The sequence below is a fragment of the Scardinius erythrophthalmus genome (genome assembly GCF_964197995.2).
Source record: "Scardinius erythrophthalmus genome assembly, chromosome: 21".
Lineage (NCBI taxonomy): Eukaryota > Metazoa > Chordata > Actinopteri > Cypriniformes > Leuciscidae > Scardinius > Scardinius erythrophthalmus.
The window spans coordinates 7,108,232-7,252,410 of NC_138241.1; the positions used below are offsets into that span (position 1 = coordinate 7,108,232).

At 39.4% G+C, this 144,179-nt stretch overlaps 1 protein-coding gene across 9 annotated transcripts; it reads left to right on the forward strand.

Annotated features, from left to right (window-relative positions):
• Positions 1-43,189: 43,189 nt before the first annotated feature.
• meis1b (Meis homeobox 1 b) lies at positions 43,190-107,768 on the forward strand. 9 transcript variants are annotated; one of them, XR_014029123.1, is made up of 13 exons: positions 43,190-43,836; positions 45,155-45,375; positions 46,623-46,764; positions 47,008-47,058; positions 47,485-47,535; positions 48,450-48,596; positions 57,729-57,840; positions 74,244-74,389; positions 90,319-90,395; positions 101,302-101,360; positions 102,258-102,454; positions 102,861-102,954; positions 106,345-107,736. XR_014029123.1 is itself a non-coding variant. In XM_081351814.1 (13 exons), the coding sequence occupies exons 1-12, from the start codon at positions 43,825-43,827 to the stop codon at positions 102,917-102,919; spliced, it is 1,167 nt and encodes a 388-aa protein (XP_081207940.1). In that variant the 5' UTR covers positions 43,190-43,824; the 3' UTR covers positions 102,920-102,954; positions 106,345-107,768. The 9 variants fall into 9 exon arrangements, 6 of the variants coding, with proteins under 6 accessions (XP_081207940.1, XP_081207939.1, XP_081207941.1 ...); XR_014029124.1 differs by having other exon boundaries at positions 101,302-101,441; positions 106,345-106,391; XR_014029125.1 differs by having other exon boundaries at positions 101,302-101,364; positions 102,262-102,454; positions 106,345-106,391.
• The last annotated feature ends 36,411 nt before the right edge of the window (positions 107,769-144,179 follow it).

Here is a 144,179-nt window from a genome sequence, read left to right on the forward strand (position 1 = left end):
TGGAAATGTGCAAGGTGTGTGTGTGTGCTCTCTTTGTCATCTCAGAGAACATCTTTACTGACAGAACACTCACTTCATTGCACTATTAGGACTTATTTATATTTATCGACAATTTGTCTCATGCATTCTCAACATCAGATTGCACACTCACTGATTTTCTCCACAAAACTAGCAAGTTCTGGCTGAAAATCATCCATTCCAATCTATTTGGATGGCTTTGCAAAACTTCCAGGAGTCAGCAAGAGTTTTGCTGGCATCAAGGTTGTTTAAAGGGTCCCAGGCTGCTACAGTACAGTGAGTGCTTTTGAGGAAGAAAGTTTAACGGTTTAACAGGCATTGTACTGTGTGTTTTACTTCAGTGGTGCAAAGACAGTAAGCATCTTTAAAAGGATGGGTCTTTAAAGACTTCTTAAAACAGTCCAGTGTTGGGGAATTTTGAATAGCCATAGGAAGTTTATTCCACAACTGTGGAGCTAAAACAGAAAAAGCCTGTCAACCCATAGACTTCATTTTGAAAGTAATACGGCTGCTGAAGAGTAAAGGAGTCAGAAGAGCAGAGAGAGCGAGTTGGCGTGTAAGGAGCGACTAAATTACAATGGTATGCTGGAACTGTTGCATAAAGAGCCTTATATGTTAAAATAAAGATTTTAAAATCAATACGTGCCTGTACTGGAAGCCAATGGAGTTCATTAAGAACAGGGGAAATATGCTGGCAAGCTGTTGTAGGTCTGTACACGTGCTGCAGAGTTTTGAATGTACTGAAATTTCTTGATATACTTTTCAGGGACACCAGAATAAAGCTCATCACAATAATCTAGCCTCGACGTAAAGGCATGGATAAGCCTTTCCGCATCCGGCAGAGATAGAGAAGGTCGTAGTCTGGCAATATTTCTGAGATTGAAAAACGCCGATTTCGAAAACAAAATAGCACCAAGGTTGCACACTTGTGATGATGGAGACGAAAAGTCAGAATCAGTAAACAAATCGAGATGAATGCATTTATGCAAAGCTGTCGGCATACCAACAAGAACTAGAAGTTCGGTTTTAGATTTGTTAAGTTTAAGGTAATTGTCATGCATCCACACCGTTATTTCTCACAGACAGGTAGTGAGAGATGCAAGTGCAAGATTAGGATCAGGGTATGTGCTGACATAGATCTGAGTATCATCAGCATAACAGTGGAACCCCAGACCATACTAATAATGTCACTGAGAGGCAACATCTATATGTGAAACAAAATGGGTCCAAGTACTGACCCCTGCGGGACACCCTGTTGAACTAATGTTGGCTCGGATTTGTTTTGTTTTTTCCAGACAGACAAATTGAAAACGATTAGTGAGTTAGGACTTAAACCATTCAAACACAACATCAGAGATGCCTAACCAAACACACAACCTATCCAGAAGGATGGTATGACATATAGGGTCGAAAGCAGCACCAAGGTCTAGCAGGACTAAAATGCTGCCAGCACCCCTGTTGGCAGAAGTAAGCAGGTCATAGTCTCTGTGCTGTGTCCAGATCTAAATACAGACTGGAACGATTCTAATAGATTGTTTTTGGACAGATATTGCTGTAGCTAGCCAACAACGACTCGTTCAAGGACCTTAGCCAAACATGGTAGATTCGCAATAGGCCTATAGTTGGATAAATCTTCAGCATCACATCCAGATTTTTTAAGAACTGGTGTGATAGTAGCCGTCTGAAGGGCCACAGGAACCTGGCCAGTAACTAAGGAATTGTTAATAATTGCAGTGATTGAAGGGCATAAGCATGGTTGGCACTTTTTTTAGAACCTCAGTAGGCAAGGGGTCGAGATAACATGTGGATGTGCTCATAGACATGAACAATTTCAAAACATCTATACTGACAGTGACAAAATTAGAAAAGGAAGTGGAAAGTGAGTTTTTAGAATGAGACTCAGTAGACAGCAAAGAAGAGCCATAAGCTCATATATATATGTGTGTGTACTGTATATATATCCCTATGAGTTCTCCCTTCCTAATCTTCTGACACAGTGTGTCAGACAATCCGCTTCAGAGTCTTGACTGCTGATGACCACTTTTTCGTTGCATCTCCATCTTTAGAAAGTTCAATTTCTTAAGGTTGTAGAATTCTGTTCAAAGGAACAACATCAAACTTTGTCTTTTATTCCTTCTTATTGACTTGTCTTACATAGATATTAGGCCTTCAGACGTTCTTGGTTTAAAACAAAGAAAGCTCACTATTGTTCCTCACAGGAAAATCAGTCAGAGACCGAGAAAACAAAACAAAAAGCTCTTCTAAATGAGACAAACCTCACGAAGATAAAACGACAATCAGAGGCCAGTCTATTCATGCCAGCTAAAACAAAGAAGGTCTTTATTGGCCTGTGAATACGGGTGCTTTGAATGTGCAGAAACACAGCTGTGCATCTTTATAGAGACAAACTGATTGTCTGTCTATACCTTGACTGTGCTGTGCGGAATAAAGCCCCATTATCTACAGTCACCTTCATCTGTGTCAACCTCATATAATGAAGATTTTATAAAGCTGGCACTGTAGACAAATGTTTTGGGATGGATGTCACACAGTCAATACAATGCTGTCATGAGGCAGCAGTGTGAATAATGCTTAGCAAATGGCAGATGTACAGTGTAATTGTAATTGTAGAGTTTTCATTCATTTTTCATTAATGCAGCCCTCATCTGTCTTCTGCCGTTGCGTTTTCAAGGGCTACTGATTCTCAGTCATTCAGTGCATGTTTTAAGGCTGTTTTCACACTCAGATCTAAGTTTGACTCCACCCTCCTCCATCTCTTCCAAGGTTTTTTTTATTCGGAGACCAGCAGCCATGAGAAATGCATTATACTATAATGCAGGGGGTCATAAAAAACTGTAAACAGTAATGTGTCTCAGTCAATCTACTTATGATCTGATCGACCAAAACAGCAATGCCAAGTCGACCGAACTCTGTAAACAGGGCGTTAGACATTTAGAACATTAGATCATGGCCTCATTTTTGTAATTCTGGGATTTTTTTTCCTTTGTTTTTTTTTACCTACAATCAGCAGTCCACTAGTTTTGTCTTCTGCATCAGTCCTTCCTGCTGTTGCGTGCCTATGCGTGTGTGCAGCGTTCGCCCAGTTCCCCTCACTAACACAGATGCACCAACATCTGTGCACCGCGGCTCTCACGTTCGGCCCGCTCTCCCCTATCTCAGCACGGCCCTCTGACTGGCAGAGAGTGGATGAAGAGAACAATCTGGAACTTCTGTTGCATCACGCGCCCTCTGGGATTCTGGACTTATCAATTATGAATGTGCTGAGATGACACTCTCCTTCTCTTTTTCCTTTTACCTGTTTTCTCTCATTTCTCACGGCTTCCCAACGATGTCTCACCGTTACATATAGCCTAAATCTCAGTAGGAAAGATGCTGCATATTCCCTTACATGTTGGGAAAACTACTCTGAAAATGTACAACTCACAATCTAAAATGTACACTCAAGCTACTCTTTGTAAAAAGTAGTTAGCTTCATTACAAGCTAAAAACAAGTCGCTAACCACATTGAAACTAAGTGTGGAAATAAACTTTTATATACAGTACCCTATTGTTCAAAAGTTTGGGGTCATTTTTTAAACAAATTATTTTTTTTATTTTATAAAATTCTATTTCAAACTTGAACTTTTGATTCATATTTTACTTTACCCTTTAAGCAGCACAACTGTCACACTACTGAAAAATGCAAGTTAGCATCATTGTTAATTTTATTTAGCTACTCCCTATAGTCTCAGCCTCAGACGTCCCGGCCACAGACCGCTGGCTGAATGCATATGGGACACAAATTGGAAACATTTCAGGAGTCTGATTGGTTAAATTTTACAGGATTTCCGTGAGACGAGTGTGTCGCGTTCATTAACGTTCTGCCTGGAAACAAAGATGCCGTAATGCCAAACCCCCTCATGGAAAAAGAAAGCAGTCGTGTTTACAACTGTAATAATGAGCGCTTATCAGCATCAACTAAACGTTGGATTTTCAAAAGTATGTAAAATATGTAAAGTTCGGGACACAGTCTCTTTAAAACACGTCCAAGAGTTTTACACACCGTTCTGTTATTGTAGAGGCATCAAAGTTAAATGTTCACGCCCCTAAACATGATAGGAACATAAACAGGAACACAACGGCCTCTGGGCGGTCCTTGGCCAATGAAAGCTGCGATGGAGTCCAAACCTTCTGCAGTCAATCTGAAGGTCTGGCTACGCGAGACTAGCTACTGTATATTACTAGCGCTACAGCTTGAATAGATCCTGAATGGTGGGTTCAAGGTCGTGAAGTTTACTTTAGTGTGGTAGGTAGCAGCAAGTGAGCCTGTAGTTAGTGAACAGCTCAGGGCTAATGACTAGTCTGACAGGGGTGATTATTATCAGCTATCTAACTTTAGCCCACAGTGCGGGCCAAATGAGCGACTGCGTGTTAGCCAAGGCATGTTAATAAGGTGCCAAACCGATAATGACTTTATGATTGGATAATTAGACAAATGTGTGTAATTGGTTTCTCTCATGGCTTTCTAACTGCAGGAAGACTCCCCACTGACTCGGCAAGGTTGTTTATATGCTGCCGCGCGCAAACGTCACCTCCACAGACCGGCTGTGTAAATCTTCAAACTTTAAAGTCTAACAATGAGACTTTTTCTTACAGACCCCTGTACAATTCTGTGGCTAGTGGTGCAGAAATTATACACTTCAACTTTAAAAGTTTTTCCCTCAGCCTTGAGTTCTGTTTTAAGATTATATATATATATATATATATATATATATATATATATATATATATATATATATATATATATATATATATATATATATATATATATATATATATATATTAAAGATGCACATTTTATTAAGCAAAGTGATTGTGACATCTTTCCATTTGATTTTACACTAATTGTTCAGCAAGGTTGATTTTGACCAGTTGACTGAAAGACATTTATAATGTTACAAACTATTTCTATTATATTTCAAATCAGCATATTAGATGTTTTTTTACATCTTTTTTTTTTTTTTTTTCGTTTTACGTTAAATTTATAACGAATTGATCAAGTTATTAGAATGATTTCTGAAGGATCAAAATTCAGCTTTGCATCAAATATATAACAATAATATTGAATAATATTAATGTTTTCACTGTATTGTTCACTGATCAAACAGATTCAGCCTTGGGGAGCAGAAGGGACTTCTTTCAAAAACATTTAAAAAATCTTTTGATCGGTAGTGTACAAAGACTTTAGGTAAAGAGGTGTTAGTTATCGTTATTATTTTATATTTTAGCACAGTTGGAATGTTATATTTGGTCAGAATCCAAATCCAGGACCTCAAAATAGTATAGCATAGTATTATATAATATCTTTTACCTGAAACAGAATGTGCTTTTATTCAAACAGTATTGGTGTTCATTCAAGACGTCCAAATACAAGATGTATATTAGTTATATATATATTATTTACATGTACTTTCCCTGAAATCTCCAGCAAACACAGCCCACAAGACAGTTGGCTAAAAATACGCAGTAATTGAATAAATGCCTGCTAATTTAGTCTCTTACGCTTCATCAACAGTGACGAGTCAATAAGCTTCAATCATTATGTACCAATTACAGAAACTGACAAAACAGCCAGAAACTGACATTTACTGAGACTGTTGAATAACAATTTAACAGACCAATTAAGGCGTCAATTCCAAAGACAATTATGTTAAACTAATAATTAACAAAATGATTAATTCACTGTAAGATCAAAAAAGAAATTACTGTAACAATTTCTTCCCCTCTGAAATGTGAAATGCTTTGCTTTTGAAGCGGGTGTTTCCCTGACATTCCGGCAGCCCGGCCTGCTGCTTTAAAAGATGCGTTTTAATCCTTTGGAAAATTACTCTCCAGCTAACGAGTTCTCCTCAACCAACTCCAGACATCATTAAGGACTGGCTTTAGCCCAAGGCTGCGCATGAACCCCTTTTTCAGACTGTACACTTTATCCATAATTCAGCTCTCTTTCTTCAATTATTCAAGCAAATAGTGCAGGAAAATAATGGAGTTCACTGGATCTTACACATAAAACAATTTTAATGTTAGTTTGAATTTTTGAGGCTTTGAATCTGTGCGCCGTGTGCACGTGTGCGTACGAGCGAGCGAGAGAGAGAGAGAGCACACTACTTCCCTGCCCTGAACCGAACGGCCTGCCAGTGCCCATAAACACATTATCAAAGAGCCAGAGCAGTAAATATATGAGCAGTGAAGCTGTGGGTCTGCGCAAGTACAACCTGGTGACTTTCAGTAATCTCCACAAAATGTGAATTCCATGCATTAAAATGCATTAAAACCTTTATTAACGTTCAATGTTAAATGTGTATCTACTCATGATGTCAAAAATCATGATGATAATGTCAAGAAATCTCTCTAAATTTGTAGTCTAAATTGTTTTTTAAATGAAATTACATCATTATCCTCATTACTGACAGTTGTACAAACCATGGATTGCTTTGATGCTTCGCGACCCTGTGTGGATTAAGGGGTTAGCCTCACTAAACTGCTGGCATCATTAAAGATGACCTCTGGGGTTTAAGCTTATGTGCGCACACACTGCTGGTTTTGATTTGGCACTATGATTTTGGCCCCTAATGTGTTCGAATAAAAAGAAAGGCAGTGAGACGGATAAAAAATATGTTGGTTTAAACCCAAGAATTTCATAAATAGCTTGATTTCAAAGAATTTCTGTCGGAAAAACGGCTTAATCCAAGGATTTATATGGCATCACCATGCAACAGTTTGAAGCATCATACAGAGCTGCACAGACATTGTTCTTTGCAACCATTTTCAATAGCCAATTATCGAAGTAAAAAAAAAACAAAAAAAAAAAAAACAACCTTTCCAGTTACAAATAACTTTTATTCAAACAAGTAGCTGCCACATTGTATTACGCACTCAACGTTATTGCTGAGTGAGCTGTAGTTTTATCAAATGTGCTTTCCTAACAGGAACATTCCAAAAATAATTCACCAATTTGAGTCTCTGTGGACCATATTTATAGCTGCATATTAAGTAAAAGCTGCTGTTCATTACTGCTTTCTATAGTGATTTAAATTGTATCCTAGTTGTATAATTTGTGCAATTTTTCACTACCGTTCAAAAGTGGTTTTTGTGTTTGTTTTTGAAAAAAGTATTTTATGCTCACCAAGGCTGCATTTATTGGATAAAAAATACAGTAATATTGTGAAATACTGTTACAATTTAAAAGTTTCACCCAATCCTTCAGATATTATTCTAATATGATAATTTGGTGCTCAATTATCATCACTTGTCATTGGTGCTCAAGTATTAATGATTTTCCTTATTATCAGTGCTTAATTGCTGAATAAAAGTATTAATTTTCCTCAAACTTTTCAATAGTAGTGTGTCCAATCATGGTTTTCACAATATTACTAAGCAGAAAAATCGTTTTCAACATTTGATAATAATGAGAAATGTTTCTTAGGCTGCAAATCCGCATATTAGAGTGATTTCTGAAGGATCATGTGACACTGACTGGAGTAATGATGCTAAAATACAGCTTTGCTATCACAGAAATAAATTACATTTTCAAATGTTAAAATGGAAAACAGTTATGTTAAACTGTAAAACTGATTCATCAAATAAATGCAGCCTTGATGGGCATAACAGACTTTCAAATATCTTAATAATTCCACATTTCTGTTCAAGTTTGATTCATTTGGCATATTTTTTAAAGATTTTGCCTTCTTAGCTTTAGTGTCGTTAGTGTCGTTTAGCAGCTGAACTACTTTAAATTCTGACTAGCTTGTAGCTTGACAGGCTACAGTAGTTTCCTCCAACACTGATTTACTTGTTTTGGACACTTGATTTAACTCCTGCTGCTTCCAAGAAAAAAAAAAAAAAGTGAGTGAGTTCTTTAAGGAGAAAAGTTTGTTAATTGGGAAGCAATCCATATTTTTTTCTAGCCGCGCCTCATGTTTTGAGACTGTCGTTGCGGCAGGCTGAATGTTTGAGAGCCCCTGTAGACGGCATGTGCAGTATTTCTCAGTAGGACAAAGACAGCCCATGTCTGGCTGAGGTAGCATCTAACTAATGGCCATCTGTGTGCGACAATAATGAAAAATCTCAATCACGTATGGCCACGACGGCTCGTTAGGGAGCAAAATAAAACAGACACGGGCTCCGACGTGCGAGAGCCATCGCGCTAATTTCTCCCTAAAGGACACCTTTCAGATCTTCCAGACAGTGAAGCTTATTTCTTGGTAATATTCCCTTTAATTTATACAAGCCTCTTTCTGGTGTAGTTAGTGGGTAATCTGGCATGACTCCTGAAGGTCTTGTTCTTGTTGCCTAGAGTTAAACAAAACAGAAACAGACGAAAGCTACTGTTTTGCCAACAATCTTTGGTTTAGGCTGAGGGAGCTTCGACATTCCCCGCAAACCTGCTTCCATACTGGAGGTGTGAACGACTGGGAGGAAAATAAAAACATACCACAGGCGTTGTGTACATTTCAAAATACTTTTCATGCTCTGCTCAATATCGTAATGTCTCGCACATGATTCCAGCTGCAGAAGCTGTATGTGTGTGTGTGTGTGTGTGTGTGTGTGTGTGTGTGTGTATGTAAGGCATTCACAGCACTCTCACCCCGCGAGTCCCAGGGCATTGGGTGGGGGGGGTGGGAGTGAGACTGTCCTGAGATAAAGCCAAGCAAGCCCCTGAACGGCATGACTAATTTGACACATATCTCCGCGTCTCTTCTCTCACTGTCTGCCACCATCAACACTTCCCTCCTTGCCAGCCTGCCATGGAAATGATCCCAGCGCGGTCCGACGCGCCGCTTAAAGCCATCCGTGCCGCATTCTCTTAATGGACGTGGAAATCTCCTGCAGCCTTGACTTGCTTTTATTGTGGCAAAGGATCAGTCCTGGATTCGTTTAACCCCGTGTGAGAGATTATTGTGTTCGTAGAAAATTGGATGCATATAAGTGTCTCTCGCTTTACGAGCGTCACGGTTTGGTTCCCTCCGCTTTCTCTTTCACTCATACATGTCTTTCAAAACAAGCTGTTGTGCCTAAAGTTCCCGTCATGGTCCCAACCGCTTGTTGGTTAAGCAAACCAGCATGGTTGCGATGAGGGCTGGGCGGCACAAGCAAAATGTTATATCATGATATGAGTCATTTAATCCCATGCAACATAGAAATGAATAAGCTGGCCTCAGTGCAAAAAAGCTCCACATCATGTTACCCTTAAGTTGAAGACAAAAGACTCTGTTTACACTTGGTATTAAGATGTGTTTTGGTTGATCGGGTCACAAGTGGACGACATTAAATAAAGTTGGAAACAGGGTCTAAAACTTTTTAAGCTTGTCCACTTTCGACCTCTTCCAGAGGTAGTTGAAAAGCATTTGACCGGATTGCTTTCATAGTGTAAACGCTCATGTGGACGAATGTGTTCAAACAGCCACAAAATACTGTGTTCTCTCCGCCGACTGACTTAATGCGTAACTGTGCGTTCACACCGCCGGCGGCGAGAGCGTCAAAGTGGCAGGAAGCCGGCGAGACGAGTTGAAATCAAGTCAACTTTATGGTAATATGCTATGACGCGGTTCGGCGGCAACCAGCAGCAACCAATCGGAATGTAGAAGTCCTCCGCCTGAGAGGAAAAAAATCACGCATTCTAATCTACGTCAGACCGTCAGAGCGTCCCCGAATCTTTCTACGGCGTCGATGGCAGGGCGGCGAGAACGTACAGTAAACATTATGGGAAGCGCGATAGCCAGATGGGATTTAAACTTTGTCGGCTGGAGACCCAAGTTTGGTTTGAAGGTGAAAAACGTACCAAGCACAATGTTCTCTCACCATTCCTGATTTCCAACACACACTCACAGCGTTTGGCTGGTCTTGCGACTATCAGAGCAGAAATGAAAGCTGCTGCTCTCTGTGTGTTTTTCCGTCGTCTTCGGTCACGTTCATATGTAAATTGAACCCTCCCCTCAAAGAAATCAGGACAGCAGAATGTGTCTCCCTCGTCTATTTGTGATCGACCAAAACACTTAATACCAGGTGTAACCAGGGCCTAATATTATAAATAGCAATAGTTATGATAGTTCTCTAAAATCTGATGGGATGAGCCACATTCAAAACCAGGGTAAATGGTGTAAAAGAATTCAATGATTTTGGTTCACATTCTTTTTAATGATTAACGTTAAAAACAGTTCATAACTCTTCCATTAGCAAATCTTTTTATACTTAATCTCTTAGTACTTGTAGATTTAGCTCCAGCGTTGCAGCGCCAGAGACATTTATTACAGTTTTCCATTCAGACAGATGCACTTGCCAGAACTGAGTGACGTTGGCTCTGGTACTTTTTGGAACAGGTTGAGAATTAGGGTCACAATATCAGATTATCACTATCACAAATTAAAAAAAAAAAAAAGTATTTTTAATGTAGGCAAATTATTTTTTTTAATAACCAGTGAATTATGCTCCAAATATGATTTTATGGAGGCAGAATTAGAGTTTGTAACTAAAGTCCAAAATTCTTGTCTGAAATTTTTGCACGTTAAAAAATAAATACAACCTCACGTTGTGTCAATCACATTTACACATTGCCTCTGAAACTTTCGTCCGTCATAAACAAAATTAGAATCGGGTTTGATTTTCTGCGTTTTTCGCATACGTAGCAAGCATTTTGAGAGGTGTTTTGACAATTCAGAGCCACCGAATGACGAATACAAAAAAACCCACATATCAACATTTTGGATCTTAACTGTACAAAAACATACAAAAAGCTTTTTGTTGATTGGCACTTTCTGCAGACTGTCTAAAGTAGAGGATACATTATCGAAATTTCTGTAAAAATGTTCAGTTGTCTATTGTCAGTAGTGTAGGGATGTATGAAGCACAGCTCATTCAAAAGTAATTTTCAAACCAAGCAGCTTTCTGTTGGTCAGCGTGGCAAATTCTCATCTGAACCCAATACAATCTGCATGTTGAAATGTTTCATTCTCACTTGAAATTCCTGATCGTGTGGATTTCTATTGAAATAACCAGATTTTGCCTTTGAATGTTTGTTGAACAACACTAAATGTGTGCCTAACTTACATCTTTTTTACAGAATCCAGAATAGGACATTTTTTTTCATGTGTGGGTAGAGTGTCTCGCTTTAGTATATAATCTCCTCTGACATGATTTGTGCTGCAATAGAATCATATTGTACAGGCGTCAACCAGCATTAAGCTCCAAGACACTCCTACTATGTTGGAGTCTACCATTATTTACGATATTATCATAAGTGAAGTATTAACATGATATTATTTCTTTCTTTCTTTTTATATCACGGTTTTCGTCAATACCATTATATTGCCACAACCTTATTCTGAATAAGTATAACCGTATAATTCTCAGTCCCCAATGTTAGGCGCACATTATTTGATTTCCATATTGATGTGGCAGAAGTTGCATCATGGCTTGACAACCATAAACGCCTAAATTCCACATTGTATTATGCCTAACAACACAATATTTCGAAATAAATATAAATATATCTGTCGTCATACCACACAGTCCAGTTGCGGCCTTCACTCAGCTGTGAGTGAAAAAGCAAGAGACAGAGAGAGAATCAGACAGTTCAAGTGAATACTAAACAAAGACTTTAACTCCTCTATTATGTCTCTATAGACATCCAATTAAATCACTTGAAGGTTTACATTATTCTTTAATGATAGCAAGTCAGATTATAGCCTGGTGAAATCTTAATGCATCGCACTCTTTTCGGTAAAAGTGGCCTTGTCTTCTGTAATGAGATATGCGCTGTGAAATGTTAATTACACGCAGGGCGAGAAGCAAGAACTGCTTCCAGTTCTGACCCCATTTCTATTCTTTTAATAACAATTACTCGAAGAGAAAGTGGGTTAGAAGAAAATGCAGATGTCTCTCGGCCACACATCTGAGACAAAGAAAGCCCTATGTGAACACATTACACACACTGAACCGCTGATATCAGATATTCTGTCTTAGGGGCTGTTCACACGACACCGTTTTCAACTAAAAACGTAAAACTTTGTATGTTTTGGCCGTTCGCTTACACAGCAATGGCGTTTTGCATGCCTGAATACGCAAACTTTTGAAAACGGGTTTCAAAGTGCAAGTTTTTGAAAACGGTTTCCGTGTAAACAACAAAACCGTGAATCTCTGATGACGTCATGCGTATTAAGTGTTCAATCGATAGTGTCTGATCGCCATCTAACGGCCTGGCAGCATTTTTAGTGTGAATGGAGATCGTCTTGTCAATGGTGTCGTCTGTACGCGGAAAACTCAAGGGCAATTCCGCGCAAAACTGTCACATCCATAACGCCAACTAAATACCATGGCATTGTGTTGGCGTTATGGATGTGACAGTTTTGCGTGGAATTGCCCTCAAAGGAAAAACGTGTCCTTTTTAAGCATATCGTTGTCGTGTATACTCTTTCCCAACTTTTCTTGAATTCTAACCAGGCCCAGATGGAATCTTCTGCGGAACGGATCTAGAAACGGTAGAATGTGTTAAACCGACCAGAGAGTTGCTGAAGGGATGGTTGAATTAGCCAAAATATGTCATAAAATAACTTTGTGAATGACAAGAGCTCTAATTCTGTGGAAATCATCAGTCACAGATTCCATGTGGGCCCGATTATAATCTTTTTCAAATTATGAATATTAATGAGCTGCACTTCCAGTGTGTATTCACACCAGGCACGGACTGACAGACGATTAAGAGGATTTCTACACTTTGGGTACGTCTAACACAAAGTTAGAACGAGTCTGGTCCTGTTATGAATAACAGTAATTGTTCGGTCGCTCGCCACCTTTACGCCTTTTCCAACTGGCACCTGCTCCCCCACACGTCACATGACACTACAGCTGTGTCCACATGTTGCCCGGGTCACCACATCAGTGCGGATAATGCCTGCTTTTGATCAGTCCCCCTGACTTTTTCCAAACGATCTCATCATATTACCGCAGATCGCTACCTATTACGGAGCGATACTCATTCGGCAATTTAGCTGGGAAAATTGCTCAGCTCTGAGGCTAATTTCAGCGGTGACATTTTACTGCGCCGCTGCTGGATAGCAGCAAATGACAAAGAGTAATTAACGCTAAATGAGTCCCTCGTTTTTGTGTGTGTGTTTAAAGGTCTAGCCCATTCATTGAGTTCTCTTGTCTGACCCAGAAGGAATTAAACTTTGTGTTTGTCTATTAAAACAAAGGCGAACACAGCAGTGAGCTAAACAGCATAACTCAGGAGTCTAGGGTAATGCTACACCGCTTCAGGGACACTGTGAGATAATTGCTATGTGTTGTGTGTGTCTTACACCCCATTTCCCTCGCACACAAAAGAGCTTCACACACTCACAAAAAGAAACACATGGATTTATTGTGTCGCCTCACTTGCTGGTAATTTGTTTGCTGCCTTACAGAGGACATTATTGTGGTAAAAAAGAAGACTGTGAGTGGTTAGCTGTTTAGCATGATTGTGTTGCAGGGCCAGTCAGATGAATGAGCCGTTGGCTTTTTCCCAGGCATTGCATGACACCACTTCAGGAAGAAAAGCAATTCCAGTGTAGATTTATGCTGGCTCATTGATAGATGTTATATACGCTAGTTTGAACCATTTCGGCATGTTTTTAACTCCACTCTAAAGTAGCTTGATGAGTTGATTCTGTGGGTAACAGAGAGGGAGATCTACACCAAAATAATTCTTCAATCTCATGTTACCATTTTATCTAAGATGCATCATTCAAAAGAAGCTCAAAACCCAGTGCAAACAGATCGACACGCGCAGAGAGTTATGAACTCATCTCCATTATGGACTGACCATAATTTATGGAAGAGGAAGTTCGGACGAGGTAGTAAAAATGAAATCATGATGACATTTAAATACGCTGCCTATTAAACGTACGAAAACAGAAGCTCCTCCTGCCAAAAATAACTCGGTGCGGCCCGCCGTCCAAGGCTAAAGGATGGTGCATCGATCAGCCCAATAGATATTTCCCCATATGTCTCTTACGCTCTGGAAAAATCTCCACAGGCTTATATATCGGGAATATTATCTATTAGGAGAGATGAAAACCTTCTTTCGTTGAAGGCTAGAGATGAATAAGGCGGCCGTGGTTACACGCTGCTTTAGGGTTTGGGAAAAAAGCCACCAGAAATGCCATTATTAGATATAACTCCATATTAGCGAATGAACGGCATTTGAATGATATACTAATGATGAGGGTCCTACAGGACTCAGCTGTGTTTAGGGCCAGAAGTATTGGCCTTTGATGAGGAAAAGCCAGACCACTTAATGGAGAGAGCTCTGCAGAGTGGCTCTGCCACCAAAACATATATGCATAATGGAAAAATAATGGAATTTTATAATAATTTGTTTAGCTGGAGAGAGAAACAGAGGGAATTAGAGCTGCTTGGTGCCGCAGCCTGCAGACTACATGCACCTCTGCCATAACAAGATTAGAATTTAAACTATGGAGCGAAAGACTCTCTCTGGCTAGATGAAATATTAAAATAGGCCATGCCTTGGCGCTAGGCTGGAAAAGCCTAGCTCTGTCTCTTTCTCCATGTGACATTTTCCAATTCTGACATATGCCTGCCAATCAAAGTGATTGACACCGAACACATCAGGCCACCTGAGCCATTTCACACGATGAATTGCAATGCGCCGCATGAGCATCTCTGCATACGTTACGCCTGCAGTATATACATCGTTTTTTTATTGTTTTTTTTTGCGAGCCCTCGAATGTCCCGTTCATAACTATTTGAATGCGAATCGTCATGAATTATCCACAGCGTTCCTGTGGATGAGACTGGATGAGCATCCTGGTGTGTCTGTTTATTTCACAGGGAGATGGGTTAAAAGGTTGTCAGAGTCTTCCCGGGGGCTTTAGGCTGACGCGAACACGTGTTTCCCTCCTGTGATCTTTTGCTGGAGCTGTGTGTGTTGTGCAGGGTGCATCAGAAGGCATCTAGAAAATCTCTGAATGATGCAGGAGGTGTGGAGCACCGGCGTGACCTGGCCTCTTCCAGACACACCTTTACCTGCTATGTGAGTTTAAGCTCAATCTAAACATTAAACTGACTTTTCCAGATGCCATGTTGAATAACTTTTGTATATGTGAATGTATATATCCAATGCCAGTACAAAGTGTGTTCTTATCATAACTTTACTGTGTTTGTGTACGTGTCTGATTTGACTAAGAATGTGATGTATTATTGAAGTTATGAACTCAGAATGAACACAAAAGGCACTGAGCTATAATGGGGGACAGGAAGGTAAAGATTTTCACTCACTAATTTGTAATTGCCACCAGAGGGAGCTAGGATAGAAGCTTTGGGTTAGGATGAAACAGAGCTGCCTCTGAAACTTTCCTTTCCTGGCCAACCAGATGGAATATTGCGACACCAAAATGCCATTTATGAAACATTATGGAAACCCTGGGAATCACAAAAGGATTAAAACCAGGTTTTTGTTGTTGTTGTCTTTTTATTTACCCGTTCTTACTTATTATTTATAAAAAAAAATGCTGAGAAATTCAAGCAAAAATAAATATAGTAATCAGAAGAAACTACCCAATTATACTCTAAAACATGTTGGATGTTTTTAACCCAACTTTGGGTCAAATATGGACAAGCCCAGCCATTGGGTTACATTTTTTAAATTACATCTTTAATCCAATGTTTGAGTTTGTCCATATTTGACCTAAAGTTGGGTTAAAACAACCCAGCATTTTTAGAATGTAGCTTTTAAAATAATTTATATGCATCATAATAATAATAATAATTAGCATTCTAGTTTTCTAGCACAAAATAAACTGACTAATTAACCATCATGCTTATTATTGGATTCATTAAAAATATTACTATATATTATTATTATATTATTATTTGTTATACTACTACCACTACTTCTATAACTAATAACAATAATATCTAGCATTCTAATTATTTTATTCTTTATGATTGACATAAAAAAAACCTACTTATTAACTATTAGACTTGTTATTAGTAGTAAAAATATGAATATTAATTATTGTTGTTGCTTTTGTCAATCATCATCATCATGTTTAGCTGTTCTAATAATAAGTTTATTCGTTTATTTGTGTTGATCATGACAAAAGGATACTGCTGATTTTCTAATATATACTTTTTTTTTTTTTTTAAGATTTCTCTATTACATTCAAGCCAAATCAAAGTGCGGTCAAATCCTCTGCTGTCTCTCAGATAGGCAATAACAATCAAGGGTGTTTGACCGCTGTCTCAGCCAACACAGCGCGTCATAAATGGAGATGTCTCCCTCACGTCTGCTGCAAGTCATGTTGTATTTCTCTCATGCAGCCACAATTCAGCGAACGCATGGTAAAAAGCAAATTCCTTTCTTTATCATCTGATTCTAATTTTGATTTTAATTGTTGCCTAATGTCTTCCTGTCCATGATTCATCACTGAGGAATCTGGAGTGGCTTTGCCAGAAAGCTGTTTAGCAAGTGCATAACAGAGCAGCCCAATAGAGATGTCCCTTTACTGACACTGTTAGAGCAGACTCGCCCTCACCCCGTGTGTTTACACACACACACAGATGTCCTGAAATGTAAGTCTTACAGCTGCCTACTCTCTCCCTCCTCATACCTGGTGCATTCTGGGATGCTAGTTACCCAGAACTGTTGTTGTATCTGCTAATGATATATTTATTTTCACTCTGGAGGTGTGCATACTGTAAAAGCATAATGACCAGAAGCCCCTTCTAAGGGTGTTGATTCTGTTCCGGGGTTTTAAATGCTTCACAGGAATTTTGTCTCATGTGAATGTTATGAATGATCTCAAAAGTTTAATTTAATTACTTTTTAATCAATAAATGTCATTTTTATCGGTATAAAATGGACCAAAATTAGAATCTTTGACAATGTCAACTGGACTATCCAGATCACTTTTTGTCCACTTAAGGCGATACTCATGTGAAAATACTGTAGTCTTTAAAGTACAAGTTTGGTATTTTACACTTAAAGCCCTGTTTACAGATCGTTTCTGATGAAATAGAACGGTTATGATAAAAATTTGGACACATGCTGCTGTCCCGAGAATTTAAGGTTTATTTCGCTTTCCCCCCCCACCTACAGAATGGCAGCCTATGTGCACTGGAACAATCCTTCCTAAAACACATTAAACTTTTGATTACAAATACGTAAAAACTCACCGAGTGGTCAGGGGTGTTCACTGATATGCTCACACAAAAATCGCTGCAAAAGATGCTTTCCAACAGGTTTTATCGTAGTTTTTGTCCAACTCCATTGACTTGTATTGGACGAGCTGTGTGAGGTACGGTATTACTCCGCCGCTTCTTCTTCTGCTTCTTCTGTGTATTCATGGTTTGCTTGCAATTGGCAAAGGTGCATTATTGCCACCAACTGGGCTGGAGTGTCTATTATTCAAGCTCTCAACGGAAGAATCTACGGGTGTGAGACGTTTGGAAAAATAGATCCACAGTTTTACAACGAATGGTAAAACACCTGTTGGAAAGCATCTTTTGCAGCGATTTTTGTGTGAGCATATCAGTGAACACCCCTGACCACTCGGTGAGTTTCACGTCTTTGTAAACGAAAGTTTAATGCGTTTTATGAAGGATTGTTCCAGTGCACATAGGCTGCCATTGTGTAGGTGGGGGGGGGGGAAGCGAAAGAAACCTTAAATTCTTGGGACAGCAGCATGTGTCCAAATTTTAATCTTAACCATTCTATTTCATCAGAAACGATCTGTAAACAGGGCTTTAAGTGTAAAATACCGAACTTACCCTTTAAGCATGAACAATTGTTGGGGACCCACAACTATCGTCAAATAGGTATGATGCCACACTTTAGAGTTCTGTCTGTTTCTTTTTCAAAGTACTGTTGTTTGTTGCTAGTCAAACATGACTCAACTAATATGGAACACACATCAACCCAACAAACAGTGTTTAGTTGGAGCTTAGGTGAATATGTACATTTTCTGTGGAAGTCAATGGGAACTTTTCTTTTTTTTTTACCATTTACTGGAAACGTTCAGTAAGAAAAGTCTAGGTCTGGTTTGTAAGTCTGAAGCACAGAAGCTCTGGTAGGTGTTAAGAGTTTGTACAGTGACCATATGTTGGGTTTGTCGAGTAATTAAATATAAATGAACAAAATCAATAAGATAAAAGTGCTAAATAAATAAATAAAACTCATTATTATAACAATTATTTGTGAAAGAAATTAGCAACTTTTCAGAAAGTAAATGTATTAAATTGATCAAAAGTTACAAAAAAATATTTCAAACAAATATCATTTTGGACTTTCTATTCATCAAATAATCCTGAAAAATAAAATGTATCATGGTTTCCATAAAAATATGAAGCAGCACAACAGTTTTCAACACTGATAATAATAAGAAATGTTTCTTGAGCAGCAAATCAGCAGATTAGAATGATTTCTGAAGGATCATGTGACACTGAAGACTGGAGTAATGATGCTGAAAATTCAGCTTTGATCAGAGGAATAAATTAAATTTTAAAATGTTTTAAATAGAAAACAGTTCTTTTACTTTGTACATTATTACTTTTCACTATTAAAATAGTGAGCAACCTTGAAATGAAATATGAAATAGTGAACAGCCTTGGTGAGCATGAAAGATTTTCAAAAACATAAAAAAAAAACTTGCCAACCCTAAAGTTTTGAACAGTAGTCTCATATATATATATATACTGTATATGAAATTGTTAGCAATTATTTTGTTAACAGCTTAGCTCTCTGTATATGCAAGACAGACTGCTGACACAGTATGTTCTCACAGTCCTGTGTAATTCCATAGAGTGAGTGTGTGTGTGTTTGCATGTGAGAAACGCTGAATGGGAGTGCAAGATACGGAGAGGCACGCTGAGATAATGAAAAAGAGACAATTCTTCCAGACACTGTCTCTTCTCATACTCTGCTGCTCCTTCTGTTGCACAGTTCTGTTTGGAGCCAAACAGTCAAGAATGTGGGGTATCATTTCCTGCAGAGAGATGACGTTCATGGAAAGGAGGAAAAAAAAAAAGAGAGAGAGCGGCGAAGGAAAAAAAGCCCTCGCCAAAGGGAGGCTTAGTGGTGTCAGACTCAGGAAACAGAGTTTTCAGATTTGAGGGGTTAGAGACTGAATGTGTGGGGAGAAAGCACTGGAGCTTCCACGGAGTGTGTTTGTGTGTGTGTGAGGCCGAGAGCTGGCAGCTGTTGTGGTAGGGCAAGACTGGGCAGGCTCCGGTGCTCGGCCCCAGGGAAGCACCAAGCTGCCAAAGTGCCCTGGCAGGGGCCCGGGATGGGTCCGCAGGAACAGAAGAGCCTCTTTGTGCTCACCTTGCCAGCAGAAACCCGGCCTGCCTCCTCTGCTCCGCGCTCGGGTCGGGTCTGCTCCGCTGTGCTTGACGCACAATACGACGACTCGCTAGCAGTGAAGCCACAAATCAGAGTCAGAGTCATGAAAAGAGATTCTTCTCTCGAGACGTTCTAGATTTAAATAAATGCACGATGAATTCAGATCTTTTACAGCCCAGGGGTGCGTTTCCCGAAAAGCATCGTTAGCCAACTATGGTCGCAAGTTCCGTCGTTATCGGCATAGTTCAACGAGTCAGTGTTTCCCGAAACCATCGTTCTAACGAACATTCACAAACAGCATCGCAAAGTTGTGTGTTTGGAACGACAGCTCTCGACCTGTGGTTAGAAGCATAGTTTCTTGTTTGCATGACATTCGACCTTAATAAATCCTTATCTTGATCAAAATAAGCAAGCTGCCATTCAGCACAATCTGTATCTTTTATTTAGAATACATACAAATGTCACTTTCGTCTTTTAGTTTGTCAAGAGATTTAAAGTGTCGTTTTTGAGGAGTGCGCATGTGGGAACGTGCTCTAGTACGAAAGAACGAGTCTATGATTGAATCTGGATATAAAGCAAAATAACAGAGAAAATTTTGAAATAGTCCTCAGGTGCCATGTCCATAATTGATAGCAAAACATCTAGCGTTAGTTCGATCTCAAACAGTTTCATTAAAAGAAGTCATTACTCCACCACGTGCGTGACATCATTAACCAACGTGGTTGAACAACCACTTTGTGACAATATGGTTTCGGGATACAGTCGTGACTAGCTATTTGATTTCTTCAACGATGCCTCGTACTATTGTAGTTCAGCAGCGAGTTATGTCATTGTACGGGAAATGCACCCCTGGTTGTCGGACCCGTACGTTCGGTCGGGTCGGCTTCAGAGGTGAGAGACGTCTGCCCATGTCTCCTTCAGCGGGGCAACTCCGCAGTCAGCTGTCTAACAGCGCTTCTCAGCTCATTAAATGAAATCCCACAGCCTGCACAGAAGAATTTAAATGAGAACACGCGTTTGATGTGTGGGACTCCCCCCTCCGTATGTGGTATGGCCAGGAAGAGACTGGGTGGTAAACGCCTTGTTTAAGGCACTGACGGGTGAAGGTCTCGCAGGCCGACCTTGGGGAACTTAGCTGAAACTGTATATGTGTAAATCCATTGCAAATCCCCAGACCTTTTTTTTCCCCCTTACAGCCTGACTCCCTCAAGAAACTGGATCACTGCACTGTTTACAAGACCTCATGATTCATTTGGGATAAGGGGGCTTGACAAGGCAGGACCTAGGTCACTATTTGCAAAGATTGTAACTTAAAACCGAGGTGAAAAAAAATCTCTTTAATGAGGACATGAGGTAACTAGTATGGAATAATTGGACTTTAACCCTGTTTTCTACCTTCCTCCTGAATACGGGATAGAATAATTTAGACAGTTGGATTGGGTTGGAGTGATACACAATTGAAAACTTCAAAAGAGCAACTAAGATCAAATGGGTCAATGATGACATATAAGAGTGTCCAAAATAAAAACAGGAAAAACTCTAGTTTAAAACATATGTGACAAGTACTCACAAGTATTTGAAATCACGTTGGTCCCATAGTTTCGAAAAACCTTTATAGCTTTTTCAAGAAATAATGGAATGACTCATGCAATGTGGTGTAACCAAGTAAAACAACCTGAACCTTACCTTGTCATAAAAAAGACAAATTATCAGATATTTTAAGAGACTCGTTGACTGTGAAGTCAAGTCAAGCCACCTTTATTTATATAACGCTTCTACAATACAGATTTCAAAGCAGCTTTACAGTGATAACAGGAAAATAATGCAACAAGTTTGTTTCTAGAAGAAAATAGCGTCATAGTCAAGCTTAAGTAAGTTCAGCAATGTTCAGTTCTCATAATGGTGTCAATGCTGGCAGATCAATAATATTATTGAATATCAAATGTTAATTCAGAAATTAAATACGTGCTTATGTATTCATGTTGTTGTATGTATGAACTGCCCTTTATGTATTTCTTAGTAAATTAATAGATGGGATGAAAATGAGCATGATCGTTGACCCCTAAAGTTAATAATGTGTAAATCAATTGAAGTAAACAATTACATTCTGTTCTTGATGCTTGATCAGATTATTTATGCCAAGTGACAACAAATGACAAGGGTTTTGTTTGCATGGCGCCGTCCTTTGTATACACTGTCATTATGTCTCACAGACCCTGTTTATGAGCAACACCTTCTTGATATCAGGCTGCTCTCGCTACGCTGCATTCCCTGTTGTCGTGTTAGTGGATTATTTGGTACTTGCACGAAACCACAAGGTCGAAGCAATCACCAGCTCATAAACTCCCTGATCGGGTTTGTACATGGAATCATATCCACATGGCCTCTCGATAATGATCAAATCTGTGATAACCAATACAAGATTTTATGGGAGATTGCAGAACTTACTCACTTGGCACTCTGGCTTAAGCAGTCAGAATGGGAGAAATAGAGATCTGAAGCCTCTATTTGAGTGTTTACGGAGAGCTCAAGGAGCTAGTGCATTTCAGAGGAGCATCTTAACCCATCTCAAACCCCTTCATCCTCCTCCTCCTCCTCCTCCTCCTCCTCCCGCACCCCCTCCTCCTCCTCCTCCAGCGCTCTCAGTCTCTGTATCGGGTTTTGTAAGGGATTTGCCTCCCGAATCCCTCAAATCAACAGAGGATAGATGCCCATTGTGTTTAATCAAAGCACTTCCTTCCCATAATCCTTCAATTCTAACAGGAAGAATGGCAATGTGAAGGGGAATGCCATGGATGTAGCCCATGAAGGCCCACATTATCCAGTCTCATTTGGATTTCTCCAGCAGGCAGTGCCAGGGCCTGGTCCTTGTTTGTTGATATTTCATTTATCTGTTCTTTCTTACTTTGGTTTGTGTGTCTTGGGCTGTTTTTTGTTGCCATTGCTGACATGTTCAGTTGTGGCTAGATGTCAGCTCCCCAATCATGTTTAAATTGGAGAATAATTGACTTGTCACCTGTAGAAACCTGCTTATGGGTTTAAATCTGTAGCCATGCTTGGCAACGTATGTGCGTACTGTTTATGCCCCCGTCAGGTGAAAGCAGCAAAACGTGTTGGAGTTGGCTTGCCGTAATCCTGTTCGGTCTAGTAATCAAGTTAATCCTCAGGGACTCACCTTGTTTGCACTTTCTCCCATAAGTCCCTGGGGCAGTGCACCCACCTGACACCAAGGTATTCTAGACTGTTTTTACCGCACGTAACACTGCGCTATACGCATGGTACAAGTTCAGTACAAGTTGTACTCGGTTGACATAATGCTGACTACCTCAAAAATTAAATTCCACTTTTTTCTTTAAAAAAAATCAGTGTTACATTGAGATACTTTTAATGGAAGTGAATGGGGCCAATACAGTATTTTTCATCAACCGGAAGGAAACCAATCCGAATCTGTTTATATGAACCCTAAACATTGCAATCTGATTCACATATTCGTTTACATGTGTATTACATACAGGGCTTAACATGAACTTTTTTTCTCACCAGCCACTGTGGCTAATTGTTTTCCAAAGTTACAAGCCACTCAGCCTTTTCACCGGCCACAGTTTTGACATCGATACCATGGGGAAAAACTGCCATGTAGATATTTTTTTATATTATTTCATAATTTGGCTGCATGTATATTAGGCTTCTGTCACTTTAAGACCTGACACACAGACCCATTATACTGTTACACGCGCATTTTCTTTCTCAACTGTTTACGTTCACTTGAAACATAACTGTTTATGTGAATACTCGCCAAGACTGTCTATATGATAATACAATGCCATTAACCATAATACCCTAAAATAAACCCTGAAAAAGCTTTACAGATCAAGTAATACACAGTTTTAAAAGAAAAAAAAATAATGTATATAAGTGTAATATTCACATTTCTGCTTTTTAATCTAAAAATTGGCTCCAGTTACTTCCATTGTATAATTACCGCATCGTAACATTTTATTTTTTAATGTTACGATGGTGCACTTACACAATTATTTTTTTTTTTAAATAAGAAAATTGAGGGACTAGTCAAAATAATTTCTGGTTTCAATCAACATGCTGTCGATTAAGCTTTACCTGTACTGAACCTAGATGGTTCCTTGAGCATGTTCTGCTGACTAAATGCATGTGCAGAATCCAATTCTGAAAACAGTATGTCATCAGCAGACGGCAGGCAAGAGAAAGCGGAGAAAGCAAAATGGTTTTAAGTTCACACGACATGGACTCTTGGTGGATCATTCATCCTTTACTCTGGACCACAAGCCTGGGCTCAGATCCAACCAGATCTCAGCCAAGGCCTTTCCATGGGCCTGTATTACTCCTGAGGGAAAGGTATCTAAGCCTTCTCCACTACACAGTTTCCCATTGCCTTTCTACTTGAGTGGGTGGCCCCCGTGTGCACTGGCTCCTGGTCTTTCGGTGACGGAGACCGCTCTCTGCTCTGGAGGAGGTGAAATCAAACCCCACAGTCGGAGACAGCAGCAAACGGCAGGAGACCATAGAGGGAAGATTAAAGATCCATCTCATATTTTTTCCCTCCATGTGCACTGAATAAGCATTGTAATCCGTGGAATCAAATGCTTCTAATGTACCCCTCAAGGGTCATGATATCTCGCATGTGACATTTAGCTATTTTAAAACACTTTCCCATCTCATATCAAATACTGACAGTGAAGCCTGGACTGAATACTGTGTGTCGTCTACACCGAATGTCTGACAATGACATTACCTTAGATCTCATGCATTTCAGCTTGAATTGTAAACGGATACTTCTGTATGTGATGTGTAAATTGATATTGATGATCAAAGTAAACAATGTGACCCTTTCTATAAGGCTTTGATTTGAACCTTTTGAAGAGAGTCCGAACCAATTAATGAAGTTTGGAGTTGAGTCCCAGGAGCTTCATTAGAAGCCCGAATGGTGATTTCAAAGACAGCTGCCATTTCTCTCCTCTGGTTTCCTCTCAACTCCATTCGGCAATTCAGCACTAGACAACAACTAACGGTTCATTTCAGCTCATAATTTGTTGAAGCAACCCAGCAATCGCTCAATTGGAGTATGTTTCTTCATGAAACATTATGTTGTCAGACAAGGACAAATGCCCTTTTTCCTGAGAAAGATTAATGATAGCTGGTAATCTGACTAGGGTTGTTTAAGAGAGGAACAGGTTTGCTGGATATTGATAACTATTCCCATTTTGGGCCTTCCAAGGAAACAGGAAGTGGCCATTGAGACTGCTGAGCTTAGGAGGAAATGTGTTATAGCTGTTTGTGTCAACTGAGACTGTATTTAGATTTCAAAAAGCTGAATTGAGAAAAAAAAAAAAAAATCTAGACAAATAGATATATCATTAAGTTATTTTCGTGAGTTTGCTAAACTCGAATATGATCAAACTTGATATTTCAGGATTGTTTATATGATAGATCTAAAATCTACTTGCAATTTTTTCTGATAAAAATTGTGATTGCGATAAATTATTATTATTTTTTTATAAATCTGCAAGGGCTGCACAATTTTTATAAATAATGTGTGATTATACATCAAAATGACCATAATACTTAGTAGCCTACTACTAATAGACCATTTGGCATCATACGTCACTGATGCATGGTGGCAGAAAAACAGTGGTAACAAGTGGAGGAAAATGGGCAAAATCCATTGAATAAAAGAGAAATTATTGTGCCTTTGGATGTCAGGATCTGAATGCAAAAAATATAGTCTTCACTTTTATATACAGTCGTCAAAGACACCCTTTGAAATAGGCATTTATGGTTGTAAGCCACAGACTGCACTGATGAAACCTGTGATGATTAGTCTGCTATTAAAGCATTCATTTCATGTAAACAATAGGTCTACATAATATACACATACGTGGTTCATAGTGGACATAATGTATTAGCCCTACAGTAATACAATTTTTAAGCCCATAACATTTTACATAGATAACATTTAAACATATAACATTTTTATCTCACAATTCTGACTTTTTTCTCGCAGTTGTGAGTTTGTCTCCCGATTCAGACTTTATAACTCGCAATTGCGAGTTTTTATCTCAATTCAGAGGCACAATAGGAACTCTCATTTCTGCTTATAACTGCTTCTCATTACACGAATGGGAAGATGGTTGCCGCATGTAGGATTCCCAAAATGCATGTTATAACTCAAATCAGAGTCGACTCAAATCGACTCAAAATCAGAGCACATGCAGAGATGAGTTCATGTGCAGAAGCATTTACTGCAAACTGAGTGCTGTGAGATACAGAAAACACCAGATCACGAACTGCTTGCGTGTAAGAACACAGTGCTGTGCTTCACTCTGAAACACGCAGCGCATATATTTATTTATTTATCGCAGCATTTGCGATTCAATAATTGCACTAAGCCTCATTGCGATTTCAGTTTTATTTCGATCAAACGTGCAGCCCTGCGTCAAACTTGGTGCGATGGTGTGGCCTGTTTGAAATACAGTGCACAGACTTTTATGGTGTGTTTGGTCATTTTCCTACAGCTTCTGTTGTATGGGATAGAGCAGGACAGGGAGTCATACAATTTAGGATTGACATGAGGTGGACAGAATTTTCATTTTAGGTAAATTCCATCTGAAACTGTGATGTGTAGATGAGGTGTACTTTAAACCTTAGGATTTATTTATATAGCCAGATATCGTCAAAATTGATAACTGAACGAATTGCTAAATTAAATAATATTTGCATAAAGGCTCATTTGTTTTTCATCTCCTCTTCAACAGTGGCAAGGAAACCCCTCGGTTACACACACTTATGAAAAGCAGAGCAGCTTAACCGAGGCCGACCTCCTGCAGGAGATTTTGTCAGTTTGCTTTTTTCCACCAGCAACAGGATCAGCTGTAAATACTCTCTTCCCAGGAGTGCGCATGGCTTCTCTTTTACACAGATTCACACACTCTCTATAGCTCTTTTCTCTCTCCCTCTTTTTGTGGGTCCTACATCAGTCCAACTCCTTTCTCAGCCATTGGTTCCTAACCCAGATCAAATGTTAGGGTTTAAAAAGCTAAAGTCTGATGTGGATGAGCAACTGCCCATAAAACACTTTAATCCCTAATGCTGTAATGTATTTAATTTCACACTCTCTGCTGCTGTGTCCCCTTTTTAGGATTACTGAGGGTGGGGGCTGGGTCAGGGTCTGGGACAGCGGGGGCCACTCAAGCCCTTCCAATGCAAAATATGAAGATTGAGGACGCCGCTCTAAAACATTTGAGCTCTTCATAGAGCTGGATCCACAGAATGCCACTGCACTGTTTGGATGCTTGTATTTAAATTGGAGCGGAGGGCTTTAAAGAGCAGAGGAATGCAATGATATCTGCATTGTCCTAAACCCTGCTTGAGAGACCCGGGCAAATCCCATTGTATGCGTGTTACTATGGAGCTTCATAAAGTTGAAGACCAATATAGTTGTGCCTTTATTAGATGAGGATCTGCACAGGCGGATGGGATATTGGATGCAATAATTCCCTGCTAGGAGCGCACACATAGCCTCTTTTATATCGCCCTCTAATATCCAATTTACGGGCGAGAGGACCTCAGCCAACTGAGCCCACTAAGTTAAAATGCAAAGTCTTCAGCGTGAGATGGAATTAAGGCCAACTTTTTCTCTCTTGTGTTTGCCAACACTTTTGAGGTTTAAAGAAATATGAAACTTTTCTCTTTTTTTCCCCTCAGTCTCGTTTTTTTTTCCCCTCAGTCTCGTTTATTGGAGATAGATGCAACTGAACACGACTAACTCAGTTGTGAGACGAAAACTCGCAGCTTTTGTGGTTTTGTGTGTTTTTCGATAAAAGGGTTTATATCATGTTTGGATAACTGTGTGTTTAATTAAAAAGTAAATTAAGAAGATGCTGGCAAATTTAGCACTGTTGGACATACTTGCCGCTGACAGTTTTCTTTGGACCTACTAGAATCCTGTTATTTGGTTTAGGAGAAAAAAAAAAAGCTTAAACTTAACTTTGTGCTCTTAACAAAAAAAAACGAACAGGCTTCTGTTTAGACAAATCCTTTGGAGGCATTGTATTCAAGTGCTTTAGTTCTCCAGATCTCTGCTTGGTTCTTCTAAGAGGTTTGTTTTACACGCACGCGCACGCGCACACACACACACACAGTCACTTTTCACTTTCTTTTGCTGTCTAATTCTCCCATGGACCCTGATACAATCACTGCCAGCGGATGTATTTACTCATAACAAGGCTTAGCTGCAGCCCTGTAAATTAGAATATATGGTGATTTATACGCTAAGCACCAAGGATTGTGTTGCCCTGCTGGTTTAAGCATTTTACACTTTGATAAACTCACCCGAGGCTCTCAGCCACTTTGGGTACTAAACCCTCAGTGTTGACCCAGCCCTGCTGCCTTTTGCCCTATTAAGCAGGCAAAACCAATCTGATAAGCGCACATGCCGTTTTCTGGCTCAAAGTGTTATACATGCTTGCCATGTAGTTTAGTTGGGAGTTGTTGTGATGATTTTGTGCAAAAAAAGGAAAAGAAAAAAATACCACTGAAAATGAAGAATGCGGATGTCACCAACACAACTGAACACAACACAAAATCACAAACAACAAAAAGGCAACAGCTTGAAATGGGAGACGTTTACTGCATTTATTATTTACTTCCGTGAATGCAAAATCTAATGACAGTGTGCAGAAGTCATAAAACAATCATCCATCTTATTATTTGATCATTTCTACTTGATGGCTTCATGGCTATGAAAATGGAATGAAATACTGGGCTTGTCAATAGTGGATCCATAATGACTGTGCTATTTGGCTTTTGCTTTAGAATAATTTAAAAGCTCAGTAATCAATAACTAATCTTGGCTATAGTCAGATGAAATGAAATAAAGTGTTAAATGAAGAGGCACACTATCATAAGATACACTCGCACCTTCCTTAGGATAAATCACAATCACAATGACTAATTCGCTACGTTTTTCCCCCCGCCTGGATTGACTGCCGTTTGGGGTGGAAAATCTGCTCAGTTCTGCGGAATAGATTTAAACAGACACAATTTGTTAAATGAGCTGAGAGTACAACACACACTGCATAAAATATTTTTCTAAATGACTATGTCTTGTTTTCCAACTACAACAATCTAAATATCCTTAAAACAAGATAAATTTACCTGAAGTAAATCTGCACAGCAAATTATGACTGATTTCTTATGCTTAAACTAAATGAAGGAAAAACAAAATGCTCATGAAGACAAAATACACATTAAAATCTATGAGAATAAGTCACATTTTATGTTAATCTTAATCTTAACTATTTTTTTCTTGGTTTTAAGGATACTTAAATTTCCCTTTTTTTAACTATCAGTGTAAAGTTAGATATTTTTAGAAACAAGGCTTGACATTTACGAGTAAAGAAAGCATTATTAAATTAGGCAAATATATAGTTTAATTATAAAATATTTTGTAGAACTTTATGAAAGATGGGCATCTTGATTCTCTGGAAATATGCAAATCTTTCTGTGTATACAGATTCCCTTGTGGGTCTGCTCAACTTAACAATTTGGAGCAATACAGAGAGTATCTGCAACTGTTGGGATCATGCTGAACTTCTACATGTGTGCGTTTACAGTGGCCCCAAAAGAATTTGAACACGGTCTGAATACCATTGCATTAAAATATCAACCAAGCAGATGCCACAAACGTGTTTTTTGAGCCGTTTTTCCAGTGCCTTTTAATCAACTGGTGTTTTGATTATTTTCAGTGCATATATGGAGTCACTTTGTGTAGAGAATCACATTAACTATCGACATGATTGACTATAATGTCTGACAACCAGTATTATCTATGTTCTGTATCGTTCAAAACCATCAAAGATCCTTTTGTGGAGTCCAAATACTTGGGCCGCTGTATGTAAAGGACATGACTTTCACAGTGCAACATTTGAGGCATGCATGGAGTTGGGCTGCTAGCATTTATTAGCGCAGGCCCATCTGTAAATGTTTCTGGAGCTTTAGTGTGTAGTATTTAGTGGACATGCTCACAGCTGCTTTGAAACAGACCACTGCTTTGTGCAGTCACCCTGTGCCCTCTATGACCTCTACCTGCACTGCAGAGCAAACAGAGAGTCAGGAGAAGAGAAAGGATGAGAGAGAGAGAGAGAGAGAAGAGAGAGAGAGGAGGGCGCTGGCGGAGCTCTGTTAATTCTTCCATATCTAAGCCTCTTTGCTGAGGCTCTCTTTGTCTTCAAAGTCCGAGTCATTAAGGACTAATCCTATCACTCCACCTAATCTGAAGTCGTGGAGTCAGAGTCCAGCTTTCCCTAAAATGGCCTTTGTAGAGCCTAAATAGACATGGTTAAGTTTTAGTCAAGAGCATCCAAAAGTGCCCCTCTCCCATTTTGTGACCCCGGTCCTTCAGGCTCAGTCCTCCCCAAAAATTTAATGGAGTGCTGTTAATGAATATTCCCCTCTGCTCCTTTATTCTCTCCCGCTCATGGGTCTATAGGCCCCACAGGGAGGGGAAATAAGAGCACCACTCACTTTCACACACAAAAAAAAAAAAAACAAGGTTTAAGGCCTGATATACTGGCGAAATTGAAGAATGAAATAATTTTGGACAAAACAAAGTTTGCTTCTGGAGTTCAAAACAGCTAGTAAACGCCAAACTACCATTGGTTCGTGGCAATAACATAATAAGTTGGTGTGCTCTGGAGCTCCACCTTCTTTGACGTGGAAGTCTCTGGTTTATTTCTTCTGTTCAGTCTGTTCTATGTATCTGTGCTATATCAATAGATGTGATTTACTTGAGCTCATGCAAACATATCCACATCGCTATCATCAGATGCTTTCTTAACTGCTGCTTTCTCAACGTTGTCATTTTTGTTGTTGTTATTGAGAGGAAATCACATGTATTTCCATATATATACAGCGTCAGGATGTTCGCTAACAGTACACAGCTGCAAATGTCTTTTGAAATTCTTTTCACCCCTACGTGAAGAACGAAAATAACTTTGGCTTTAGTATATAAGAGCCTTCATTTTACATTGAGTGACATGATATTCAGATTGTCGCTTGATCAATATGTGCTTTTCAATGACAAATTCTTAGATTTGAACTTCCCATGCCATCTAAACTTTAATATGTAGTTGCATCCTTATTTTATAGCGTGCTTTATAGCAACATGACATCTGCCAGCGCGGATTTTCCCTCAGTTCTGTTTGAGGACAGCTGTTCCTAAACACAGTGTTCAGGCTTAGTTGTCTGGCGTATAAAACCATTAAGAGAGCATTGCTCAAATAGTTCAAACCATTTGATTCTTGAGAGCACTGGAGGAAAGTGTTTACATTGTGTCTTTCTGGGGTTTGTTAGCCAGGCCGTTGTGGAGAGAGTTGGGTCTGGACTCTGGAGTGCTTTTGGCAGTTACCCACCCTACTCGACTAAATGTGGCTTGATGAGGCTCAGACAAAACTTTATAAACATGTTAAGGTAGCCTGCTAGTGTATGTGACCCTTATCAGGAGCTGAAGCTAGAAATGAATGATAAAGAAGTAACCCAAGCAGATACTCCATTGACGGGTAAGTGAAGAACTTCTTGATCTCTACATATTTACACTAGTTTTGTCTTTCGTCATGCTTGTGAGAGCCAAGTTTTTAAAAATGTCCTGGCAAGAAACTCGTCATGAATATGTCTGGGGTCATATTTCATGCCAATATCAAACGAAGTAAATATTTTTAGGACCGTTCATATTTTTTTGCTTTTATTGCCATGACAGTTGAGCGCTTTTTCAGCACATAACTCCTCATCTGTGTCTTCTTTTTCAGTCTAAAGGCAGACATAGATGCCTAAAAAGACGCCAGAAAAAAAAGACCTATTAAAATTTAATATGGAAATAAATGTAAGGAGAAGACTCTGTATAATTATTTTGTATATATAAATACACACACACGCATGTATATATTTAAGAAATATTTGCATACATATACTGTATATTTATATATAATTTATATTATATATAAATATATTTTTTTTATATATAAATTACACATTTTTCTTAAATATATACAAGCATGTGTGTGTATTTATATATACAAATTTAATTATACACAGTACACACACATATATTATTTAAACACAAACTTTTATTTTGGATGCGATTAATCGCGATTAATCTTTTGACAGCCCTAATACATTCAAGAGAGAGATTTAGAATAAAAAAAAATAATAATCAAATTCATCTGCAACGCAGCACTGCACTAACCTCTATGTAAACAATAAGCACGAATTCTCACTTATTATCATATTAATTTCGCAGTCTGGTTATTTAGTTTTTCTTTTAATGATATAGTGTATTGTATATTTAATGCACATAACTATGTACATAGCCATCTTCTGCCTAAAGCCTAGTGTCTGTCGTTCTGCTTTTATTGTCATTGGAGAAACAAATGAAAACCATGTGTTGTTCAAGGGTAATTATGGTGCTGTAAAGTGACAGAACAACAAGAGAGTAGTTTTACTGTGCCGTAAATGCAGGTACGAGTCTTTATCATGGGATCTCGTGTTGCAGGGGATGCTGGTCTGGGAGACAGGAACGGCCCTCACTGCGGCTCCAGGGCCCCCACCCACACCAGGAATTACGCCAACACCGAAGGGTCAGGGGTCAGTCTCTAAAATGTTTATGCTTCGTCCTGTGATTTTGAACTCCCCCCGCTATTTTGGTAGGAACCCCAAATTTCGAAATGACTTCAAATGTGTATTTTTGTTGTCACAGGCTCAAACTCTGAGAGACTGCTGGGGTGTGTTTATGAACACTGTCTCCGATGGTAAAGATCAACGGCTGCTGTCGGCCGGTTATGGGGTTATGGCTACACCATACTGACTGGCATCACTATAATGGAGAACATAATGCAGACTATATTTTATTTGATCAAGTCAACATTTATTTTCATTCAATTTAACTCGTAGTACTAAAATAATCACAGCTAAATAAACTAAAAATAATCGATTAAAAATAACAACAAATACTACAGTATATAGACATACAAAAAATACAACAAAATTCCTAACACTTTAATAAAATATAACGAGGCACATCAGTTCATGAAAAAATAACAACCTACCTTTTGTAATTTATTTTTTACCTTTTGTAATTTTATTAACCTCAAAAACTGCGTAGTATCTGCGCATACCTTTTTTAATAAAGAAAATATCATCTACATGTCAACAGATGAGGGACACAGCCTTCTTGTAAAAGCAACACAATCACTATAAGGGTGTAAAACTCTGACAGCTTGTTATCTTTCAGTGACAGAAGCCAAATCAGCACGGCTTACCGACCCAATGTAAATCAGCGGCGTAAAATAAGCAGTGGCTAAATCAGCCAGAGACAGAGAGGCTCTTTGTTGCAGCGTGCAGATTAATATCTTAAGCGTGTACCATTGTTCAGAGTTATGTCACCAGCGGCCGTAATGATATCTTAAATTAATGAAGTGATGAAAGCGGCGAAGGAGAGGCCTGTGATTTAAAGGATTGCTTTTAGCTGATGCACACCGCCATCAGTGGAGATAAATCAGCCGCTGGGAGCCATGGGGGAAAATGAATGGATCTGCACACGGGTTTACAGTTCAATTAGTAAGGCACAAGGACGCCAGCGCAAAGTAATTCGCCCGGCCAGGTGTTTAGATGAAAGAAGCGGCAAGAGAAACAACGGAAGATGCATTTTCTGTCGGAGGAACAACTTAGGTCTAAGTTATGCTTCTAAAATAGATATACAGCAAACACATCATTTCATATATATATTGTTTTTGATGTAATAGCAGGTGACAAATTCATCATTTCAAGGTGAAGTGTGTTATTTCTGCACAAAAAAATGGTCGGTTTCCAAACAGTCCCTCCATCTTTGATTGTTCTTCTAACTATAAGTAACTTTTCAACTACATGTGATCTAACTCATTAAAGTAGTATTAGACTGTCTGTTTAATATCTGCTAACACTTTATTTTGAAGCTCCTCAAAAGACATTTTACTGACCATGAGTAACTTTGCCACTATGTGTTAACTTATTCTGCTAACCCGAACCCTAATCCTAACCTGTAACAGTCTACTAATACTCTAATGAGAGTTAGTTGACATGTAGTTGCAAATACAAATGCAAAAAAAAGTAGATCATAGAAATAAAGTGAAACCGACAGTCCTGCCTCAAACTCACGCTATTGGTCCAACTGATCAAGTGCAGTGTTTTGATAGAACCGAAACTGACAAATTACTCTTTTTGTTGTTTTTGCATGTTCCGCAGAAAATTTGTTTTTAAATAGAAAATAAGGTAAAACCTTAAAGTCATCATAAACCAGAGTTGCGTTAGTCTTTAATTCCCTATTGTGACGTATATGCGAGTGAAACGGCTTCTCGAACAAGAACAAATGTAGGGCGGGACTTGATTTTGTTCATCTGTAATTGAATGGATGGTTTTGGTTTGCTATTGATGTGATGTCATGTGAGTGACAGGTTGCACACCAGTAAACACGTCATCAGAGGAGAAAAGTTTGTCAGAAAAAAAAAAGTTATTTTGATTAAAGATTACGAGGGCACAAATAAATAATGAGGTGCATGGATAAATCATTTATAATAAATACAGCAAAATTCCATTAAAAAAAGAACTGTCGATTTCATGGTGACTTTGAAAGACTTAAACGTGTGGTAATGGCAAAGTTATCCCTAATTACAACCAACCTGAGACGGTTCCCCAGTAAAGCAGAATGACCTCCACATGCCCTGACCTTCCTTTTATTCTGCTTAACAGCAGGCTTAGGTAACTACTAAGGTAACTGATGCCACTTTCTCAGAAAATCAATAATTAAATTTGTTCGTACATGGACCAGTGGCCTGCACCTGAACTGGAGTTTTGTTTTCCATTTCCCCATAAAGTGGTCCAGCATTCTCTCCAGATTACTTTACACCATGTCAGGTCACATACACTACCTGGCAAAAGTTTGGACACAAGTACTCACTGTTTAGTATAACTATTTCCAACATTTTAGAGTAATAGTAAAGTCTTTATTCAAAACTATGAAATAACACAATTGGAAGTATCAGAATTATAATATACTAAACAAAACAAAAATAAAAAACTGGTATACTTTAGCTTATTTTTGCTAGTGCCTCTGCTGGACATTCTCTCAACCAACATAATGGGATGGAGACAACATGCTGGACACTTGTTGACTGCTTTTCTTTCATTATCTGATCCATCTCATTCTTTTAATTTGTTTTTATTTATTATTTAAGTTTCACTATTATTTTGTAAAATTGAAGTTTTGTAATATATATATATATATTTATATATACAATTTATATATACAAAATATATATATTTATATATACAAAATAATTATACACAGTACACACACATGTATTATGTAAACACAATCTTTTACTTTGGATGTGATTAATTGTTGCACAGCCCTATATATATATATATACGTGTGTGTACTGTGTATAATTATTGTATATATAAATACACACACATGCATGTACATTTAAGTAAAGTGTGTTGTTTATTTATAAAATATTTATATTTATATATAATATAAATGATGTATATATATATATATATATATATATATATATATATATATATATATACAGTATAGACATGCAAATATTTCTTAAATATATATACTGTATATATGCATATGTGTGTATTTATATATACAAAATAATTATACACCGTACACACACATATATTATGCAACACAAACTTCATTTTGGATACGATTAATTGCGATTAATCATTGCACAGCACAAATGTGTGTGTGTATATATATATATATATATATATATATATACACACATAGGCACAATTGATATTTGTCTATATATATTAAAAGGTTTTAAGATCATGAGAAACATAAATTCAGTCAAGTTTGTTTAGACTTCTGACTGGTAGTGTACATAATTTGTGGTGTTTTATTAATTTCTAGGTCATGACAGTAAAGACATTTATAATGTTACAAAAGATTAATAAGTAAAAAAATAAAAGCTGTTCTTTTGAATTTTCTATTCATCAAAGAATCCTGAGAAAAATGTAAAAATGTTTCCTCCAAATATGAAGTAGCAAAAACTGTTTTCAACATTGATAATAAGAAATATTTCTTGAGCATCAAATCAGCATATTAGAATGATTTCTGAAGGATCATGTGACACTGAAGACTGGAGTAATGATGCTGAAAATTCAGCTTTGATCGGTGGAATAAATTAAATTTGTAAAAATATTAAAACAAAGTTATTTTAAATTGTAATAATATTTTACAATATTACTGTTTTTACTTTTGATCAATTATAGCATTATCATTATAGCCCGTGTTAGCATAAGAGACTTTCAAAAGCATTACAAATCTTACCGACTCCAAACTTTTGAACGGTAGTATAAATCTTAAAGGTCTTGCTATAACATCAATTCTCAGCTGTCAGTTTGCTGTATATGTTTAAAGGGTGTTGTGGCATTACCATGTTGTAGTTATCACCTTAACTGATGTTGTTTTTTGTTGAATTGAGCTGTAAACTCATTTAACAGGGTGCTGCATGTGACAGTGGTGTAAACTTCACTCTCGGTGTAAAGCACATTCCCTGTGGCCCGGCTTAGCGCTCCTGTTCCCACACCATTTGTTCACAAACGCAGTCCTGCTTTCCCGTGGCACAAGAGGCTCACCTTGATACTGAAAATTCCTTCTCTGGTGAACCCGTGTTGTTTTGTAAAGTCAATTCATTACACAATTTTTGATGTTTATGTTGGTATTTTTTATCAACTGTAAATCTCCAGATCAGCACACGACCAGCGATGTTCAAGCTAATGTTTGCAGCTTGTATCGCCTTGGAGTACCTCTCTCTCTCTCTCTCTCTCTCTCTCTCTCTGGTTTAAGTTTCCATTAGGGAGTCGGCGAGACCCACGGCGTCAGAGCCCATTCAGTCTATTGTTAATCGAGAGCGTCTACAATCAAAGTGTGGAGTGTTTGGGTCAGAAGCCTCAGCGATTGTGGCCTACCCCAGGGCAAGAGTTTGGCCCCCAGGGACCCGAGCGCACCAACCTCCTTTACACCGCACAGCTATGAAGTTTAGCCGGGGGACTCCAGTGCTTCAAAGAGCTAATGACCAACTCCAGAAATATTTGCTTGATTGAGTGCGTGGTTGAATTGAAGGCTACCTTTTTTTCTCATATTGATCCACAGGTGAGGTCTTTTGTTTCACTTATAAAAAAACAACAAAAACTCTTCAATCAAACATGTTTAACTATTAAAATGAAATAGTAAATTGTCATTGAGTCATTTGTTTGCTAGTGTACTTAAATGAACTTAAATTAACTAAAAAAATAAACACAAACCAAAAATATTGATGACTCATCTTGCACTAAAGGCGTGTCCAAAGCTCTCCAGATGAGGATGTCCCTCCCCTTAATACTCAATCAACTTTGTTGTAGTATTCAATTCAATTCAATTCAGTTTATTTATAAAGCACCTTTAAAACAACCTTGGTTGACCAAAGTGCTGTACATAAAAAGAAAGAAAAAAAGAGCAAAAATCACTCACTTTTTAACCAACATTAGAGTAGTCTGGCTTTTATTCCATGTCAGCAGTGAGATAATATAGTGTACTTAACTTAATTTAGCAAAAAGACATAATTAATATAAATAAAAAAAATTTGATGACTCATCTTGCACTAATGGGCGTGTCCAAATTTTGATCTCTCCAGATGAGGAATGTCCCTCATCAATTAATACTCAATCAACCTTGTTGTAGTACTGTATGAAATTGTATGACATTGTAGTAGTACATCATCTTATTCTATTTTATTTTATTACCAATTTTGATTGCAGTTTTCTGGCTTTTATTCCATGTCTGTTAGCATTGAGATCATCAGTACGCCAGTGTACTTAACTTAATTTAGCAGATAAACGTGATTAAAATAAATAAAAACAGACCAAAAATATTGATGACTCATCTTGCACCCATGGGCGTGTCCAAATTTTGGTCCAATAAAATGCTTTCTATATAAGGATGAGTACCTCTTAACACTACCTGCTTTGCAATATCAAGAAGCATATTATGATGCAAAAGAAAGGCTATACTGGCTATATAGGGAAGGACGCATTCGACATTGTTTCAGTATCTATGTAAAATACATCAATATGCTCAGCAAACAAGGTTTTAAAGAGCTAATTCAATCTCAGACCACCCTTGTGTTGGTGTAAGTCAGGCTGATAATATTTTTAGCAAATAGAACTTATTTTTTTAGGTTACAGGATTTATAGCCCATCTTAATTGGCATTAGTTGTACAGTACATGCAAAGAAGTGCCCTCTAACTTCTGAATGTGAGGATGCACATGAAGCGCACTGTCCCGGCCCTCAAGGATGGTCTTAATATGAAGACTTTGGCGTGTAGAGACTCATTAGTGTGCTGGTACTCGGAGCCCAGGCCTGGCTCTCTCCCTGTGTCCTTGCACGGATATATGGGTCTTCACACGTCCTCCGCAAAAGCACTCTTTTGCCGCCACCCCTCCTTTTTTTCCCTCTTCTCTCTTTCTCTCAAAGGTGCTGATCAATTCACAGCCTCCTCCGGAGGTGTGAGACTCATCCCTGCACTTTGTGATTGGCTTAGGCGTCACAAACCCTCTGTCGTTCTCTTTCTCCCCTTCTCGCTATCTCTCATTGAGGGCAGCGGCCTACTCTTTTCACCTCTGGGCTCTGCCAGCCTGTGGCTATAGGCTCCGGTCAAATGAAATCACACTAATCAAACCCCCTCTCCTTCTGCCTCTTTCTCTCTCTCTCTCTCTCTCTCTCTCTCTCTCCCACCTTCTCCTCCTCCTCCTCTCTCGTGGCTCTGAGGCCATTAGCACACCTGAAATAATAACTCAAGTGACAAATGTTTTGGCACTTATAGCTGATAGACCAAGAGAAAGGGAGGGATTGAGCACACCACACTCTCGGAGACTCAGACATGGTATTTTCCGATCCCAACTGTGTCAACAGGCAAAGCTGACAAATTTAGAAATCATGTGAAAACTTGATGTTCACAATAAAAACACAAATTCAAGTGCAGTATTTGTGTGTTTTTTTTGTTTTTTTTAATAGAAATCTCATTTTCAGACATTTACAGTGTTAGTTTCATTGATAACATGTCGTTTAATTATGTTCAACAAAACAATTCAATTCAACCATACAACCTTCATAAATGTAACAACATACGGTTATCTCACAAGTGCTTTTCGTTATGCTTCTTCACTAGTAATCTATTAATGTTACTGCAAACTGCGCCATCCACCTTTCTTAGTGTTAAATCCAATAACAATCCCTATTAAACCTGATTATAAAATTTCAAACTTAAAGTAAGAAAGTAAACGCTGTCGTATAATTTGTGAAGTTCTGTTGTTTAGTTTTTCATTTTCCATGTCGACACAAGCGTGCGTAGATGAAAGGTTTTATAAATACCTGCATATTCATTTTTATTAATTAAAGATTTATCATTTAAATATTACTGTTTATGTTTTACTCATTCCTAACTGATGTTTGTCAGTTACGGGAAAACAGAAAAATCATTTACAGCCGAAAACCTCAAGAAGTCAACGCGCAATTTATTTTAATGATTTTTTTTATTTTTTTTTTGCAAATTAATAGATGAACACAGGCGAAGTGGGACATTTTCTGATGATTTGTTTTTAACACAAATATTCAAATGGCTACATCAGTATCACACCATGCGATATACAATGCAGATTTTAGTAAGGGAGGTTCAAACATAAAATAATAAAGATTAAGCTGAATTAAGAGTAAGTTACTAGATTTCAACCTTTGACGGATCTGTCACAATGCTCCGTCATCAAACTTTGTCAAGTAGGCTACTTTTAAATATTCATGCAGTCTCCTAAATTGTCCTAATTGATTGTCATCATTAATAAACTAAGAATTGGTATTTTAACTATTATTTAAGATTAGAGCGCTATTATTGACGGCGATTCGCATGTTTTTGTGCATGTCAGAAAAGTCATTGCGTCTCTCATTAAGAAACAAAGAAAGAAAATTCAGTGTGTTTCCAGTAGAAGGCGCACATGATCAAGCATACAGGTCACTGCGAGCCTTTGCATATGAAAAATATGTTTTTCTTTTGGATCTTCTGTAGTAGTATACATTATTGCAAATCCAACTGGCCTGCAGTACGTTTCTCAATTATGAAGGTTTTGACAATAAAATAAGATCAAGCAAAATAAAACAACAAAGTAGACTCAGATAAAATCACAAAGCGAAGTTAAAATTAAAAACACACTGATTTCTAATTTTTAAATAGGCCTATACGTAAACATGAAATAAACAAATGCTTAGCGCTTCTTTATTTTTAATGTTTCCATTGTGTTTCCATAATGTTTTTTTTTTTTTTTTCACTACACCTGTAGTCCTATAAAAATTATTTTAGCCATTGTTTTCCCCCTCCGACTAATTGTTCCTAAAATTCCTGAACGCAGTGGACGTGTTTGATTCATTCAGGTAGCCTGGAAAACATATGAACCATCAAAAGTGCACAAAGTTTTTTTAGTTTTACAGTTTCGTCGTAATAATCTTGCCATGCAGGACCATGGATTTAATTTCCCCCACGATTAGTAAATAAATATTCTCTTTTTTTATTTGCTAGTAATTGTCTTAAACGTGTCCGTTGTGCGCTCGGACAAGGAAACGCGTAGAGTAGCTAATGATTATTTGAATATTCAAACATTTCACATTTGACAAGCACTTGAAACACGCTGTAAGAGCATTATAGCCAAGCAGTGGCAAGATAAAAAAAAAGAAAGAAAGAAAGTTAGTAGCCTGCTGTTTTCTCCCATGCGTCTTACCCATTCCCGCTAGTCTTGTAAGTTGCATGCAGTTGTCAGTGGTGGAGAAGGCAGGGTTCACTGCTGACTGGCCCCTGGTCGCTGATCGCTGCGGGGGGAAATAAAGGATGACCTCCGTTTGACTTCTGAACCACAGCGGCATGTTGCTTTCAATAGCGACTTAGGGAGAAAAAGATTCAAATGAATAACAAATATTGAGGCAGAATGGGAACATTTTTGTAATAAACATCCACATGTCTTCGTGCGTTCCAACACGTTCTTGTTTTCAAGAGTGACTCAAATCTGCTAAAAGGAACAGCCGAATAGTTCAAAACCCCTTGTTCTAAAATTAGATTTATTTATTGTATAGCTATACTTAATGCTCTACCTTAATATATTCATATATATGTGTGCACGTGTTCCTAATTATAGCCTATAAATAATTATGGTTACTTTTTTTGGTTACACTTTATTTTAAGGTGTCCGTGTTACATTGTAACTATGTACTGTGTAATAATAATTAACTACATGTACTGAACTTACTATAGGGTTAAGGTTTGGTTAGGGGTTAGTTGCATGTAGTTTTGCATAATTTATAGTTATTACTACAGTAACTGCATTCAACATGTGTAACAAGGACACTTTAAAATAAAGTGTAACTCTTTATTTTAAGGTGTCCTTGTTAAATTTATACATTGAAGTTCTGAGTGATATTAATTATCTACATGTAGCTACTTAATATATAAGGTTAGGGTTGGATGTAATTGTGTATCATTTATAGTTACTACATGTCGCATGTAACAAATACACTGTAAAATAAAGTGTTGCCATAATTTTAATAATTAAATTAAGCCTAAATGGATACTTTGAAACACACCCAACCCTATTGCGTAGTTGTACAAATGTCGCCAGTGCTTTCCATGTGATATAATGCCCGTTTAGTTACTTATTTTGAATCATTTTACGTCGAACGATTCACATCTCTTTCTAAACCCAAATTATCCGAAATGATGGCATTAACTCAGTGATGCGTGCTGCAATCTGCTGACCCTCACTAAAAGGCAACCTAAACAGTGAAAGTCCATGCCCTCATTGTGCTCTATAGCGTCCTTTTATAGATGCTAATTGAAGGAACTTAATTACTTTATAATGCTATTCTGGTACTGTGACAGCAGTTAAGCGTTTGGGTAAGTACAGCTTTCAAGTCATGCCGTTTGGTTCTCACATAATTGAGACAGACACAAAACTAATGTTAAGATTGCAAACATCAATAAAACAAACGAGTTGACTTCCATGCATATTGTATACTTCACAATATGCATTGCAACTATAGTACATACTTAACTGAACAACAAGAATATTTTAGATAAACTAAAACTTTATTGTAGACTTAGAAAAGACGATAGCCACTTACCAATAAAGGTGTGCGTGATTGTCTGTTGTACGGCGTTGGGTTAGCCATATATCTGTTACATTTGCTTCACGAATCCTCCTTTCATTCGTGTTTAAGTCCACATCAGATCCCGCACCGCGCGGCGCGCACCCTTCGTTTGCCGAGCGCTTTGGGGATTTGATAGTAATTTCATGCCTGTGAATGCGCGCGGCTCTTCCGCGGGAAGCGAGGATTGTGTGATGCTCGTGGCAGCTGATAAGACACTGTTCCTCGCATTAATCGCTTCTGATCGATGACAGATGCTCCTCAGACAAACTTCATACACCTTGTCACCGGGTCAGTTGTATTGCCCACAATGGTGCACTCCAGCCTACATCAGTCAGTGTGTGTGTTTAAAGCCGCTTATTCAGCCTTCATTTGAGCATTTTATGGAAGATGTATTATTTATAATAACAAAGAGATTCCCTTATTTGGGGAGATGCATTTTAAATTGTCCAGAACACAAACCACCTCTCCAAACTGTTTAAACTCAAGGGAATATGTTGCACATCACTGTAGACTGACAAAAAGTTATATCCACAACTTTTAATGAGGAATAGAAATGTGATGGTGAGAAAGAGAGAATGAACAAATGACAAAACTAAAGAAATATATTAAAAATAATGAATTCTTGTCTCTGTGAGTAGTACGTGTGTTTGAGTGGGAGAGAGAAGGAGAGAGCAGAGAACAAAACAGAATACGAAGAGCACATTTTCCCTCCAGATTACAGTATTTTCATTCCACCCTTTCTTCATTTATGGAAGCATATCGAGCGATAAATTAATGATTGATCATTCTTTGAACCAATAGACGGCTTGATTCACTGTAGCACGCTTTCATTGGACACTGCACCAAAACTCCTAAGATCCTACAGTAAGTGGATGAGCCCATTCACAAATGGCGGGGGTGTTTTGGCTCAGAGCGCACGCAGCACTGCTGAAGTGCGGCATATGCTGTTTCTGAATAATGATGTTTGTGTGAAATGTAAAGTAAATAGGCATTTGGCGTAAGAACCCCTGATATTTCGTATTATTCACGCAGTGCATTTCTACAGGCTCCCGCGTAATAGCACACGACGCGTGGGTAAACTTCATTACGCGGCTTAAACAGGGTGTCCAAGTTTCTCGACTGTTGTAAATAGATCCCAAAATCATACCTAATAATAAACATAAGCAGCGTTGAGAGTGACCTGATGTGAAAGAGTCCCCTAATAGTCACTGCCTTTATGTAAACACGTACATGACTTTATATATTGTACGTTTTGGCATGAATTTTTGAACGCAGTGCCGTCGACCAGAAAGCACAACGCGGTCTGTACATGTTATTGTATCTCGGCTCATGCTGAATCGTGGTAGTGGTCTGCGCTTTCCTGCGTCCCACACATTTCACCCCCCCTGCTTTGGCTGGAACTTGATGTGGCCCATCGCATTGTGCAAGACGCGACCTGTTATGGCCACCACTACTTCCGGGTTTCTGCAGTCTGGTCCAGATTCAGCTGCTGAGCCGCGTTCAACACACACTCATTGTACACAAACGGGGAAAGGCAGCTCGCAGCATCGATCGTGGCTCCTTTAAGAAAAACTAAGCCAGAATTATCAGCCCACCTCCTCTTGTTCTCATTTAGAAGCTATTGCATAAAAAATCAACTCAGGAGCCGAGAGTGATCAAAGAAACGAGAGCGAGCTTCATTTTTGTGCATTTGAGTAGTATTCTCGTTAGGGGTGCTAACCAGTGGAAGCGCGCAGAGGATCATCATTCATTCAGCACTTTGACAAGCTCGCGTTTGATTGATTGACAGCCGGAGTGGCAGAAAGCCATGAGATGCGCTAGTTTTGTTTGAGGGGCTGTTTTCATACTGCTTTGGAAAAGAAGATTTCGCTCGATCCTTGTCGCTGTCCAGGGGAAAGAAAGCGAAGGGGACTTATCGCCGAACGCGCCTGGCTGAACTTGTGGTGAAGGACTGGCTTCATCGCTCGCTTGAAAGAGGCGTTTGGATTTTTTTAGGGGGAAAACATATCCCGCATTTGGAATTTGCGTGCTTATTTCCCATTCACCCTGGCCTGATAGGGGATATATTTTTGATTAAAGGAAGACGAGGGAGTGTGGAGGGCGATGGCGCAGAGGGTACGTATCCCGAAAAGTTTCTTCGACTCCGTATTGCTGAAAGCAGTTGGAAATACTGAGACGTGGCCGATGACAGTCTCGCAGTCAAACTTTCTCTTCTTTAGCCTGCCAGCTTTTCTTTTTTTCTCTCTCTTTTTTTTTTTTACATCGCTCACTTGCGTCCATGTCTCTTTTGGGACACTGAAACAATTTAGGAAAAAAATATGATACTCTCTAATTACGTTTGACAGGGAGCAATTCCTAATTTTTGAACTATACTTTTACTAAACGCACTCTCCAAAAGGCCAAATTATTTAAAGCTTTTAAACTATTTGAATAGTTCAACTTTCATAACTAAAACTTATCATAATACATGCTATGATGACACACTGTGCAGGAATATTAATAGGGAGCAAATTCAATTTTTTAAAACTATATTCTATATAATAACATTCACTTTCAAATAGCACTACAATGAAACAGCTGTGCGCTTGAACTTGTAAAGTTGGCCACTTTTTCCTTTGCATTTGTAATCAAATGTAAACAATCACAAAGTAGATTTCATCGCAACCATCCGACCTTTTGCTTTGGATGGAGGAACTACAACAGCACCCTGCTGTCCTGCTTACACCTCTGTAGATTTGGGATTCAAATGTGTCATGTTCTCATCATCACACTTTCCTATATTACAATATCACAACACTTAAAATTATTACGATAAATTATCAATGTCACTGATAGGTTATTTTAATAAACTAATCAAATATTCAATTAAACTGGAAGGTTCGAATGACCAACGTAAATTTGTGTTTAATCAGACTAATCTTAATAGTGCTGCTTATGTTAATATAATGCATTTAGTTTGACAACAATATAATACATAGTTATTACATGCAAATGGCATTACCTGTTACTCGAGCTACACTTGTGAAAATATAAAATGCACATAAAAAGTGATATTTTTGTGATGATCTCATTAAAGCTGTATCTCAGTACTTCATGTGAATGTGTCCGACGCAACATTCTAAGTCTGTCTGTTTATTAAAAATCACATGATAGCTTTTGCAATCAATAAATGGCGTTTTTTTTTTTTGCGCATAGTGTTAGAAGCACGAGATAGTCTGAATGTACAGTTGATATATTTCATTATTTTGTAATACCAGAACAACGTGTTTTCATTTCGCATACGCCTTATTTTTTTTTTTTTTTTTTTTTTTAGTCCGAGAACATCCGATGTAGACGTTTATATTTTCTTTTAGTGTAGTTTTTTTCTATTTATGCATTCTGTAAGAGATAAAAGTGACAACATGGGAATGTTGCCCTTCGTGTGTGTGTGCAGTACGAAGATATACCCCACTATGGGATGGACGGAGTAGGAATCCCGAGCACGATGTACGGGGACCCGCACGCTGCCAGATCCATGCAGGCTGTTCACCTGAACCACGGGCCCCAGCTCCACTCCCACCAGTACCCGCACACAGCCCACACCAACGCCATGCCGCCCAGCATGGGCTCATCCGTCAATGACGCTCTAAAAAGAGATAAAGACTCCATTTACGGGTACGTGGAGATAGCCAATACATATATTTTATGATGAAGTGCGTAATAGTTTCTGTAAAACATATTGAGAACTTGAGGCGCCATGATTGTTTAGTTTTTGTTTTTCTAAAAGTTTTCCTCCTTACTTTTGGATTAGTTCAACCTTTTAAAAACCTGTTTTACTGTTTATTTTGCATTTCTTTTTGTGACATGTTTTTGTTGTTGTTTTAAATTTCTTACTAATGTTTAGGTTTAATCTTCAATATTTAAGTCGATAAATATTGCATTTAAAAAACCGGGTAGCACTTTATTTTACAGTCCTGTTCCCCATGTACATGTACTTATTATAGTATTTACAATAAATTAGTAATAACTCAGTACTAACCCTTAACCTACCCCTAAACTTAACCTTAACCCAGGTAGTTATCTTATATTACCCAGAACTTTTTTTTTAGCTAAGTACCCTGTAATGTAAAATAAAGTGCAACCAAAATTGTTGCGGATAAAGCATCGATGTGTGTGTTATAGGCTATTTCAGCTAGAACTTCTTAATTGTTAACATCAGGCCTGCTTATTTGTTAAATGGATAAAATACATATTTTGGACAGATGCGCACAGAAGTGATTCCTATACTATAAACACTCCTAAAAAAAACAATAAAGGATTTTTTCTCATGCAGTAATACCCTGCAATGGTAATAATATGTGCAAATATGTGCGGAGTGTATCCAAAAGCGCCTAGCATACAAAAGCTGCTTGAGCATAATAGTTCTCGTCACAGTGCTGTATATTAATATGGTTGCCGTTCGAAACAGCAATTTATACGCATTCAGTAACAAGCTATATAACGTCCTCTCATTCATTATGGATTAGATACGACCCTAAACATTTACTCAAGATGTAGGCCCACTATTTGAACCACGTTAAACTGCATGCTTGGCCTAGACTCAACGCGAGCATTTGAGGTGCTCTAACCTTGTAGTCCACTGTTTATATTGATAATACGTTCAGCAGTCCAGTTTACATTTGACCCAGTATTATGCACAACTAATAAGCTCGTTATAACGCAAGTCACATGAAAATGAATCGACATAAACACTTTCACCATGCTATCGTGGCGCAGTGGTACTCAAGCAGTTTTGTTTGCTGACATAAATTAAATGAGTTCAAATGCGTTCTTATACAATGAGAAGGAGTTGTGAAGTGTTATAAAGTGTCGTGTGTTAATCCAGAGCTTCCCCCGCAGTGACCTGTGTGTTTTTATTCCAGGCACCCTCTGTTCCCACTTCTAGCACTGATTTTTGAGAAATGTGAATTAGCCACTTGCACACCTAGAGAGCCCGGTGTGGCTGGAGGCGATGTGTGTTCATCAGAGTCTTTCAATGAAGATATAGCAGTGTTCGCAAAACAGGTCAGAAACTGTTTTATTGCGCAAAAAAAAAAAAAAAAAGTTTTTGCATGTTTTAATGTGTAGGTGATGTACTGTCTGTAACTTTAAACCATACCATCATAATACTTTATATTCATTTTACATTAATAAACACACGAGCTAATCAATGCTTTTAAATTTAATTTGCGTTTTTTTTTTCTTTTTCTTAAATGAACGTATTTTTTTCCTCACAAATTTAAATGATTTACATGCATATCGTCTCAGATCCGAGCAGAAAAGCCGCTATTTTCATCAAACCCTGAGCTGGATAATTTGGTGAGTAAATTATTATTATTATTTTGTATTTGCCTGCAAAACTTTTATTAAATATTCAGAAAGTTTTGTTGATTTCTTAATAGCATTGCTAATTGTTATGGATAACTGCCGTTTTTTTTTTTTTTTTTTTTTTTTTGGTAAGGGTTGAATTTAAATACAATTTATTTCTTAGCATTGTATGTTGATGGAAGACACACATCCCCCTCGTTACAGCACGGATTAAAGTGATAATGTATTCATAAATGTAGTATAATCTGACTTTAATTGCAATGCATTGCTTAGATAGTAATCTCATGTCGTAAATGATCCTAAATGTCATAAATCACTTAATTGTGTAACTATCGTTTGTAATTGTCCTGGGCCTGTTGATTCCGTCACCTTTAAAGTGAACCCCCCTTTTTTTTTTCATTTGTTCATTTCCCCCAGATGATACAAGCCATTCAAGTTTTACGGTTTCATCTTTTGGAGCTCGAAAAGGTAATCAAAGTTTCCCCCAACTGGCCAGTCCTCTCTTCAAACCTATGGGCCTCATCTGCATAAATGTATTTTTCCTGGTCTGTTGTAATTAGTGTCAAAATCAATCACGCTGCCTATTTCTCCTCCGAGTTTAATTACAATGCAACCTGCTTCCACGGCCACAGATATTCCAGAGCAGTAATTTCAGTGTTTCTCTGCTTGTTGTGCCACCTAACGGCGTTCAGTTCATTTATTAGGCCTATATGATTATGTGATACGATAAAGTCGACCATGTTGATTATCAGCGGTTGTTATCAGCGATCCAATTTGGAGGAATTTTATCAACACCTGTTTCCACGACGAGAGTGAGCCTATCAAGTGATTTATCGCCAAACCATATAGTTTTACACTATTGAATACACATAAGAACCATTGGCTCCAAGTCTCCAGATATTTGCATGAGGCTCTGGGGTTATGTGTGCTGAGATAACGCGGCAAAGCGATATTTTGAGCATTCAGCCATAAATGAAGAATTCTCCTCTCGCCACTGAATGTCACCCACCATATTATTGCCTTGTAAAGAGGTGGTAATGAAATAACTGGACGAAATTAAACAGTTTACCTTAAATGTCAGTCAAGCAGGCCATCTCTCTAATGGCCACAACCCCGGGAGCAGATGAATTTAACACGGGTGTTGAATACGGTGTTGCCCGTGAGTCGTCTTGTCAGTGTCAATTTTCTGCGATATCTCTATTTTGCGAGAGAGTAAAGTTATTTCCCATTCTGCATGCGTCTGATAGCTATCAGAGAAGGCCATTGGGAGAGGTTTTCCATGTCAATAGGAGTTCTGGATGCACTTGTCAACTCGCTGTGATGACCCTTTGTGATTTTTTTTTACCCCCCCCCCCCCCCCCCGCTTCCTTTTGTATCTATAGGTACATGAACTTTGTGACAATTTCTGTCATCGGTACATCAGCTGTTTGAAAGGAAAGATGCCCATCGACTTGGTTATAGACGACAGAGAAGGAGGATCAAAATCAGACAGTGAAGAAATTACAAGATCATCGGGGCCACTTGATCAGGTACGTGGAGGAGTCCATTTCTTTCCCGGCCATTCAGATCGTCTTTTGGGTCACTTTCTCTGCTCGGCGTTATTTGCATACGATTAGGGCTTTTAAATTCCATCGGATTGAAAAATTTGGAATAATGTGGCCCATTATTGCTTCATTACGGTTTGATCCCGGAACTGACCCGAGGAGATTAGCTCGTGAAAGCATTGCCATAAACTTGACCTGTTTCTTGTCGATTTTAATTTAGTCCTTTCCCTCTTCTTTTCTCTCGTCTGCCTTTTTTTTTTTAATCAAACCAAATGCTTAGGCTATCTATTGTATATTACGGAAATATTACGAAGCTAATGGAGACATAGCTATAGTAGACATTTCGAGATTTGGTGCTTTGGTTTTCTGCTGTTGTTCACGCTTCATTAGTTGCCTTGTCAGTGTTTTTCCTCAGACAAGAGCGCGCATTTGCTCAGAGTTCTACTCTCAACGCTTTGAATTGCATAAGCAGCGCGCGTTCATGTTTGAGCAGTAGCTACTGTGCCATACAGTACTCTGTGTGTTTTATAGGAAAATCTATAGATATGGAATTCTGTGTCTCTGTGCTCTTTTAATATGCGCCAGTTTGTGCTGGTGGATTCTTTGATGTTTCTTGAACTTTAAGCACTTTAAATTAAACTTTTACGTGTCCGTTGCTTTTAGCGCAACACGTCGATAATATTTATTTAAAATATAGGCTACCTATTTTGTTAATTAATAAAATGAGTCCTGGGAGGGGCAATTGTTTAAAAAAAGTGGCTATATTAAGGGGATTAGTGGATTCGCCAGCATAAAAAGTAATGAAGCGATTAGGCTAAATAATTTAAATCCGTCATCTTCCATATGGCTGAGTGGTCGAATAAAGCATCGAGCAGTTTTATCTTTCCAATGAGTGCCACCAGCTTTTATATGAGGAAGAGAAAACCCTGTTCCATTCATTACTAAACAAGGCTTTAATAAAACGACCTCTGGTTCTATCTCGGCTGTGTAAAGATTATGTTAATGAGCAGATCTGTGCGGATAATGCATCTAATTCAACGGCAGCATGATGTCAATTGTGTTTATAACTCTTTTGACAAACTCTATGCATGTGTCAATTTTTTTACTTTTGAGCAGAGATGAATCTAAGCGATAGAAATAAATTAGGCTGAAGACCCCTGGGTATGCAGGTATATAACTTGATAAGAGCAATTTATGCTTTGCTCGAGGGCACGAATTCAGATCTTTAATTGACTTTAAGATGAAGACGTGTCCTATATATTTTTTTTCTTGATGACGTCTAACGTCTAAATATTAGGGCTTGTATTAGATGTTTACATCTTTCCTGAAAGTCTGATTCCCCAATGTAAACTGTCCAACTTTTCAAAAGTTTGCTAATGCGAGGTAGAATCTGTTTTGTTTTATTATAAATCGTACATAAAGCCGCTGGTTAGGATTGTAGTCCACTGCTTAAAATTAGATAGAGAGCTTTAAAACTTAAATGTAAATTTAAAAATAAGTTGGTAACACTTTACAATAAGGTTCATTAGTTAACATTAGTTAATGTGTTAACTTACATGAACTAACCATGAGCAACTGTTATTGTATTTTTTAATCTTTGTTAACGTCAGTTTGTAAAAATACAGCTGTTCATTGTTTGTTTATGTTAGTTTACTGTTCATGTTAACAAGATTTGAATAAAGTATTAGTAAATGTTGAAATTAACATTAACAAAGATTAATAAATGCTGAATAAGTGCAGTTCATTAGTCCATGCTAACTGATACGTAGTTAACTAATTAACCTTACTGTAAAGTGTTACCAATAAGTTTAAGATAACTAGATGCGGAGTGGGCGATCTCTGTGCAGTTTTTGGTTAACAGTGTTAAAGTTAACTTCATCGAGTATTTGACTCTAGGTCCTAGGCTATATGTATTTTACATTTTTTCTTCTTTTTTTGGGTACAGTCTGAGCTTGCTAGGCGGTGACATCCCTAACGAATTTGCGTCGCTCATGCATTATCTCGTTCCATATGTATTTTTAATATATGCCCTCGGGCATAAAGTTGAATTGGACTGGAAAAAAAAAACTCCTTTGTGCAAATTCTCAACAATGTTAACAAGAGGGAGAGAGGCGGTTCATTTATTCAAAGGCCAATTTATTCCAGCAGGAATACTGCAGCATAAGAAAATCTGAAATATACATAGAATTGATTAAACTCTGTGGTCCAGCGCTGTTCTGTGTTTTCGTCCTCCGTGCACTGAAGCATCGTATCAATAATGTCTCAACTCCAGCTTAGAATTGTTTTGCAAGTATCGTGTGAAGAGAAGGAGGGCAGAGCTCAGGGGTGAAAAAGTCAGAGTCTCTCTCTCTCTCTCTCTCTCTCTCTCTCTCTCTCTCTCTCTCTCTCTCTCTCTCTCTCTCTCTCTCTCTCTCTAGAACTGGTGAATGCGGCTCAGCCAGTTTGGATCACGTTGTTTTCCTAGGCTATATTGTACTGATAAACGCGCGGCCATATGAGCCTCAGGTGCCGTATGAGCGGAGCCGGGACTAGTTAACTACTAGTTAACCCCTTCACTGCGGTCTTCAATCTGGAGGACCCTGTTCAGTAGATCCTGCTACCACTTTATATTATATATGTGTATAATTGCCACATTAATGAAAAAAAAAAGTTTTTTTTTTTTTTTTTTTTTTTTACATAGGTCTAGAGTAAATAAATGTAGTATTAAGTCGTATATTATTTAAACAATTTCACACACACACACACACACACACACACACACACACACACACACACACACACACACACACACACACACACACACACACACACACACACACTTTTTTTTCAAATGTTTCTCTACTAAGTGTATTTTAGTATAATGAGTTCTAGACTGATTTATGACAATTGTTGCACTGAAAAGAATTATATGATCAATAAGTTATGACAGCATATGTTTTTACATTGCTTGAACTCATCAAAATAAGTTAAGCAATTTTCAACTTTTTTTTATGAGTTATGCAAGATTCAACAAATTTTTGTTTACGTCAGTTTAATGTAATTTAAGTTGAAATGACTTAAACATCCAAGTTGATTGTACGTAAAAAAATTAAGCCAGCAACTTTTTGTTTACAGTGTGGAGAAAGTTTCGTTTTTTTTTCTAAACCAGGTTCAACAGGTTCATCAATTATCTTGAAACTCATAAAATGAAATAGTTTGTTTCTGAATTCAAATAATGAAATACTGATTTGATTGGTAAAAAAAAAAAAAAAAAATTAACTTAAATGGAAAAATTCTTAATTCTCTAAAATGCCTTGTGTGATGGCAATGGCAACAACATCTAAATTATTAGATTAATTTAGGAAATAGTGCAAAGTTTTTTTTTTTTTACATTAACACTTTTTATGCATTAATTATCAAGTTAAAATGTCTGTGTAGACAAGAACTTACAAAAGCAACAATAAAAGTATAAAGCTATAATAATGCAAACCTTAAAACTGACTTGGGTAAAATTATGATAGACTTGTTGCAAAACAAGAATGATTTTGGTTTCTTTTTCTTTTTTCTTTACTACCTTGGGGACAGAAAAGTTATTCCAGTTGAAGAATTACTTTTTCTCTCTCTCATTTGTTACAATTATTACTTAAGTGTGCTATGTTATAGAAATAGTTAAGTGAAATTAGTCATGACTGATTGATTTTGATACAACCATTTATCAACTAATAGATTTAGTGGCGTCAGAGTAATGACTTTATCTTTAGTTTCGGCATGTTTATTGCCTTCTTGTGCCTCAGCTCGAAGCAGGATCGTTTGTTTTCCGATTGGCTGGCTCGTGGTAACTTGTGTGTGACGTATTTGCTCCGTGCTGACGCTCTTTTCCACGGGCTGCAGCGTTTGCACAGTTGTCTTTAATTGCAGAGAGGCACTGCCATTTGCTAATGAACTCAATGCCGTGAAAACCTCCGCAGTGCTTAGACTTCAGTACTCGAGGGCTCTTTAGATTATTCCATGCGGCCTGAAGAGGGGTTGAAATAATTGAAATGCTGAATAGTTTCTCTGTTTGCAGTTTCCTTGCTGTTTTGTCCAGGGCCAATTTAAAAACTAGGGGTGTTATTACAGAGCATTAGCTATGTTATTGATGAATTGCATAGAGGCCACCCAGAAGTTGTGCCATTTTTGTGCTTAATAATTTGTGAATTTGTGATCAATTTCATATAAGCTCAGCTTTTAGTGAATGAGAACACATAGGACTTGTTTAAATAATGTTTCCCTGTCATGAGAGATTCCTTTGGTTGCTGTTTTATCCTCACTGTCGAATGTATCACTTGTGCTCAAGCAAACATCTTTTCACACTTTTGGATAAGAGCTGAGTGCGCAAAATCTGTTTTTGATAGCACACTAGTTGGGCAATGTTAAAATGATTATGTGATCGCATCATTCTGTTTGTTGAAGTAATGAGAAGGTGAGATCCCTCGTTCCTTATCTGGACAAATGTTGGCTGCTTTCAACGATTCAACAAGTGATATAAAGAGCAAACGTGACTGTTTTACCCTTTGAAAAAGTGGCATGGGAAAATGATAAAAATGTGTTTGATTAGTTCAATTGAAAACAGGCGTTACGCATCGTTAACTGTTCTTTTTAAAGACGTGCTGATGAGATATATACATTAGCCCTGTTCATATTTATATATGCTATTCATAAACATATAATGTTGCTTCACGCTAAGTGTAACTTTCTGTCTAAATTAAATACTTTAGAGTTGTTTCCATAGTTAAACGTCTTTGCAGTTATTCCATCGTTTTTTGAGAAATGAAGCTTGAGGATTCCACTCCAAAGTCTTTCAGCCAGTTTTGTAATTAAAGGAGATGTGTGATTATCCAGTAGTGCCATTAAGGGCGACTTTACTGGTTTTGAAACGAGATCTCACCCACGGGCCATTTGAAGAGATTTCGCTTTCTCTGTAGACCAAAAGTCCCTCCTCCCCGATTTCGCTCCATTTTGCTTTGTAAGATTTGTTAAAGGGAGGTGTTTGGGGGTATTGGACTGTTCTAGCGTTCACCCTCCCTTTTTTTGTTTCTGTGCATGTCATTACCACATCCATTCATTTAAGAAGCCCTGATGCTTTTCTGCAGAGTTGAACCGACAGCCACGTGGTCTGTTATCAACATCGAGGATCTCAGCCTTATCAACAAGCCAGGGTAAACAAATAAACAAGTGTCCTGAACAGATTTAGTTTCTGGTTGCAATCCACTGGGCAAAGCTCATGTGTGAACCTTGTGCTTCCCAAGTATTTCCCAGCAGAGCTTGAGTATTTTAGTGAGCTTGTTCAAGTGTCTTTGCTAATCTGGTTTGATGAGGCATATAAAACTCTCTCTCTCTCTCTCTCTCTCTCTCTCTCTCTCTCTCTCTCTCTCTCTCTCTCTCTCTCTCTCTCTCTCTCTCTCTCTCTCTCTCTCTCTCTCTCTCTCTCTCTCTCTCTCTCTCTCTCTCTCTCTCTCTCTCTCTCTCTCTCTCTCTCTCTCTCTCTCTCTCTCTCTCTCTCTCTCTCTCTCTCTCTCTCTCTCTCTCTCTCTCTCTCTCTCTCTCTCTCTCTCTCTCTCTCTCTCTCTCTCTCTCTCTCTCTCTCTCTCTCTCTGTCCGTTTTGTTGTGCTATCTAGATAAAGCCAGGAACCAAAAATAGCCTAGTACAATGTGACACTGGTGAGTCTGTGTTAAAAAAAAAAAAAAAAAACAAGAAAAAAGAAAAGGAGAGAGTGAGAGAGCAGTCACTGTGGCATGAAATTGTAAACATATACTGTTTATGAGTTTTCTTTCCCCTGTGAAGTCTACAGTAACCTGAAACATTTTTCTTTATTATTATAAATGAATTGGAAGCCCAATATTCTTTGCATGAGTGCGTGTATAATGTGCAGAGAAAGAGAGCTTCCATCTAAGACCCAACACAATGAAAATGCAATGAATTGGAATGCCTCACCGATCATAGCAGAATCAGAATTTCCAGCAAGGAAAATCTTTTCATGGCGAATTAAGTGGTGGAGGAAGAAAATGGTAATGAAAAAAAAAGAAAAAAGGGAAGGCACAGATGACAAACGCTTCTCCCTGGGCTACGCACTGCAGCTTTAAGAACTTTAGCTAAAGCTATGCAGAATAGAATGTGGAAAATTGAATTTACTAAACAATTAAGCATTGAATTAATCTACATCCTGCACCGGAGAGAGAGAATGACACGAGGAGGGAGAGAGAAAAGGAGCGAGGGAAGAGAAAACGTGGAGGGGGAAGGGATGAAGCCCCCCCCCCCCCACCACCACCACCAAAAAAAAAGAAAAGAAAAGAAAAGAAAAAAAAAGCACTGAATAAATTGTAGCTAGCTCATTAGAGGGACAGTGAATATATCAAGTGTGTTGTTGTGTGCAGCAGGACAGGCACTCATCTCTCCTGTAACCATCTGCATCCACACCGCCTCCACCCGCTGTTCATTCTGGCCCACATATTTACTCCTTCTCTCATGCGCCTGTGCGGTTTCCTCCGGGTGTCTGCTCGACGGTGGACTGCTCTGCGTTTTTTTATATTATTAATTAGCTGTTAGATCTGTGGTGGACAAGATTGTCGGGGCAGTTATAAATAGACTGGAGTGCACCCTGGAGATGTCACTCACCCTCGGCCGAGACCCTCCCCCATTCCCATGGGGCCGAGCGACAGCCTCCCACAAGCCCCGCTGCTCTTTTGTTCAATTACAGTTAATGCAATAGTTTGCTATTTTCTCCATTCTAATTATATTTTCAAGTGGGATTTGTTGTGCGTAAAAAACATCCTTTTACGTGTGGGGACTCTAGGGTTCTCGGTCTCCAGGGTGCTGTACCATTCTTTTCCACAAAGCTCTGAATAAACAAGTTCCCTCCATTTTTTTCTCTCTCTCTCGTTTTCTCTTTTACAAAGAGTTGTAGAAACTGGCAATTTCAGTTTTAACTGTTTGCTCCCTGGGCATGTGTTCTAGATTACCTCTTACGGCATACTTTTGGTATGCTGCAGAATACATCTTTTTTTTTTTTTTTTTGACTGTTTCTGGACATTTTTTAAAAATATATCTAGAACGGCAGGCACTATTTTGCCTCACAAGTTTTTAGGAGACTTGTGGCAAATATATCAAATGCAGTTTGGTTGTTCCATTTTTTTTTTTTTTTCAATATTTACCAAGAAATCTTTTGTTTGGTTTTCATTATAAGAGTACAGTATAAATAAAAGAGATCAATATTTACATGTTAAGTTACTTCAGGAGTGTAGTTATAAAATCAACAGAGCTAAAACGCTCCATTTTCCAAACTGCTTTATACATTTATGTTTGTTATGTTTACATTTAGACATAATTATGAATGATGAAACATTTGGGTAACATTTTATTTTAAGGTGATATACATGTACTTATTATAGGAAAAGCAGTAAATTATGCGGTAACACTTTACTTAAAGCCTTTGTCTATAATGCATTATAAAAGTATTCATAATGTACATCATAAGTCATTATATCTTTTCATAAATAATTGTAACCAAAGTTAAAAGGCATTATACTATACATAGATTCCTTGTTACATCTGATACTGGTTGTTTGTCGAGTTTTAATGCATTATACTTTCTAATAATGCATTATAACTGTGGTTACAATTATTCATGAGACCATACAATGCATCATAAGATTCATTACAAGGCATAATTAATGCATTAAAATACTTTTATAATGGATTATAGGATTTAAGTAATGTGTTACCAATTATGCATAATTATATAATAACTAACCCTAAACCAAACTCTAACCCTAACTGTAACTCTATAGTAAGTACATGTAGTTAATTAATATTACTTAGTACTTATTTGTGCAAGTACAAATCACACATGAATACAATGTTGTTGTTTTTTTTTTTTCATTTGGCACGGCTATGATTGTGCATACGTGTAGTAATATGTGAGTGCACAACTCTTCTCAGATTTCCACAGAAATTAAAAGTTCTAAAGTCATTCCTAATATTTTGTCTATTTTGATTATACTTTCAGCTTTCAGTAAGAATACACCCTTCTTAACTATGTTTAGCACATTATTCCATGTTTAAATCTCAAGAACTGAATATTCACCTCAAAATCGGCATTAAAAAAAAGGTCTAAAGATTCTCTGTGCCTGCTATTGAGCATTATCATCTCTGATGCTCATATTTTCCTCCCACACTAATGTTACTTTTGTGGAGGTACCCTGTGATAAGAGGCAACATCTGTTTTGTTCTATAGTACAAGTAGGCCCTGCATGGGGCTGAGTGTGTGCAGGCCTCGGCTCGCCATTGTTCCGTCCACTTCTCTTTATCCCCATGTCTGCTCCATTTGCCACATACCATCCGCCCAACAGCTGACACTTTCTCTCTATTATACACCTAAGCTTAATTGTCAATAGGATTTCTATATTTTTTTTCCTCCTCCTCTTCCCAACTTCAAGGAGAATGGCCCTTATTTGATTTCATTTTGATTCGCTAGGCCAGCGACAAGCGAACAGCCTCACACTCACACACACACATATACCCTCCCTCGCTCTGGGATATAAGAGATGAGTGACTGGCTCTTCTTGTATTCAGAGTTAGCCAGTTCATGTGCATGGACAGGCATACACATCATAGCTGCTATTGCTAATTCTTCTTTCATTGTTTTTATTTTTTGTTTCTGGATTATGGATATTCTTTCTTGGGTAATACAACTTTTTTTTTACTTACAGTTTAAATCTGTTAATTAAAACAGTGCTGTATTTTTATTTCATTTTTACAGTACCTCCCTTCTGTTTTGCAACATTCTGCTACATTGTTTGTGTGAGTCTAAGGAAGCCAGTGGCTGTGTGGCGTCAGTGCTCAGTGACTGGGTTTGGTCCATAAGTCTTGTAACCTTTTGCTGATTGAAGTTTTGTGTGAGGTTGTGAGGACTGATATAAAAGGATGAAAAACAACAAAATGAGGAACATCTGATAAAGCCAGCTGTCTTTGTAACATGGGACTGTAGCGTGTGCATGTTTTCCTGTGATCTGATGCCTGATTGTGCGTCTTACTCTATGTCTCTCTCTCTCTCTCTCTCTCTCTCTCTCTCTCTCTCTCTCTCTCCCTTTCCTCACAGACCTCATGGAACAGAGACCATGATGATACAGCTTCTACACGCTCCGGGGGCACACCGGGACCATCCAGCGGAGGACACACATCGCACAGTGGGGACAACAGCAGCGAACAAGGTAAAGTTCTGAGTCATCCTTTGATGCATATGTAAGGGATAATGTACAGTCACCCCACCATTATCATAAAATAAACCTTGACAGTGTCATCAGGACTGTAAAGTAGTACAGAGTAAGTAGCAGAGTTGGGTAGAAAATACGGGATAGCGATCAGTTGTATAGTTTGCACAATACTTGATCGCAGCATGCCCGTGATTGACCAATCAGAGTCAAGTATTCCAGAGAGCAGTGTAAAAAGTATGTTTCTATGAAAGTTTCAGTATCTGACTATGCAGATGTGTCTAGCTTACCATCTTAAGCCAAGCTTGTGTATGTAGAGAGCAGGAGAGAGTTAAAGCAGATGTTTAGGCCGTTGCTGGCCGGTGATGTGGCGTAGGTCCATCAGCTGGTTGTGATAAGACTGCATTAATGAACCTTCCTCTGGGCCCATCTGGGCAGGGGGTCTGAAGAAAGACGCTGGTGATGACAGTCTAACAAAAGAGATTTTACACTGATGAAGCTTTATATTTTCTGTTATACCCCAGTCCAAGATTTTAGAATTTTTCAAAGAGAAATGATAAATTCTCAAAAAACAATCTTGGATATCTCTTGGTAGAATTTCCCTCTTAAAGGAATGAAAGCCAACTTCACTCACTTCAAGTCATGTCTGTAAAATTCAAACTGTAAACAAAGTCATCAGATGTTCGGCATGGTGATTGGTTAGTTGTGTGGTTTTCGCCAATGAGAACTGGCGTAGGAGGTGCCGAGTGGAGGAGGGTTTCAAACAAACTGTAGGCAAAAAGCAACTTCATTTATTATTGAAAGGGATGTCAAGGCAGCAGTTTGAGGGCTGCACAGCCAGCAGGCAAAGCAGGATGAGAGCAGAAAGGACCACATTATGTTCCAGATGACTGAGCAACGATTTATTTACCAGCGCCGGTTTTCCCCCTCCACAGAGAGGGAGAGCAATAAGAGAGAGGCCGGCCCGGCCGAGTTGGTCAGATGGCCGATGACTAATGGCCGGTTGCTCGCCACACTCTGATTGGATGCCTTAATGAGCACATTTTGTGCCGAGTTTGGGCTCCTGCCTACGGTGACCTTTGCTCTTTATTGACCAAAGTGACACGTCATTTTTCACATACTTCCAATTATCGTCAGGCTTTTAATGTCCACCCCCCTCCTTCGTCCCCTCATGTTCCCTCACCCCAGTGTTTTGGATGAGTGTTTGTTGTGTCGTGCGCTAGCAGGAAGGGCCACTGTGAGGCTGAGCTATGAACCTGGATGTATGCTGAGTTTGTTCAGCGTGAACAAATGACCCGAACACTTCAGCCCCTTCGGCCTTATTCACGCCAGTGGAGGTTTAGTGGAAGTATTATGTTAATGTGGGTTAATTGCTGATTGTGTCAAGCAGTGGTGCTATCCGCATTAGCATGTTCTGTAAGGAGTGACTTCATAATCCCAATAAGACCATTGCTGTTAGCCAAGAAACTCATGCCAATATGTCCCCAACTGGCCCCTTCTCTCAGTCTCAGACTTTCTCCTGAGATTGTTTCTTTCCATGTGCTTACACTTATAATTAGCTTTAACAAGTTATCTACCTTATAAATATCTACAAGAAAGAGTCTTGTTGCTACTGCATATTACCTGCATCTTTGAGAAAAAAAAAAAAAAAAAACAGATTGAAAGAAATGAGAAAGACTTTTATGCAATAACAGCATCATAACAAACGGTCATAAACTTTCCAACAGCAAAGGAACATGCATAACATAGTACATCTGTAACCCATCAACATAGAGATTGGCACCATAGCTGATGGTTCTAGTGGTTGCCATCCACACCATGTTTTCCATACCGCACCTAAATAGCATCTCAGTACGACTGAGGACAGCATTTTCCTTGTTCATGATTCTGTGCCCTTCAAAGTGCGAGTGTTCCCCTTAAAGGGGGGAGAATAAAGCCCGCTCCTCCCTCACTGCACTCACAGAAACTTTCTTAGCGGAGTCCAGCAGAGACTCAGTCCAGCCCCTCTCTAATTAGACCCCATATATTAGCGTAGCATGCTCGTATGCACCCGCCTTTGTTTAACAGCCGTCCTCTCGGGGGACATTTTCTGGAATTGTATCTTGAAGCCATCTTTTCTGAGCATCCACCCTCAGTGGGTAAAAAGATAACAAATCATTATTATGGACTGTCGAGTATTGCTCACTCTGGACTCTTGGCAAGACCAGCGCCCACCCAGATTAAAAGAGACACCCTTGGGCTGCATTGAGAACGAATGCGATATGAACCCCTACCAAAAAAGGGAAGGGCGCGTGGAAAATGACATGCTCTCACATACGCAGAGATCATGCTGAGTGTTTTGAAAGGCTTTGGGTTTCTCTGCCTCATCAAAGGGTCTGGGAACAAGGTGATGACTACAGGAGTCAGATATGTATCAGCAATTACCAGGACCCATTTGCGAAAGGCCCCATGTGTGCCAAGTCAAATAGTTCCTGTGAGGCTCTTGTTATTGTCTGCATAAATTTACATGCAGAGCCATGGACTCCAAAACTGTACTGCGGTAAGACTGTGGGAGCCAGTCAGAGCTCAAGTGGGTTACTCAAAGTGAGTTATGAAGTTCATTTACTTGACCAAACTCGACTGGAATGTCTATTGACGAATGCGACCATTCAGGTGTGGTGTAAACAGGTCAATGTACAGTAAAAACCCACTGAAACGGCCTAAGATGTGTGAAAATTTTGGAATGTACTTGTAAAAAATATACAGGTCAATGAACAGTACTGTAAATGTTACGTGGACTCATTTGATGCTATTACTTGTGTCGATAAAAGGTGCAGCTAAACTTCATGCATCAAACTAATCATTACTTTGCTAGATTGATTGTGGTGAGTGCTGTTGTCATCATTGACTTAATGGTCAGTTTGCTACCGGCCTGTGTGAAGGTCAGTCTGAGCGAGAGCTCTCATTGGCTCCTGGCCACCATCTCTGCTCTGTGATTGGCTGACATCTGAGACTGACCAGCAGACATGGCCTCTGACAGGATGCCAGCGAACCTCTGAGGCTGGATCCGCCTACCGAGCCCCCGCCTCACGTGTTTGTCAAAGTCACCCGTTAATTGCAACGATTGTCCAGCAGACTGGAAGAACCCTGCCCCTTTCTCTCTCGCTCTTTCTTTCTTTCGGTCTCTGAGTGCCGCCTGCATGCCTTTGCATTTCTCATGTGCTATTTTCAGTGCTCTCCTCAACTGCTGAGTGCACTACAATGCTGATCACTTTCCTTTTTGATTTTACAGCAGGGTCCTGGCTTTGTTTATCTCAGTCACTTTGAGCTGTTAGGAGGACGCTTCTCCATTCGCTCGCTGTCTGGATGCCCTTGCTCTTTGACTTTGTTTTTTTGCTTTAATCGTGCCTGGTGTGTGCGAATGTTGTGCTTCAAAGAGCGATAGGAGCTCTATGTTGTCATTCAGGTGTAGTCAGTCAGCAGTTGTTCCTGCCTCACTAGATTCCTCTCTGTGCATGCAAAAGTGCTACACACAGGAGGGGGAGGCTGATCGCTCTATGCTCTCTCCGTGTATCAGTGGCAGCACGTTGGTGGGGTAATCTGGTTAAATCAGAGGCATAATGGCTGATAAAAGGTGTGCGGTTTTTATAGTGCAGGGATCTAAGACCGGCACCGGGCGGCCCGAGCAGCCCCTGCTGTTTTTCTCTCTCATTCACATCACACATCACATCATACATCACATCATACACACCCACAGAAGGAGCAGAGAAGAAAGAAAGAGGGGGAAAGGCATAGAGAAAGCAAGGGATCACAGGAAAAAGAGTAAGGTACCAATTCCAGTAAGTGCAGGTAAACGTTTGGGAATGCACATGCTTGACAAGAAGTATGAAATCAAAGAACCATTTTTATTCCACACAATGCACCATGTTCTCTCTTCCAAGCCGCTTTGCATGATGCGCTTTTGAATTTCACATTGGCTGAATTTTGCCATTACAAAAAAGTCATGGAGATGCTAGCCGGTGTCAGCGCGGGGCACGAATGGAGGTGTCCTCTGGGAAGGATAGCGTGTGGAACTTAGGGGAATTTATGACCCCACTGAATCTCAGTGGTGATGGCACAACCAACAATCTACCACTTGTTTCTCCGAAAACGATCAGCACCAATGGCTTTATGGCCCTACTCCTGATAAGACTGTATGTACGCACAGCAGTCCCATGGTGAAAAAAGGGGAAACGCCACTGGTTCCCACACCAAGGGACAGTTTGCCTTTGGGATTAGGGTGATGTCCTCTGTCATGTGGGAAAAAGGAGAGTGAAAAGTGAGAAAGTGCAAGCAAACAACCTCCCCCCCCCCCCTCCTTTTCCCCATATATCAGCTGTTTCTTCTGCTTTCCTAATCATTGCCTTTAACTAGCTTTCATAGTCTGATTGAGCACCTTGTCTCTGGGCAGATAATACTCATAAAGCTGGTATATAAAGTGTCACTGTTGTGTTTGCTCTTCTGTTTGCTCTGGGATTTAACTACTGCTGAAGTACTTCTTTTATCCCCCCACCCATGACCATGTGAACTCTGGGAGATGGATGACTAAAGTGCTACTGATATCTTTTTCTTCCTCTATCTACTCCTCTTCCTGTGAGCTTTCTCTGATATAAGAGTTTGGTTCAGTGTGGTAATGTTGCATCTCTTTTTGTTGTAAAGACTCACATCATCTTAAAGTTTTTGTTTTTGTTTTTTTGTGCCTCTAGTGGTACCAAACAGAATTGAAATTGTTTAAGCAACCCAACATCGTCTCAACCAATGGTGTTGGGCGGAACTACTTGTTTATTCGAGAAATGGAAGAAAGGGGAGCGTTTGAAACATGTTTGAAAGCCATCATTATTTTTGCAATTCGCTTTGGTACCACTAGTAGTGCAGAAATTCCACACTTCGCCTTTAAGGGTGTTTTGCCCTAGGGAGAAGGAGTTTCGGGTTGGAGTCATTTGCTATGTGATGTTCAGTTTTAGTGGGAAGCAGACGTAAATTTAGATCAAATGCTATAATTGTGGTGTGTTAATGATGTAGACACTTTTCATCTGTCTCCATGTGTACAGGAAGTCCTTCTAAACCATCCCTCTTTTTCTTGCCAAAACCAGATTTTTGGTGTTTGCTGAATATTCCCTTCACAGCCACTCACTGTCATTATCGCTCATCTGCTTGTACATTCTCAAAACTTGAAATTAAAATTCTCTTTTATGATGTTCTGGTCAGCAACATTACTGCAAGATCATATCAACTGTAGAATTATTGGTCATCAGTAGAATCTGATAATTGATTACTGAAATAGCTAGTGGAAAAGTGCTCTTTTTCGGATATCCGCTTCATTCATAGTTGATTCGTCAGTTGCAGGGTCACTGTTGAGAGGGGTCATGTTTTTTTTTTTTTTATTGTTGCACAATTTCTGTTCCTTTTCCTGATCTGCTGCTAATGGCTGGGAAACCCCATTGCTCCATTCAAAAAATCCCCACGCCGTGCCCCGTCATCTGATCTGTGCTGTAGAGGTTCATGTGAATTTGGCAAATCAGCGCAGCTCATCACTGACGTGTCACAATGCATTAGGTCTGCTTTAGAAGACCTGAGTGAACATTACTCAGCACGGCCCGGGAGGAGCAGTGCAAACCCACTGAGTGTCTATCAGATACGCTGTATCCAAGTTTTTAGGAAAGAGCTGATATCGTCCAGTGAGATATGCTATCACCGTTTGGTTCGCCTGATAAAGAGGGCAGGAAGGCCAGAGCAGGGAGGCAAAAAGGAAGGGAAAGGAAGGGAGGGATGGAGGGGGATGTTGGGAAGAGAGTTTGAAGAACAGTGAGTGACAGTAAACAAACAGGCTTTAACTCTTTGTTCATTAATCAGATGCTCTTGTGTGGCTGTGTCACATGCACTCGCCTTAGTTTATTTAGGCCTTTGATAAAGAGATTAGCAATCTCTTTTCGGGTTATCCTCAGCCAAAAAGACGTCTCTTGTTGACGATACTCTTTACAATATCCCCATTGACCTGTAGGAGCTATTCTAGTCAACCACGATGAGCGCCTGATATATTGTTTCCGAATAAAATTTGATTAAAAATATAAATCTTTTTGCAGCGATTGCAGGAAAAAACATTATCCCAGCAGGATAATCCTCCCGTGATCTGTAGGGATGTACATTCTTTCTCTAAGCAGGAGGCCAGTCTTTTTATTAGCGGTATCACAGTGGGTTTGAGTCCAGCTTAAAGCCACAAACAGTATTGCGCTAATTTTAGCCTCCAAAGAGGATGAGGATGAGTAGCCTGCTGCTAGTTTGCCATATGCTGCCCTACCGATAATACTGCATGAGGAATATTTTCCTGCCGATAGTAACTGGGACTGTTCATGTGAGGTCCTGGGACTGTTACAAAGACTTGTGAGCTGTCCAGAAGAGATATGACGAGGTGATGCTTGGTAGCAGGTCCAAATGTTCTCCCTGATAGACCAAACTGTACTCTCTGATTGTCAGTTTTTTCTTCCATATGTCTTTCTCCTCATATTTATTGACATTTTCCAGAGTCTTTTTTTGTATGTCCATTGCTGTTTTCCTTGACATGTTAATTTACCTATATGAATAACAATGTATTGTCCACCACTTGACACCAAAGTATTTCATTTTGATACGTCAGGACTTAAATCGCAAAGACCTTTAATGCATGAAGCCCAACAAAGAACAAAGGAATTTACCATCCCTTTTTGGAGACACCCCAGAAAGTCAATTTCATGCGAGCAAACACCACCAAAGCTCCATATTTGGGGAATTTGGCTTCCCCTGCACTGTGTGCTAAAGCTATTTGACCTTTGTATTTGTCACCAGAGACTTCTCACAGAGAGGGATTATTTGCTGGGGTGCTGGAGTTTTGGAGTGGCGGTGGACGAAGGTGTGTGCAGATGGAGGCCGGTGCAAAAAGCACCAGGGGGAGGGCTGTGTTAACAACGGGCCGAAAGCTTGACCCAGGACTGACCCTTACTAAACAATCCTCTCCCAGAGCCTAGCCCTAGTCTTTTGACATGGATACCTGCTGAAGGGATTTAGGGGTAAAGATAAAGACCTCCTCAAGCGTTTCTTTTTTTAAGATTTAAGAAGTGAAAGAGAGATAACAAACAAACAAAAGTTGTATGCTTTTAGAGGGTGTGTATGTTTATGGAGAGAGGGTGTGTTTGCTTAATGTGTGCTTGAGAGAGAGTGAATGCATGTGTGTGTGAGCATGCGTGCACTTTTTTTCCCCTTTTTTTTTGTGTGCAAGCCGTAACCCGATCACCAGCAATGCCCTGGGAGCCCGATTGAGTCAAAGAATGGCAGGAACCAGAAAGATTCCCAGCTTGATAACCTAAAAAATGTCCAAAAAATTCCTCAGAGCTGTCCCTGCTCTTTGTGAATATATGTGTAAGTGCGTGTGTGTTTGTGGTCTCAATAGAGGACTGCACAGCCGAGCTGTAATGGTATCGCCCACGTCCAGCCGCCCCTGATCTGTTGCTGTCAGGAAGCAGACGTTCAGCCCAGCTCTGTTTCCGTCACTTCCAGCCCTGAGCCTTATCTCCCTAGTTCACCATAAGCTGATAGAACTACAATTCCCCCACATTCCCTCTGCTCCACTTCCTGTGGCCTCAGCATGTCTGACAGGGGTGAATTCGAGGCCTTCGTTAGACTGCAGTAAATATAGGCATAACGGATCTGTCACTTTGAGTGAAGAACAGCTTATTAAAGAAATGCCTCCTGATGTTACAGTTCATCCTAGAATGACTTGATTTTTCCTATGTCTTTATTCTTAATCATTTTTCACAACCAAGGGTCAAGGTTTGGCTGTCAGCATGGCTGTCTCAATTGAGCTGCTTAACATTTTTGTGGAATCAATGATACCATTCAAACATTTTGTGGCAATATTAAAATAAAAGAGAGAAATTTATACATAGTTATTCATCAAGGATGCATTAAATTGATCAAAATTGACAAAATATTTATATTTAATAAATGCTTTTAAAAACATATAATAAATGCTTCATTCAAATAATCCTTAAGAAAGTCAAGTCAAGTCACCTTTATTTATATAGCGCTTTTTACAATACAGATTGTGTCAAAGCAGCTTTACAGTGATAACATGAAAATAATACAACAAAGTTTGTTTCTAGAAGAAAATTGCGTCATTGTCCACCTGAAGTAAGGCAGAATAATAATATTGTTGAATATTGAATGTCCCCAACTAAGCAAGCCAAAAGCCAAGGCGACAGAGGCAAGGAACCAAAACTCCATCAGGAGACAGAATGGAGAAAAAACCTTGGGAGAAACCAGGCTAACATTAGCGTAGATGCCATTCTTCTTATGATGTAACGAGTAAATCAGGTGTTATAGGAACTGTCCCCAGTTCCGGCTGACCTAATCTATGCAGCCTAATAATCATTTAACTGATTTGAATAGAAATAGAAATGTAATGTTCTATGTGAATGCCAGGTAAAAGAGATTTTAGTCTAGATTTTTAGTCTAGAGAGTTTTTAGTCTAGATTTAAACTGACAGAGTGTGTCTGCTTCCCGGACAATGTTAGGAAGACTGTTCCAAAGTTTAGGTGCTAAATAGGAAAATGATCTACCGCCAGCAGTCGATTTTGATATTCTAGATATTATCAACAGGTCGGAATTTTGTGAACTAACTGTTCCGCATTTTTCATTGAAAGCATATGTCGTAATTTAGAAATATTTTTAATATGGAAGAATGCGGTTTTACAGATGCTAGAAACGTGACTTTGAAATGAAAGATTGGTATCAAAGAGCACACCCAGGTTCCTAACCGATGATGAAGACTTGACAGAGCAGCCATCAATGATCAAAACAAGAAAGTATCATCATTTCCCAAAAAAAGTTAAACAGCACAACTTTTTTTTAACATTGATAAAAATAATAATAATTAATAATAATAATTTGAATACATTTTAAAATGTATTAAGATAGAACACAGTTCTTTTAATTTATAATAAATATTTTATATTTTGAATATTTCGCAAAATTACTGTTTTTACTGTGTTTTTGATCAATGCAGCCTTGGCGAGTTAAAGAGACGTCTTACAAAAACATAAACAAATGTAATGTTTCCAATATATATATATATATATATATATATATATATATATATATATATATATATATATATATATATATATACATATATCAACACATAAATCTGTAAGTCACCAGCAAAAGTCTTGGAAGTGTGTTCTTGTAGTTAGACAATCTGTTTTCAGCATTAATTATTAATCCCAAGGCATATGTATATATGTTGTCTATCTATCCAATCAAGCTATCTAGGCAGATGGATGAAAAGGCTAGCTTTTAACGTTCTCCATATAGACTCTTTAGCTAAAACGGGGGTCTTCTGCTGTATGTGCAGACATAATGGATCTGAATGAAGAGCAGCTTATCATTGAAAGAAAAGCTATTTGATGTTACATTTCATTCTATGGATGACTTTTTCCCACCACCATCTTTTCAGTAATAACAGTGCCCGGGTTTTCTTTATAAGCAGGGATCATTGTGTAATTCTGCCATACAATTCACTCTCCATGTTAACTACATTTAACAAACGCAGGGGAGACCAAGCAGGCTATTATTAGAAGTGAAATACCCTCACATTATCTACTGTACTACAGCCCAATGGATGGCGATATGCTGTAGTTGGGGAAAATCCCTGTGCATTAGAGCACTTATCTCAGCCTGTGTCATTTAGATAGCTGCCATGTGGAAAATGATCTGCCAGAAGCCAATAATGAAGACCGACGCAGTTAACCACACGTCTCTGGTTGCGTTTCGCTCATTACTAAAATATACCAAAAAACACAAAGGAACAATACAAAACAGTTTGTCTCCAGGCCTCTGTCTGTTACAGATATTGAAAAGTTGCTGTTCTCAATTGAGTCAGAGGATGGATGTCATGTCTTTATTTGGCTGTGTGTGTGTGTGTGTGTGTGTGTGTGTGTGTGTGTGTGTTGTTTTAGGTTCACCTAGAGTAGATGATGAGAGGTTTAAAAGCGCTCAGATGAGTTGAATTCCAGGCAGATTGCTGCAGTAGTGCTGTTGTTGCGACCAGCGAAGGCTCTTAGCTTTTGTTGCAAGCCATGTTCCTTTTTTTAAAAAACCCTTTCCTCACAGCCATCCGGTCTGCCTGGATATCGAACAAAGCTGGCCCTGGAGAAGGTGTCAAAAGCTGTCTGAGAGAGAGCGAGAGAGAGAGAGAGAGAGGGAGAATAGAGCATGTATACTCTTTGTGAGTGTGTGTGTGTGTGTGTGTGTGTGTGTGTGTTGCCTCGGTGGAATCAGAGGACTCTTAAAGTGTTCCCGTTTGAACCTCACCAGCCTGCCTTTTCTGCCTGCCTTATATCTTCAGATTAAAAAAAAATTACAAAGGAGAAAAATCAATAGTTACACAGTAAAAGTGCTCGACATGAAAGGGTAAACTCAGGGCCCTACACTTTCATTTGACCGTTTTCCCCCCTCGACACACGGACTGGAGGAAGAATGAAAAGAGGAGGAGGGGAGGGAAAGGGAGAGAGTGAGAGAGACCTCAGTTTAATGCTGTGTTTTTGCCCCTGGGCCTCAGTACGCTTTCCAATGTGTCGGGGGCTTCAGTGGAAGTGACCCCTACACAGACATGGACGAAAAAGAGCCGTAACATTTGCAATGACATTTTTGCCATCACCTGTGGGTATGTCAGCGGCCTGATCCCGGAGACCTGGGAATATGCATGAGGAGCTCTCAGCTAGGACTCACGCGGGCGACTCCGTTTAATTAGAGGCATTATAACACTGAATATGAGGCACATTATGCATTACCCTCTCTCTGTTAGCCCCGCTGCGAGGCGATGACAGAGACACACGAGGTACGGCATGAAAGACTTGTAATTACACTCTTTTTCCCCCTCAAATTATGAATTACAGATCTGTCACTGTCATCATATGTGTAATAAAAGGGGGAAAACAGTGCCATTATTTAAGATGCCTGCAGTTATTTAAATCGGTCATTATTTACTGTCATTATTTCAAATGAATCCCGGGTAATTACAGATTGTAATTATGACTCTCCGCAGATTAGTATTTACAGTGCTATTTTTTTCTTCATAATTATAAATTGAAAAAGTAGTTGAGCATTAATACACACATATGCACAGCTATGTATATCACAAGACACAAGTGATCAGTTCTCAAAGAGCCAAATATAGTCAACATAACTAAAGATCTGCCACATTGCCGCCATGTCGCATCTCATTAAACCCTCTATTTTCCTTTTTATGTATCCTTCCAAGTCAGAAACTAGAGGAGCTAAGGCCATTTTGCTGGAAGAGCAAGTGATTGCAGTCAGCAGACCGCTACTAATGTTTGTATGTATTTTAGGAACAGAAAATGTATGGTGGGGCAAGCGTGCACGGCAAGCTCCCTGCTAATCTGAGTGTCTCTTGTTGGGAATCATACCGCAGGAATTCCTGCATGTTCAGAATATTTTTGAGGTGGGAGGCGCTTGTGACCCATGCAAAGGGAACCCCCGCTGCCTGGTCCATTCTAACCATGTGAATGGCCTGAATACAATGAACCCGGCTTTATCTTTTCTTCCCCGACCCTCCCCTCTTCCCATTTGCCCACTCTCTTTATATGCGACTCTGTGTGTGTGTTAGAAGGAAGAGTGTGTGAACGTGTGTGAATGTGTGCATAGTGAAAAGAAGGCGGATGGCAGGCCCTTAAGGCTGAGGTTTTGCAGGACCAGGAAAGCCGTGGTACAGTCATATGAGAGTGTGTTTGAATGTTAAGAAAGAGTGAGAGAGCAGCACAGGTCACCTGACTCCCTCCACAGGGAGAGGCCAGAGGTGCTCTAGAAATCATCCATGGACCAAATGTGGTGTAAAGCAAAAGCCAATCTGTTTCCACAGCTTGGCCCCATCCATCAGACCATGGCCAATAAAATGTAGTCAAAACACTTCTTAAAATTGGGCAAGAAGCTATACAGCATGAGCAATGACAGCCTGACTTATCCAAATGTTGAAAATATTCAAATGAAACCCTGATGAGAAACAGCATACATTGTGTTTTAGATTCCGATAGAACTACAATCCCCAATGGCCTTGTTATGGGAGACATGTCTAAATTTCAATCATAAATGCAAAAATAACATATTGCTAATAACTAAGCTTTATTGCTTAGATAAACAGATAGCCCCACCCCAAACTCACATCCATCACTGGTTGATCCAATGCTATCATCATGTCAGAAAATCACAGATATTACACACTAAACCTTTAAACTGCCTTTACCCGCAAGTTCTGTTCTCTGGACAGAGAACTCATCATGAAGACCTAACCAAACCAACAACTAACCAGCCTGACTGGTCTTTTCAGCAGAGGTGGTAGATCTCCATCTTAAAAAAGTAGCATCAAGTCATCTTTTTTGTAGCATGTAAATGAACGCTTGACATTGTGCTTGATGGATTGGAAGTGCCACTCTGCTAATTTGTAAAGCAGCAGAAAAATGGCTGACACTTTGGAGTTGTGTACGCACACGGCAAGGGGAACAGGTAGTGCCCTTTTTGAGTAATCGGATCATAACAGATTAGCCTACATCTCTCTGATAATGTCAGAAAGCGCCTTTAGTAAGTTAGAGAGAGTGGTGGAGATAGAGAGAGAGAGAGAGATGGCTGAAGAGATCGAGAGAGCAGGAGACAGGTATCGAGATGGAGCAGATGAGCCAATCAGAAGAGCTGGCTGACAAAGGCATGTTGGGAAGCTAACCTGATTTTAGCAGCAGCCAGGCATCTAGAGCGTCACATGCTGATCTCATGCACGGATGTGTGTGTGCGCATACGAAGGGGTCATAAAAAATTCTCTCCCTGGTTAGCCGCGGGGCATCCTCCTCAGCCTCTGGCCTGCTCCAGTCACTGGCCTGCTCTCTAATTGCTGCATAGACTCCACCACACATGGCCAGATGAGATGACATTTTCTTCTCTGTCAGTGGCGGACCGGACCGCACGTCCCCCCTCCCTGCAGTAGTTGTTAAGACGCTGTCATAACCCATTAGCAGTTGGCCAAAGTTCGCCCGTGGCATTTCCTCATGGCATCAGCGAAAAGGCGCATAAATCTGCCAGTGGAGCCTGCTGCTGGACTAATGAGGCTGTGAGCTTGTTTATGGACTAGCATCATTTTTATGATTATTTCCACCTTTTCAGTCTCGCCGCCATCATTCGTCTTTATTTGGCGCGGGTAGAGTGCGGAAGCTCGGCAACAGCCTGACATTTTGAAACGAAAGTGCCGTATAGACACTGCCACATGCCTAAGCAGACACACCAGTGCTAAAATAGATGCAAAATTAGCCCTAGTCGAATAAGGTGAGCCAGTATTGAATTGCACCGAAGATGAAAATAACAATAAAAATGACAGCTATCAGCATGTTGGAATAGGTATCCTGAACGTACATCTCTGTTACAGCCCTAGAAAAGAGTCAGGGAAGTGACGCCTTTTTAAGTGACGCCAGAAATGCTTTCTTCTTGTGAGCCTTTTTGCATGTTTGATTTTTCTGACATGATTTTGGAGGACAAAATGGATACAATCTCTTACAACACAACAAAAATCACACTATGCCATATTTTTCGTTGCATGTAATGGCGCTTTTCCACTGCATGGTACGGTACGGCTCGGTTCGGTACGGCACGCTTTGGCGCATTTCCACTGCATGGTACGGTACGGCTCGGTTCAGTACGGCTCACTTATGGCGCATTTCCACTGCATGGTACGGTACGGTACGGCTCGCTTCGGCTCGCTTTAAATGGTACCACCTCTGTTGAGGTTCCAAGCGTACCGTACCGATGCTAAGATGTGACGTGAAAACACTGCAGATCACTGATTGGTCAGACAGAATCATCTCTACCAGCGTCATTGTATTTACAACACGAGACACTAAACCCGCTAGATTTAAATAGCCAGTAGACAACAGCCAACCTGTTTTAAAAGTATTTGCTTCAAAAAAGAGTATAAACTTCAAAAAAAGAGTATAAACTTCAAAAAAAGAAATGGCTGAATCGTGGTCAGTGGACGAGGTGCAGACGTTCCTCTCGTCAGTTGCCGAGGAGTGGATGGGGAAACACGGAATGAAAAATTCACATTTAATTTGATGTCATGGTAGTAGAGACGGCAACTATTTATAACGATCAGTCCCACCCACTTTGAAGCGGTACTAACTGCAGTGGAAAAGCAAACGAGCTAAAGCGAGCCGAACCGTGCCGTAACGAGTCGAGTCGTACCACGCAGTGGAAAAGCGAAGCGAGCCGAACCGTTCCGCGCCGAGTCGAACCGTACCGAGCCGTACCATGCAGTGGAAAAGCGCCATAACTGAAGTTACTGTGTTGACTAGCAATGGGATGACAGTTTGACAGAAACTTGCTGTATAGACACAGCCATGTGCTTACATTCACACTGCAATGCTAAAAAGAGGTCAAATTAGTATCAGACTCGACTAAGTTAAATCGGTATCAAATTGCGTAAAAAAATGGAAATCCCAATCAAATTGACAGCTTTCGTTTCCCTCCCCCTCGTTTGCCTTAAGAGGTTAGTTTTTAAGGAAAATATTGGGGAAGAGAGGTTAAATAGTTCAAAATGGCTCGAAGAGGCGGAAGACCAAAGCTCAAGAGAGCACACACACAACAGAGTTACCTCAGACATCACTCAAACGGCCCCTGCCCTTTTTCACTCTTTCGTCATACCCCCCTTCCCTCTTCCTCCGTCTGACCTGATATCCAGTGTTTGCTTCTGTTTTGCTAACTCGCATGGGACAAGCCCTGGGTTTATTATTTTAGGCTTTGCTGAACACGAACTAGTCTTTACACCGGATTTGAAGCATTTGCTTCTAATGAAAGTGGTGTCTTAGATTACAAACCAGCGGTGCCACTGCCTCTCCAGATGGGAGCTGGGAAGTTCTATTTGCCTAAACACAGTCAGAAGACAAACTGCTCTCTGAGCCGGGGCTGTTTTTGGCATCAGTTAATGATGTAATCGAAACTCTCCTTTGACAGCTTTTAGTTTTGATTTTTTTTTTTTTTTTTTTTTTTTTTTGTGTTGTGTCTGTGTGTGTTGGGGGAGGGTGATTCAGCTCTGGTCAGTTTCTTTGTAAGTGACAGACTGAGGGAAAGTGCCCTTGTGTAAAAGGCAAAGCCATTGTATCTACATAAGTCTTCACTTAAAAAAAGTCTCAGCCTTTTCTGGGGCTTCTCTCCTAGGTAGAGAGGGCTGGCGGAGTGTTTTATATGGAATGTAGAAAGCCTTCGCTCTCCTAATGGCGTATATAATTCAGGTGCCCGCAAGGCATGCTTTCAGGAATTCTTTTGCCTGAGGTAATGGGGAGCAAAGACTCTTTTAGACCCTTGATTATTCTATTGATGCATGGAGCTGGGAAAAAAAATTATCTCCAACCGGATTACTGCAGACATTTCCATTAATTATCAATGATACAGGTGCCTTATGTCGCTGACTGAAAGCTACAGCGAGAGAAAGAGTTAACCCACCATAATCTCTCTGTACGAATAGCGCTGGGGCTTTTGGAAGTGCTTTATATGTAATCAATAAGTTACTCTCTTCGTTCCTGTGCCTCTGCTATTGAAACGCTTGCAACGTGCTGTTGTTTGCCTTGCTCGTGTTTCTTTTATGGTTTATTATTTGAATTGTGGGTTCATGATAACAATTATCAGAAGTCTTCTCAGTGGCGGGTTCGGGCTCTCATTGAGGGAGAAAGCGTACGATAATTGGGGGATCTGAATAAAATCAGCGTATGCAAGCAAACTGGCAATGTGAGGCTGAAAAGGCGACGTAAGCCATCTCCTCTGCTCTGGTATGTCAAACTGCCCATTATAAAGCCTTATCGAGCACCCACAGGTTGCTGCAAACACCAATGCAGCATTGTTATTAAAATGCAGCTCTTTGAAAGGGATGCCGTTTTGTGCAGCAGCCATATTCACCCCCCTCCTTCCCCTTTTTTATAGTGTGTAACTCCCACCTGAGGTAAAAAGACACCGGGGCGAGCTTCAATCAATATTTCCCTGGGATAATGAAGACTAAATCTCTCTGTCATTCTCAATTCATTGGTGACTCACTGTGTTGGAAGGCAGGGGGGAAATGCGACCTTACAAGTCCATTGTACTCGCTCTCTTTTTCTGAGCGTTGTGTGGGGGATGAGAAAGGGGGGTTATTTATAAAAGTATTAAAAATGAATGCATTCAGACGTGACGCTTCAAAGAAGCACTATTGTTGCCAGCTTACCCTGTTGCCTAGTTTTTTTTTTTGTGGGGGGGGTGGGGGATGCACTGCCTGCTTCTGTGTTTCTGTTACTGATCAGGACCTGTGTGTGTGGTGTGTGTTTTGACAGGTGACGGTCTGGACAACAGTGTGGCATCACCCAGCACAGGAGATGACGACGACCCCGACAAGGAGAAGAAGAGGAATAAAAAACGGGGTATCTTCCCTAAAGTGGCGACCAACATTATGAGGGCATGGCTTTTCCAGCACTTGACGGTGAGTTCAGTAAAGTGATCTTTCCTCTTGCTGCTTCTCTTTGAGTCTTTTACAGCCAATACTGAATGCTGCACTTCAAAGCCCTTGAAATAGTCAACGCACATGCTTTCATTCACTTTATCTTTCCTAGCCTTAACAACACATGCTCTAAGTTTTAGGCCAAAAAAAAAAAAAAAAAAAAAACAGCATCAAGCTAAAGATAGCAAAGACAGAAGTTAGACGACAGAAGTTAGACGACAGAAGTCGTCGATTTCAATACTTTTTTACTGTTATTCATGGAGATTTTTAGGAGTTCTCCATACAGTGTGTGTCAGCGTATTATCCATATTAACATAGACTTGAGATGGGGATTATGGTATATTTTGGTCACTAAAGCAACACTTAAAGATGTCTATATGCCATTACATTAAGAAAGTGTCCAACCAAGTGACATATAATTAAAAAAAGAAGACAGCAAGCACACTTTACAAATGTGTGAGGCTTAACATTTAAATTATATGTATAAAAAAGATATATGTATTGTTCAAAATGACGACAAAGTATTTGTAGTATCAAATCACGTAGTGTAGCATTTAAATACTTTTTGGAGCCAGTGTACGTCTAAGTTACATGATCAAAACTGGGTTAGCTAGTTAGTTGAATGTGTTTTTGGGCTGGTGGTTGGTTCTCTTACTGTGGCTGTCCACACCTGCCATAGAGAAGTGATAGAGCAGCACAGGCCATTGATGTGGTTGGCTCTTCCTCTTGCTTTGATGGATTTCACTTCCACTATTTCATTTACCGCAAAGTAATCGGAGTGCTGTCAAGACACCACTTATCTCCATATATCTACCCTTCTCACAGGCTAAACACACACCTCTGCCAGCCTCACTCTCTCACACATACTGTACACACACATGCACACTCTGCACAACTCATAATAATAATGTCTCTTAATTAAAGACAGTGAAATGTTCACGTAGGTGTATTTTCAATGAACATATTACTTAAGCCTTCACTTGTTTGTGTTACGCTTTATGACTGAAGTAGCTATTATGGCCAGCAGCGTGCATATTTAGGTGTTGAAAGGAAGTGTGTTTCTAACCAAGCTGGAGTCAAAAGGGAACTCATTTGATCAGTGCCAAAAGCCCCCACATGCTCGCCCCCTGCCCCCCATTTCTTACATCTGTGGCACAGAAACTATGCCTGAGTACCCCAGAACTTCACCTGCCCCAAGCACACCCCCAACACACACATACGCACACACACACTCAAACCCCCATCAACTACCACCTTTAGCGGCCCCAGGAGAAAGGTGTGTGAAAAGAAAGCCATTTGCCAGTTCACACAGGCACACACATACGTACACACAAACAACAGTGTGCAATATCCACAAGAGCATAGACTGATGGAAGTTTAGTTTCCTGTTTGTCTTGGCTGACTATTTTGGTGGACAGTATTGTGTCATTGAGAGCTTGTTCTGTCTGAAGTGTTTGTATTTAACTATACTTCAGGGACAAAACTATCCTAGAAGTTTGCTAAATCTGACAAACCCCCTATTTTAGGACATCTTCAAGGTGAAAATGATTCATAAATAGTTTATTATTGTTATAAAAATGCATTATTTTTTAAAAGGTACAGTTAGAGTTTAGATTAGGCTTAGAATACCACTCTTACTATTGCTCTACAAACCCCTACTCTAAGTATTAAACTTTGCTGCGTAACTTGCCCTCGGTTGTTCGTGCTCTGTGTATCTTAAATGATGGGATTTGTTAAGGAACGATGTGCTATTACACTGAAGAAATCATACCTTACAATTTTGCACCCTAGCAAGCACTTAGCAGTGCTCTAGCAACTACTTAGAACACTTAGCTAACAACCACATAACATCAAACAAGCAAACACCCCTAACAGCCTTGCATTGTGATTGTGGGACACTTTTGAATGAAATGACAGCGATTGCTAGTAGACGTTCATACTTGACTTTAGTATCCAATCAATCTCCAATTAATTGAAAATTACTCTAAACACTCCTTAGAGAGAGAGAGAGAGAGAGAGAGAGAGAGAGAGAGAGAGAGAGAGAGAGAGAGAGAGAGAGAGAGAGAGAGAGAGAGAGAGAGAGAGAGAGAGCGCGCACAGTGCTTGAGATGAAAAAAGGTAAAGAAACCAATGTCACCCCGCACCCCACACAGAGTGAGCGAAAAAGGAATAGATTAGAAAGTGGTAGAAAGGAAGCTGACTTTAATACAGAGACAATGAGTGTTGCTTTGATCAGATCGAAAACATAAATGGAAACACTTTCAGGCTCTGCCGTAAATAGGTTTGTACAGTGCTCCTTACGGCAAACTTGAGAAATTAGACTCGTTTCACTCCCTGCTTTGAGTGCTTCACTCTGACAGCTCAGCATTTGAATGGGGAACAAAACAACACGCAGCACGTGAGGAACGGATGACTGACCTTATGGACAATGCAATCGTCTCGCCTTCCGTTCCCAACTGTCTTTTACTCAAAGGACGTCGGAAAGTCTCAACTGGGGCCACAAAGATGAAGGAGAAAGTGTGAGAGCTCAGGATTGATGTAAAAGGTAGTTGCTGAACGTCTCTTTTCCTCTGAATCAATGTGTGAAGGAGCAGTTCTCATGTCTGGCCCCTGGTGATAAAGATAGCGGCAATTAGCGAGCGGCACAAACAACACAGGCAGATGATAGCCTTCTGTCTTAGAGAAATATATGTGTTGCACAGTTCAAGAACCAACCGCAGAAGGAATGCACTCTTTGCATGTCACATGAATCAAACGGTAAAGCCATTGTGCCGAGAAGGAAGTGTGAAGTGGGTGGCAGTACAAGATAATTCTGATGAGCCATTCGGTGGAAGAGGAGGAGAGGAAAACAATAAGCGGAACGGAGACTGATACAGAGGAGACGGTGAAGGCTTATGGGGTAGCTACACCCTAAAGCTGCTCTTTAATCAGTTGTTTTCAGTTCCCAGTTATTAGCTGGCTTGCAGGGCGAGTGGAAGAGGGAGTTTTGCAGGTCTGAGAATAGCATGGAGAAAGAGGGAGAGATGCTAGCTAATTACTCTTCACTCACAAGTGTTTTAGCATGCTGTAAAGCTGGCGTGAACACATTCCAATAAACTTTGTGGTGAAATAAAAAACAAAAAACAAAAGGCCCTAAACTTCTGTTAGTTTTCCTGCTTTAACTGTTGTTTGTTTTTTTATTTTATCTGAACAAAGATAGCGAGACTGTGCCAGGCATCCTGGAGAGGAATGCTGGGTGCACTGAGCAGCTTTCCTGTTCCCGTGGCCGTGAAATTGGACTCTTTGCCCCCCTCCTTCCCATTCCTTGTTCCCTCCTGATTTTCACCCTCTATCTCACAAACAGTATTTTCTTGTTTAATTTAACAAGAAAAGAGTAATAAATGGAAGCCATTGCTCCAAATCCCGCTGTGCTTATGTTTTTGCACTCAGCTCCCCAGTGAAAGGGCAATTTGCTAAATTATGTGATAGAGTAATTAGATGAAAGCCAGGCTTCAGATTGTTGCTATGCTGCCACAATAAGGACTGATCCTGGACCATCTGAATATTAGGCTGGCTCTGGGCTTCGTCCTGTTTGTACACAGAACCGGAGAGCGAGAGGGAGCCTCCATAACAGCTCGTAAAAAGCAAACCACAGCAAACCATCGCTCCCCCCCCCCCCCATTTTACGTGGTGTTTGTGTTCAAAATGAGACTGGAAGGCATAATCGCTTTTAATGCAATTAGGCTCCAATTTAGCACCCTCTTCACACACATGTAACAATTCTGGTGGAGGCAACATTCTTGTTTTTTCTCTTACTCGCTGGGAGCACATTTTGCCAAACCTCAACTGTGCTGCATCTTGAGCAGAACCAGGTGTGAAAAACGCTATAACTCATTTCTGCACTCAATGGACTGAATCGTGCAGAGGGCCCTGAGCTGGTTGGACCAGCAGAAGGGGGAACGGGCTGTGTCCTCTTGGGGAGTTGGGTTGAATTTGTTGCCCCATAGTTGGAGGCTGGAGTCAGGGGGAGAGAGTTGGTTTGAATTGGCCTGCTGATGATTTCCTGGGCAAAATTACAGATGTTCAGCATATGACCTCCTCAAAACGTAGTGCATGGAAAGCACAGAGGGGTTTTCAAAAGGCTGGGGTTCTCGGTTTTACTTAAAAAAAAAAAAAAAACCCTAAAAGGGAGTCATACATTTGGCTCAAAGCAGGGAATTTTCCTACATGCTCAATTTAATTCACAATTCAAGTCAAGATAAGATTTGCACTAACATGTCACACATATTAATCAAAATCTATGAACTTGTGCAGTGTATTCATGAATTGTTCATAGTTCTTAGCATTAGATACAATCCTGAAAGTTGTCTGTGAAATGGTTGAGATGGTGCTGTGTGTTGACATTGTTCAAACAGCAAGACCCGCCACTCATATCATGGCAACATGACATGGCAACTGGGTGCCCTGACAGATCTTATCACAAGGGTTTGGACCTGATGATATGTTGCCTTGACCACCTTTAGTTGTCAAGCTAGCCTGTTGACATTTTTGCAATGTGTCTTTATAAAATATTTTACCATGGGAATGAATTCTTTGATATAGGCTATGGTTTTTCTTTGAAATCCAGGGAATACCATGAAATTGCCATCATGGTAGTGTTCAAGAACATGAAAGTACAGCAGTATTTTTTTAAAGGTAACAAACATGTGTATTGTCATCAAGAAACATAAACACCCCCAGAATTGTCTGTCTACATAACATCACAGGATCCATTTTGTATCGCATAAAAAACATGGGCACCATTATTGCAAATGAGGCTCCTGGCTGGCTCCTCTTTGTCAAGAAAAGTAACATCCTTGTAAACAAACTTTAGGCATGGTAACATTTAGCCAAGAGCCCACTCTGAATAGCCTTGTCAAAAAAGCCACCACATCTATTAGAGGTCAGAGGTCAACCAGGCCTTAGATGCCATTAGTCTGTGGTTGTTTATTGCTGTGAGATGTCAGCACACTGGTCACCCATGGCAACCCCAGTGTGGTACTCCGCATTTGGCCTGGTGGGGAGCCCTACTCTCAAGTGTACTCTCACCTTTACCACACAAGGCCAAACCTCAAAAGAGCCTTGCGCATACACAAATCAAATGACCTGGAGCTCTGAGTGTGCATTGTTTTTACTTTCATTCACTCATTCATTCATTTTTGACTAGAGCAGAAAGTCCATGCAGATTAATATTTGCAAATTGAATTTAGCAGCCTAAGGTCGCTGGTTATTTCTTAATTTCATCTAAGTGGCAGTGAGTACTAGAGGCGCCATAAAATTGAAATAGCTTCAAGGAATTCTTCAGACAGTGAGGATCAAGCACTGTGGATCTTTGAAAAAAAAATGGCTTCTTTCTTGACTCCATCTGTACTTTATGTTCTTCTGAACTGTGCTTCTTTGCTTTTTTACCATGTTTCTTTCAGCCAACTGGGTCTTTACCTCAGCTGTTGTAGCTTTTTTTTTTTTTTTTGGTCTCTGTGGTGTTTTTGTTTGAGAGAGAGGATACATGTTTATTTGTGTGTGTGAGACATTTGGAAGCAGTGACTTGATGCTTTTTCATAAAAGTTGGTGTCAAAGAAGAGGCAGCTGAGTCAATCTTAGGGCTGTGGCTGCCCATTGAGGCAGGATGCGCCCCCCTGCTCCCACATCTTGTAATGAAAACATCATCAATTACCCCACTGACAGGCCCCTGGGATGTGGGGCAGGCAACTCTTTGGGGCTGGTCTTTGTGGATAGACAGCCCCCTTCACCCCCACCCCTCACCCCTAGAGAGGGAAAGAGAGAGAGGGTGGAAAAAGACTGTATATCCATCATTGGCAAGGCTTCGAGGGTGACAGCGTAAAAGGCACTGGTGTGTCATGGGCAGAATGGATTGAATTGGCAGACTCCACATGGTGCAAGAAGAGGTGGATGGACGCTGCTCTGTCACTGCTGACACAGCCTTTCACAGGCCATCTGTGCCCTGATTGATGAGCACCACATCAGTAGACGTTTTTCTACCCTAGCCCACCACAGCGTCCCCAACATCAGCTGCACCTTTGGACTGAGGCTTTGGAACAAAGACAGAACAGACCTTAATTGACACCACTCTCTCTTTCTGCGTCCCGACGCAGTTGGTTGGCTCCTTTCCTCTGTAATGTCCCTGAAAGGCAGTTAAGTTTTACTTCATGTAACCTCTGAACTGTTGAAACATAGCTGGTCCAGATGAGAGTTGTCCCTCAGACTTCCTCGCTGCTCTCTAGAACCTGACAAATTTATAATGCCCACAGGGCCAGCCACTGATGCAGCCTTGTCATTGGAGAAGACAGTGTTCATGTACACTGTTTTCCACTAGTAGGCCTACACAGGTGGGCCTCACTGAATTCCATCCGTCCAGCTTGTTAACATGAACTCTTAGGAACTTTCATTACGTTGTCAGTTAGAGAAAGTTATACTCCGGCCTGCTATATCATAACAGTATTGTATTTCATTATCAGCTACTTGTGAAGGATTAGCCACTAACGACTGTTGAGTGTGAGATCATGCTAGGCCAGCATGGTCTCCTGTCTGCATACCAGCCATGGCATTAATGTGACAAACCGTGCTGTCTGTCTCTCAATTCTAGTTTATGTGTAATCCCACTAAAATGCTTTGTCAGCATGAACTCTGGAAAAAATTTGGAGCTCAGGTGTGGTGCAAGGTTCTCCTGAGCAGTCTGTCTGTCAAAGAAATTCAGTAGCCTATTGTGGAAATACAAGATAAATATCCTGAAGTCTGGTACATTCCATTTAGATATCCACTTATCACTCAGTGTTGGTGACCATGATAATGTTAGTTCGGTTGTCATTGGGATGGACTTATGGGGCATTTAGGGAGGATGTTAATCTTCTTCTAATCAGGGATTATGGCAGATGCTTGATCCACAACTGCCAGAGCTGGGAAGGGCAGAGTATACAACCTGAGGTGACATAAGGACAGTCATATTCGGATGTCTATGCAAGTCTGCGTTCTACAGCATTGTCAATTTGAATCTTTGGGTGTCAGTCCAGCGTGTTCTGTTCTGTAATGCATCTTAATCCGAGTACTGTTGGCTAGAGTTTAGCTATGGTCTTGCCAAGAGTTAAAGGTCCATTGATGTTTTTAGATGGCACTATGTGTGGAGATTCAGACCAGGCTTTGCTGATTTACCCTAGCTATGCTGTAATCGTCAGTGCTCAGGGATCTTTCCGCCTGCAGTCACCAGCTCAATACCTTTTACTTACAGCCACTGCAGAGCATTCCCCCACAGAGCAGAGCTCCAGCAGTCTGTCCCAGATACTCTTGGCTCACTCTGTTTGTGTGTGCATGTGCGCCAGTGTATGCCTGATGGATTATATGGCAGCAGAGACGCGGTAATCAGTTTGCACGTTTGCTGAACTAATTTATCAATTCGGTTCCTCCTACTTGTAATCTCAGCCATGCGTGCTGCTCTGAGCTCATTGTGCTTTTCATCTGGGGACAAACAGTTCTTCAGGAGAAAACGGCACTACCCTCAGGCCTCTTGATGGGTTTTTTCCCCTTCATGGAGTCACAGAGCATCAACACCGTAATTGTCTGGCAATGTGTCTGAAAAAAAAAAGTATACAAACATTGAAACACATGCACTCATTTCTGCATCAGTATCACCTAGAACTGACACTGCTTCATTTTGCATCCAGTTTGCAAGCGAAGTGGGCCAAAACGGGTGGCAAGCATTTTATAGTTTTTCATTAACTGTGCTGTCTTGGAGAGGAGATAAATGAAATTATTTTGTACCATCATGCGTAAGTGCATGCATAGTTTAATGGAGCTAGCATGTCCTGTGTACTGAATCCAAAACCCTTTTAAAGTGCCGTTGTCTTTGTTGTCATTGATTTCCCAAGGTGATGAACAAAGGGTAAATGGTCTCAGACACTTAAAACCTCTTAGATTTGTCTTTATTTGCCTTAACTTTATCCAGGACCTGGCATATACTCAACTATTGAATAGGATTCTCTCCATTTAGCTCTGATAGTGGATCTTGACCTTTTCCTGCCGCGCTGAGTGCATGGTGTTTCCTGTCGCAATAAGGGATGCATGGCTGCATGGGAGCTGCATTGAGAGCACCTGCTGATCCATGTCGTCCCCATAGAGATTTCAGCGTGCAGCCAGGGGATCACTCCCTAGTGTGAGACATCTGCAATATGTGTCTTGAACCAGACATGGCCGTATTTCATCAGATTAGATTCAGACGTTAATAGAAAGTGTGAGTTCACTAGGAGAGGAAGAGAGTGCTGATCTGTGGGCCTTTTTATTTTTCTTTCTCTCTGTTATCAGCGGAGTGTTTTAGCTGTGGTGGAAAAGGAAGCAGACAGAGGCAAGGCGCTGCTCACTTGTTTGTTACGACAGATTAAGTCATCGATTTGTATAAGCTGTGCACCGATGGAGAAGGATCTGTCTTCCGCTCAGAGAGAGAGAGAGAGAGAGAGAGAGAGAGAGAGAGAGAGAGAGAGAGAGAGAGAGAGAGAGAGAGAGAATGAAAGAAAGAAGAGGTGGGAGAAGGAGATAAAATGAGATCACAAAAGAAGTATGAAATATGTCTCTGTGTTCTTCTTTCCTTCACTCTGCCAACTATTATCCAGGCAGTGAAATAGCATAAGGGAGCAATTGTAAAATACCTTTACCTTTTTTAACTCTTTTCCAACCGTGACCAGGTTTCTCCTCCCCCTCAGGCCCTCCATTGAACATTAATTAAAATGGCCAGGGCAAAAGGGTAATTATGATAATAACATAATAATATCGTGCAGGTTATTAGAATTTTTTTGTGGTTCCGAAATTGCTTCCTTTGAGTATCACATTTCAGTGGAATTAGCTAAAGGATAATTTCCTTGAAAGTAAAGGCATTGGAAAGGATTCTTTGGTCAAGGTGCAATATAGTAACCCGATTCTCTTAACATTTAATGCACCATGAGTTCCTACTCCTGCCACTCGGCCCCCACCTTCAACAAACCCAGTTTTGGCTGTTGGGAGGCAGGAGGGTGGAGTAGCTTGTGTACCGAAGCATGCATTAATAGCCCTGCTTTGCATTTCACTCGCAGTCCTCTGGACAATAGCTAAAACAATAATTTGGGTGTTTATCAGCTTTAAATGATCTCAAGCCGCTCTGATTTTGTGTGTCAAGCACAACCGCTGGCTGGCACTCTCCAGAGTTGGTTGGCCGAGGTGGCATGTACCTCTTTGTCCATGATGCTACCTGACTGACTGTGCTAAAATCCCCTTCCCCACAGATATTAGACTCCCCCGCCTAGTGCCAGCAGCCCACCTCCAGCTGCGGTCGGCGTGGCAAGGCACGGCGCAGCTGAATTGCTTTTGAATGTTCCCCCTCAAATAGGCTGTAATTACAAGCTTAAAGAGGTTTAGTGGTCCAGTAAACTACATAATCACCCCTGAATTAGCCCGGGCTCATCAGCCGCAGTCCACCAAGCTCCAGTCAGTGTTTGCAGGCTGGCCCCCTTATTACCGTGTGACTGTGAACAGCAGGTGTGGAACAACATGCATCCCCCTTAAACACAGACTCCCCACCCTTCCACTGGTATCTGTAATGAGACTGAATAAGAGGCTGCCTACCCTACTGCGACTGGCTTTTATATCAGTGCCTGGACCTGGCTTACCTCTTTGCAGGCGCTTGAAGCTAAAGGCCACCTCATGAAAAATATAGCTCTGCTCTCCTCTATGTAAAGCTATTCAAATACCAGCCACTTTCTTCAAATGAAGTGGCTTACAAATCCGGGTGTCCAGATATGTGTTATTTTGTCTTTTGCCTGTTGCACTTTGCATTTTTGGATGCAAAGCCTTAAGCTCAAATTTGATAATGCTGATTTAGATCATTGTGGGCTTGGAAGTTTACACAGATATGGATAGATCTGATTTGTATTCCAGCCCACACCCATCTTTTAATTTTAGACTTACATTCTGTCCTCAGTTGCCTTTAAAACAAGAGTGCATATTCCCGACCTATAAGAACTTGTGTTACACCCTATTCCCTAAACCAACAAAAAAGTTTTTAAGAGGATGACTAATTAAAATGCTGGAAACCAAATTAAACAGATCCTCTTTTATCAAAAGTAGAGATTAAATGGTGAAAAAATTCTGAGGGTGAAATTTCCCCAGCTTTAGCTTGTTGTAGTACAAGGATTTCTAAAAACACTGTGTGTGAATAATTCATGTGCCGGCTTTGTGTTGACTTTGCTCGCTACAAACTTAGTGGCGCTCCCAATGAAGCATTCACACTTTCTTTGAGCCAGCCAGTCACCAACTCCGCCAGGGCATCTTAAACCCTGGCCTCCAGTTGTTTTCCAAATCTACGATTTTTCTCTCTCCTTTGTTGTTGTCTCATTGGTGAATCAATCTTAGGAAGAAATTGGGTTACAGAAGCTTTGCTGTTTTTTTTTTTTTTTTCTATAAGATTCTCTCTCTCTCTCTCTCTCCTCTCTCTCTCTCTCTCTCTCTCTCTCTCTCTCTCTCTCTCTCTCTCTCTCTCTCTCTCTCTCTCTCTCTCTCTTCAGTTTCCCATATGATGTTTTGTTTTTCCTTAATGAAGGACAAAACGTCATGTTTGTGCCACGTACACAAAAAGGAATTTGAAATGTCTCAACTTTTCCTCAACCAAGAAAAATCTCTGAGGTCAAGACTTATTGTGCTTTCTTGAGAAACAACACCTTTCAATAATAGTAAATAACTTTTCTACAAAGCTGGAATGCCTCACATGCCTATCTTACTGACGAAGACAACAAGTGCATAATTGTCTAGAGAGATGATAATGCTCTTAGCCAAATATCAAGGGTAATCCTTCCTCCCCCGGCCTAAGGTTTGGGTTGGATGTTGTAGGTGGCCCTATCTGCAGAAGGCCTGAAGCTGTGGCTCTGGTACAGTTAATGCTAGCAGAGCTGGAGTAGGTGGAGCACTAAACTTCAGACATAATCCTGTTTTCTCAAGGACCAAACCACGGAAGAGTGGTGGACGCAGCCCACACGTACAGTGGCTGGTTCTGAGATGGGATATGGAAATGATACTCAGTAGACACCTAGGCCAGAATGGCCCCTGGATCAAGCCTTAGGCATTCCTCAGGGGCAGCTTGGCTTCCATGGGGATTAGCCACAAGGAATATGGAAGTGAGGCTGCAGTAGGAGACCTAGCTGAAATGAACCCTCACATACCTTGAAAGGACCCACTGACCTTAGTCGCCCCTGCAACGTATTTAGTATTAGACATCACATTTCTCTGGGAGATGGGCACTTAGTGGAGGCATTGTCAGATGGAGCCACAAGGATTAATTCTGTGACTGTGTCCTGCGACTCAGTGGGCATGTTACATTTTTGTGCCATGCCTCCCCACTAATTTTCTGTGTGAGGAATAAGCACCATGTTCAGCACACTTATTTTATTAAGTTAATCTTGTATGGAAAGCTTCTTTAATCCAAATCACACAGGATAGAGAGAAATGTTCCCTTAAATAGAACATAACGATAATAACGGTAATGTGGGTAATGAAAGCAGCAGAGTGGGGGAGAGGGGGATTGTGGCTGATTGTAATTAACTGGTTAAATGGAACACAAAAAGATGTGTCCACAGCGACTGGGGGGAGGATGTGTTCAGTATGTGGCCTTAGCCAACCCTGGGAGTTGATGGGTAAAGAAATACTGCTGGGATTCTGGCTTTTTTTTGCGGGGGAAGCAAAATGATGAAGAAAACGCAGAGATGAAAAGAACTTCCAAAATAGTTCTCCCCTCACAGTGAACCAGAGAATCCTGTCTAAGGACCTGATAAGGAGCGCAGCTGGAGCTCATCCAGACCTCCTCCTCCCTGTTCTACATAGACACAACTCTCCCCACAAAGACATAAAGGCAAGAGTACACACCTCTCATGTTTCTGCTCTCATAGTCTGAGTTGTACCTCTCAGCTTTCAGGGTACAGTGCAGTAAATACTGGAATTCTACCCTCTCCCACGGAAAGGTCTCCTGACACAACTTGACTCCTCATATCTTGGCTGTATTCAAAACAGCATTCTCGGCCATCGCTCTGAATTGTGGGTAAGGAGAGCAGAGTCAACCAAGGGTTAGCGGGGAAGTCTGAGTTCTGTTTCGAGAAGCAATCTTTAGCTCTACCAGTGAGAGCACGAGAGAATGGGAGAGACCTGTTCACCTCTCTTATCTTGCTGATAGGACACGGACTCTACGCTCTTCCCTGTCTGAGGGGGGGTCACGGAGGAAGACCAGGAGGGACAATTGTTGATGCACTGGTACACACACACACACACACACACACACACAAAGATAAGATACATGATGGAGAACTGAGCACGGGGAGGATCGTTGAGCATCGTTGGCTTGGTATCCACCAGTGCAGAAGAGGCTGGAAATTCTGATGAAAGGAGTAGTATATTTGGACAAGACGTATCATTAAGATAGGCGAAGGGAAACAGGGAGGATTCGTTGAGACTTTCCATCTGTTCTTTAGGCAGTGTTATTGCTTTCTCACTAAAGCATCACGAGACCCTGAGAAAACAATTCTCACCCAGTACTGCTGCCAAGAGGATTAAAATACTCAGTCGCTCTCTGACTATAATAAAATCTGTTGGTTTCTCTCCGTTAAACCAGAATCTAAATCACACTGTTTTGACGCATAGAGATAATTTGGTGTTTGGAGTCCCACACAAAGGGAAAAAAAGGATTTCTAAACATATCCACTTCATGTGTTCATGAAAGCTTTAATGTTATGAAATACATCAGCAAGTATGGAAAATATGTATGAGAAGATTGTTGCAAGAGTTGGAATGGATGAACATTTAGGAATGTCATGAGGGAAGGGGTTGCACAAATCTGAAATCTGCAGAAAGAAGTGTGCACAGTTATCTGTTTGAGAATAGGCATCAGAGTCACGTACAGATAAGAGAAAAATATTGTCACAACAATACAATTTGTAAAAAAAAAAAAAAAAAAAAAAGGCCAAATCAACAATAAAAATAATAATAACTCAAAGTCTGCAGCAGTAAAGGAAATTTCTTTATCACTGTTGTGATTGCAAATAGACTCTGGACAATTTACTTAAAAACCGAAAAAAAGGCAGGACCTAAGTTAGAGGTGTATCTGGATGTTTTCCAGATATGACAAGTACAGTAATAAGTGTAAATAGGGCCTCAGTCACTGCTGCCCCATTCTACTCAAATACTGGTGTGGCTACATCGGGGTCATTATGACAACAAAGGTGAGGCACATATGATGCTGTAGGCGAAAGAGCTTGACCCAGTTGGCGTTTGTACAGGAATCCTGTTTGGGTACTGCTGAATGCTCACAGTCGAAGCCACCTGTCAATCAGGCAACAGGTCTTTGTATGGGGTTTCTAGGATTTAATGAGAAGTTAGGATAGGATTAGGTTACATTTAAGTTGAGCTGAAACTTGACTGCTCGTTTTCTCCACCCCATTGTGCATTGTTGTAACATTTCATTTTGTAAAGTTGTCTAACAAGTTGCCTTAGTTGACAGTCCTCCCACTACTTTTCTTAAAAGTGAAGCCAGCATATTGCATTCTTCATTTTATACTTCATCAATATTTTTATGATATTTAACATTTGAGTTTTAGTGTGAATCATTCCCTAGTTACCCCTACCTTTACAAGTTTGGACCACATAATGTTTGACTCATAAAACGTAGCTGTGGAAGAGATTTCAAAATAGCGGTTGCAAAAGAATTTTGTATGTAAATGGTCTGGCAATATGATCATTTCTTCTTTCCAAATTGTGTTGTCTGAGTAAAACAGAATTCAAAAGGTTTTAGTGTAGGAGAGGTAGTGTGAAGAACACAATGATGTGTGAATCTCATCCGGTCCCAGCGCTCTCATTCCTGGAATTGCAGTGGCGCAGAACTGGAGTCATTCTTTGTGGGGCCAGCAGCAGAACAGGCAGCGTTAGTGCTGTCATATAGCCTTCGGCACTGCCTTCCCCCCAAAAGTCATGAGGCCTCTGATTCTTTTGTCCAGACATGTACTTCAATATAGGGCTGACTAGCCATTGTGCCACACTTAATGCCATTATTTTCTACACAGTCCGTGTTTAAAATTGGGCATGACTTCTTCCCTCTCAGATGATTTGGTGAACTACAGAATACGACAGGGATGAAAGTAATCCAATGTTGGAGTTGATTTTATGATTATAGTTACCATTACATTTTTGATGCTCACAGGCCTGCTATCAATGATGATCACTGATCAGATGACAGTGAGAAAGGCTGGAATGCTGTTTTCTCACATTTCCAGTCCTGGGCCTGGTTTCACACAAACGTTATCATTGTAGTTTATAATGACAGACAATAGATATGCTAAGGAGAAAAAATTAAGAATTTTTTTAATCTACTCAGAAATGGCTGGAGGCGTCACTACAATTATAACTTTCTGCATGAAATAATCCACAGTTTGTTCCAATTACCTACAATTGGATCACATGAAAATGACAGAGCGACAGGAAAACAGCTTGCTTTCTCTGGCAGTACCAGTAAATAAACATGCATTCAGCAACATGAAAGACATTCCAATTTATTATTGCTCAAAAAAAGAGCAGACAACCCGTGGCGCCAACCATTTTTACATTTCTGTTTGTTCATTTGGAAGCCTTGTTCTTATTATACTTCTCAAAGGGTGAATCAGAATCACAATTGATTATGTCTTCCTTTGCAACGCAATATGTTAGATCACGTAAGTAAAAGCAAATTATATTCACAAGCGCCCTTTCCTTGCCTCATACATGGCTCAACCAGTTACTGTGCTGCAGTGTCAATGATGTTGACTCATTATGGATTGAAGTCGCTGTTTAACAGCGATCCATTGTCACATTGCTTGATTTGCAACCCAAAGCCAAGTTAAAGCCCCTGTCTCTGTTAATCTCTAACAGGTTGTGCCAGATTTGGTACTGGGCTTAGGAGGTTTGAATCTGTTAGCATAGTGAGACAAAGGGCACACTGAGCCATCCACAAAGACTGGATGTGTCCAGGTTTGTGTGTTGTGTTGACAAAGCATAATATGAAAATAGTGTTCCACAGAAATGGGAAAGCCGTTATTGCTGTGCTTTGAGGCCATGCACAGGGTTCTCTCTCACTCTTTTTCTCTCTGTCTAGGTATAAATATGGTGTAAATATCTTTGTGCACTGTACCTCCCATTTTACATGCTCAGCAGGGGCCTCAACGCAGGCTCTGTCTTGTCTTTTTCGTGAACAGCACATTGTTTAGACTCAAAGCTAGCTAGCTCCATACTTCACACTAACGCTAATATAAATCAAGCAAATCTCAGCTCACCATTATTTAAACAGCTGGATCAGCTCAAATCAAGTTCATAACTTTAAGAACTCAGCTGTATCGAAGAAGCTTATTTTCAGTACTTTGGGATTGTCCATGTTGACATTTAGATGTTAACTGTCTAATCATCAAAAATGAGGGTTATCTTACAGCTTTTAAAAAGGGAAGAGGTCTGTAAGTATATGTGGTCTGTATTCCACACAAGGCTTCAGATATCCATTCTCCATCATGCATTCATGGCAGAAAGATGACTAGAATAAATTTCAGTAGGGTTGCACGGCATAGCACTCTAATTACTGTTTCTGTTCCCACACTTCACTTAACTTTATAATTGGCTTGCCTTTTTCGCTGCCATTAATTACACGATTTCATATTCCATTAATGACTCTAAGAAAGAGACACACCTCACTTTTTCACACTAATTAACAGCTGCTTTGCCACTTTTCCACACAAATGTGTGAGCAACGCTTCCCTTCTGTACCTCAGACCTTTCTCTAACTAACAAATGTGCTCATTAATTGATTTATTTACAATGTTTCTCATATCATTTCCTGTGATTGTTTTTTTTTTTTTTAGCACCCCTACCCTTCAGAAGAACAGAAAAAGCAACTGGCACAAGACACCGGACTCACTATACTACAAGTGAACAACTGGTAAGTCAATTGTACTTTTGTGTTTACATGCAATCAATAGCTTCGCCCCTGGCAAGCAGCTCCTAATGATTTGAATTAATACACTCCCCTCCCCCCGCTTTTACTCGCCCCTCCCATCAGTCTTCCACTTATCGCCTCATCTCCCTGTAAATCAATTCACCCAAAGGGATATTGCCGCCAGGATTTTTCCAACATTTTTTCTTTTTTTCTTGTTTGTTCTCTCATTCAAATATGAACCCCTTTGAGAGCAGCTACTCTTGCGCCTCTCTGAACTCCCTCTCGAAACCCGTCTGCCCCGCAATCACTGTGACATGGGACTCGTTGTCTCTGCCTAACCAGCTAGTATTTTCGCCGTTCCCACGTCAAAAGTTCTGTAAAGGTTGACAGAACCTTTTGCACAGGTGCGTTTGTTATCAGAGATGGCTATCAGTACATACTTATTGCTATTAGCCATGTCTAATGAAGGGCCTGAGATAGGGAGTGGAGAGGTGAAACTGAGCACAGGATGGAACGTTTGATGCAAGAACACAAAGAACAACCTTAGCCACATATTTCTTCTCAACAACCTCGCCAGGCCCTCACATGAAATTCTGTTTGCAAATTCTCCGCTCTTGTTCTCTGAGTGTCAGATATTGATATTGCTAAGGATCTGATCACATGCCCTAATCCATTTAACTGAATAAACTGGCCTTGATGTAGGAGCTCAGAACATGGGATGGGTTACTTTACTTTACTTTAAAAATGCATTCTAAAACAAATTACTAATCACAAAATAATTACCCCACAAAGGTAATCAGTAGCCGAATCATCCAAGATCATTCCATCAAACTACTTTTGGTTAAAAAGTCATTGCAGTGAGCTGGCAACTGTAAAAATGGTTTGAACATGTTTCACTTGAGTGTCATGTCATTTGCATGCGATAGTTGCATTTATCGTGGAGACTGGCTTCTTATGAACTTGTGCTAAGTGCTATGGAATGCAAATCTGAAAGTTTGTATTCTAGTAATTGTTGGAAGGACTATACATTTTTATTTAAAGATGTAAATTCTGCTAGCACTTGTTTTTTTTTTTTTTTATAAAATGTATTGCTAAACATATTAAATTGAACTGTAATATATTACACTTTTGTATCCTGATTACGTAATGTTATTCCATCAGGCTTCTCAAGCTTATTAACAAACAATATCTTGCTATGTACACCAGATGTTAGGAGAGCTAGAGAGATGGGAGATGTATTAAAGCCCATTACACAAAATGTAATTTCTGACATAATCATAATCCTTACCATTGTTCAGTTTGGTACCTTGGAGACAAGACTAAGAATGAGGATTAATTTACAAAAGTGGCCTATCAGTGGGACGCAGGCTGGCGGACACAGGGAATCTTGTTGGGGTTATCAATTTCTGTGACCTCACAACAACCCATGGGAGATCAATTCTTTCAGCCATATTAGTTAGCAGAGAGAACACAGGCAATTACTTCACACACTGTCCTGTCCTGCACCAGCACTCTGGCTGCTGGGCTGACTCATTTTGTAGCAGGATTTGGTGTATGTTGGAAGAATTGTCATACTGCCCGTGTTGGTGTGGATGCGGGAGAAAGAGCACTTGTCTAAGCGATGAACCAGAGGTGGTCGATTTAAGCGGCATTAGCCGCTAAACCCTGCATGCTGAGATCTTGCTGCCCTCTCCCAGATTGTGTGCATCAATGTTGATGTGTGTTTGGGTGTGTGTAGAAGGGTGCAGATGACATGGAAAGTCTGTATGGAAACAGAGAGAGAGAGAGGCTCAGCACATTTGGGGTTAGAGAGTAGGATCTGTCATTTCATAGGCCTGTGGTTATGCTTAGTAGGAAGCTCACCATTGGGTGTCTCCATGGCAACCCCTGGTGATGTTACCTCCTGACCTGCTGATTTTTAGAGGCAATTTCCCTAGCTGTGATTCTATTTATCAGACTAGTCAAAGCACAGGGCCAACATAGCTTACTCCCAACATTCAGTATTTGTGCAAGATTTACATAATTAGATTGTAGCATGCCTCTCTATTCAATTACTATGTAAGTCCATATCATTCAGCTATATCTCAGAGCAAAAAATTTTTTTTTGATTATTGGACTCAAGGGTGAACATGAGGAAACGTGACACCAAACAAACAGCTAACAGATTGAGCTAAACAAGAGATCAACCGAAAATGGCAGCTTCCTTAAGCCCTGCTCTCTTAGACTTGTTAACACACATGTATGTGTCCATTATTGATGAATCCGCAGGCTGAAGATTAAATAAAAAATGCTAAAGGCCATGCGGGGTGCTGATCACTCATGAATTATTGGCAATAACATAACGTGAGGGACCGCTGCAAATCTGGGTCCACATATTAACAATCGACCCACGTGTGTGTGCGTTTATTCGACATGAATTGAGAGTGTTTGAAAACTATTTCTCAAATCTGGACAATACGCAGTCGATGTACACTTAGTCACACCCTTATGGACACTCTAACGCACACATGAGCAGAGACGCATGCGTGCCAGTGGACACGCATGAGCACACAGAGACAGCCAAAGACACAGAGAGCAAACGCGGCATCAAAGAGGGGATGTGGATAGACGGTGTGGGATCTATTTTTGGAGAGTTGATGTCAGAGCTTTGATAGGGATTATGTACAACCGCATAATGATGTGGAGGTACAGTCAGTCGTTCAACATCCAAATGTAAATCTTCGATGGAAGATTAAGAATAAGGAAAGATGAAGAGAGAAAGAAAACTTTTAGCCTTTGACGATAAAAGGAAGCATTCTCAGAACACTCCATAAAGATCCGTGATGTAAAATCAATGGGCGGGTCATCGGGTTTCACATGTTGCCCGTTCTTCCCTTCCTGACGGAATTTAATAATCCCTTTAAAGATGCTGTTTAAACCTTAGGGATGGATTGTTTTGTCAATAAGGCGGCTTTTATGAAAGTCTTAAAAGCATGGAGTGAAGTGTGGCGGGGCTACTTTAGAGAAACAGCGTCCACACACCCTGGATCAGGTTTCTGCGCCTGAGAGAAAAAAGGAGTGAGAGAGAGAACTGGATGACTGGCATGCTTCACTTCTTTGACAGCCAAGCCCGCCCATGTCAAGAGAAGTTGAAACTTGTTCAAGAAAAGCTCTGGATGATTGCTCTATGTGCATTTCGTGTGCAGTATTTGGCAGTGTTCTTATAGCTTAGGGGAAAATGTGACCCCTGACCCAGTAAGTTTCTTCGAGAGGTGATACACAATGTTTTTACCAATACAGAAGCAAAATCTATGTGGTATCTCCTAGACTACAATGAGATTTAAAAGAGGGATTTCACAAATGAGTTCCCTCCTTTCAGTTGTTTCTCATTTGTTTGTATTTGTATGTCTTCCAAAGAAATTCTGAAGACAAATTGATACTTATAAAACATAACTAGTTACATACGTTATATAACTATCTACATAATAAATTCTACTGAGCTTTCAAAGAGCAACATCTGAGCAATAAAATGTTTCTCTGAGCTCTGGTAGACTTTATGTGTGTAAGCGTTTGCTAGATCTATAATTCTGAATGTAGTGTACATGCACAATTATTTGCTTAAGCTGAAAAATTATGTATTTCTGTGGTGTCACTGTGCATATATGCATATGTATATATGTATGTGTGTATGTGTGTGTGCATGCAACAGCGGCCCAAAGGACGTGAGTAGGTCTGGGTGAGATGAGCCATAGCCCATGTCCCGGAGCGGCCTTCACACAGTCTTCCTGTCAAGGTGCTTTAGCGTGAATATCCGTGGCCTTTCAACAAAATACCAACACACCCTGGGGTCAAACCGCCAAACAAAAGACATATTTACACCAGCGAGACACAGGCATGTGGCCCAACCTACACCCTCAAAATCCCCCTGCTACATCAGGCAAAGATGGAAACATAGTGAAGAGCTCAGCTTCATGAAGCTGGATGGATATAGGGATTGTTTGCCTTGCTGCACAGTTGGGCTCAGTCTGTTCTCAAGTGTTTGCTAACAATTCTGCCATACTGGAATTTCAGCACTTGCTCAGACCTGATCTCTGTGTTGTGTCAACAGCAGACAAGTTGGAGTGGTTCTTTCTCTTTCTCTCTCTCTCTCTCTCTCTCTCTCTCTCTCTCTCTCTCTCTCTCTCTCTCTCTCTCTCTCTCTCTCTCTCTCTCTCTCTCTCTCTCTCTCTCTCTCTCTCTCTCTCTCTCTCTCTCTCTCTCTCTCTCTCTCTCTCTCTCTCTCTCTCTCTCTCTCTCTCTGTGTGTGTGTGTGTGTGTGTGTGCGTGCATGTGTGTGCGTTTAGTCATGTGTAGTAATGTGTGTTGGACTGGGTGTGCATATATGTGTGTGTGTGTGTGTAAACGAGACCAGCGGAGTTAAAATAGTTTCTTTGTCTCGGAGAGAATGTGTCTCTATATGTGGAGATATATGTGCATGGATGCCTCTTTGGCGGTAAGTTGTCGTAGGATATGTCCGTGTGTGTATGCATGCATTCGTACAGAGTCTGTGAACCATACAAGGGTGCACCCCCCTCTTTCTCTCCCTCTGTCTTACATCACAACAGGCCCCAGGCAATGCCTACATTTTTCTTCTTTTCTCTACTTTTTTATCCTCTCTTTTGTGGGAGAATGTGAACATGACAGACGGAGGGTGGATTGGCACTACAGCATATTGGTTATGTTTATAAATCTAGGAACAGATTGGACCGCTGATTAGCGAGCCGACCACTGATTAGCTAATGAGCTTTTAGCATTACAGTGATTGCAAGGTCATGCTGAACTTCACCCTTCCAACAACAACCACAAAAATAACCACGTTAGAGCAAGTAACACCTCATATATTTATTCTATAGGCAATGTATAATGTATAAAAAAGTAAAAATATTGTCCAAGCCATGATGTTTTCTTTAAAATGTGAAGTGTGCAATTTCTGCACAATTAGCTTCACCAAATGAAATTGCAAAAATAATGATTTTTAAACGAGTTTCATGAAAACTCCTGTCATTGGTCAACAAACATATGCATTTTGTCACTTGCTTTCTATTTTCACCATCTTACATTGTTTACCTATTCTTTGCAACACCTTACATTTTATATTAAATATAATGATGCATAAATCAAACAGCACCATGGTTCTGTATATATCAGAATACTTGATCTGATACTAACGTGGTGCTGCCACAGTATGTTTTTGTAAGGCAAGTTGAAGCAAAAAAAAGTGACTAAACTTGTCAGATCACAAATCTTAATTCTTTCATGTTTTGCCTCTACTGGTTATTCAAATGAACATACTGTCAGTTATTAAAGTAAAAATAGTGTTTTACTCAGTTGGTTAGTGCGTGGTTAGTAAGGCCAGTCAGATCTTATGTGTAAGGTCTTGTATGTGTGTCAATAGAACTGGCGGTGCCAGCATGAGCTCTACAACACCCGGCAGAGACCACCACAGTGACAGCTAGGCGGAGGACCTATTAAACCTGCCGCCGTGATGTCATTTCCTCTCTTATGTGCCATGTGCTGCCACACACAGGCCTGCAGTTGACGTCCCAACACTGTGCGGTTGTTTGTTTGCATGTTTGCCCAGGCAGAGAGGGAGTACTCTCTGGCCCAAGCACTTGCCTGGGGCATCAGGCTGCATGAAGAGCCTTCAGAGATAGGCAACAACATGGAATGGAGAGCGTTCCAATGTTGTGTTTGTGAAGTGGGCATGTGATGGTGCCCTCCCTCACTGATGTATTATTGCTCTCTTTCTCTTGCTCTCTCTGGACTGGGTGGAGAATCAGAGGAGAGCAGGCAGGCCGCGTTCATGCCAAGAATGACCTCATAGTCCCCGACTCCAGAGGAGTGGGGAACCGTCTCTGAAGCATATCCAGCACCTCGCAGCAGTTGCGCTCCGCTTTGTTTTTCAGCGGTCGTTTGAATGCCGCAACAGAGGTTGATCACAGCAATGGTCTCCTCTTGCCTCAAGCTGGAGGTTTTCTGGACTGAAGTCTTCATGCATGTTCCTGGCTGAATTGTTCTCTCGAGCAAGTCGTAGTGATCACTGCTGCGGCCCTCTCTCTTTCTCACAGACCGACTATGTGTTTATAAAGTGTGTTCCTCAGCCCCCAGGCGGCGGCCCCACTCTTTAAAAGCGGCTTTAGAGGGGACTTCACAGCTCTGTTAATGGAAAGGTTTCGACTTTGTTTGGTGAGAGGAGCTTGTGGGGGTGAGTTTGCTGAAGTAATAGCCAGCCTCTGTTGAAGAGGGGCTGATGCAGCAGGGATTAGACCAGCCCCTACTTGAGAGCCTCCTTTACATCTCCTCTGTTTTCTTTGAGCAGGCTGTTTTTCTCTGCTAGAGTGGACCAGGTAATCCCGGTAATGTCTGTGGAAATTAGAAGCAAGGAATTGCTAGCCACGTACCCACTACAAAGTTTTGGGAGTGATGACTACATTAAAATGTGAGAGTGAATCCCCCAAAATATTGTTCTGTATGTGTACGGAATAGCGGAGTCACTCTAGAAATTCCAGAGGTCGACTTGATGATAACTATGGCAAATCTCACAGTTGTATGCAATAAACCTGGAAGCCAACATGTTTGGTATTAGCTGGTGTTAGCAGCTAAAGCAAAATTTACAAATAAGTCCAGACACATGCCTATGTTTCTGTGATTTTCTAGCACCACACCTCAAATGATCTGTCAGTGTCTAAAAGAGAATGATGTCACTGCATTAACAAGTCGTTTGCATAAGCACTCTGAAGAAAGAGTGGCATCCATCTTTAGCAATAGTGTGTACATGGCCCCTGCTTCTCAAGACCCAGCAGAGTGGGTTCTTCTTATGGGATTCCACCAACCAGGGCAGTCTAAGAAGCAGCGGAGGGGTCGAGGGGGAGACCTGTGTTATTAAGAACATGAAGAGAAGTGAGAAAGGCAGAAACATGCAGTGCGAGGGGAGGAAGAGGGGTGTGATGTGGCTGAATGGAATTGTCTGAGGTGAGAGATGCAAACGGGTGTTGGAAGTTGGTCCTTTATGTATGCCCCATTGCCTCTAGCCTGTCTCCAGCAATGGAACAGGTTAACACCACTCCTCCAGGCCTGGCTTGCAGTGCACTGATTAAAAGGAGTGTGTAAAATGTATGTATGTGTGTGTGTGTGAGCGAGAGCGGGTGGATTGGGGTGGGGGGAGGAAGAGTGTAAATGGAATTTGTGCAGCAAACAGCTGGACTAGTTTATTTAAACACTGGCAGGCCATAGCGACTGACCCCAGATTGACTCGGAGAGAGGAGGAGCCGAGGTGGACTTTTATGACTTTTAGGTCGAGATGAGATGCTCGTATTTATAAAAATTGCCTTGAGGCATGCCAACATGTGAATTACTAATTACTTAAGTAAATGGATCTCTGGAGCAGACACTGATAATAAAGTTGGTTTCACCAGAGGGGTCTTATTGCTTGATTAGCTAGTTGAATTAAAGCAGCTACTTCAAAAATGTAGTTTGCCAATGTACAAGTTACACATTATTTGAAATCGTTATGCAGTTGAGCTATCATTTTGAAAAAGTAGCTCAGTACAGTAGAAGCTAACAACTATTTAATTTATAATTATAATTTAATTAGTATAATTTTTGAATGAAGAATGAAGAAACATCACAGTTAGGGTGACAACATTAAACTTGAACAGATAAAATGTATAGCTACAAAGCTAGAAAGCACATTCATTTGAATTTTTTTTCCCATTTATGATTTTTCTTTACATTTAAATTAAAAAAAATGAAAAAAAAAGAACTAAAATTTCAAGCAGAGTCTCAATTCCTTTTTTTTTTTTTTAGTTTGAACAAATCAATGAATATAACACTATGTATAAATATTAGTTGATGTGTGTGTGCAATACAGTGCGAAAAAAGCAGCAATGTAGTGTTATGTCACAAAGTAACTTGGAACTGTATAAGCTACAATGTTTTAAAAACAGCTGAGCTACTGAACTACTGAAAATGTAGTTTGTAGCTATATTTATAGCTTGTTTCTCCCAAAAACAGTTAGCACAATAGCTAAATTGATAATGCACTCTTACTTTTTACATTTTTTTTTTTACATTTTACTTTTAATTATCCTAAAGCCATAACATATTTTATGTATTTTCTTTTAATGCATATTTTTCCTGGAGATTCCTGTAGAGCCTCAGATGCAGATCCGAATCATCAGATCATTCTATTCCATCGGTATTACTGATATGCCTGTTTGTGGGTTTTTAATATACATGTAAATGCAGCTGAGTGTGTTGAAATGTGATTTCATGAGTGAATTCGGTCCTCCGTAGTCATGCATGCGCCCCCTCATACAGTTTACATCTGAGAGAAAAGGAACGAGCAGACGAAGGGGGCATTTCTGAGAAAAATGACACACTTCATATGCATTTAGATAGACATACTGAAATATAACCTTTTGTATCTTCAATCCAGATCTTTCCAGCAACACTTATTAAATTATTCCCTAATTGGTCACGCAACAAAGGCAGCTGATGAAAAAGACAATTTCTTGCTTTTAATTGGCCATTTCACGTGCCGTTCGTGCTACACCTGTGCGTTTGTAATGAGAGTGGGATATTAGCGGAGGCCCTGGCAGACCCGACAGTGAAGTCTGGAATGAGCAATAGTGCTCCAACACATTACGAAACACACACACACACACACACACACACACACACACACACACACACACACACACACACACACACACACACACTAACAGAATGAGAAGAACCAAACTGCCCTCTATCAAGGTTCATTTGGCTTATAAACACTCTCATTTCAATCTTTTTTTCTTGTCCTTTTAGTGAAGCTCTGTATTTTTAACCCTCCTCTTTTTATCCTTCTTTGGAGGTGCCACTAGTGGCGTTTTGCTTTAAAATAGCCCCCCATTGTCCCGAGCTAGACTGAATAGTTGGCTTCATTGTGTGCCTATGGGAAGTAGAAACTGAACAGGCCATAAACGCAGTCCTATAGCGCGGAGAGGTCGCGCAAAGGTGAACTTTTACTCCTAATGGAGGCTCCAGCTTTAGCCTGGCCCGTATGGCTCTCTGCTCCTTTTGATTGCCTTCTTAACCGTCAGCGCCAGGGCGTCCGCCTGGCTCACAGAACAGAGCATGACCATTCTTTCTCTTTTTCCTCACACTCCTACACCCCCACCCTCACCCCCACCACCTCTCCATCCCCCTGCCTGGTATTGTGTAGCACTTGTCCTTTGTTCCAGCTTTTGGCGCATCTGGCCTTAGATATAAGGAGGAACGAGAGAGGAAGCTTAAGATACCTTAAAAAAAAAAAAAAGAAAGAACAGCCATTTCCACAATTTGAAAGAAAGCGAGTGGAAAAAAGGCAGAGGGAGAGCGAGTGAGGAAAATCCAAACGGCAGAGGTCAGCAGATAGACAACAGTACCCCCCCCCCCTGACCCCAGCCTGAGATGAAGGCAGTAAAAGGAATGCCTAGTCTGAGACTCCCCCTGCTCTCCAGCCCACTGCTGGTGATAAAACTCCAGACATTCTCTCATTTGATGGTGCACTGCCATGTCAGTACATTCCTCCCCAATCTTTTTTTTTTTCAGCCTTTAAGGTGATGCCGTAGAGTGATATTGGTGATAAATATATGAGAAAGTTGTGTTCTCTGGTAAAATACATTTTACCATTAAATACATTAAAATACAAACCTTTACAACACAAGAGGCCATTCCCTACATACAGTACTATTACCATGGGTAAGCATGAAGGGTACCTAAAAGTCACCTTAACCAAAATTGAATTATAATTAAATAGAAAAACAAAAATCAGAATAATATAGTTCATTATTCAAACTGTAGTCGATTTCTGGGTTAAAATAAGTTCAAATGATCCATTTTATAATTAAGAAGCAAGAAGCCTAGCAGATGCCTATGTGAAAATTGCTTTGTCCGTTAGTTCTGCTCTGTCTCTTTATTTCTCCCTTTCTCTCTTTCTCTCGCTCTATCCCTCCACCCCAAGCTCTCCTCCCTTGCTTTTCTCAGCCTGAAAAGAGGAGTGGAGCTATTGTTTCCTTAAAAGTCTACTAATTCCCCCCTCAAAGGATGAAATGGAAGTGTCCAACTGTGGTAACAGCAGGAGGACATAAATCAAGTTGGAACCCCTGAGCTTAGTCTCCTGGAGGTGACCAGGGTCACGGGGTCACTAGAGGGGATTTAGGCACAACAAGACCCGAGCACTCTGATGTATGGTGCAAGGAGGTTGTGGGTCAGAAGCTACAGGGGCCAGATATGTTTTTATCATAAATGTTATGCACAATATGCAGAAATGCAGAGCAGCCTGCTTTTTTCAGCGAAGTAAAAAAAACAACAACTCCTCATTGAACCCACAGTTTCATTATTCTCCCTCTAGGGAGACACAAGGAAAAAGAAAACATGGCTTGTATAGTGTTCTTTGACAATGCAACACTTTTTCTGTTAGTAAACATTTCCTAAACATGTTAATTCCTGTGGTGCATATCAACTGCGTTACATCTGGCATCAGGGGTGGGATTGCTCAGTGGTTTAAAATAAAGTTAATAGAAAAAAGGAAAAGGAGTCTCTTGAACTGCATAGATAGATAAAAACACCACTGTCTTCAAAGTGCTTTTGTTTCACTTCGCTCAGTAGGCAATATATATTAAGCCAGCGCACGTTTGTACAAGTCATAAGCTTTGTGAACATTTCTGTGTTATGGAACAACTCTCTGACACTCCCACTGGAGTACTAGAGGATTAGAGAAAAAAAATCCCCCAATTACCCCTCTGATTAGTTATCTGGGCTGATCTGGACAGCAGCAAGCATGGACATGACTGTGTTTACAGAAAAAGACAGCAAAAACTCCAGTCACTTTTCCATCATATGTTGCATTATCTTGTTTTTTACAGGTTCATTAACGCAAGAAGAAGAATAGTGCAGCCCATGATCGACCAGTCCAACCGAGCAGGCAAGTCCCCCATAGTTTCTGTATTCAAGTCCCGCAGGCGAAAGCCCCCTGCAAGCCATGCACCCGGAGGCCCACCTGCCGGTAAATACTTAGCCCAGCCTGGATGTCAACAATGATTGACCACTAAAATCCATCCAATTAACCCAAAGCACTAATCATGCTGACTTGGGCGCTATATAACCCAGTGACAAAGATAAGCGAGCAAACACATACGATGGATTAAAGTATTGAAACAGTAACTACAACTGTTTCCTCCTTATCCAACTCATTATCCTCCAAAAGTTAAATGGAGAGCAGTTCGGCCAAGTAAAGAGGATATTCATCAGTATTTTTATTCTGTATTGGCTGTGTTTGCCTCCTAGTTCAGTTCTTCCTGGTAGTGAACAGTGCCCCTGGTGCATGGCTTGTTGTGGACTGCTGTAAAGTTTATTACCTGTAATAGGGTTCAGGGGGCAGGGTTGCATTAGGGACTCCGTAAAGTTCAAAGGCATTCATTGGGGTTGAGCTGTTGTTTTTGACCAAATAACCCCCCAGCACACACACTTTCAATAGCGTGAACTCATGGTAAGTACATCTCAATTAGGTTGTGTGGGGAAAAAATATATCACTTTGGTTTTCCTTATATTTATTATTGAACAGTTTCACTAAAGTGCTGTCTAAAAATGTTTTCTGCATCTATAGGATATATGCTTAGTTCTTTGATCCTAGTACTTAAGCTTCATTGAGCATGTTCTGTCAAGTGTTTTATCTCTCACAAAACCCAAAGAAACTGTGCGAAATGCCTCAGTCTGCATGTGGGCTAACAGATGATGTTTCTCCTGTGACTGAAACTTAATTAAAAGCACTAATTGACCACTGTTCATTTCCCCCACATTCCCTCACCATACCCTCCTGCAGTAAGTCAAGGAGCTCCCTACAACCCAGATGGTCAACCCATGGGAGGCTTCGTGATGGACGGCCAGCAGCACATGGGAATCAGACCACCTGGTAAGACCTTGGCGTGTCGTCTTCTCCTCTGACATCTCCCACCTTCCCACAAGCCCCCCATCACTACCTCCTTCTCAGACTGACTCTGAGACCCTTGGCTAGCACAGGTGTGGTCCAATGCATTATACCCCTTTGTCCCTTCATGTTTCCTTTCTTAGACTTTTGCTTTCTAATAACCATCTTCACATAATTTGCTCTCCTCTCTGAATCTAAGTCTGTTCCACCCTGTGCAACTGGTCACTGTTGCTAATCACTCATTCCCTCCCACCTCACCAGTTAAACTGCTGGATTTGTCCAAAGCCAGGCTTCCTTCCAACCTTTGAATGCATTATTTACTTGTATTTTTTTTTTTTTTACTTATATTGTCTTATTTGTACTAGATGGTGTTCTTCACTTTTCTTTTAATAAACGGGGATTGTGCTTTTGTTTCTTGACCTCCTGTCTCTGAGCTGTTGTCTGTTTATTTTCTCATCTTTCGGCATCTTCTTCTTCGATTGTTTTCTCTCCTTCTAGGGCCTATGAGTGGGATGGGCATGAATATGGGCATGGAGGGACAATGGCACTACATGTAACCTTCTAGTTAACCAATCGCAAAGCAATGGGGGAAGTAAGTACAAAAGCAGGGTCACCAAGCATCCACAATGTTTTCAGCAATTCATTTGATTTGCTTTTATGAAATGGGAGAGAAATGTCTCTTTTCCTTGAGACAACACACTGCTTTTTCCTGCTTACCAATACTAATATTTCTTGTTCTTGTGGGTGACTAGCTTCAATCAGGAGTTTGTGTGCTTGTGTGTGATCTTTGTCATATTTTCTTATGAAAATTTTTGGCCATGTTACTAAACTGTGCATAGAGTCATATAGAAAGGGGAAATGAGTGTGGGCGAGAGAGAGAGCAGAGAGGAGGAATAGCTGTGTGGGGAAAGAGGCGAATGGAGGGTGGGGGGATTGAGATTGGGGTTTTGGTCGGAGAAAGGGAGGGGTGTGTTACCATAGCAACAGACTGATTGGCAAAATGTAAGCAGTCTGCAGCAGTGCAAGGAGAGAAAAGTGCATGTCCCCAAAGTGTCATAAATCTGTCTCCCTACAGTTGATGCATGAGTTACATTTATACACCAACCTGCGAGGCAACGCACAAAGAATCGCTCTCTCACCCCACAGACAAATACATAGCCACACATTTGGAAATTATGTCAGTCTTGCCTGGAATGTTTTAGGTGGAGCTGCTTCTATCGACCCTGACTTGGTCCACTATTTTCTTGTCTGTCTTTCCTAATAGGATTACTAATGGCAAAGGCAGGGGAGATGAAGGAGTGCAAAATGGAGGTGTGCACAGCAGGGTACACCGCTTAGTCCAGCCTAATTGACTATATCCAAATTAAATATGCCATCACAAGCGGTGTGACAAATGGATTTGACTTATTCAGTATACAAAAATAGCGATCATTAATGCAGCCAAGCACAGAATGCCTCTGTTGTCAAAGATACTCTCTACTTGGCTGTCTTTAACCGAGAGACATAGGCTGATAACACAAGCTCTGTGCTTTAAACGTCACGTCCACGCTTTGTGTGCATATCTAAACACAGAGAGTGTTTCCCGGTGTCCAAATGGCTGCTTACAGCAGCTGCCGTAGTTCCCAGAAGACATGTGAGAAACCTGCTTTAAACAGCCTCAATTTGCTTGCCGAATTCTGTAATTGGGCCGCGTGTGGAATCTTAGATGAGATGGGTTGAGGGGAAAAAGAGAGCGAGCGAGAGGGGGAAATGAGGAAAGAAAGGAGGCAGAGTGTGACAGAAATATGTCGCCATGGTGAAAAATGCCTGGTCTTTATTGCTTCATCACTGAAAATTCCTAGCTTGTCTAATTTAAATATTGTTACTATAGTTTCTAGGTCAATTAAATGTAAGTGATGTGTTTTATACTTCGCGACCAATTAAATTAATAGGTTATTACAAAAAACGTTATCTTATTTGATTAAGAGACCAAGGCTTCATTATATTTTATAAGCAATTTTCATTAGTTGAGGAATTCTCCTCAAGGCGAGATTAAGCAGTTATTTGCTGGGAAGTCCAAAGACCTGAAATTAAGGTGTTCCAAGCAGTCACACTGCAACATTACTTAAAACCAAAGCCAATTAAACCTACTTAGCAAAGCGTTATGCTTTCTGCCCATGACGATTATAGAGCTTATAGCTCTCCGAAACAATACACCTGTCAGCGTGGATAAAGCCTGGCTACTCAAGCAGAAGAGGGCGAGCCTTTGATAAACGAGGGAACGACTGTTTTATGACCATTTCCCCCTGTACCATTCTTTGTGTTTCTTCAACAAAATTAGCCAAGGGTGGCCAAAAAAAATTTCATTTTAATTTCAAGACAATAGTGAACGCAGAGCATTAATTATGGGCATATGGACAAAAATGTTGCCCTCCCCGTCCAAAGCTGGTATGCTTTGGTGAGCTGGAAGCTCTGCTGGAGACTCCTTTGTCTGAAATTTCATTCCTCCCATTCATTAAGCAGAAGTTTGTTAACCTTTTGCAGGGTCAAGGTACCCATTTTTCTGCTCTGAACTTTTACTTTTAGGGGGGAATGGGTCTTTAGGGGTTTGGCTCCTGTATTGTCTATGTCAAACATCCCCTGTTGATTTGGTCCCATGGCACCTCTGAAAATAGACAGGCAAGGAACTCAATGTATTGATTGACTTATTAAGTGAAAAACCACATTTGCAACGTGTGCCCTTTTCACGTCCGAGTATTGCTTTTCTGATAGAGTGGATGTTTTCCTTCCTCACTAAACGACGTGTACAAGGATTGAAATCAAATACAGCTGATGACCCCTCAAAAGCTTGGGTCAGGCCTTTAGTAGTAAATAACTGCAGGGGCATACAGATTACCACTCCACATGCTAGTGCAAAACACCAACCATTATATATGTCATTCTAAAGCTGAAACCTAAAGACCTATAATCAGAATAATAACAAAAGGGCTGTTTTAACTTGAGGTTGATTTGTTGCTTTGTATTGCCGCTGTCACAGGGTTAGTGGCCTTTCTGCTCGTGGCACGTGCACGCACCCAGGTGAGGCCTCTCAAGTGACGGCCTTTGTAAATTTTCACCTTTCGTCTCTAATTTAAGCACAATGGTGCCGTTTCTCTGAGGGGCTCTCAGAGCGAGCCACAGACCTTTGCTCATTGTGTTTAAAGTGAGATAAGTGAGGGGAGAACGTAGAATAAAGGCATGGCTTATTTTACCTCATTTGTCATTGTTGTGGCTTCCTCTGGCATAAAGACTTGGCCCGTGCTTAGGGCAAATGGCAGTTCATTTCCACCTATGTGCCATTTAGTGTTAGACTTTACATTTGTATTATTTCAATAATACAACCAACATGTAATGACAATTTTAAGATACAGTAAAATTATTGGTGATTGTCCTCTAGTTAAATAAAGGGTCAATGCCTATAATATAGGCACATCATAGTCACTATTATCCAGTGGGCAGCCACTCATATAGATTTCATCATAGCGTTGTTCTCTGAGATGAATATAAAATGAGCAAATTAAGCCTAACAACAGCTACATATCAGCTTTCTGGTTGACCTTAGTGAAGGACAACCTGCCAGTTGACTAGTCGGGTATGACCGTGGCAGATTCCAGACCTGATGGATACGGCACTGAGTACAGATCCCTGGTGCATGCAGCAGCAAAGTGCTGTGTTCAGGCCAGTGAGTTAGTCCCTAGAGAGCCACCCTCTCCCAATACACAGATTCCTCTTCTAGTCTCTTCCCATTCATTACAGAGGACAGTCCTCCCTCGAAGGCTTCTCTTACAACCACATGACTCGTATGTTTTCTGGTGCTGTGATTGTCGAGTCAGATCTTTCTTGTGAAAGAAAACTGTCGGCTTGATGACCTCGCAAACATAATATAGATAACGTTATGTCTGACTATTACAAATGCGTCATCAATAATCACTATGATCTTCTGCTTCCCCCCCCCCCCCCTTAGGACTACAAGGCATGCCAGGGGATTACCTGTCACACAGTGGCCCAGTGGGTATGGCTATGGGGCAACCAGGCTACAGCGCCTCCCAGATGCCCCACCACCCTGCTCAGTTGCGGCACGGCCCTCCCATGCGTTCCTACATCCCTGGACACCCCCACCACCCAGCGATGTTAATGCACGGAGGACCACCACACCCTGCCATGCCCATGTCAGCCTCTAGCCCCCCTATGTTCAATCCAGGAGACCCTAACATGGGAGGACAATTCATGGACATCCATGCCCAGTAATTTACTAAAACGGATTCTTTAAATGACTGCGATGGACAGATGAGGAGCTGCGATTGGTTTTTCTGGGGCTTGCGAAGCACCGATTACATACTGACTTGCTACAGAGACTGAGGAGCTTGCATCTTGGCTATAGATTCGGACCAAGAAAGAAGCAGATTTCTGTATACTATGGGACACTTTAAAAGGAGGTGCCCTTTGCTTAGACACAAAAAAGAAAGAGAGAGAGAGAGAGCAAGAGAGAGAGATTGAATTTATTACTATATCAGCCTCTAAAGGGGAGGGATGAGGACATACTGTATACTGTTGTAAAATTGCATTGGACTTTCATAAGAACTGGGGAAAAAGTATTGTAAATGCTATCGTATTGTTCTGCATATTATGCTGTTTCTAATAGATTTTTTTTTTTAAAAAGGATGTGAACTTTTTTTCTTTCCACACTATGTGTGTGCCATCTCCATAGACTTTTGGCCTACTCCATAAATCACTTTGCGTTTAAACGAGAAAAAAAAAATATATGTGAATAAATCAATTCTTCATTGAATACATGTTTGCCAGGCCAATTTTTTTTTTTTTTTTTTTTTTATTGTCCTGTGGGAGGGCGGATTTTCCAAGACTCATCATGGCCTTAGGAAGAAACTGAGTGAAATCCACCTGTCTGAGCCACATCCTCCTGCCTTTCAGGAGGTCTCCATTTTGCATTCCCAATTTATACATCATAATGGAACTGGCCCCATCACCATTGGAACCAATGAAAATTATTTTCACTTACCTTTACTGGATGTGTGAGAAGCTGAATGTGAAGAACAAGCATGTGTGAATGACTTTGTGTGTGTGTGTGTGTGTGTGTGTGTGTGTGTGTGTGTGTGTGTGTGTGTGTGTGTGTGTGTGTGTGTGTGTGTGTGTGTGTGTGTGTGTGTGTGTGTGTGTGTGTGTGTGTGTGAAGCCAACCCATCACACTTTCAGAGTTTAAGTTATAAATGGGATTTGGGATTCATGCTTTTGATTAAGCAAGCCTGTTTTTTGGGGGGATATTGGTTTAACTTGTTGCTATCACTTGTTTGAATTTTGAAGAGTTTATGTATACATTGTAAATGAATAAATTTTGTGTAAAAAGAGGGGAACATGAGCTATTTTCATATATTTGAGGATTCCTGGCCTGGTTTGTTTTTAGGAGTGTTTCATTTTTGACGCTTTAGGTTTACTGAATATAACCTTCAGGTTTTGTCTGGCTGTCACACATATACTACAAATCCTTTAAAAATTTTGGGAAATTTAATTTCCTTTTTTGTTTTCAGCTACAAAATAAGAGTAGTTTCCCTCAACATTAGATAACCCCCATTAATACTGAAGATTTTCAAAATGGTTCTATTATTCATTAGCCAATGTTCATTTTAATTTGATTGGCAGTTTTTTTTTTTTTGTTGTTGTTAATTTTGATAACCACATTACATGATTTTCCCACCCTTAGTAATGAATCCAAAATTAAACAACTTGATCTAATTTCCCAAACTATTACACTGAGGTGTTCACATTTGTGATGTTAGCGAGACATAAACCTAGAGCCTATGTTGGTGCTTGAATCAAACTTTATGTGTCTATAAGCCACCTATATTTTTTAGCCAGGGATCATAATTTGAGACTTTTATAGACCTACAGGCAAATGAACAAGAAGTTATTATTTTATGCGTTGCATGTAATTTCATTTTTTTTTTTTATTATAATAACACATGAGTTACAAGAATGCTGTAATGTAAAACAAAAAAGAACATGGTCTGAACTTGAGGCTTGGCCTACAGGTTTATTCCATCTAAAATCTTTGGGTCACACCTTTCATTGCAGTGTCCACAGAGTAATTATGTTCTGAGTAACCCAAATTAACAGGAAGTTATTATTTTAAGAGTTGCATGTAATTACACATTTTGTTGTTATAATTATAATAACACATAAGTTACAAGAACACTTTAATGTAAAGTGTGAACATGGTCCGAGGCGCTAATGCACAAGGTGAGTCCAACTTTTTTTAAAGAAAGGGCAACATATATCACACGTCGTAAAGCACAATGAAATTGACGACGTTTGTTACTGGAAAATCAACTTTCGTACGTTTGCTAATGTGCAACAAATGTGCGGCCCGTTCGAAGAACCGAGGCTTAAACGGGGGGCTAGAAGAGGTGGAGGGACGGATAAAGGAAGAATTATCCCCCGTTTAACATTAAAATTCATTTAGATAAAATTGCCACAAACACTTAAATAGGAAGATTAGTTCCCCCTCACGCCTTATTTCACTCACTCAATGGCTCCGTCAAGAGCGCTTGAAACGGCATTATCCAGGCTATGGCTGTTTCCAAGCTACCCGCTATAACCGAGCGCTTAAATAATTCTAAATCAGACACAACTAATCGAAATGTATGTTTACGATGGATTCGACAAGACGACGTCAGGGAAATGTGCTATGTTCTTGTGGGAATTCTGAAAAACTTACCCAGCTTGTACGGGTGGTGCCAGGTTAAACTACACTCCCATAATAAATCAATAAGTTCCCTTTTTCAAACCCGTCTTTCAGTTTTCTATCGCCATTGTATTTTTATTACCTTCTCTTTGCCGAATGTTTTGCTCTCAAGCAACGCGGAACACAGGCGACGGTTTAATGACACCGTTTCAGCTCCTCAGATTTGAATTCCTCAACCATTCGCCATTCAGTGCTCTGGAGACGCGGGCGGAGATAAATCCCATGTTTGACTGCCATCTTTAGGGGATCTGGAAAACTGTCCTTCAGGGGCATATTTAATATCTTGAAGTTTATCCAGGGATTTAATTATGGACTGAAATGGTGAATTAGGCTACTAAATAAAAAATAAAAAATAAACATTTTTGATAATTTTATGTACAACTAAAGAAGCTAACTTTTAGTGTTTGTGTCACACTTTAGCCTATATGTTTGCTACTAATAAGTAGGCTGATATCAATGTACAATATGTAACATTAATATTAATATGCATTATGTTGCCCATGTCATATTTAATCATTTTTTGGAGCACCCATTGTCTATTGTTGTTGTTGGAATTAATTATTTTAATGTGTTGGCTAAAATATGAAGGCTAACAGTAATAGGCTACGTGTAGGCTAATAAGCGTAGCGTAGCTATCCTTTATAATAGCCTATAGTTACCAACGCACGGCTAGGCTAAACCGTAGCTATATCAAATATATAAATTTTAGTAGACCTATCAGACATGGCCTACATACAGAACATTAGTTTAGAAAGATCACTTTTCTGTTAATTCTGTTCTGTTCTCACTTACTCACTGGGTATAAGCAAGTTTCCTAATGAGCGTTTCGTGACCTTTGCAAATGAACATGATTATTGATTTTCTTCATTTAACCGCAGTCAAAAGACATATAAAGACGACGCCTTTTCCATCTGTTGTTTAAGAAGAAAGAAGAAAGCTTTTATCTGGCTTTGACCACATACTGAACTCTGTGAGTAATGACTGAAAGAAATTTGTTCCATAAGCACAGAGGTGCCCAAACAGGACTTTCTGCCTCCCATAAAGAGCAGCATGGGCTGGGCTGTTGCATGTTTCTGTCATCTGTACTCTGTACTCGAGTAGTTTTGCTTCAGTTTGAAAACTTTCACAAAGGGTCATGTGTCTTCGCAGCACGCAGGCAGTGGCAGTGGCAGATGCAAATGTGGTCCACTCTCCATTCATTGGTCATGTTTGTCCACTGCTCCATGAAGTGTGTGTGTGTGTGTGTGTGTGTGTGTGTGTGTGTGTGTGTGTGTGTGTGTGTGTGTGGTGGGGGTGGACTGGTAAACCTTACTTTATGGGGACAAATTGTCCCCACGAAATCCTTGTCATTGTGGGGATTTGTTTGTTTGTTTGTTTGTTTGTTTGTTTGTTTTGGTCCACATGAGGAATAAAAGCTTATAAATCATATATACTAAGTGATGTTTTTGAAAATGTAATAATGCAGAGAGTTTGGGGTAGGGTTAGTGTAAGGGGATAGAATCTACAGTTAAAATCCCCATGAAAACACGACGTGTGTGTGTGCGTGTGTGTGTGTGTGTGTGTGTGTGTGTGTGTGTGTGAGAGAGAGAGAGAGAGAGAGAGAGAGAGAGAGAGAGAGAGAGAGAGAGAGAGAGAGAGACTTTTTGTATGTTAGTGAGAAATACCGCAGAAACAAAACATAAGCACAATAACATTGTTCCACACGGCATTAATTATTTTATTTAAAACATAAAATAAGTCTTAAATAGTAATAACAACTATAATACAAATCGATGTAGCCTACTTATAAATATAGGCTATATTTATTTAAACCACTGAGGTTATAGCCAAACACAAATCATAATTTTACAATGCAATTGTAATCAATACAATGCAAGAGTGAAAGTGTTGTAAAGACCAAGCAACATTTCACGTTGTTCCAGTGAAGTAGCTATTTAACATTATTTTTACGATATAGTAAATAGGCTATGTCACTTTCTTTTTAACTAACCGAATCAAGTCATGCTTTTTAGTTTCTTGTTTATTTTGAAGGTCTCACAGACGACCAATTTAAAATATACATTTCGGCAATCACACCATAAAACCCAAAAGAAATGAACAATAGCCTAAATAGATGAACAGTCAAGTCGATTTATATAAAATTGTAAGACCAATAAATTGAATTGTGAGAAAGCGATGCCTGACGTGGCTGTATGCTATTGCAACTTTGTTTCACTAACGTCTCGAGCGTGTTACCACATAGAATAATGTTATGTGGCAGCTGGTGGACTATAACAGAGAGAAGTCTGGAGAAAAGAGATGGACTGTCCAAAACTGCAGGGCCATTTTGGATGTCATCTGTTTCCTTGGTGACTTCGCCCACCCCTGAAAGCCCCTGGGCTCCAGGATTGTTGGAGAGAAACGCGCTATTTTCTGCACCATCATCTATCACTGTCAGCACGTAATGATTCCCCTCGCAGCTCCTTATTGATGTTTGTAATTGCATTATCTCATAAGGGGGTGATCAATGAAAGCGGGCTGCTTTCGGGGGTCAGAGGATGCAGGATTGCTTTCTTGTCCGTTCAATTCAATAAGCGCTTATTATACAGCTTCGTACTCCACAATTAAAGAAAAATAAAAATTTGATCCACAGAATAGAGAATAGCTGTTTGTGTGTGTAACCTCGTAAAAACAAACAGTATAAAAATGATGAACAGCATTTGGACATAACTACTAATTTTTTTATTTTTTTTTTACGTGCGTAAAGAGCACACAATTTAATTTTTAAATAAGGTTTGGAATAGACTGTTTATGAGGACTGAACGCACGAAAAGCCAATTTATTGTTTGTGCCAGAGCGGACTTGAAGAATATATTTAAAAACACCAAGTGACTTCTGTTTCCCCCATCAAAGTGCACTTGCTGGCTTAAGGAAATTGAGTCCAAAATAAAGCACGCAAATTAAGCAATAATGTAGTGTTTGAGCTTCCAGAGGGAGAGCTGGTAAGCCACGAAGCAAACACATGCGTCCTTTGCCATGCATGACGAACAATAGTAGCTATCCCACTGATAGCAAGACATGAGAATGATTTATCAATAAGCCTGCATGTACTAGAAATAATAATAATAATAATAATAATAATAATAATAATAATAATAAAAACATATAATTATTTTGATCTGTTTTTATTTTATTGTGTGTGTGTGTGTGTGTAGTTGTTTTGAATGGCGACAACGCTATAGGAAAAATATCCATATATTTATTTATTTACTGATGTATAACCTAAGCTCTTATGGCACAGAAGAGCTGCTGACATCGGATAATAATACAGATATTATTGAGACGGCGTGTGGTCCCTGCAAATACAATGACGCGTGCGTTGGAAAAGTGTCTGCATCTCTAAATGTGAAAGTTGTTACATAAAAAACATATTTTAATTATTTATCACAACTTTTTTTTTTTCTTTTGTCAAATCAACTTAGATAATTAATATGGTTCACAGATAACATAATATTTAGAGCTTTAAACCATTATCCATTGTATTAACTCACATTTTTAATTTCAAAGAACACACAATTTTAAGGCTGCTTTTTTAAGTTAAACCAACAATCTTTTCTTTTTCTTTTTTTTATTTACAGTGTATTATTATTAATATTATTAATATTATTATTAATTCGTGGGAAATGTGGTAAGCTACTCATTCGTCTGTCTAAATGGCAAAAGTAGGCTAAGGAGCGCTGCTATGTTACAATCGGGGCATCGTGCAACAGAACCGCGTAGTAGGCTATCTCTGAACCGCTCTCTCACTTTCTCTCTCGATCACTATCAAGGTCACCGCGGCTGCAGCTTACGAAGGACAAGAGCCGGCAAAGCAGCCTCGGATGTCAGGGAAAGGTGCGCCAGCCCGGCTCCCATCTTCACCTGCTGAGATCCGATCCAATAATAGCCGTTGTGTGTTAGGCTTTAATGAGAGCTCACCGACCCCCACCTGCCCAAAAGTCTCGATGAATGCCAAAACGCACTCAGCAGCATCATCTCTCCGCTCTCTTTTATGTTATGAGGTATTATGTTTCGCTTACAATAACCACTTATGTTCTTTCTTCGCTTTGATCCCGGTGAGACAGTGAAGTATATGCATCTGCTGTTAGGGGCGAAAGATAAACGCAACACACATTCAAAGAGCAAACTAAAAGAGCCTATCAAGTTATGAGAACGTTTGCACGATTGCGGAAGTGAAGTCATATTATTTTAGAAATAGAAAAATCTTTTTCTCGAACATTTCAACCAAATATATAGCCTAATTAAAGGCTACTACTGATTCAGCGAGCAAATACAGAAACTCACACTGAGTTGAAAGTAGCACACGCACCTACGGGAATATATTAGCGAATGCATTCTACTTACTTTGTAATAATAAATGATTATAATGTTGCTTTATCTCTTACACCGCTTTAGTATAAGGTTGTGTTTGTCGCAATACCCTTGAAGCAATTAATCACAATGTTCCATTGGAAATAATTATTTAGAGTGTCTTAATATGCAATTGCTATATGCAAATCAACAAATCTGTGAAGATAAATCATCTAATAAAGACAAAAATCCTATTATTAATTTCATTTTAAGTCGGTATGAATGCAGAGACCTCTTGAGAGAAGCTTTGATACAGTATTAAATCCCTGTGTGTCACATGACTGAAACCGAAGGTGAAAAGGTCACGACTACTTTAGGTAAATATGTGAGCTGCAAGTTGAGACAAGGCAGAGAGTCACAAATTCCACTCGCATAGCAGAAGAGTGATAAACCTCTGACCCGAGGCCAGTGGCCTCCTCATTTATTTATTTTCGGAGGCTGTAATTCGGTCTATGGGAACGTGTCTTTTTGATGTGCCAGTTTTGCTGCAAGAATCTGATGGACAACGAGCCAAGAATGACCAAAACCGATACATCCAAAAGAACCATTCAATATTACATTACTGAATTACAGTAGTCTATTATAATAGTCTTCTTTTCAGTTTGAATACATCATGGTAATACTCGAAAATTAATCAGTGGATTGGCATATCGGTGAATGAAATATTAATAATAACAATATTACTACATTGCTACACTTTCATTAATTATAACAATTTAAAAAAATAAAACTATTGAAGACACTTCATTTTCATAAACACAATGTTCAAGGAAAAAAACTAATAAATGCAGTGTAGTGATTTTTTGAGAAATTAGAGGTTTATACTTGGGATTAGTCTCGTTGACCTTTATATAACCGACTTTTTATTCAAAAGTCAAAATATCTGATATCATTTTTTTGTATAAAAAATCTTAAAATAAACATTCTGATCATACACTGTTATGAGGGTCTATCCTTGCAGATATCATTACTTGTTTTATCATTTTCTTTGTCACGTGGCAATATAATGACTTCTTGCACGTTGGTCAAGAAATAATAATAATAATAATCAAGCAGTGAAGCATAAAATTATATATAAATATTTATAATATATTTATATAGGCTATATAAACTCTAAAATTGTCCCAGCAGGCATTGAGTTTTTGTCTTGACGCGTTGGTCTGCTTTTCTTTGTGCGCTGGGCTGATTCTCTAGTAATGCTGTAAATGAAACAGTTGTTTATTCACACATCGAGCTCCGTTTTAAGACAACCATTTCCTAATGATGAATTAAATCCGGTAGCGATCTCAAAGTAACACCCAGAGTGTATATGTGCCTTACAGCGCGCATAATTATCAGCCACACATCCGTGGCGGGTTAAAAATGTCAGCAAGAAGCTCTCTCACCTTGTCAGTTTTTCCGAAGTTGCGTGTTTTCACTTTCCCACCCTGAAGTCGTCGTGCGTGAATCAGACGCCGTCGATACACTTTGTTATTGTTGTTGCAGTGAAGAAGCGCGCGCAAATCCACAGGATGGTCTCAGAAAATGTATTCGCACTGTTCATTAAGTAAATCTAATTATAAGTTTTGGTATGCAGCTGTTTTTACTTTTAATCAACGGGAGTCATTTTCACACGTTATCACACTTGTAAACACCGTGCAAGCGCGGATAAACTATTATTTAGATAGAATGCAAATTCCTCAAGGGTGAAATAGACAGTGATATATAGGCTAGTATAAAACAATCATAGACGTTGTGCAGCTTCATATCATTAACATGCAATAGGCTGTATAATCGTGTTATAAGTTATTATCGTTAGTAGAGCAGACTTTTTAGCGTGATTGACAGCTGTTTTTGCAGAGGCATCAAATAAAATAGATTATCCTGCTGGCTCATTCATGCATCCTATTGAAAATCTTTATATTTATCCATTTATTCATCTGTTTTGTTTTCTTTTCAGTCATCTCTCACTGTAAGCTTACTGCTTCAGTACGAATATTTAGCTTTTTTAACGCTTTGCAATGTCTGGTTGTGAATGGGGCGTTAGAGCATGTGACAGGCCGCAAGTTTATACCAGTAGGACTGTTTATTTTACACAAGCATTTTAAGGCACACCCATTCAGGCAACGCAGGGATGGGCACTTGGCTGGATTACCATCTTAGCTGCCATGGTGTCATGATGCCAAAATATTACAACGACTGGGAAAGAATTTACCCAAATCAAAAATATGCAAACTTTTGGAGCACTTGAAGTAACATGCTTGCATGTCTTTGTGAAAGGAAGAAAGGGACTCGGTTACAGTAATAGAAGCTTGCAGTGGTCTTAATCCTGAACCCAAAGCCACGCTTTCTGCTGTGTAGTTTATGGACCATAGACAGTTTATAAAGAGCAATGTAGTCTATCAGACTGGCTGACTGCCTCTGCACAAGAGATTCAGTTAGAAAGAGTGCTGTGGAGGTTTTCAGGTAACAGTGGGGAGCCCATCGGCTACTTACCCTAAACCAAACATTAAAGCAAGTGGAAGAGCCTCTTCTACCTCTTTAAACTGAAAAGCAGAGGAGAACATGACAAATGGACGACGTGACTTGCTATGTATTGTTGTTTTGCTCCTGTGCTGTTGTATTTGTATTGGACAGAATTAAATTGTACCATTGTTGGAATGAATGGTTCTCATTTAAAATGAATGAATTCATTCATATAATGTACTGTATTGATAGTGATCTTTTTTTTCTTCTTCCGGTAGCACTTTATTTTGCAGTCATGTTCTGCATGTAATTACACTGCAAAACATGATATGATCAATTATGACAACACATGTTTCTACATTGCTTTAACTCATCAAGATATGTTAAGCAGCTGTCTTTATAAGTTGTACAAGATTCAACTATTTTTTTAAGTCAGTTTAATGTAATTTAAGTTGAAATGACTTAAACATCCAAGTTTATTGTACTAATAAAAGTACTAAACCTGAGCGTACCATATGTAACATATGTAACAAGGACACTGTAAAATAAAGTGTTACCGAAAGTTATATATATTATTTTCTAGTTGTTACAAAGCTATAGTTTTCCCAGATCTCAAATCCCCTGTAATTCTCTGTTTTGTGTTAATATTATTTCCCACTCCACGGTAATTAAACGTCTATACCTGTGGCAGTATGTTGAAAGACCAATGAAGGATTAACTGAAGTGTGAGTAAGAGACAAAGTCATTGACGCGTGAGAAACAGAACGCCCAAATATTTGAGCTGATTCAAAGATGTGCCACCTCCATTCCTGCAACTGTTTATGTATGAGATAAATCCCTCTCCACTTAGATGTAGAGGAAACCAATCCATCTGATAAGGGACCCCTTTGCCCCGACCCCTCACACTTTACTTTGGACGAAGCTACACATTTAGCATAAAAGCTTTTAGTGCACCGTGCCACAGTTGAGGCAGGCTATTGTTAGGCTTTGTGATGGATTAGCCTGAGAATGTTAGTGTTACACACTATAACATTCTTGAATTATTAGGGTTTGTAAAAGCAGGGTCATCGGCACTAAATGGATGTCAATGGGTAAAACACAACACGAAGATAAATAATAAGCGCTTTAAACGAGTAACCTGAGTTGCACCTCCGCAGATCCGGGATAAAAGCATTATTTGAACTGAAGGGTGTTGGCTAAAGGGTTAAGAGGACAGGCAAACCGCTCTAATGCCGCCAGGTGTTTCTGACTCGATTTTACATCCATCAGAGTCGTGTTTAATTTTAGTTCAATCGGTACATCTTTGTTCTAGACTTATGTGGTGCTCTGATGTTGTATTAAAATTACTTTCCCTTCCCTTACTACACGTTATCATTCATCTTCATCGGTTTCATCTGTGTTTCAGTGAGTTATGCTAATTTCCTATACATGGTAAAAGGATACCAATATTTCTACAATTTTAGTATGATATCATGAGCATTTCAGGCCAGTGCTCCAAAGTCTTTGTGGTGTAGGTTTTCTTTTCCATTATGGAAAAAATGCCGGTTCAGAAGCCTATTAAAGGGATTGTTCACCCAAAAATGAAAATTAGCCCATGATTTACTCACCCTCAAGTCATTCTAGGTGTATATGACATTCTTCTTTCAGATGAACACAGTCAGAGTTATATTAAAAAATGTCCTGGATCTCCCAAGCTTTATAATGGCAGTGAATGGCTGTTTCTGTTTTGAAGTCCATAAAAGTGCATCTATCCATCATAAAAGTGCATCTATCCATCATAAAAGTGCATATATCCATCATAAAAGTGCTCCACACTGCTCTGGGGGGTTAATGAAGGCCTTCTGAAGTGAAGTAATGCGTTTGTGCAAGAAAAATATTCATATTCAAAACTTTATAAAGTAAAATAACTAGCTTCTGGCCAAACGAACATACAGATTCGACTTAAGTCTAAGCGCAACTTATGCGAGTAATGTGACGCACTGCTGTTATTTACGTACTACGCTACTTCCGACGTCATGAGTTGTGTAAGTTGCACTTTAGGCGTAAGTAGACTGCGTATGGCCGTTTGGCCGGAAGCTAGAATCCCCCCGGAGCCGTGTGGATTACTTTTATGATGGATAGATGCACTTTTATGATGGATAGAGGCACTTTTATGATGGATAGATGCACTTTTATGGACTTCAAAACAGAAATAGCCTTTCACTGCCATTATAAAGCTTGGAAGAGTCGGGACATTTTTTAATATACCTCCGATTGTATTCGTCTGAAAGAAGAATGTCATATACACCTAGGATGACTTGAGGGTGAGTAAATCATGGGCTAATTTTCATTTTTGGGTGAACTATCCCTTTAAGTACCATTTTAAGAAATGTGACTAGATGAATGCCACATTTTAGTTTTAGGCAAAAGTATTTCAAATATTTCGGAAAGAAAATGCTGATGCAAAATTGCCTTTTCTCTCCCGTTCTCTCGTTGTGATGGTGTAGTCCATTCCCACTCTTGGGACAACAGACCTTGATTTTTCACTTACAGCAGCAGTTCAGTTTACCGATGAATTGTAGCTGGGTGCTAAACTGCGTCCGGGCCGCAGTCAATGTTTATGTCTACCAATCAACTGCAGTGTGCTTATGTTATATGGTATTATGGACACAGCAACCTTAAAACATGCCAGGCGTATTCAGAGGGGTAGATTTATGACATGCTGAATTTCAGGAGCTCGCTGGAGATGTATGTGTGAGAGAGTGTTTGTTTTTTCTGTGAAGAAAACCTCTATTGTTTATTCTACATGTGCCTACAGATGATGGAGATTCTTATCTTGTACAGGTCGTAGGCTTTTATATTCTCATGAATGCATCTGTCCGTCCCTCACTCACGTCTTATTGTTTGATTTAAAATAAAATCAATGTTTATGATTAAATGCTCTAGTGAAATTGAGGCATGTTGAAAATCTGATTGCAAGCTCACGATGCATTTACAACCAGCAGACACTATATGAATAATGGAATTATTAAAAGATTGTTTTGAGATATAATCAAAAGAATTAATACATCAGGAGGACAGACTAAGAGAGAGATTAAATAAAAGATGAAAACAAAAGAAATCATTAACAACCAGTGAGAATATGCTTGATAAATGCAAGATATACTGTGAACCAATTGCATATGTTCTTAAAAATCACTTATTTGAATTGGTCCCTGATGTTGACAGATAAAAAACGTGTGTGAATAGTTTCTAATAGTTTCTGATAACTCTTGCTATATGGTCACACAGCATGAGAAAATAAGGTCACTGATTACTATATCAAACCATCATTATTGTTTTCAATAGCAATATCAGAATACTTCCCATGTACAAATGAATAAGACCATTTAAAACTGATCACTCCCATTTCAAGTTATGTATCGCCACTGTTAATATATTAGCAAATATAATTTTGAGTGCAGGTCCCTTGATAATAGTATTTGTTAACCTTTGGATTTTTTGGATACTGCATAATTTATTCATTATTATTCATTTTTTGACAACCATCTTTGTTGTCTATATGTAACACTTTGCTTATTATATTAGCTTATAAGGAATAAAAATAACACAATGTCAGTATAAGACTTTTGCATTGACAGCATGTCACTTTATTAAAACATACATGCACACACACACACAAAAAAAAAAAAAAAAAAAAGGACAGACACCGACCTTTTACAAACAAACAAATAATAAATGAAATATTTTAATATTTCTCATACCTGTTTTGGACATTAGAGGATGAAAATTTTGAAACTCACCTTCATGTCTTTCAAGCTTTTAAAAAAAAGACTGTAATAAAAGTAAACATGGTCCATATGACGAGTACATTATATTCCAAGTCTTCTAAAGTAATTCGATTTTTGGTCATTTGACCAAATTGTAAGTAGGCTAATTATCCCTGAAAAAACTTTCCCCTCCATTGTGCTGTACAATACTGTGACAGAATAAATTTTACTGTGCTTTTTCTTTCTTTTGGAAGCTCAAAAGCTCTAGTGACCATTTACTTGGAAAAGAGTGACAGCAAAATTCTTCAAAATTTCTGCTTTTGTTTTCCCTGGAAGAAAGTCAGTTGTACTGGTTTGGAACAATATGAGGATGAGTAAATGATGACAGGTTTTCATTATTGGGTAAAGTAGTTGTTTCCATCACACTTTTTAAACAGGAAGTTTTTGATTTGCTCAGAAAAGCTTTTTTATTAATCAAACTGCATCATGTGAGCAAAAAGCAAACAGACACTTAATCCTGACAGAGAGAACAACTTGACATAAATTTGTCCCTAGAGGGACACACACACACATATTCAGAACTCTGTTACCCAGTGATAAATCCATAACCAGGGTGCTGTTATAAACGTAATGCTAACCGTGGTTAAAATCAAGGGACATCTATATTTATTGTAACTTCGAGAGCCCATTCTTTTCCTAGTGCTGTCTACACATGGAATCCCCATCGTGCGGGAACTTTAGTGATTGAGAGGTTTTTTGGACTTTCGGATCCCCAAGGGAGAGGTCAGCGGGCCAGAACACACTAGTGCGGACAGAGGGAGTTGCCCGTCCCTTAATCCTAGACGCTCTACATGGCCGTCCAATAGAAGGAGAGGCCCAGGCCAAGGGGAGCATGGGGGAGTGTCTGGTAGAGGCCCAGTCAAAATCCCCCCCCCCTTCTTTCCCCCTTCTCCATAAGGTAAAAAAGCAGCCGAAAACCAAGGGGTGACTCAGAGGACACAGTGTCTTGTAAAACACATGCACTTAATATTAGAGCCATAAAACTTGTTAAATTAAAAGCTATTTTGGAAAATAGAAAGGGAAATATTTATGTGTCTGGCCCATGATAGAAGCCATTTTGTCCCAGGGCCAAGGGTCTGCCAGGGCACAGGTAACTACTGTCAACAAGTGAGAAACCCCGCGGTACGAAGTCTCAAGTGTGATGTGGTCCTTTTAACAGGGCTGCACAATTCATTTGACTCTGAAAAAAAGAGAAGAAAGACATTAAGACTTGAGGTGAAATTAAGAATTAAGAATGAGGTGAAAATACCCCTGGGCCGTTGTGTATGCTTCAGTCCTTAGAATAGGGTGAGAGACAAAACAAAAAGAGCTCTCAGTGATTGAAAAGCTGCAAAAAGCAATTATGATGTGAAAATATACAGACCTCTGGTTGTAGCCGCAGCAAACGCCATAAATCGTGCCGTGTGCTGTGTTTACACTGCGCTGACCTCACAGCGCCCCAACGGATTGATCGTTTTCTATCTCCGCCATGGACGACGCATGACCTATATAAATACAAAACTGTTAAAAAATGTTTTTAAGAAAATTCCTTTCGTTGTTACAGTGTAATTATATCATTAAGTACTGAGTGATATTAATTAACTACATGTACTTACCATAGGGTTAGGGTCGGATTAGGATTTGGTTGACGTTTAGTTGCATGTAAGAATGCATTATTTACTGTTATTACTATGGTAAGTGCATGTAACATATGTAACAAGGACACTGTAAAATAAAGTGTAAATCGAAAATTCTTTATTATTCACTTACAATAAAATTCCGATTTAGTTTTCCCAATGATTTCTAGGTTATTTAATATCATTCACTTTCATATTGTTTTTCATATGAACAGTGCAATTTTTGGTTTGCATGCCCCTAAATCTTTTGATGCTGCGAAATGCATTGGATGGTTTGCCTTCCAAGGATTTTTCGATCTTTAATGTAAACCAGCAAGTACGTGAAGGAACTCCATAGAGTTCGGAAGATTTATGGACCATTTGATCTTAAAATGGAAAGGTGCTTTAAGGCCCACAAAGGTTTTGGTGTGTGTGTGTGTGTGTGTGTGTGTGTGTGTGCATGCCCTTACTAAAACGACAGTGAAAAACCATTACTATTAAAAATAATAAAAACACAGACGCACTCACGCGCCGAAAGACACATGAACAGACATGCATTTACCCAAACACATAACCAAAATGCACTAAAAATTTACAGCTCTAACATTCCTACAGGGTCAAGCAATTTATCAAATCCTCCACATTCTGGTTTCAATTACACAGCCTATTGTGAAAAGCGGCTATTTTAGCAGGTTCATTTGACTCAGTAGGGGACGCGAAAGCTCTCGGTTAATGCGCCTTCACCGAAGGCTGCTATGGTTCGGGCCTTGCTGAGGACCCGAGCCGGAGTTTTGCGAGAATAATGGACAGTGGCCTCCCTCTCTCTATCGGCTCTTAACAGAAAGGGCTATGACTGTGGTAGAGAGGTGATAAATCCACGTTTTATTACTGAAGAATTCCACTCTCTCCACAGGCCTGACAGCTCCCCACGTTCTCAGACCCTTTTGGACAATTTCGACACCGTGTCCATCTGGTTCTGATTAAGTCCCAACTGGCCCGCATCGCATCCAGAGACGAGATGCTGAGAGAGAAAAGAGAAAGACTGCAAGGTGAGAACGAGGAAGAAACGGCAAGAGCCAAAACCAAAAGTGAGATGGACGGAGAGCGACTGAAAGCCAATGCCAACAGCAGAGAGAGCCGTAACTGATGCCCAACATGGGCATCGTTACTGAAACGCAGCATTGTTACATCAATGGCTCAGCTATAGCCAAAAGACATTATTTGGAGTGAGGATCCAGCTTGTAGCTGGTGTTTATTAGCCTCTCTTTTGGCACCTGCTCCCACACACAAAGCATGGCAGCAGTCTTGCGTCCTCATTCTGCCTCTCTCTATCAGAAGGAATAGCTCAGCCAAATCTGAAAATGTCATCATACTCACCTTCATATCATCTTCTCAAAAAATGACTGTTGTGATTATTTATCACAACTTAAAATTCTAAACTAGAGTAAGAAATAATGTGTTGTTTCAACTTAAAAAAGTATGTGTTAATGCTGGACTTGAAATATTAAGTTTAGTTTAGTTAAGTTGGATATTTAAGTTATCTCAACAAATTTTTAAGTTGTTATAACTAATTGCAGCAATTTTTTTTTTTTTTTTTTGTGTAGGATGTTAAACCCTACATTATGAAGACAAAATGTCCCCACAAAGATGGAAATATCCAAAATCTTTTTGGGGAAATCCTCTTGTTTTGGTCCCCATGAGGAAAACAGCTTATAAATCATGCTAAGTGATGTTTTTTGAAAATGTAAAAAAGCTGAATTTTTCCTGCATGGGTAGGTTTAGGGGTAGGGTTAGTGTAAGGGGAGAGAATATACAGTTTGTGCAGTATAAAAATCATTATTTCTATGAAACGTCCCCATAAAATGTGTGTGTGTTCTTATTTTTATTTTTTATTTTTTTATTTTTTTTGGGGGGTGGAACACAAGCATTTTGCCAACAGACAACATTTACTTTAATATTTACTAAAAATCATTCTGAAAATTCAAACTGGCGATTCCAAGTCATCAATGGACCATTTTTTAAATCTGAAAATTGAATTTTTGTTTTAAGTAAGGTACCTTTAAAAGAAGGTGTGTATTCAGGTCATCTTATCAAATCATAAACCAAATATTGCCTAAAGCAAATCTCATTGACAGCATCTGGCCAACTCTCACCACAACAACCTTCACTCATATCCCACTGATTAAACACTGACAGGTTAACCAGCCTCTGTTCTTCCCATAGGAAACGTCAGTCGAGATGGATTAAAGGAATAAACACCGTATTAAATCATACTGTACAATCCAGTGCTTATTTCTCACAATGCAATAGGGAGGTAATGTGCATGTGTGTGCGTGCGTGCGTGTGTGTGTGTGTGTGTGTGATGGGAAAGGAGGTGGGGCAGATGGTGGAGGTGTCATGGTGTGTCTGACCCTGTGGAGACCCCACGCCTCATCAGAGATGAAACTCACCTACACAGCTCAGCCTTTTCTCTTGAAGAGGTTTCTCTGTAAAAATAGTGGTATTAATAAAAAACAGATGTGGACATGGACAGCCACGGTTCAGCACTCAACATGTGCCTCAGATTCTCACAACGAAAGAATATTTCTGCATAGATACAGATTATTAAAATGAAAAATCATCATTTAGCACCTTTATAGCCAAGTGGTGAATAATGATTTTATGCTATTTATCTTTTTCGCTATAAATTCAATTGAACATGAACATTTTTTCAATTCAATTTTTTCTTTTTAAATTTACACTATATGATCATTTTACAAATCATTACACCGACTATAGAGATCATATAATATTGGAGAGTTTAGTTGCTGTTTTGGGATGAGGATGCACATAACTGTGGAATAACAATATCATTAAAAGCCAGACTGGACAAATAAATCATTATCGCCATTAATGTCTGCTAGCCTATTCAAATAGGCTTCTCTTTCCTAAAGTCTACCATCTGTGTGGGCTTGTGTTATATTCAAATCACCATAATCAACTTTGCTGTGCGTGCTGCATCTGGAAACAATAATTAATGGCATTGTTTAAAACCTAATTTTTGCATCCTTGATAAATGAATAGATTGTTAATGGTATCATTTGAATAAAACATGAAAGCTTAAAAAAAGCAGGAGGGGACTGGGTGAGCGTTGATCTGCAATGAGAAACGGTCCAATCTGCGCCATGTTTACGGTTATTTTGAAGACTGGGGGCATTCTTTAAAGTTCGATAATCATAAAAATAAAAACGAGATAAGAAAGCTATTTCATGCACTGACATCACTCTGTCTAGAATTCCCAAATAAATGAAGTCGCCGCAATCAAGCCTCTGTCATCACCTGCCATTTGAGCCTTACTCATGTCATATCATCATCCGGACCCTGCAGAACTAATTTCACACAGTCCTCTGATTTCCATGCTATGGCTTTTCAAAGAGTATTTATCATAATCTTCCATTTCAGATTTGGTAGCTTGTTCCTTTTTTTTTGAGGTGAACCATATTGTGGGATTAGGTGATTTTTATGAGCAATTGTCAGAAATGACAGGGTTCTGAGAAATCTAAGAAACTCAAAGCAAGAGAGACACAAAATAAACGATTCGATAAATACTATTCCCTTGATTTTCATAGCTTCAGGAAATAATAAAGATTGTTACTGGGAACTCAAAGGCCCAATTAAATATGATGGATCGCACTGCTTGTGATTTCATCCGCTATTGATGAGTGTGAGCTTTGGCTGCAAGAAAAACAGAAATGCAAGAAGCAGAAACGTTATACGTCAATTCAACTCGGTGACATGCTTCTTAAAGTGAATGGAAACGGAATTTAACACATAAACACTCCAGATTTGTTTTAACACAGAGAAAGGCCGATATGACGCAGGCCGATATGTCTCCTGTAAGCAGCACTCGGACTCGATGACATTGATTATGATTTTCAGCCTCTCTGAGGTTGATCTGGCCGCCAGCACAGTCAGACTGACCTGCTAATGCCATATGTCTAGAGCAAGAGCTTCTGGGTAGAAAGGGAAATCTGACTCTGGTCAAATTCTACCGCCTGAACTGTGGTAAAATCACTCTGCCTGGTGTTATTTCTTACACGCCGGCCATTTAAAAAAAAATAAAATAAAAAAAATTTGTTGAAAGTTTGCATTGACAGAGATTTTAAATCAGGCTGACACAGCTTCATGCATGCTCAGATATGCTCCGAAAGCATTCACAGGTGAAGTAGACGTTGAGCTCGCACGATTTACGAGTCAGGTTGGAGAGCAGCCTCCCAGAGATGGGGGAAGTGTGAACAAATTAATTTATTTTGGTAATCTCTCTCTCTCTGCCTCTCTCTCTCTCTCTCTCTCTCTCTCTCTCTCTCTCTCTCTCTCTCTTTCTCTCTTTGCTGTCTTTGTCAAAATGAATGACAACAATTTGGCTGAGGATCTGGGATGTGCAGGCAGCATTGACAGGCGAATTATCAGGGGCCCGGCGCTCCTTATTATCAGCGGAGAACTCATCAGAGGTGCGGGTCCAGGAGTCCTCTCTGCTGTCACTATCTGTCAGTAGGACAAGCTCTGCTGCAAGGGCCAGCTGACAGGTCATTTCAACAATAACAATTACTCCGATTACTGGTGTCATAAACAATTCACCCAAGGCAGAGCAATAACAAAGCTTTATAATTCACAGCCACATAAATAAATGCCAGCAGGTAACAAGTAATTTACCAGAGGAATGGATCCCGATACATGACGCGTTTCATTGTTGCGGGGGCAAATGAGAGCCGGGCACTGGAAACATACGTGATAACAAGAAACAGGAATTCAGCCATTAGAGAAATTACACGGTAAACCACTGCGCAAGGTGGAGTGTGCAACATTACAATACAATACAATAAAAAACACTAAAGGCTAGATAGATAGATGGATGGATGGATGGATGGATGGATGGATGGATGGATGGATGGATGGATGGATGGATGGATGGATGGATGGATGGATGGATGGATGGATGGATGGATGGATGGATGGATGGATGGATAGATAGATAGATAGATAGATAGATAGATAGATAGATAGATAGATAGATAGATAGATATGTAACATTAAATTATATAGCCTTTATGAGCAAAATTTACAATATTAATATGTACACTCAAAAGATGCTAGGTTGTTTCTGCAAACAAATTGTTGGGTATATATGAGCAAAATTTACAATATTAAAATATATAGACAATAAATGGATGCATGGATGGATGGATGGATGGATATTTAGACAGACAGCCATACAGACATATAGATTACATAGCCTATATGGGCAAAATTTTACAATGTTAAAATATTACAATCATTATAGCCTATATATGCAGTGATATTTCTGAATACATTTTTTTTTAATAAACAATTCAGAGAAAAAATACGCTAAACCGTAAAATACTATGAATAATGATGGCGTGTGTTGAGCTGTATATTGATTCGGACAGACATCAGCTCTCCGCCCTGCAGCGCTTCAACTATTCCAAAATCCCTAATGAGGAGAGCTGTTGAGCAATTAACACATGTCAAACTCGCCATCATCAGGTGCCTCTCGAATTTTCTCACTAAAGGGCTGCATTTTTTTATTTATTTTTTTTCCTCTCTCTTTTCTGTGTCTATACCCGCGGGCACGCGTGGGAGTCAGATTCTGCAGATTTCTGTTTTTCTGTCGCGCGCGCACAGCTCTTCTGTGAATCCTTCAGCCGACACTCGATGTCTGTCTATTAGAAGCGGTCAAATAAGAGGGATGCTTTACGAGAAATAATCGCTGACAAACACACCCTCAAATAACATTACTCCAGGCTAAAATGCTTTACCCCAAAATGCCACGTATTTTGCCATGAATTTTACAAAACATTTCCTCTTGAATTGGTGTAAATGTAATATTCTATTCTATTCTATTCTATTCTATTCTATTCTATTCTATTCTTCGATTTAAAGATGCGCCAAAATTAATAAATAATAAGCATTATTATTAATGTAAAATAAAACATCATATTTAAAAAAAAAAAGTTTATTATAAAATATAATTGTCACTTGTAATGTCACCTGATAAGACTTAAAGCATATTCTTGCTTTGTCAAATAACTCGATTTTCAGCCCTCAGTCATTTGCTTGAATTTTTAAACGAGCATTTGTATTAAAAAACGATACATAGACTAGCTAATTCCAAAAGTTTAATAATAAAATCCTTTGAAAATGAAAAATGATGTTTAACGGGGAAAAAACACGCATTAAAATGCAAATATAATATCAGTTGAAAGGAAAAAAAATTACATTTCTGTACACTGAAGACGACGCGCTTCAGACAACTGTTGATGACTCTCCACAAATTCAATTACATGAGAAATTAAAGCTCTTTTATGTAAAGCAGAGAAAATCGATACTGATTATGTTTGTTAAAAAAATACACTGCCTTAATTTCCTTAAATATAAGCAAATTAATTAGCATCATACGAAAACATTATATATTTAATATATTGTATTTATTTGAAATGTATTTTTGTTTAAAAAGAAAACCATACAAATAAATAATCATGTATTGCAAAACCAAAAAGAGAAAATCACACCTTTAATTATTTATAAAATCCATAACTGTAAACATCACACACACACACACACACACACACACACACACACACACACACACACACACACACACACACACACACACACACACACACACACACACACACACACACACACACACACACACACACACACACACACACACACACACACACACACACACACACACACACACACACACACACACACACACACACACACACACACACACACACACACACACACACACACACAAAAAAGGCATCAGCTAATAAAACATGATATGAGTTGTAAGCATTGGTTCACCATGCCTAAGAATTAAATTTCAAATTTAATGTGCCAAGATTACATACAGCAAACACTCAATCATTCTTTCTGCCAACATTCCTATCCATAAGGATACTCCTGACATTTCCAATTATTCTAACTACACCTGATTGCATATATCTAGAGGAATCAACATCCAGCTTCACCCTGACTCCTGATTAGCTGAACTAGTTAAGCACGATTCCACCGGGTGTAATTGAGCAAAAGCCGGTAAGAGTGTTGCCTACAGTGGAGGATGAGAAAATGTGCTTTTGTTACCAGTTCTCAGATGAGAGAGATAGCAGAGCTCATCCTGGTGCAGGTTTGAGGAGGGGGGGCAGGACTCACTCCTCTCTCAGTCAGCTGCAGTTCGTCTTCTCTTCTTGGACCACCATCCTTTTTCGGGTTGTGCATCTCATTTGCATACATTTGTTTCCAGCCAAGGAGGCCTTCAGCTCATTAAGGCGTTCTCTTGCAATCTCCCAGAATCCTGCTGCTTCCAGCCACTACCTGCTGCGGAACGAGAACACTGCTTGGCGCAGGGGGGGAAAAGAAAGAAAAGAAAAGAAAAAGGAGAGGGGAAGAAAGCAGAAGGGAGGGGGGGGGGGAGAAAGGCAACACGTTCTTCAGTCCAAAACAAAAGAGGAGGGCTGGTATAAAGGAATCCACTGTGTGTGTTTGTGCCTTGTTTTCTCCTCTCCCTTGGAAGCGGGCAGCGTTTTGTGTGCAGCCTCCTGTCATGACAGATACCTCTGCGGGTCAAGAGTCAAAGTTGAGGGGAGGGTCAGCAGCACAACGTGCGAGCCGAGCGCTGAACTGGATGCCTGTCTGCCAGTGGACAGCACTGGTGTTTGGGTGCTTTATTTTAAAGGCACACTCTTAAAAATAAAGGGGCGTTTTTGGCATCTACGGTTCTATGAAGAACCTTTAACATCCACAGAAGGTGCTTTATAGTGGAGAAAAAGTTATTTCGATTATTTTATCTCATTCACACTAGGAAAAAAAAAAAAAGGTTCTTTTACAGAAAGGTTCTTTGTGGAACCAAAAAAGGTTCTTTTACAGCAGCGGTCCCTGTTTGAAACCTTTAATAGTGCACACAACTCTAAAACATACAAGGGTATAGAAAGGGGAAGAAACTGCATTGTTCACACCTTCCGACTATATCAGCTCTCTCTCTCTTTTTTACGCACACACACACACACCTGTACATTAGTAAAAGAAAATGCGAATGGTGCTTGCCTATGCAAAATGTTTTCAGCACATTGCTTCTGTGGTTGCTATGGTGTTCTCTGCGGTTGCTAAGTGGTTGTTTACTGGCCCAGTCTGATAAGTCTCTATATGCTGGATTGCTTTCTAGACAGCTCCCTTCTTCTGTGACAGTCTTTGAGCTTTTTTTTTGTGTTTCCAATTGGAAAATTGTAAGTCTGATTGCTTGGAAAACGCCTAACACACCTCTTCTCAGTAAGCCACATGATTTGAGGTATCATTCATGTCAGTAGCACAGATGGTGCTGGACAAATGTCAAACCAAAGTATAGTTCTGAGTGTTAGGGGTTCGTTCAGATCCATAAGTGTATGAGGAAGAGTGATGCTTGCCTTAGCAAACACCACTAATAAACAGTCCATTGAGTCTGAAGGCAAGATACGGGGTGAAGTGCTGGAGTGACTCGAGTTTATTTAAAGCATGACGACCCCTGGCCAAAACCTGCTTCAGTGGAGGGATGAATAAAATTTTAATGGCTCATAAAACACAGCAATTCCTCTCAGTGCGTTTTTTGACCGCATTATTCGTGGCCGCGCCGTGTCGCCTCTTTTTGTCTGCAAAGTGAAAAGCTGCAGTGAGTGGCCACGGCTGGAGCTCTACTGGCATGAAGAGAGCTGGGAAGAAAAGCAGAGCCATGAATACCACCGCATGATTAGTGGAGGGAAAGAGACTTTCACACGCGCATACACACACACACACACACACACACACACACACACACACACACACGTTTACTTATCTAAATGAGGACATCTATTGTATTACACTTCGCTAAATGTATTTTTTTCATCCCCTAAACCTTTTTTTTGCATTTCACGATTTTTATTCAGGCATTTTTCAATGTGTTTATTGAGCCGTTTTCCTCATGGGGACAGTTGTCTGTGGGCGATTTCAAGTTTTACTATCCTAGTGGACACACACACACACACACACACACACACACACACACACACACACACACACACACACACACACACACACATTTTTTTAAACAAAGCAAATCAAAAAAACACTACACATTAATTCTGACCTAAACCTCAACCATACCCCTAAAGGAAACATTTTGCATTTTTATAATTATGTTTTTATAATTATTTTTTTTACATGATTTAGCCACACATGTTACAAAAACAATAAGTTATGGATAAATAAAATCAACTAAACCTGAACCAAACCTTATATTAAGTACATGTAGTAAATTAATATTATAAACCTTACCCTGTGTAACCTTAAAATAAATTGGTTACTCTTTATTTGGTAACACTTGATTTTACAGTGTCTTTGTTATGTTACATGTACTTACCGTAGTAATAACAGTAAATGATGCATAATGAAATTAAGCCTCAATCAAAACCTAACCTTATAGTAAGTACATGTTGTTAATTATTATAACTCATTACATAAATATATAATTACACTGTAACAATGACACCTCAAAATAAATTGTAACCCTTTCTTTTAAGGTGTCCGTGTTACAGTGTAATTATATATTTAAGTAATGAGTAATATGAATTAACTACATGTACTTCCTAGGGTAGGATTAGGTTGGTTTAGGGTTAGCTGCATGTAATTATGCATAATTTACTGTTATTACTACGGTAAATACATGTAACACATGTAACAAGGGCACTGTCAAATCAAGTGTTACCAATAATTATTTTATTTACTTCCTTATTTATTTATGAATCAATATTCCAACTGTCCCCAAAGGGAAATTATGTCATATTTAACTTAGGGACAAACTAATCCCATCACACATAGAGAGAAAGAGTGTGAACTGTCCCTTTCAAAAGCTTCCAGAAGCCAGTAGGCAAAAAGCCAGTACGCAAAAACACAATGGGAGGGAGTGGGGGTTAAAAAAAAAATCAAGCATTGTCTCTTGATTAAAAAACCCTCTCAGCCATTTTCATGTTTGCTCCACCCATGACATGCGCCATTTGCTTGCATGGAAATGTCCCTGGTGTTGATGCACTCACCAGTCGAGCTGGCCTGGGGGCTGGATAAATAAACATGCATCTGTTGTGTTATTTAATGCTCTGTGTCTTAACTGTTGGGTCCGAGTCTGCCGGCTTCACGAGTCGGAAATCTCAGCCGCCCGTCTGCCCTCAGCACGACAGCTAATGCTGTTAGCATAGCGCCAATCCATCATTCCCTCCATGTGTGCGTCTGAGAAAACGCATGAAAGAAATAGAGACGTAAGCTGGATCTCCCTGTGTGCTTGCTTTCAGAGTTTGTGTGTTTTAGGGGATTATGGAGAGCGGGTGTCAGGCAGGACTCTATATGTCACTGCTCACTGCTCAGGGTTTCAGGGGTTTTGTTTAACGCTTTAGGGGTTTGTTCCAAAATGCACTTTATTTTACAGTACGTGTACTTACAGTGTACTTTAGAAAGTACTGGGTCATATAATACAATGTAATATACATGGGTAAAGGTTTAGGGGTAGGTTCAGGGTTAGTACCGACTTATTACCCAGTTGAAGTGTTAACTTTAATTTTATTAATCAGTTTTTGACAGGTATGCTGCATATCTGAAATAGAGTAGAATATATACATAATTTTTTAACTGAAAGAAATAAAAAATACAGTGAAAAACAGCAATATTGCATTTTCGATGATCATGTGACACTGAAGACTGCAGGAATACATCGCTTAATTAAACATTAAAATAGGTTAAAATTAAACATGAAAACTGTTTTTACTGTATTTTTGAAGCATTGGTGTGCATAAGAGACTTCTTGCAAAAATATTCAAAAATCTCAAATTTTACGGTGTCATTATTACAATGTAATTATATATTTAAGTACTCAGTAATATTAAGCAACTACATGTACTTAGGGTAGGATTAGGACTTGGTTTAGGGTTAGTTCCATGTAATTATACATAATTTACTGTTATTACTATGGTAAGTACACGTAACATATGTAACAAGGACACTGTAAAATAATAAGTGTTACCAATTTCACAATTCACTGAAATGAACATAACTGGGCAATATTATTTTTCGGACCTTTCTAATTATGACAAATAGACCCAATGCTTTGGAAAATTAGCATGGGGGTTTGTTTATATGAATAGAATTTGTAGACAAAAAGGTTTATACGTTCGTTTCGGATTGTTTGTGTATAAGGAGGACTAGAGCCCTGCTCTTGAACTGTGGATCTGCTCAGGCCGTGAGACTGTAAATATACAGACAGAGACCTGAACCTATAAATCTGCACACACACACACACACACACACACACACACGCACGCACGCACGCACACGCACGCACGCACGCACGCACACACACACACGCACAGCCTAAAAGTCTCTCTCATGCAGCCTAACAGTTTCTCTTATATGACAAGACTGTCTTTAAAGGCGGATATTTGATACTACTTTTTCTTTTTCATAATTTGTCATACAAAGATGCATGTGATATCAATATATTAGAAGTTAAGGTTCGCTTTTCCAAACCATAATACATTTTTAGGGAGAATTTTTACCCTATTTAAATACATTTATTTGTTTTGTAAAACTCCCTGTGTCTTAAATTAATTTGTGTTTTCTCAAGGGCACATATACAAATGTAAATAAATGGAAATCATATTTTTGGCATCCTTATTCACCTTATTCAAGACATGCTGTGACATTTCCAGCTTGATTGCAGGCCATTATTTCATACTCATTTTAAAATAATTTATCATAATTGAAATACAATTCTCTCACACAACAAATGTGATTCTCCTTGATTACTGTCAGTTTAATTTGTTTGTTCTTTGAAATACAATTATTTTGTTTTTTCCATCCCCTTAACCCCCCCTCCCTTCTAAGCTGTGAACGCACATGCTGGGCAGTGTGTCATTTTAATTGATTTTCTTTTGTTTTTCTTCTCTTATTTACCATTTGTTTGGATTCACCATGAATAAACATCACCTGGTGCCTGGGCTTTCTTTGTCTCTTGCACAATGCACAAAATCTCAAGGCGCTTTAACGTTACCCTGGCACAAATAAATAAATAAATAAATAATCATAAAAAAAGAATATATATATATATATATATATATATATATATATATATATATATATATATATATGTGTGTATTGCAAATCAAGTATTAATAAGTAAAAAATGTAGCACAGAAATTTAATTTGATATTGTTACTACCCTAGCTAAATAAATAAAATACTTATATATACTATATATATATATATATATATATACAAATAAATAGATCATATGCATATAGCATTTAAAATCAAAGTAACCACAATGATATAGGAATAGTAGAAATATAGCATAGACATTTTATTTGACATTTTTATTATTATTATTTACTACACATAAAACAAATAATTAGATCATATGCATATAGCATTTAAAATCAAAGTAACCACAATGATGTCACCATAATATTTGTATATTAAAATGCAATGTGATTGGCATTCTTCTGGACATATTTGTCTTTTCTTTTTCCATATATTTATCCATTTACTTTGCATGTTACTATCAATCTCTTTCACCTTCACCCTTTTTACTCTTTGTTATAATTATATAACAAATAACAAAAATAATTATAATAAATTAATACATAAGACAATTCACAGATTATATGTATATTTTGTTATATGTGTATTGGATTTATGGGTGTTTGCTTTAAGGTTCGGCCATTTAATAAACAATCAAATTAATTTCAATACATTTTTAAATGCAAAATGCAAAATGCAAAAAAAAAAAAAAAAACCTGAAGAAAAAAGTTGTTTGTGCCCAGCAATTATAAAGCGTAGCACAGGGTCTCCGGCCCAGCACACATGCCTTATCTCATTCACTGCCACAGTGTGTGTGTGTGTGTGTGTGTGTGTGTGTGTGTGTGTGTGACTGCAGTGACACTGACCTGCGCTGACCTGATGAGAAACACACTCATAGAGCTTCTGCTGCTGAGAGACAAAGCCCTGCTGCCCCCTACAGCCCCCCGTCACCACGTCACCGCATGGCATTCACACAAATTATCACAGTATACCAAAATACAAACTTAAGTAAATATTGACTCCACCGCATATAGTTCAATACAGCAGTCATTTATAGATTAAGAGGTGGATCTTTAAACACACATATTTTTAAGGCTGTAATGTTCTCATTAGAATTCATTGTATTCACACAGTTAGCAAGGTCACCACTTTGTATTGAGCAATGAGTGCCGGAAGAGAGAGAGAGAGAGAGAAACTGTCTAAAAGTAATTGCTTTGATTCAAGCACACTAGAAGACCTTGAACCTGTAACTGAAGTTTAAATCTCCTTATGGAGAGACTGCTGTCCTTTTCAGGAGATGAGCTATAATGAGAGCTGTTGCAGTGCTCCTGCAGAGCTGCTTCATATTACAACCATTTCAACACTGATATAATTGACTGAACACCACAAAACGATAAATTATATATTCTATTACACATTTAACATGGTAGAAAAAAAAAAAGATAATGCAGTTTTCTACATTTGCAGAATAAATGTGAGCACTGCGAGCCTTTGCAGAACTCACTGGCACAGTGGGTGTTGTAGATTGTTTCCAGGGTGTTGCTATGCAGTTGTATTTTTTGTTTTGCTTTGGCTAGGTCAAATTAAAATACAAAAAAAGTTTTTTTTTTTTTTTACTATTTTCATTATCCACAACATGAAATTTGATCACTTAAAGGGTTATATCACCCAAAAAAGGAAATTTCCATAATTATTTACTCACCCTCATGTCGTTCATGTTGAAAAAGTCGAATAAAATCGTTATTTTTTATGTTTTTTTTTTGCGCACAAGTATTTTCGTCGCTTTATGACATTAAGGTTAATCACTGTAGTCACATGGACTATTTTAACGATGTCTTTACTACCTTTCTTGGCCTTGAAAGTGCAATAACGTTGCAGTGTATGTGGGGGCAGAAACATCTCGGATTCATCAAAAATATCTCAATTCGTCTTCCGAAGATGAACAAACGTGTTATGGGTTTGGAACGATGTGAGCGTAAGTAATTAATGACAGAATTTTCATTTTTGGGTGAACTAACCCTTTAAAACGGTACTACCACCTCTCTCACATGATTTAATAGATCATTCATGTCTTTAGTACAAAGTTAATAATAGTCAAATCCCTAACAATAAAAGGGTAGGTTTCATTTGTTAACATTAATTAACTAAATGAGTTAATGAACACTACGTCTACAGCCTATAAATCTTAGATCATGTGAATTTCAACATTTCCTAATGTTTTAAATCAAAAGTTGTTTCTTTTAACATTAGTTAATGCACTGCGAACTAACTGTGAATTAACCAATATTAAATAAATGCTTTAAAAATGAATATCTCAAAGCTAGTGTTAGATGATGCAAACGAGACCTTATTGTAAAGTCTTCCCAATAAATGTATAATAGTGTAATTTGCCTTAGCAAGCACAGTATTAAAATAAATAAACCAATATTTTATCTTGTGCAACTTTATGTATTACGAAATAATTAACATGCATAAGTGGATGATAATAGACAGCTCAAACACTCTCATTTATCTATCATCAGGAGAAGAGTAAAAGGATCTTGATGATTTGATGTTCTTTACCGCATATTTCACTGGATTTCACTGGTGTAATTGCAGATTTAAATTTGTCTTTTCCAGCAGGCTCTGGTGTCACATTCGGAGGTCACGTCTACTCCCATCAGCGAGACAGCAGGTATGCGCATCCCATTGTCTGCACAGGAAAATAAAACAGCATCATGTGGATCCCCTTTCTTTTCAGCACACCTCCTGCGCCAGAGCTGAACTCAATCCCACAACAGTATGTTCACTCCTCCAAACACACACGCCTCCGCTGGGGACCAACACGCCATTGCCACCAGCATTCTCAAATGCCCTAACGCATACATTACACAAAGAAAGGTTTACCGTGTTACCATGGTTGGATATTAACAATTTATTCAAATTAATGGTCCCACTTTATATTAGGTGTCTTTAACTATGTACTTACACTGAACCTACCCCTAAACCTAACCTAGGCCCTGTTTACACCTGGTATTAAAATGTGTTTTGGTCGATCGGATCACAAGTGGGCGACGTTAAATACCGGTGTAAACGGGGTCTAACACGGTTTGAGCTTGTCCACTTTCGACCACTTTGCGATGTAGTTGAAAAGCATTTGACCGGATTGCTTTCGTAGTGTAAACGCTCATGTGGTCGAATGTGTTCAAACAGCCACAAAAGACTCTAGTCTCCGCCTACTGACCTAATGCGTAAACATTATGGGAAGAGCACTAGTCAGACGGGGTTTAAACTTGGCTGGAGACCCTAGTTTGGTTTGAAGGTGAAAAACGTACCAAGCACAATGTTCCCTTACCATTCCTGATTTCGTTAATCGCGCGAGCTCATTTTGTCCATTAGATTTAAAGATCATACATTTACCCACCCATAGACCCTCCTCTTGAAGAAATCAGGACAGAAGTGTTTGAAAAATGGACAAAAGCGACGGATTAAAACACTAGGTGTAAACGGGTATGTGTCTCCCTCGTCTACTTGTGATCCAATTGAACAAAACACATCTTAATATCAGGTGTAAACAGGGCCCATAACCCATGTTAACCCATATCTTAATAACCCATATCTGTCCACCTTATATTACCCATTCATTCATTCATTCATTCATTCATTCATTCATTCATTCATTCATTTATTCTTGGTTGTTTGGAGCAAAAAACAAAACAAAAAAGTTAACTCCTTCCAATACTGTTTAAAAGCATCCCAGGATGCACCTGATGAAGTTGTGAGAGAATAAGTGGGAAGAGCTAGTATCTACACCCAACTTTGGTTATTAAATAATTCTCATACATTCATGTGTGTGATTAATGTATCAATTGTTTATTAAATGTATAGCATTTTAATATATCCCAGTGTATATCAAAGTACTATACGATTAGCATCTGATATCATCATGTACCATATCCTTTTTTTTTTTTTTACAGCTAAGGCATATTTTCCCAGTTGCATGATCCTGTCCTTAAATGTAGAATTTTTCGTCTAATATGAACATCATGTTTGTCTCTGTGAGGACGAAGCGAGCACATTTCTCACGGCTGGTGTTGTAGTCATCTTCTCCTTAGCTTTGAGATTAGCTGCTTCCTGACACAGAGCCACAGAGGAAAGAGCCAGCAACGGTCACAACTCACCACAGCGCTGCAACACCACAAGCCATACATCCGCACACACACTGCTTCTGAGCTGTCATGATGAGAGCCGAGCGCAGATCGGTACCAGGACGCATGGTTGTGTCAAGTCAAGTCAAGTCAAGTTTATTTATATAGCGCTTTTCACAACACAGGTTGTATCAAAGCAGCTTCACAGTAATTAATTAGAACAATACATCAATGTTTGTTTCTAGTGGAACGTCTACGTTCGGTAATGCTGATCAATAGTATCGTTGATTGATTAATTCAATTAAATATCCCCAAATATCCCCAACTGAGCAAGCCAAAGGCAACAGTGGCAAGGAACCGAAAAACTCCATCAGGTGACCTAATGGAGAAAAAAAAACCTTGGGAGAACCCGGGCTCAGTCGGGGGCCAGTTCTCCTCTGGCGTTTATGAACTAGAGGTCGGATTTAACTGTAGGATTAAAAGTATTATATGAATGCCTGGCTGAAGAGATGCGTCTTTAATCTAGTTTTAAACTGGGAGAGTGAGTCTGAGCAACGAACAGTATCCGGAAGACTATTCCAGAGTTTTGGTGCTAAATGTGAAAATGCTCTCCCTCCTTTGGTGGATCTGGATATCCTAGGTATGACCAAAAGCCTCGAATTTAGTGATCTTAAAGAGCGCGATGGATTATAGGGCGATAGAAGATCGGTTAAATAGACTGGAGCTAAGCCGTTTAGGGCTTTATAAGTCAGTAGCAATACCTTGTAATTAATACGGGACTTTATAGGTAACCAATGTAGGGATGATAAAATCGGTGTTATATGATCATATTTTCTTGATCTAGTTAGAACTCTAGCGGCGGCATTTTGGACTAACTGTAGCTTGTTTATTAAGGATGCAGGACAACCGGCTAATAACGCATTACAGTAATCTAGTCTCGAGGTCATGAATGCATGAACTAACTTTTCTGCGTCAGAAACTGATAGCATATTACGTAGCTTAGCAATGTTTCTAAGGTGGAAAAAGGCTGTTCTTGTAACATATGAAATATGATTTTCAAAAGACAGGTTGCAGTCTAATATAACACCCAGGTCTTTTACTGTAGAGGATGAAGTAACAGGACATCCTACTATGTTAAAGTTGTATTGTGAGAGGTTTTGTGGGTGGTTTTTTGAACCGATAAGTAGTACCTCTGTCTTGTCTGGATTTAATAAAAGAAAATTATGCGTCATCCAATCTTTTATATCTTTAACACACTCTGTCAATTTGGATAATTTAGCGTTTTCATCTGGCCGTGATGAAATATAGATTTGAGTGTCATCAGCATAACAATGGAAACTAATTCCATGTTTCCTTATAATATTTCCAAGTGGCAGCATATATATTGAGAATAATAGAGGGCCTAACACAGATCCCTGCGGCACTCCATAGTTTACTGGAGTTATGATAGATTTTTCTCCATTTAAATAAACAAAATGGTAGCGGTCAGATAAATACGATCTAAACCAGCTTAATGCTTGTCCTTGAACACCAGTATAATTTTGTAGTCGATCTAAGAGTATTGTATGATCTATAGTATCGAACGCAGCACTAAGATCAAGTAAAACTAATATTGAGATACAGCCTTGGTCAGAAGCTAAAAGTAAATCATTTGTGATTTTAACGAGCGCAGTTTCAGTGCTATGATGCGGCCTGAATCCAGACTGAAACTTTTCATAGGTGTCATTTTCTTGTAAGAAAGAGCCCAGTTGAGCGGACACAACTTTTTCTAGTATTTTAGACATAAAAGGTAGATTTGAAATGGGTCTATAATTTACTAGATTATTCGGATCTAATTGTGGTTTCTTAATGAGAGGTTTTATAACTGCCAATTTAAATGTTCTTGGAACATGACCTAAAGATAAAGACGAGTTAATAATATTGAGGAGAGGCTCTTCCACTACAGGTAACACTTCTTTTAATAGTTTAGTTGGTATGGGATCTAATAAACATGTTGTTGTTTTAGAGGAAATGATAAATTCATTTAACTCTTTTTGTTCTATAGTTGAAAAGCACTGTAATTGTTCTTGCGGCGTGATAATTGAGGCTGAATTATAAGGCGCGATTGAGGATTGAACGTTTACAATTGTGGTTCTGATGTTTTCTATTTTCTCAGTGAAGAACTTCATGAAATCATTACTACTAAACTGTAATGGAATACTTTGTTCAGGAGACATCTGTTTATTTGTTAGTCTCGCCACGGTGTTAAATAAGAACTTAGGATTGTTATGGTTGTTTTCTATTAGTTTGCGTAGATGCTCAGCCCTGGCCGCTTTTAGGGCCTTTTTATAACGTGACATACTGTCTTTCCATGCGATTCTAAAGACCTCTAAGTTGGTTTGTTTCCATTTACGCTCTAAATTACGGGTTTCTCTCTTTAGAACACGCGTAGTACTGTTGTACCATGGTGCTTTACTTTTCTCTCTGACCTTTTTTAATCTAATGGGCGCAACAATACCCAATGATCCAGAGAGAATGGTGCTCATAGTGCTAGTTAATTCCTCAAGTTCATCTGTTTGTTTGGGTTCACTGAGCAGCTGAGACAGATCCGATAAGCTGTTTGAAAAATTATCTATGGTGGATGGAAGGATTGTTCTGCCTAATCGATAACGCGGCGCAGCATGATATATTACAGGAGTACGTAATATGCAAGTTACCATGTAATGGTCAGTGACATCGTCACTTTGTGGAATGATATCTATATCGGTTGGATCGGTTCCATGTGATATAATTAAATCGAGTGTATGATTAAATCGATGAGTCGGTCCGGTAATGTTTTGCTTGACCCCAAAGGAGTTTAATAAATCAGTAAACGCAGCCCCTAACGCATCATTTTGATTATCTACATGGATATTAAAGTCTCCAACAATTAATGCTTTATCGAAGTTAACTAATAGGTCTGAGAGAAAATCTGCAAACTCTTTTAGGAAATCAGCGTAAGGCCCAGGCGGTCTATATACGGTAGCCAAGGCTAGAGATAATAGGGATGTTTTTCTATCATCTAAGAGCGTAACATTTAGTACAAGTACTTCAAATGAAATAAACTTATAACCCGTTTTCTGAGTAACATTGAGAAAATCTCTATAGATTGTTGCAACACCGCCGCCACGACCATTCAGACGGGGCTCATGCTTATAGAAGTATCCAGGAGGAGTAGACTCATTTAAACCAAAATAATCATTTGGTTTAAGCCAGGTTTCAGTAAGGCAAAGTACATCAAAGCTATTATCTGTGACTATTTCATTTACAATAACTGCCTTAGGTGTGAGTGATCTAATGTTTAGAAGACCTAGCTTTAAAAATTGTTTTTGATTACCAATAGCAACATTTTCTGGTTTAATAACAATTAGATTTTTTCTAGATCCTGCAGTAGATTTATGATTTGATCTCACTAAACGAGGAATAGACACAGTTTCTATGCAATGTTCTACACTATTTATATCAGTTAAATTGGTGCAGCAGAGACTATGATTTGGACTTTTGTTTACTAGTCAAAAGGTATTTAACATTTTGGAGATGTTATCTCCAAAGATGTTGTCTCCAACTCACCATAGAGTTGTGTGTCCTTAGACATCACGCTCAGAGCACAAAACACTCTACTTAGGGATGTTTGTACCATTTAAGTGTTCAGTAGGATGAAAGGCATCTGACACATATCATATGGCTTTAAGGTTCAAGTGCTGGGGCAGAAGAGGCTGGTATGCTGTTTTTGACATTTCGGGATTTTTGGAGTTTGATTTGGTCAGGACATTGGAACGTTTAGTTATGAAATAGCATATGGCTTAGAGTAGATGTTTGCAACTGGTGGGTTGTTACCTGATCGATTCAGACACCAGGGAGAACAGTGCTAAATACATATTATAAAATGCAGCTAATCATATGATCATGCATACTTAAGACAACTTTAAAAGGAATAAATAAAAGGGAGGAGGAAATGCTTCATATCTTTTGTCGTTGACGTCCAATCTAACATTATTATCTTTTGGCACAAATTCATTTGTCAATACACATGACACCATAGAGAGACATCTCCTCATCTTTGAATAACAAGATTAATACAACAATGCAGGATATATTAACAGTTTCACTTTTTAGGATGCCAAACTTGACATTTGTCTGCTTGCAATTGCATATATCTAACATTTATCTTTAATCTCCTAAATGCGACTATGGGGAATGAAGATTAATATATTATAAACATTAACATTATAATTTGAAATAAAGTATAGTGAAAAGCTCTATACAAATAAATTTGACTTGACTGACATTTTCACCTGTTATGTTGACACCCTAATTCACACCTTTGAATATTCTGTCATGTCAGTTAATAAATTGAAATAAGTGATGATGAATTACATAATCAAATAAAATACGCTTAAGATTAGGGTCCAATTCTCACTATTAACTCTGACTTTTGCCTCAATAAACCCCTAATTACTGCTTATTAGTTATAAGGTTGTTAAATTTAGGTATTGTGTTGGATAAGAGATTCATTTGTGCTTTATAAGTACTAATAAACAGACAACATCCTAGTAATATGCATGCTAATAAGCAACTAGTTAATAGTGAGAATTGGACCCTAAACTAAAGTGTTACCTAATAATTAATTAACATGTTATTATTACACATTTTCACATGTTACAACATGTTCCTATTTTCAAACATTTTTAGTAAATTGAGTAATAAAACTGTTACTGCATGTGTGAAGTGACTACAAGACAAATTGCAAAAATGAATTGACTAGTTCAATAATTTTCAATAACTGATTTTTTTTTTTCACTGCTTGACTAAACAGGTCTCGTTACAAACTCAGCCGTTGGTTGAACAAATGTTATCCAACCCAACTGGACGACTCAAAAAGATTTCCAATTGTTACCACAACTGGTGCAACAAGTAAAATAATTTCATTGGAATTATTTTCAACAACATCTAGACATGCATCTTACATACAACTATATTATAGTTTATATCGCACACATATGGTTTCCACAAAAATGAAGCAGCACAACTGTTTTCAACACTGATAATGATAAGAAATGTTTCTTGATGTCACTGAATGTGTCATGTGACACTGAAGACTGGAGTAATGACGCTTAAAATTCAGCTTTGCATAACAGGAATAAATTACATTTTACAATATATTCAAATGGAAAACAGTTATTTTGAATTGTAATAATATTTCACAATATTTTACTGTATTTTTGATCAATGACTTACTTTGCATCTGCATGTGAACTATCAGTCATTGGAGTATTAGCAGAGTCTCCTTGATATCTACTAACACTTTATTTTGATGCTCTCCTACAGACATTCTACTGACTATGAGTAACTTTACATGTACATGTAGTTGCAAAGATACTTATAGTTATTAGAATGTCTAAAGTGGACTATCAAAATAAAGTGAAAATATCAAACTATAGTAATTTTTAAAAACGAAACAGGTTTTATAATATATTTCTAGAACATTATCTCTTATGTGGTGAACAGCTGGAAACAAAGAAGTAGACATAAAACTTTGATCATCAGCTGAAATATCTGGGCTTCCTATATTTCACTCAGAAACATGGACACACACACAAACGCTCCATTAATGAGTGCTAATGCCAGGTCATTTGTGTGAGAAGGGCAGTGGGCATAAAGAACGGGGAGTGAAGTGAAGTGGATCGGCACCCGGTGCTCTCTTACAGTTCTGCCATTACAAGCCATTACAAGTGACCTCTGACCCTTATCCGCCCTCAGATGCAACAGCAAGTCTGGTCTTGCTCCGCTCGTTCAGGAGGAAAATAAAAGACGGGAGGGGGAGAGTAAGTGACCCATTCTTCAGACATGTCCCAAACCCACAGACACACAGCTCCAGGGCTCTCTCATGGCTATGCAGATGCGAGAGAATGCAAAAAAAAGAATTTTAATCACCAGAAATCTCCAATTACCGCACAGCAACCTGCCACGAATCTGTCTCCTCGGGACGCGTTCCAGAAATGACGCTTCAGCGAGGCCTCGACACACTCCTCTCCACGGCACACGCCACCCTCGTGCACCCATCCTGACAGCAGACGTATCTATAGTGGATGTCTCCTAATTACGAGACGTCTCCTTTCCTTCCCCACTGGCCTAAAGGAGCCAGACGCACACATTCTGATCCAGGATTGGTCGGCCATCCTCACCGCAATCACATGGCACAGGGTTACCGTACTGTCCACGGCGGATGCATGGAGTTTGTGTTAATTAACATGGGGCTGTGCTGTGGGTAACTAACCTTAGATGAGACTTGGTTGTCAGATTCCTTCAGCCATGCACACGGTTCATCTTCCTCAAGAGCCATTATTAGAATAGAAAGACTGATTTAAAGCACTTGAAATCAGTTTTCAAATGGGAAAGTGTGTACTTTTGATATGCTGAATGTGTTCCTGTTTATTTTAATATATTTGTTTACAGTTTATTTTAAGGTGATGTAGTTAAATTGTACTTACTCAAATAATTACTGAGTTACAGTT

Coding starts and splice junctions, on each gene's coding strand:
- meis1b (XM_081351810.1), top strand. Junction 47,536..48,449: donor ATCTTTTGGAGCTCGAAAAG/GTAATCAAAGTT, acceptor TTGTATCTATAG/GTACATGAACTTTGTGACAA. Junction 101,442..102,257: donor ACCCGGAGGCCCACCTGCCG/GTAAATACTTAG, acceptor ACCCTCCTGCAG/TAAGTCAAGGAGCTCCCTAC.